Source organism: Salvia hispanica, chromosome 3 (assembly GCF_029641045.1).
Source record: "Salvia hispanica isolate PSC_SH4W2 chromosome 3, Shi_PSC_v1, whole genome shotgun sequence".
Taxonomy (NCBI): Eukaryota; Viridiplantae; Streptophyta; class Magnoliopsida; order Lamiales; family Lamiaceae; genus Salvia; species Salvia hispanica.
In genome coordinates this window covers 4,384,275-4,502,629 of record NC_142694.1, presented here as the reverse complement: position 1 = coordinate 4,502,629, position 118,355 = coordinate 4,384,275, and the positions used below count along the sequence as shown (strand labels likewise).

At 34.7% G+C, this 118,355-nt stretch overlaps 15 protein-coding genes, 3 long non-coding RNA genes and 4 pseudogenes across 23 annotated transcripts; 8 read left to right on the top strand and 14 right to left on the bottom strand.

The window, feature by feature from the left end:
* The first annotated feature begins 1,406 nt into the window (after positions 1-1,406).
* On the top strand, positions 1,407-3,621 carry LOC125211176 (uncharacterized). Its single transcript, XR_007174472.2, has 2 exons — positions 1,407-1,498; positions 1,601-3,621. It is a non-coding gene; the product is annotated as an uncharacterized LOC125211176 (long non-coding RNA).
* Positions 3,622-7,256: 3,635 nt separating this feature from the next.
* Positions 7,257-13,048, top strand: ROPGEF14 (RHO guanyl-nucleotide exchange factor 14). 3 transcript variants are annotated; one of them, XM_048112752.2, is made up of 10 exons: positions 7,257-7,402; positions 7,593-7,746; positions 8,076-8,178; positions 8,872-8,998; positions 10,898-11,278; positions 11,366-11,520; positions 11,603-11,677; positions 11,763-12,032; positions 12,120-12,467; positions 12,542-13,048. In XM_048112752.2, the coding sequence occupies exons 4-10, from the start codon at positions 8,923-8,925 to the stop codon at positions 12,923-12,925; spliced, it is 1,689 nt and encodes a 562-aa protein (XP_047968709.1). In that variant the 5' UTR covers positions 7,257-7,402; positions 7,593-7,746; positions 8,076-8,178; positions 8,872-8,922; the 3' UTR covers positions 12,926-13,048. The 3 variants fall into 3 exon arrangements, with proteins under 3 accessions (XP_047968709.1, XP_047968708.1, XP_088923455.1); XM_048112751.2 differs by having other exon boundaries at positions 7,295-7,467; XM_089067329.1 differs by lacking the exons at positions 7,257-7,402; positions 7,593-7,746; positions 8,076-8,178; positions 8,872-8,998 and adding an exon at positions 9,965-9,983.
* A 72-nt stretch (positions 13,049-13,120) lies between these two features.
* Positions 13,121-15,972, bottom strand: LOC125212550 (initiation factor 4F subunit (DUF1350)). The gene is made up of 9 exons (XM_048112755.2): positions 15,589-15,972; positions 15,314-15,517; positions 15,082-15,139; positions 14,914-14,976; positions 14,415-14,490; positions 13,931-14,043; positions 13,684-13,773; positions 13,470-13,601; positions 13,121-13,366 (listed from the first exon to the last, which is right to left on the bottom strand). Exons 1-9 carry the CDS (start codon positions 15,912-15,914, stop codon positions 13,235-13,237), a joined length of 1,194 nt encoding a protein of 397 aa, XP_047968712.1. The 5' UTR covers positions 15,915-15,972; the 3' UTR covers positions 13,121-13,234.
* A 168-nt stretch (positions 15,973-16,140) lies between these two features.
* TRM9 (RNA-binding (RRM/RBD/RNP motifs) family protein) lies at positions 16,141-19,030 on the top strand. The gene is made up of 8 exons (XM_048112757.2): positions 16,141-16,401; positions 16,786-17,085; positions 17,496-17,597; positions 17,717-17,803; positions 17,899-18,024; positions 18,112-18,393; positions 18,623-18,688; positions 18,867-19,030. Exons 2-8 carry the CDS (start codon positions 16,792-16,794, stop codon positions 18,921-18,923), a joined length of 1,014 nt encoding a protein of 337 aa, XP_047968714.1. The 5' UTR covers positions 16,141-16,401; positions 16,786-16,791; the 3' UTR covers positions 18,924-19,030.
* Positions 19,031-19,364: 334 nt separating this feature from the next.
* LOC125211079 (uncharacterized) lies at positions 19,365-23,259 on the bottom strand. The gene is made up of 6 exons (XM_048110765.2): positions 22,843-23,259; positions 21,351-22,388; positions 20,277-20,471; positions 20,037-20,188; positions 19,771-19,881; positions 19,365-19,671 (listed from the first exon to the last, which is right to left on the bottom strand). The coding sequence occupies exons 1-6, from the start codon at positions 23,008-23,010 to the stop codon at positions 19,608-19,610; spliced, it is 1,728 nt and encodes a 575-aa protein (XP_047966722.1). The 5' UTR covers positions 23,011-23,259; the 3' UTR covers positions 19,365-19,607.
* A 718-nt stretch (positions 23,260-23,977) lies between these two features.
* Positions 23,978-27,618, bottom strand: LOC125216736 (pectin acetylesterase 8-like). The gene is made up of 13 exons (XM_048118502.2): positions 27,505-27,618; positions 27,315-27,431; positions 27,128-27,210; positions 26,915-27,041; positions 26,381-26,460; positions 26,196-26,282; positions 25,938-26,062; positions 25,311-25,371; positions 25,132-25,185; positions 24,971-25,048; positions 24,774-24,879; positions 24,543-24,688; positions 23,978-24,168 (listed from the first exon to the last, which is right to left on the bottom strand). Exons 2-13 carry the CDS (start codon positions 27,421-27,423, stop codon positions 24,052-24,054), a joined length of 1,173 nt encoding a protein of 390 aa, XP_047974459.2. The 5' UTR covers positions 27,424-27,431; positions 27,505-27,618; the 3' UTR covers positions 23,978-24,051.
* A 1,932-nt stretch (positions 27,619-29,550) lies between these two features.
* Positions 29,551-30,999, bottom strand: LOC125215709 (F-box/kelch-repeat protein At3g23880-like). Its single transcript, XM_048117222.2, has one exon. It carries the CDS (start codon positions 30,966-30,968, stop codon positions 29,649-29,651), a length of 1,320 nt encoding a protein of 439 aa, XP_047973179.1. The 5' UTR covers positions 30,969-30,999; the 3' UTR covers positions 29,551-29,648.
* A 3,578-nt stretch (positions 31,000-34,577) lies between these two features.
* On the top strand, positions 34,578-34,876 carry LOC125215914 (dolichyl-diphosphooligosaccharide--protein glycosyltransferase subunit 4A). The gene has a single exon (XM_048117494.2). The coding sequence runs from the start codon at positions 34,578-34,580 to the stop codon at positions 34,689-34,691; it is 114 nt and encodes a 37-aa protein (XP_047973451.2). The 3' UTR covers positions 34,692-34,876.
* A 4,319-nt stretch (positions 34,877-39,195) lies between these two features.
* LOC148929994 (uncharacterized) lies at positions 39,196-39,707 on the top strand. Its single transcript, XM_089066642.1, has one exon. It carries the CDS (start codon positions 39,204-39,206, stop codon positions 39,696-39,698), a length of 495 nt encoding a protein of 164 aa, XP_088922768.1. The 5' UTR covers positions 39,196-39,203; the 3' UTR covers positions 39,699-39,707.
* Positions 39,708-40,834: 1,127 nt separating this feature from the next.
* On the bottom strand, positions 40,835-43,756 carry LOC125215600 (F-box/FBD/LRR-repeat protein At1g13570-like). The gene is made up of 4 exons (XM_048117057.2): positions 43,605-43,756; positions 41,712-42,522; positions 41,467-41,625; positions 40,835-41,371 (listed from the first exon to the last, which is right to left on the bottom strand). The coding sequence occupies exons 2-4, from the start codon at positions 42,510-42,512 to the stop codon at positions 41,042-41,044; spliced, it is 1,290 nt and encodes a 429-aa protein (XP_047973014.1). The 5' UTR covers positions 42,513-42,522; positions 43,605-43,756; the 3' UTR covers positions 40,835-41,041.
* A 3,136-nt stretch (positions 43,757-46,892) lies between these two features.
* On the bottom strand, positions 46,893-49,616 carry LOC125215075 (phytochrome-interacting ankyrin-repeat protein 1-like). The gene is made up of 3 exons (XM_048116383.2): positions 48,678-49,616; positions 47,454-47,625; positions 46,893-47,367 (listed from the first exon to the last, which is right to left on the bottom strand). The coding sequence occupies exons 1-3, from the start codon at positions 48,798-48,800 to the stop codon at positions 47,153-47,155; spliced, it is 510 nt and encodes a 169-aa protein (XP_047972340.1). The 5' UTR covers positions 48,801-49,616; the 3' UTR covers positions 46,893-47,152.
* Positions 49,617-52,228: 2,612 nt separating this feature from the next.
* Positions 52,229-59,499, top strand: LOC125214287 (LRR receptor-like serine/threonine-protein kinase FEI 1). The gene is made up of 14 exons (XM_048115230.2): positions 52,229-52,441; positions 53,429-53,647; positions 54,039-54,174; positions 54,560-54,631; positions 54,708-54,779; positions 55,021-55,092; positions 55,752-55,823; positions 55,906-55,977; positions 56,676-56,770; positions 57,117-57,278; positions 57,370-57,702; positions 57,934-58,179; positions 58,608-58,741; positions 58,852-59,499. Exons 2-14 carry the CDS (start codon positions 53,557-53,559, stop codon positions 59,062-59,064), a joined length of 1,770 nt encoding a protein of 589 aa, XP_047971187.2. The 5' UTR covers positions 52,229-52,441; positions 53,429-53,556; the 3' UTR covers positions 59,065-59,499.
* A 280-nt stretch (positions 59,500-59,779) lies between these two features.
* Positions 59,780-63,097, bottom strand: LOC125211610 (SH3 domain-containing protein 1-like). 2 transcript variants are annotated; one of them, XM_048111481.2, is made up of 10 exons: positions 62,662-63,097; positions 61,801-61,914; positions 61,617-61,686; positions 61,388-61,542; positions 61,213-61,314; positions 60,934-61,128; positions 60,774-60,836; positions 60,473-60,622; positions 60,289-60,363; positions 59,780-60,056 (listed from the first exon to the last, which is right to left on the bottom strand). In XM_048111481.2, the coding sequence occupies exons 1-10, from the start codon at positions 62,719-62,721 to the stop codon at positions 59,937-59,939; spliced, it is 1,104 nt and encodes a 367-aa protein (XP_047967438.2). In that variant the 5' UTR covers positions 62,722-63,097; the 3' UTR covers positions 59,780-59,936. The 2 variants fall into 2 exon arrangements, with proteins under 2 accessions (XP_047967438.2, XP_088923475.1); XM_089067349.1 differs by lacking the exon at positions 62,662-63,097 and adding an exon at positions 62,529-62,609.
* Positions 63,098-64,035: 938 nt separating this feature from the next.
* On the bottom strand, positions 64,036-66,202 carry LOC125216844 (protein MOS2 pseudogene; annotated as a pseudogene). The gene is made up of 2 exons (XR_016136843.1): positions 64,920-66,202; positions 64,036-64,674 (listed from the first exon to the last, which is right to left on the bottom strand). The product of XR_016136843.1 is annotated as a protein MOS2 pseudogene (transcript).
* A 6,276-nt stretch (positions 66,203-72,478) lies between these two features.
* Positions 72,479-78,072, top strand: ACDO1 (Protein kinase superfamily protein). Its single transcript, XM_048116524.2, has 14 exons — positions 72,479-72,972; positions 73,400-73,606; positions 73,918-74,007; positions 74,085-74,231; positions 74,705-74,869; positions 74,959-75,099; positions 75,174-75,353; positions 75,867-76,062; positions 76,476-76,603; positions 77,000-77,071; positions 77,200-77,300; positions 77,411-77,558; positions 77,634-77,703; positions 77,782-78,072. The coding sequence occupies exons 1-14, from the start codon at positions 72,700-72,702 to the stop codon at positions 77,844-77,846; spliced, it is 1,983 nt and encodes a 660-aa protein (XP_047972481.1). The 5' UTR covers positions 72,479-72,699; the 3' UTR covers positions 77,847-78,072.
* A 3,032-nt stretch (positions 78,073-81,104) lies between these two features.
* Positions 81,105-85,985, bottom strand: LOC125213162 (uncharacterized). The gene is made up of 5 exons (XR_016136675.1): positions 85,554-85,985; positions 84,477-84,625; positions 84,301-84,383; positions 84,091-84,214; positions 81,105-81,730 (listed from the first exon to the last, which is right to left on the bottom strand). It is a non-coding gene; the product is annotated as an uncharacterized LOC125213162 (long non-coding RNA).
* LOC148929993 (pectin acetylesterase 11 pseudogene) lies at positions 81,748-82,916 on the top strand (annotated as a pseudogene).
* A 6,264-nt stretch (positions 85,986-92,249) lies between the features above and the next one.
* On the bottom strand, positions 92,250-93,582 carry LOC125216148 (uncharacterized protein At4g15970-like; annotated as a pseudogene). Its single transcript, XR_016137269.1, has 3 exons — positions 93,553-93,582; positions 92,902-93,291; positions 92,250-92,792 (listed from the first exon to the last, which is right to left on the bottom strand). The product of XR_016137269.1 is annotated as an uncharacterized protein At4g15970-like (transcript).
* A 4,740-nt stretch (positions 93,583-98,322) lies between these two features.
* LOC148929992 (uncharacterized) lies at positions 98,323-99,426 on the bottom strand. The gene is made up of 2 exons (XR_016136676.1): positions 99,301-99,426; positions 98,323-98,572 (listed from the first exon to the last, which is right to left on the bottom strand). It is a non-coding gene; the product is annotated as an uncharacterized LOC148929992 (long non-coding RNA).
* Positions 99,427-106,757: 7,331 nt separating this feature from the next.
* LOC125216665 (uncharacterized protein At4g15970-like) lies at positions 106,758-108,442 on the bottom strand. The gene is made up of 3 exons (XM_048118424.2): positions 108,152-108,442; positions 107,535-107,924; positions 106,758-107,371 (listed from the first exon to the last, which is right to left on the bottom strand). The coding sequence occupies exons 1-3, from the start codon at positions 108,431-108,433 to the stop codon at positions 106,886-106,888; spliced, it is 1,158 nt and encodes a 385-aa protein (XP_047974381.2). The 5' UTR covers positions 108,434-108,442; the 3' UTR covers positions 106,758-106,885.
* Positions 108,443-109,722: 1,280 nt separating this feature from the next.
* Positions 109,723-114,908, bottom strand: LOC125215295 (uncharacterized protein At4g15970-like; annotated as a pseudogene).
* A 738-nt stretch (positions 114,909-115,646) lies between these two features.
* LOC125212902 (uncharacterized protein At4g15970-like) lies at positions 115,647-118,075 on the bottom strand. Its single transcript, XM_048113193.2, has 3 exons — positions 117,732-118,075; positions 116,623-116,994; positions 115,647-116,323 (listed from the first exon to the last, which is right to left on the bottom strand). Exons 1-3 carry the CDS (start codon positions 118,035-118,037, stop codon positions 115,838-115,840), a joined length of 1,164 nt encoding a protein of 387 aa, XP_047969150.1. The 5' UTR covers positions 118,038-118,075; the 3' UTR covers positions 115,647-115,837.
* Between the last annotated feature and the right edge of the window lie 280 nt (positions 118,076-118,355).

Here is a 118,355-nt window from a genome sequence, read left to right as displayed (position 1 = left end):
ATTTCTCTTTTTTTCTCATTACTTCGCAGTAACAATATTTATACACAAAATTACTAATTTTATAAAATATAAAAAATTCATAAATAATTAACTCTGAGAATCAGAAAAATAAATTAATTACTGGACAAGTGAATTAGCTAGAAACCCCCAAAACTACAAACGAAATAAACTGCGAAAACAATAATTCGGTAAGTGTTGTATGCATATATAGTACTCCGAGTGCCCCCATTAGGAGTCACACTTCCGTTTCTGCACTTGTTTTATAAAAATGATAATAAATATTTAAAGTGGAGAAATGGTAAAGTAAGAGAGAGAATAATGTAGAGAAAAATAGGAAGAAGTAGTTAAATTTCAAATGGCTATGGTCCAAAGTAGGTCGACTGATTATATGCAGTTTTATATCTAATCATGCTATGATTTATTAGATAGATAGATGATATTAAGTGCTGCATACTATCTAAGAAACTTTGATGTTATATAAAGTTTGATAGAGTATTAAATAATTTCACCTCTATATACATGCATCATGTAACATAATTTCAAAGGGAAGAGAGTGCCATGATCTAGAAGGAATACAGCTTCATATCATCATATGAATGAATGGAGGGGCCAAAACCTAGTAAGTAGTAGTAGTACATAGTTTCCCTTACATGTGGAGCTAAAACTGCAATTAGACAGCGATAGTTAATAATTTAGAGTGGCTGCTAATTAATTATAGCTACTTTAGTAGTAGTAAGTACTATTGGGCATGATGTACTACTACTACTGAGTAACTGATCATCAAAAAAACAGTAGCAAAATCGAATATTTGATTTATTCGTACCACTATCATCTATACTTAATTAGTTTTTACCCTAAAGATGCTCCACACGTCCCACTTTTAAAGAAAAAAAAATCTCATACAGTAGGAGTACTACAATAATCAACCGAAATATCTAGATATTACTTTCCAATTTAATTTAGTAATTGCTCTACTTAAAAGAGATAGATAGGAGAATGTTGCAGAAAATAGTAAGGAATAAAACCTCAGAATAAATAAATAAATCAGATTCCATTCCAAATGAACCAACCAATCCGAGAAAAGCAAAAACCACTAATAAATTAAGTAAAATTAAAAACGAGAATTAATACAATATTATTATTCAAAAATTCACCTAGTGATGATAATAATGAAGTCTCCCACGCGCACGTGCTAATACTGTTGACGCACGCGACTCCGCCAGTGGTCCACTCGTAATTATCTCCAAATCCAGGCGCCATTTCCCATCTCCTAACGAATTTGATCACAACTTCCCTTCCTTTCGCGACGTCACAGTTGCCGTTGGTGCTATGACACGTGGCATCATCTGCTTCGTCCTCTACCTCTATAAACTCACCTCTCCTCTCTTCACTTGCAAATCCTCTCTCTCTCTCTCTCTCAGTTATGGCTACGCATAGCCTTCTCTTTTGAGCTAAATGTTGGATTCTGTTGCGGCGGCCTCTAGTTCGCTTGGTGCAGGTCGGGAACTTTATTCGCCGACTGCGTTGCATTTTCTGTTAAATTTGCTCTCCAATCGTGGCGAGTATAACCTTCGATTGCCGCTGTATATGGCGAAAATAGGTTCCTGCCTTGCATCAACTGAATCAGAGGCCGCGGTGAATCATTATTTCCGGCTGGTTTATATTGGAAGGATTCACGTTCACGTGGATCTGCGATTGGTATGGTAGATATCAATTTTGAATTCGTTTTCTTCGCAATTACTCCTAGTTTTCCCCCGGATCTGATTCGTTTGTTTTTCTGCATTGAGCATGAATGATAGATCTCGTTTTCTGCATTGACAGACACTCTATGCAGATTAATTAGTGTAGTTTTCTAGCTAAGAAAAAAAAGTTTCTCAATAGCAGATTCTCCTTTCAGCTGCTTCTGATGCGAAAATACTGGATAATTTATAGAACTTGAGTATCAATGAGATCTTATTTGTTGTTTTTTATCAGGTAAATTATATCCAGTAGTAGCTCTTCTTCGAAATCCACTTGAAAAATACTGCTTTCTGAGAAAACGTTAATGCATTTCCCATGGTTGATCCTAATTCCTAAGCCTAGTGTGATTTTAGAATGATAATTATGCTAAGAAGCATGAGTTACATTGGATCCATGGTAAAGAATGAGTTTTGTAATTTCGTTCACTACATGTATGTCTGTTTTGTGAATCATGTGAGTTGTTTCCCATTATGCTATTCCTCATGTTGCAGTGGAGTATATGTCTGAAAAGTTGAAATGGATTTGGGAATTATATTGCCCATGTGGCTGTGTTATGGGTCATAGCTTTGTCTTCTACTGACCTGAAAGAATATAATGGCACGCTCTCTTTTAGTGCTTGGGAGACTAATTGGCATATTTCTAAGAAACCTGTGTTCTTAGTTGTCGTTTTAAACTGCATTTTACTGTAGTAGTACATGCATAGTTACTACTTCCACTTGGCATATAAAATAGCCCAATTGAAACAATCAACAGCCTCAAGATTTGTCTTTTAGAATGAAGACAGAGTGCTCTAATATAAATTCGGACTGTTATTTTTGTCTGAAATAAATTCTCAAGCATGTGCATTTTTTGCTTTCACGAGTTCAGTAAGCTTCTCCTGCTTGTGAAGCTATTCATTAGTATATTCTTGCAGTATCATACCTGCCATATTTGATTATATAGACTGATGAAGGGCTCGTGTTGGTTATAAACTCTGATGTTTAGTTTTTGGCTTGGCGTTGATGGCATGAACTAAGGTGTGCAAATTCTTGACTTCCTTAAACTGTTTCAGCCTTTCAAACTCTTGAGCCGAACTTGAGCCATAATCGTGCAAGTTCGTGCGAGTCATTTTTTGGTTATTTTTTCAAGTGAGTTATGACTTGCAAAAATATAGTTCAACTTGTTAGTTTCCATTTATTAATACTAATTCTAGTTGCTGTGAACAAATCTTGTGATGATCTTTGCCATCTCCAATGTCTCATTGATGAGATCCACCGGCCTCCTTCATGAAGGCTGAGCTCTAGTATGTGATTATCTGCACTACGTTCTGGATAGCATCCATGTTCTCAACACAATCAGGTCTGTCAGACGAGCAAAGATACACAGTACCTTTGGGGCAATCCACTAAAATATTCACAAAAGTTCGGTCATTGGCATCTATCCATCCATCGAGCAAGATGCTACAGCCAGTGTCAGCCCACGATCTTTTGATCTCATCCACACGTGAGGTCGTTTCCTTCATCACATCCCTGAATATCCACCCTTTTAACTCCTCGATAGTAGGAGCTTGACACTGCATCCTCATTGAGTGAAAAAGAGATCCTGCTCTGAAAGCTTGGTGAAATCTACAGACGGGCAATTTGGCTTCCTTGATCAGTGAAAGACAATATTAACGTATTAAATTGTGTAAATGATTCGAGTCAATTTAAGTTGGATTGGAATCCTGTGAGTTTGCGTGGTTTTGTTCGGTGTACTATCTCAACTTTTGCTAGTTAGAGCCAATAAGTAATAATGTTATAATGAATGACTTCGGGCAAGTTTTATGATCTGGCTTGCAAAATGCGCACGATTTATAATAAATTTAGACTCATGCACAAAAAAACTTGTGCGGTTTCGCTCCAATTTCGCTCGATTATGCACTATGTTAATGAAGTGTATTGTTCTCTTCTTTTTTTGTGTTGAGCATATATTTTTCTATTTTCTTTCTCTAACACAATGGGATAGCATAATGTGTATGCGAATTTAATTAATGTGATTAAACTTGATTATATATATGCCATTTTTTCGTAAAAGTTTAAACTCCATTTATGTACATACAAAAGCAATTTATGAGATACTTACATCGTAGTTAGGCCGGAATTTGTGTTTTGTTACAGCATAATAAACATAAGTTTTCTAAAGGATACGATATTAGTAATATTATACTATAGATATTAGCAATACTATACTATAGGAGTTAATATAAAAGTTTCAGAAAACAAACAAAAAAAGTAGTGTAAAAGTTGGTAAATTTTTTATATTCGTTGATAAGGTTATCAAGCTGCTTCTTTACTTCAACAGAAATTCCATAAATTAAATAATTAAACATATAGTTGAGTAATAAACTATACCCCATCACAATATTAAAAAAATTAGCAGAGAGATATTTTAGAAGCCCAAGAGTAATCGGCCCATTTTCTGACTCCCATGGCCCATCCCACTGCTATAGAACTATCACAATCACTACTGCAAGTAGATTGCTGATTAATGCATTTATCATTAATAATGCATTATATCTACCACAGTAATAAGTACTACTCCTAAGTACTAAGATTACAATTGTAAATTAGTACTACTACTCTATAAAGTATTTTTTTATGATAACTGTAAACTATACAAAAACCAGTGGTCTAGATTATATTTTACAGCTTATGGGAGTAAATTATCTACTTGTTCCTTTACTTGCATAAATATGGATAATAGTATTTGAATTAAGAAATTATATTAAATCCTGGTTAATTCCAAAAACATTTGAAAAAGAAATATTTAATCACGAAGTTTCAATTCTTCACACTGTCTCGCTATGTATAAAATGACATTTTTTAGTGATACTTAAAACGACATTATTCCATTAAAATAAATACTTTTTGTTTTCATTTTTTTTTCTCATTTTAATGAGACAACATTGTTTTAGTTTTTTAGTATCATCCAGATATGTTACTTTGTACATAAATTGGACAACTGGATAAAATAAAAAAATTCATGATTTAATATCCCATTTCCAAATCTGAGATTGTTCAAAATTTGAATAGATTTTATAATTTAAATTACTATTATCTCATGCAAATAAATTACTTTCAAATCTGCTGTGTATGGAAGGATTCTTCAACCTGAAGGGGATTGATTGAACTAATTTCCCCAGATAGTTTTTATTTTCTGATGATAAAAAACTAATTTTATCTTTTAGCTTGTTGTGTATTGATCCAACGGTTGATTTTTTATTCATGTATTCGGTTTCGACAATTTTGTTCATATGTTGATATTGAATCGCAAGTAGCAAAATGTATCTGGCAATTTGTCTCGTCTCACTTTATGGGAGATCAGACAAAATAAATAATTTGATATATGCACAATATTTTATATTTTTTGTAAAATATTAGTACTACTATATCGTTAATTTGTTATTCAAGCATCAAATGGAAAACTTTTGTTTTTTGCGGATGGTGTCAATTACTAATCATAGTAGGAGTAATAATTTACTAAGTACATATATAAGTGTGAATGTGTGGTAGAGATAATATTAATACTACTAATTTATTAATAACTAGTGGAAAGGATAGTTTGAAATTTGAATGTAAAAAGTTGGGGTGGGTAAGACCGCATAATCTTCATTTTAGCCTGAAATTTAGGATGATAGAATTTGTTAGTGGTATTGTCCTAATTGTAACTTTAATTAATTAAGACATGGTTTTGTATCCAAAACTCTTATAATTCCATTTTGTATAAACTATAATGTGTATTTATAGTCTCGAGGTTGTCGACTCACCACAATATTAATTTTAATGTAAAAGTGGCCCATAAAAACCCCTAATCCCAATACTTAACCAAGTAAATATTTATTTAGGAAGCTCAACTTTGATTCTCTCTCAAAAAGGTTGTGAAAAGGCACACAATTCGCAATAAATGATTTTTATATGAATTAGGCCCATTCTTTACCATCAAAAAGCAATATTTTAGGCACATACACAATTTTGGTTGATGATAGTATTTAATAGATGACCTTTATATGATAATGCCCAACAACATGGACTAAAAAGTTGATTTGGAAGAGCTCTATAAATTAATAGTTGCAATTAATTAGATGATCAACAGTGCAATGATAGATTGCTTTACAACAACAACTTTGTTATTCATAGCGTGAAAATAAACAAATTAGTTTCATAGGAAAAGTGCTTTATCAACACCTTATATTTCAAGAAGTATTTCTATTTGGGACGCTAGCTATGCAATTTTAAAAATCATAAAGTTTGTCCAAAATTTGATATCTTAGAAAATACTAGTAATTGAGAATGAATTTTTAAATTTGATGTTTTTTCTGATTGATTTTCATAAGTTGCGGGCTGAACTAGAATTTAATCAAATTTTATATATTGTTTCAATCTACCCAATAACTTACGGTGGGATAAAAAAAAAGTGATTCATTGAAATAGTATATTTTTGCTATTTGGTTATTACATGATAGGTTAGGAACTTCTTATGATCGATAGTATGGAGTCTCATCTGGGCGGTGTCCGCTTTCATTAAAAAAAAAAAGAAATAGTATGATTTTGAGTTTTTGACTTAGCGTTAAAATTTGAATTTAAATTTTACTTAGACTACTAGTCTACAACGTTAATTTTAAGAGAAATTGTGATAATAAGATTTGAATTATAAACGTCCATAATTGAGTTTAAATTCTTTAACTATAAGCATGTATGATGTACTATCTAATAAATTTGTATGTATCGCATTATTATGTAAATAAAATTTCAAAAATTTTAAAATTCGATTCTAGCACTTAAATGAAATAACGTATACAAAGTAAAGAGTGCACAATAAACAGACAAACAGAAAATAAATACTCATATGATACTACATTTAAAAATGTTATTTATCCCAACTTTAATTCCCATAGGATCCTACTCCCTTCATTTAATTCTCTTCGTTGGGCCCATAATCTTTTTTATATCAACCCATCCACTTTTCTCTTACTTTCTTAAAATTGACATCAAATTCCTTTAAAAATGGTGTCAATTAATAATTTAATCCTAACCCCCCTTGATAATATACAGAGAGCGTTAATGAGTAATAGGCTTGTACAAATTTGTCACTTTATCTCCAACAAAAAAACATAGGTTGAATAATAAATTACTACTATTAAGCTACTATAGTACAATTAGGCTTTTCGATTCAAATTTAATCATTTGAGTTTTATTGATGTAAATACAATCATAATTTGAAACTATAGTAAGGACAGAAAAAAGGGACAACGTAACGCTCCACATTGTAGGTCCCTAATGAAATTCAAATTGTTGCTTAGAAGGGACACCTCAAATCAAAACATCTATCATAAATTAGGGAAAAACATTTAAATTATGTAATCAGGTTTATTTTACCAATTCAATTCATGTCACACGCTTATTAATTATGTAATCGAGTATAATTATTGCAAAAAATCTAACTGGGTATTGAGATAATCAACCAAAAATAATCGTTTATTATATATTTAGTCTTTTCATGACATAATTATTTACCACTGCCATATTTTTATCGGACAAAAAGCTTCTCAATTCAAGAGCTGGGCTTCACTTCCTCCACCACTCTCCTCTGTCTCTTCTTCCCGCTCCACCATCAACAATCAAGATATATAGATAGAGGGAGAGAGGTATGTGATGTAATAAATGGAATTACACCACTCTTAAAACTTATATTATATTCTCTCAATTCTTGGTATTGCCCAATCCCTACACCTGCAATCTTTTCATCTCTCATTTGTCTGTCTCTTCTCACGATGTAACATTACTCCTTTCCCACCATTTCTAACCCTCTTTTGTTTTTTCCTATCTCTGCTTCAGATTTTGATTCCACACTCTGAATTTTGGGGGCTTCTTTTTCCTATCTACTGAGTACATTCAATCAAACGGAGAAGAAGATTTTTTTTGAAACAAGCATTTGTTTTCTGTTGCATTCATCATCAAACAGGAGGGTTTTCTTTGTTGGGATAAAAAGGTACGTTCTTTACCTTACTCTCTCTCTGTTTTTTCTTTTCTCTGTATTTTTTCTGGGATTTTTTTTTCTTCTTCTTCTTCTTCTGGGGTTAGAGTTGAAGGTGGGATTTTAAATAAAGATTCGATCTTTACTTCAAATCTGATTAATGTGGTCAGCCCTGTTTTTCTCATGATTAATTTTCCTTTTTTTTTTCTACATTCTAAATGTGAACGCATTTGGGCTTCACCCATTTTTTCCACACACAGACACACGTTACGTGTGTGTTTCTCACTTCATTTTGTTATTATTTTCTTGAGGTGTTAGTTAATCATATTTAATTTTTCATGCAGTGTCAAAGCTGTGTTGCAGAGGACTGACATCAACGCAAACTGAAACTACTCTCTTTTTTGACCCATTCTTTCTGTCAAAAAAGCTTGCTTCATTAAGTTAAAGGTTCTTTTTTTAACCACACTTTTACTTGCAAGATTCCATTTTTACACCATCATAAGCTTTTTGTTTCTTGTTATCGTGCTCTCCACTCCTCACTCACTGAGTTGAGCTCACGAGTCAACTTAATGGCTTTGGGATTACTTAATTTACTTGTTTTTCTTCGTATGGATTTGAATTTTGAACTATACTTAATTAATTAATTGAAATTTCATGTTTTTGGAGTAGTGATTTAGAAAATTGGACCCCTAGAAAAACGTTAAGGGTTATAAAGGGGACAAATCACCGCAAAATTTGGTAATCCCATAATTCTTCTTTCTCTTAAGTTTTCTCCCATGAAAGAAGTATTTTAAATACTGGTAATTGTTCTACATTTTCCAACAAGTTTTCTGACTCTTCAAGACACTTCATTTACAAATTACCACCAAAAAATGTGGCTCATTATGAGTTCTGAGCTACTACTTACTAAGCATTGATTGTCCAAGATTTTATGATTGAATCTTACATTTTGTGTACTGGTTTTGCCAAGTAAGTACCTTTCATTAAAATTTATTAATCATGATGTTGCTCTCTTCCTATATTTTGGAAGAATTTTCCCATTGTCGGCATGTCACATTTCATTTTAAAAAAATCTCACATTATTTATTGCTATTGAAACTTCAATATCATGCATTTAATTATCTCTTTCTCTCTACGCAGGAAGGTGGTTTATAAAAATCATATTTTTATATATAAAAAACAGACTTCACAATGATCATGAGGAGGAGATTTGCTTGTTGTACGAGAGACATGAGAAATATGAGCATCGATTTCGATGAAGAAGACAGTAATATTCTTTACCAAATTTATTTTTTATTTTATGAAAAATATAAAAAACAATGCTGTGGATAGATTCTGTTGCTCAGATGCCCCAACTGAGCAAGAATCATAAACTGTGTGTTTAACAGAGATGTTTTTCTGGTCTTTCCGGTCTTGTTCCGGCCCCTTCTTATAACGTACATTACACATAGAGAGTAAATGGTGTAGGAAAAAATGAGATTGAAACATGATAAAATAGAAATAGGATGCATATTAGGAAATGCTTGATATGTGTTTATAGACAACTTGGCATGGTGGGTCATAATTGAACTTTATTTTATTTGGAAGTTAAATATAAAGGTTTCATAAAGTCATCGACTGGTTTTCTATGCACCTAATTTCCTACCACATGTGTGTTTATCAATACAAGATGTACATTTGACAAAAAAATTGAATCTTGGGGCTTACTGATCTTCAAATGAGGAAATTTCTTGGGGTGTTTGGAAATGTGCCCCCTACCCAAAATAAATTGGTCAAGCCTATAGAAAGATTTGTTTATGTAATTGGTAACCCAAATTGCCCCTACCCTCCTCCATACCAGAAAATAATAATAATAGTAGCAAAACATAAACCTACCACCCTGCATTTTGTGCATATTCAGCCATGTGGGGTTGAACCTCATTTATTACATTTATTTAACACTGCAAGAAGTAGTTCAATGCCTCGGTACTGAAAGAACAAGAAATCCTAGCATTATTGGCCAATTTTACATGATAAACTACTACTTACTCCATATATTAACTGCAATTCTTTCTTTCTTTTCTTTTTTTGAGGGGGGGGTCCTTTTATCTTTGACTTGCTTAGTCAATTTTATGGCCACCAAGATTTCAAATTTATTTCTTTTTGGTGTTTGAAAAGTGGTTGGAGAGAGTGAAGAAAGTTTTATGTTCTCATTTTTGTGGTGGGATAGAGATTTCTCAGTAGCACTTAGTGATGGAGGCACCATTGAGTTTGTATGGACCCTATATCTTTTATCATCAGAAATCATGAATTTGCATTTGATGGGACAAAAAAGTCATTGTCTTCTGACATTTCCCTTTTTAAATTTAAATGGTTTCTGTTTGGATCTACATCTCCTGTAGAATTATACCTTCATGATCAGTCCATCTCAGCTCATCTTGTTTTTATTCTCTTTAAGATCTTGACTTTTATGCTTGTTGCCAATAAAAAATTATCACTACTCAGATCCTTTCAATATGTTCTACTTCTGATTGATAATTCTAACTATAGGACAAAAACATGGAAAAAAACATCCGCAATTTTCGTTACCAACTAGCTTGATTTTCTCCTGTTATTTCTGATGTATTTGCAGATGTGTCTTATATTTCAAACTGTTATCCTTTGTCAGTTTAGGTTACAATGAGTGCCGTGTGTTGCTTGTTTACACCATGTGCAGATTAGATGGGGCATTATTTATGTCACGTGATGAGTCGACCTTTAGCAATCACACAATTTTTTGTGTGGGGCTATGTTTAACATTAGTAATCTATGAAAAGAATAGTATCCAATGAGACATACTGTTTGCTAAGATCTGTCGTCGTTGCATTCTTGTTCGTTCTGACATGTGTTCTTTGTATATTAATTAATCGCGCTATCAAAGTTCAGTGTTCTTACCTCAAGGGGGAGGATGAATGCTGTAGTTTGGAGTGATTTACATCAGCTGTGTTTTGATTTACATCAGCTGTGTTTTAATGCAAGTTTGGACAGGAAAAGTAGGATTGAAATCAAACAATTTGTTGAAAGAATCTTAAAACTAGTGCAGTCACAAACTGTTGTGTGAGGTCGAGAAATAGTGTTTCTCGTGCTATGTAAACAGTAGCCGGTTATGGTGTGTTTCATCTACTGACTTGGAATCGGTATGCTACAGAGATAATGACGTATAATGGTCTAGAGAGCTGCATTCAGTCTTTTGATAATGATAGTGGCACCAGCAGAGGGGATGGCTGTGTCACTGACTCCCATGATGAGGATGACTCGAGCTGCTCGTCCAGCAATAATGCTTCTGGATCGTTCTCCTCTATCTGGACGATATTGAAGAAAGACGATCAGTGTCAAGATGAGTGGAATTTCACAGCAACCCCTAGACATATCCTTGCAAAAGAAAAGCCACAGCATACCAGCCAATGCTCAGATATTGAAACAATTAAGGAAAAGTTTGCTAAGCTGTTGCTTGGGGAGGATATTACCGGTGGAGCAAAGGGCATCTCCACTGCATTAGCGCTATCAAATGCTATCAATAATCTAGCAGGTAGAGACTGTTGATTAGCCACATACGTAGCACACTTAGTTTCTTATCAAACGTTGCTTATGCCAAATGTTGGTGAAAAACTTGCAGCTTCCGTCTTTGGTGAGCTTTGGAAGTTAGAGCCGTTGACGGATGAGAGTAAGGGAAAATGGCAAAGAGAAATGGATTGGCTGCTTGCCCCAACTAACTATATGGTCGAGTTGGTTCCTGCAAAGCACAATGATGCTAATGGCCGGACAATAGAGGTATGTGTTTTAGCCCTTGCCATGAAAATTATGATGCATTATGGTTACATGGCTGATCTTGTGTTGTCGCTATTCCGGGTAGATCATGACTCCAAAAGCTCGAGCGGACATCAACATGAATCTTCCAGCTCTGCGGAAATTGGATTCCATGCTCATTGTAGGTGGTCTCTCCTCACGAATTAACAAGGTTCACGTTTCACTATTCATACTCACTTCACCTCTTTGTTCTCTGATACCACCAGGAAACCCTCGACTCGATGGTGAATACAGAATTCTGGTATGCTGAGGTTGGCAGCCGAGCTGAAGGAAGGAGCCGGAGCTCTGGACAGAGCAAGCGGTGGTGGCTTCCTTCCCCGCAAGTGCCCACAGTCGGCCTCTCAGAGATAGAAAGAAAGAGATTGCTGCATCAGGGCAAATTGATCTTTCAAGTTTTCAAAGCTGCCAAAGCCATCAACGAGAACATCTTGGCTGATATGCCGATCCCTGCCAACATCAGAGACGCGCTCCCAAAGGTACATTTGCTCTCCCATATATGCCTATACGGGTTTGAATCATTGGAGAGGAAATGCTGAACTTGTTGTTGCCTGTCTTTGCATAAGTCCCCGAAGACGAGCCTTGGAGAGGAACTGTACAAAATACTGTCTGCAGAGTGTCTGCCTGCCGAGGATATGATCAACTGCCTGAATCTGAAATCTGACGTCGGTGCTCTTGATGCCATCAACCGGCTGGAAGGTGCTATATTCGCATGGAAAGAGAGAGAAATGGAGCAAGACAATGTCAAGTCCCCCATGCGAAGGTCGTGGTCTTTCGTTTTAGATCCATTGTCCGAACTCGATAAGACGGAAGCGTTGATTCACCGAGCCGAACTACTGGTGCTGCAGCTCAAGAGCAAGTATCCAAATCTTCCTCAGACGTTCTTAGATGTCACAAAAATCAAATACGGAATGGTATGCAATGCAATAGATAGGCACACACTCTGGTTATAAACTTTAGACTAATATTGATTGTTGAAAATGTGTAGGATGTTGGACACTCGATTCTTGAAGCCTACTCTAGAGTTTTATCCAACACAGCATTCAGCATTCTGTCACGGCTAGGAGACATTCTTCAAGAAGACATTGTGAGCAACCCCAACTCTCCGATTGCGATGTCGCAGCTTGTTGGAGCTAGGATCCCGGGGATCTCGGACAGCCCGATGCTCGACCGTGTCCGCCACTCCCTCATCAATCAGCTGAACTCCACAGATGCGAAATCTTGCAATTCCAGTGTCGTCTCTGACGACGCTTCCGACGTTGAGGCTCGTAACGATGGAGCTAAGATTACCTCGGTTAGCGCGACACCAAGCCGCCGTGCTTGGTGCGTCGGCAGAAATGCTTGCCAATTTATGTCTGGTAGATATGACTGATACGAACTCATATTCTGTCTATGTAAATAACACACCATGTTTGTGTCGTGCAGCAGCTTATTATGTGTTGAGTTACATTTGAAACTCAATATATTCATATATGTTTCACAGTCAATTTTCTTATTAGTAAATTCAAAATTTATGTATGCAAGAAGAATGTGAAGCAGAGCAGATGGTGACTTAAAACAAGTATAGTAAAGAGCAAGCAGTATTAACTACTACTATTAACTAACCGAAGCAGCTCTCTACCATCATAAGAATATGATATCAGTACAGAATAATTGAATCCTATAATCACAGTGATAAAATTTATTGAAGGGTGCAGAAGAAGTTATTGATTGTTCTAGACAGGGCTCTGATCTCGTTAAGGGATATGGCTTTAAGGCCTTGAGCAATCGCGTCAGCTGGTGTGTACACTGTGCCTACTTCCCACCTTGGATCCTGATCACATCAACCAATACAATCACATTTGCAATCTATATTTTCAGATTACCAGTTGCATAATAATAGAAGATCCATCCTTGCCACTGGTTAGCAACGATACCTGTATGCATGGAGTCATATGGTTGCCACGTAGAACGACTTTCTCTACTTTACCACCGAAAGACTCAACGCGGGGTTTTAGGGTCTCTTCTAGGAGATCAGTCTCATCAATCGGGTCTGTCTCAAACTTAACCTGAGGCAAAAAAAAAAAACAAAAAAAGTTCTAGCAGCATGGCATATTGATCCAAGATTTGAGATGCAGGGATTATAGATACCAGTAGCGTGTGTTGAATATTATATAGCTTGTTGAAGCAGTCGAGATTCTCAGCAGGGGATGGCTTGAACTCAGAAGTCCCTTGAGCAACCTGGAATAAGATAGAAGATTGGAAATATATGTGGTAAGTGAGTTCTGAAACTGACAAAGGGAAATTATATGCTTAGAAATATGAGTGCAGTTTTATGTCAAAGGATATGAGTCAAAGGTAATATCTTCGACCAGAGTAATATTTTGCCCGTACGTACCTGATTAAATACTGAGGGCAACTGATCGACAAACTTGGTCAGTGACACGGTAGCTTCAGGATCATAGCCAGGCAGTACTCTTTCAGCAACGTCTATTAGCGTTTTCCATCCATCTATGAAATTGTAGACATCTTAAGATCACTGAAGTTTTAACATCAATGCTGATAGTTAAGAACACCAATGTCAACCACTCAGTTCTAAGCTATTGATATCCTAGATGATAAACCATTTTGCAAAACACGACCACTTCCAAAAAAAGACGGAAGGATCAGCCTCAAGGAAAAAGATAGATGAAGTCCATTTAGATGAATTCAAATGACATCATTTACTTAAAATACGTGAAAGGAGTTGAAGAAGCCATTTGATTCGGTCAAAACTGCTAAAGTCTGTATTAGGACAATGTTTTCTTTTATGTTCAACCTTTTGCTTTTGAAGTTTTAGAACAAATTAATAAAGTGGCATTCCATGATTGAACATAATTCACCTGTGACACTTTGAGCCACTGAATACACAGGGGATGTTTCAATCGCCGGCATAACTTGCTTGACAACAGGACCCAACTGCAATACAGAATATGTGTTTCAGAATATGAGGAAATCTTTTTCTAGTCCACCAAAATATGTTAAAAATCAGAAACACGAAAGAGATGCGCATGGCCTTCTCAATAGCCCTTGTATATGGAGTTGATAAATCTATTTATACCGACATAAAATATACACTGGTTAGAGTCTATGATAACTTTGAGCAGTTAAAAGAGATATTAGATGAGAATAAGATACAGCACATGGTGCAAGCCATGTGTCGAGTGTTCATAAAACAGCATATTGTCACCTTCTTTAGTAAGATTGTCGATAATTTATCATGACATTTTACAAATAAAAAGATGACCAGAAAGCTACAAGGCCGATATTTTAACATGACAACAATGACCACAGTCAGTAGTAACCATATAACCATATGAATAGCGAATAAATGAAGTAAACCTGCTCAAAATAAGGAACTGCTTCTGATGCTGATTTGTTGTTATACGATATGATTGCATTGGCCTTCAACAGAAACAAATTTATTCTTTGTCAAAAACGACATACGCATTTCATCCAATTAGACATATACTGGCCAGCCGGAGCAACAGAGAGATGCACAAGTACAACCTTAGGGATCTTCTCACAGAAATAACTACCCGAGAGCACTTGCAGAAGTGCGCCATTGCTGCACAAAAACCCGAATCAAACAAGAAAACATCAATTTCAGGCACAAACAACACTAGCTGCATTCCATTGCTAAGCAACCCGATACAAATTCATGATCAAACAAATTAACTCAATCTAACTTCATAAAACAAATACTCGAACAACGATAACATGAATATCGAAACAGCATTACCTATGTCCAACTGAATAATAGGGAAGATCAGCTATATCAGCAGCTGAAATTCCATTATCAGGCAATCCAGTGCTCAAAATCGAATTCAAACAAGCATGGAAACGCTCGTAGATTTCTCTTGTAACTTGTTCATGATCAAAGGTGACATTGTACGGAACAGATATAATCAAATAGCCTTCCTCCGCCAATAGCTCCATCAGATAACTGTGAACACAAGCAGACAGTTAAAACGGTTATAACATCCAAAACAAGCGCCAATTTTGCATACAAACTACCTGTACGTAACTTCGGGCACGGCGCCGATGAAAGCGCCGCCCAAAAATTTGATCAAAGCCTTCGGCTTTCTGCCTGCCGGCGGAGGTATCACGAGACAAGAGCCGAGCCGCCGGTAAATCTTACCGCCTCCGTACCTGAAGCTTCCTGATCCTTCCGAAACCCTACCGTATTGGGAACTGGAGATGCCGTTGATCGTCATGCGCGGCAAAGACGAGAATTGGCGTTTCCCGCGCAATCGAGAAGCGCGAGGGATGGAGTGAGAGGGGGATGGGAAATGGAGTTTGATTTGGGGGAAGTTGCTGCAGGAGAGAATGGCGGCCGCCATTGAAGCTCACAGTGTGTGGAGTGAGAGAGTAGAATGAAGAAATTGGAAGGAGGAAGAAGAAGCGTTAAGGTGTGGAGCGTGGCAACTGTAAACGTGGAAACCCCATGAGCGCTTCTTCCAAATTGAGTAAATTTCCTCTTCAAAAAAAAAAAAAAAAAAAAAAAAAAAAAAAAAAAAAATCTTTTTCCTTCCTTTCTCTCTCTTGACCTTTTTTTGGGTGAAAATCATTCTTACTTGATTCTGGTAATAACAATTTATTCGGAGCTCATTCGTTCAAAAATCGATTAAACGTTATGAAGTTGAAATTCATTCGACCTAAATAAATTTCAGTGCTAATTAGGCAAAACCTGGATATTTATTTCCTCTAATTATTTTACGACAGAAGGGTCGATTAAAAGTTCTTCCTTTTGCACAATGGAGGCTTCCGCTTAAAGTATAAATCATTGGAATTTGTTAGCAGTCGAAGTTCTTCGTTGTGCAGCATCAGGTATTTTTCTTTTCCTTCGCTTTAACGCTGATACACTCAAAATAATAAGTATGTTTTGGAGTAATTACTAACCTGGGTGGGTTGGGATCGTATTCTGGATAAATAGATTTCTGTTTGGAAATATCTACATCTTGAGAACTGGGATTCAAGGCATTTTATGAAATTAAAAAGAAAATAGAAGATAAGTAATCCTTTTGGCTGAATGAGTAGAGAATTCTGTAGTTTATTCTTGATGTGTCTATGTGGTACTCACTTTTGTTAGTAGAGAAACAGATTGAGTGTGTGTATGTTGTTGTGATGCTTCATAACTCAATGATTCGAGGGGATGTTTCATTTGTATTTGTGTGTAGCTGCGATACTAAGCAGTACATTGCGCTGTTGCAGACTTTAATGCCGAGATTTACGAGTCCTAAGGGAGGGGATGACGTGTCCAGTCCTCACCTCTATGTGGCTAACTGTGGGCCTGCAGTCGGAGTCTCACATGAAACTATTGCATCTGTTTTTGGTATGTACGGAGAAGTCGAGGGTGTCTACGCTGCTGATGAAAGTGGGACGCGTGTGATTGTCTCCTATCATGATAAGAGCAGTTCACAGGCTGCCATGAAAGAGTTGAATAGACATCCGTGCCCTAGTCTTGGAGGTCGTACCTTGCACATTCAGTATTCTGTGCAATCACTTGGTAAGGTACTGAGTGTTTTTTGCTCCTCTGCTATATGTTTCTATTGACAGCAATTTTAGTTTACACGAGGTACTTGTTTATTCACAATGCTTCTAGTCTTTCTCGGTCGAGCCTGTCGTAACATTGTTTAAGTGCTGCAAATGCATAGAGTGTTTTAAGTGAGCAGAAGAATTGCTTACCATTTTTACTGTCCATGTTCTGTCCATTGTTGCTGATGCATTTGCTTTGAGATTTTTGCACATGGATCACTGAAATGTATCCTTATCAATTACTATTACCTTTTATCTGCTGCTAAATATATGTAGTGCTTGAATGGCCTGTTTCCCTTGCTCTTCCTTATAGTATGAAGTTAAATGAACTTTACATCCATTTAGCTCTATGAGGAGTTTTTTGTCTTCCTATCTTCTCTTTCTAGGTAAACAACATTGCTTCAGTTCCAGTTTCTACATCAGCATCGGATTTGGACATTCCCGGACTTCACTTAATGCACGACTTTGTCACTCCTCAGGAAGAGCAAGTTAAGGATTGAATTTTGGAGTAATATACAGCTCCTGATCAGTTTCCTATTCCAACTGATATCTTGTTGTGATGCACACGAGCTCACTTCTGCACACGTGTTTGCTTTCGTTTTTGCAGGAATTGCTTGCAGCTGTGGATGATAGGCCATGGCATCATCTAGCCAAAAGAAGAGTTCAACACTACGGATATGAGTTTTGCTATGAAGTAAGTTGTTATTGATCACCACAAGCATACTCTCACTATCTGTTTCAGGTTTCTTTGAAGTGTTTTTAGCTAAAGCCCTCCTTTCCAACTCACAGATTAGGAATGTTAATACTAACCAATACCTGGGTCAGCTCCCATCCTTCATGTCTCCTGTACTCCAAAGGATCAGATCATTTCAAGCACTTGGTCGAGCTGCAGATATGTCCCTAGATCAACTAACGGCAAGTGGAGTCTTTCTCATATGTAATAAGTGCTATTGATTTGCGTTTCAGATCTTGACAAGTTGTGCTGTTGTAAAACGGTAACAGGTTAATGAGTACCCTCCCGGAGTTGGTTTGTCCCCACACGTAGACACTCATTCTGCGTTTGAAGAATTGATTTTCAGCCTCTCACTAGCTGGGCCGTGCATCATGGAATTTAGAAAGTATACAACCGGCGTGTGGCAGGGAAATTCGACCGATCTGGAGAATCAGATACCTGGCAAGAACTTAAATTTTGTAAAGAAGGCTATCTATCTTCCACCTCGGTCACTGTTGTTGATGTCTGGAGAGGCTCGATATGCGTGGCATCATTACATTCCACATCACAAGGTACAATTTGTCAAAACTTGCAGAACATTGTATTTACATTAAAAATAATTCGTAAAAGGGTAATGCAGGCTTGAAATTGCAAATGTTCCTCTCATGTGTTTCTTAGAAGCACACGTCTTCGATCACTTTTGCCTAATTGTTCATGTCGTGAAGTCTGCTTTATTTCCTTGAAAGGTGTGAGCATGAACCCTTTGTACAACTTTCACCGAAGTCTGTTGCGTGTGTGCAGGTGGACCAAGTGAATGACAGTTTGATCCGCCGGAGTGCAAGAAGAGTGTCTTTTACATTGCGCAAGGTATGTAGTTTGTTGTTTGGCATTTCCCCCCTAACTAAGCTTAGATTATTGTCCAATCCTCATTGGGAAAAGAAACTAAAGGCCCCTTTATAGAATAAAATTTTAATCAGTATATGCTTCTTTTGTAACTGCCTTTATAATTTTAGGCTTATAATTCAGCAAATATTTCTTATTTCAGGTCAGGCAAGGCCCCTGCCGATGTGAATTCCCTCAGTTCTGTGATTCGCAAAAATAGTCCCATTTGAAGTGGAATCTTGAAAATTTTGTACCCTCAAATTATGATTAAGATCAGTGTTTATTGTCTACATTATTCAACTGCAATCAGTTGTTCCATTGCTTTCAGTTTTGCAATTCACATCTTTATTTCTTGGCTTCAGAATTTTTTTGGAATTCAAGGTAACCTATGTTTTGAATATTCACAGAGAAACATTACATCTTCTTTCATACTACTGTAATAATAGAAGAATACTAATAACCTGTGTTCTGTATTTGCACTTCACTCCCTCGAGAGTGTATTTTTTGCATTATGCGTCAATGAAATTATGGAACGTAAGTATTTTGTTTATCAATGCTTTTTCTACACAATTTTTTATAAAGTAGATTATCGTAATTCACCTTCAATCATAGATTAAATACATTCTTTTATACCAAAAGTGTAAATAATGATGCAATTACATACACGAATTTGATGATATGTTAACATATAGTGGGATTTCATAATTATGTGATACAACAGAGTGCTATTTAAATACAAAGCAGAAGGATTTACAATTTCAACTCTGTAAACCCAAATCTACCAAAACAGAGTAACAACACACAAACAAGAGCAGAGGAAGGGATCCAATTGATCCTCCTCTCTCCACAAGCTAAAAGGAGCACAACTTTCAGTTGGTCTTGCAAACACATGGTGATGTTGCCATCAACAACTCCCTGTAGTTAGCGAGTCGGGTCGGCAGATGTCATGTCTGCAAAGCGGGCATACCCTGAGACAACAAAACGGTTACCTTGGGCCACTGATCAAGGAGACTAATGTCAACAATCATCAACAAATCAGAGATAGCAGCATAGGTTAGAAGAAACACCTGTGGATTTCTTTGAGCCATTTGTCGATGCATGCTCTATGAAATTCATGATGACAAGGTAGTACACGCACGCTGTCTCCATCTTCGTACTCAACAAGACAAATGTAACACCTGGTCGGGTTTATGGGGCGTGTTCATAAATATCAGAATGTTATAAAAAATGCAAAACATGCTAAAGCTTCAGGAAGTTAAGGAAATTCCAAAAAGTGATTTCATATTAGCTGGATAGCTACATACTGCAAGAACGATTCATAACATTCACTTACTGTGCAGTATCTTCACACGACTTCCTTTTGAATTTACTAAATATTTTCAAGGGCAGGGAGTCCACCACTTCAATAGGTGCTGGAACAGATCCAATTGACGAAACAGATGGTCGAGACAAGACAACGGACTGCTGGTGAATTTCATCCAGAACCTAATTAAAATGAATACAACAGATTTCACCCCATTTTAGCAAGGAAAAAGACATGTACATCTCATCATACACAAAGATCTAACATTACCTCAAACAAAGCCTCTGCTAGCATGACAATTCTTGATATGCTAGCCCTAGCATTAGCATCATCATTTGAATTAGCCTCTCGAGAGGCAATGCGGCAAGTACAATGTCCTCCTTGATGCTGACCAGATAAGATGCAAGACCTCTCCTGAGCAGTCAGGTTCTCAAATCGGCTTCCAAGTCTCTGTAGTGCACGAACCTAAGAGAAGATTATTGGATTATTATACACAGCATGAAAGACTGTTCCTCTGAATTGCATAGAGGGGAAACATGGACAGAAAGGTCACTGTCAGAAGAACCTGATAGCTTAAATTGCTTAGGCTAAGTATTCTCAGATATAACATTGGCTGCAGGCACTTATCAGTTATCTCAAATATCCTAACATGGTTTGCACTTTGCAGGTTTCAGTCTTCAAAAATTAAAGAAAAGATGTTTACACATGTTTATAAGCTTTTTGCTTTGCTATCACGTCTCCCCCAGTTCAAACACTTACAAAAAAGGAAAACCGTTTGTGAAAACACTTAAATGCATACGTATAAATCCAGATATCCATTTCCTTGGATTAATTTGTAGGTGTCCCAGAGATAAACTTGTCAAGGTAAACAAAAACATTGAAAAATGGTTATTACTAAAACTGACCCTATAATAGTGAGAAGAAATTTTCTGCAGTTTCTTACTTGGCTTACTAGATTTAGGGAGGAGAAATTCCGAGTATCAGTAGCTGGTGCATGTATGTAAGCAGTCTAACATGGGTGGCTTACATTACATTAACCTCATTCATAATTACTTGACCTAGTTTCATAATACTCTGGCTAAATCCTTTGTGAACATAAATTCCAACAAAATATACTACTCCTACTACAAAGATAATAAGGAATGTGGGATAGGGCGAGCCAGAAGGAATGGTGGTTCTGGACATAAATTACCTTCACATGAAATGTATATGTTAGATGTTGTACTCATGATGTCAAAAAAGTGAAAGTGGAAGCACAATGCATGAAATTCAAGACAAAGCATCAGTTGATTTATTAACAAAATTCAAAATTATATGTTGAATAAGTGAGAAGGACTAAACTACCTGTGATCTTATTCTTCGCCTTCGCTCCATGAAATTTGATCTATGCTCCAGTAGATCTCTATATCTGGTCTCTCTAGCAGCTCGTGGGGTTCCATACACATTATTTTGACTACCATAAAAGGGGTTGGGAAAACTGGATGGGACATTATCAGAACTGTTCTGATGACTGAAGTTATTTTCATCGGATGTTGCATCCAGTTCTGCATGACCTAAACCCTGTGCACCAGTATCCTGATGAGCAAGCCTCACTTCTCCATCTTGCTGAAAATTATATAGCTCCAAATCAGAAGCAGTAGTTCTACGAAGAACTCTGTCACGAAGCCTGCCAACACTTAATGTTCTACTAAACCGAACATTCCGTTCCGCAGGTTCTCGAGCAGACCGTCTTGCAGCATGCCTTGTTCCATCATCATCCGTGTGTACATGATCTAAAGGTGAAAATAAGTCCGGATTGCAATCTACAGTATTATTATTTCTATTTCTCAGACCATTATTTAACCGTTGGCTATCTTGAAAACTTCTGGAAAAATCCGGATTTGAGTTAGGCGCAATATTTTCGTCTGGCCTTCCAGGAGACCTACTGGTGAAGCAAGCAGGAAAAAAATCACAGCCTTGTGGCCTCTCATTCCTATTTACAAAACTACTAGAGGGATCAGCACATTCTTCCTCTTTGTCATTCGAAGTTGTAAGACCCATCGAAGGTGCAGGATAAGGTCTACTGGAGCCCAAACTGTTACCTCTTGTGAGACGGAAGCTCAAGTTTCCAGGATTACTGAGGCGAGAAAGGAAACGGCTAGGAGGATTAAGTGAGCGAGAGGAAAGAACCCTAGAACTGTTGCCTTCTCTAGACGTATTATCGGTCAAACTAGGGTCATCCCACCCGTGGAGCTGAACGCCAGAATTTGTACAATTCAGGTCATTACTATCCTCAGCTTTATCTGTCCTGTAACAATCAGCTGAAACTGGACAAGAATCTAATTTGTTCTCACTTGGACAGAAGGCTGTCTTTCCATTATCTTTAGCCAGGCCACCAGACACCTGACAATGATAATAAGACTCATTAACCTAATGTAGTGCATCTCCACTTAGCGTCTTTGAAACCCATAGACTGAAGCCAATTGGTAAACACAGAGCAATTTAACAATAGGTTAAAGGGTATGGATAAAATCGGCTAACTTATGCCAATGTATGTATTCAAAATCCAATATTCCATCATTTCATGTTCGTACAGTTACCCAAAAGCAAAAAAGACGCAAAAACAGAATGCAGGAACAACTGCCTAACTCAATCAAGTTTACACCATTTTTCCATATTCACAATTTAACACCAAAACGAAGAGCAAAAACTAGGTATTGAACTTTTGCTAGAAACTTCGCACAATTAAAAAATGATCAAATTACATGCACACCAAATCACAAATTCCGTTATCTTCCAACACAAGCAAAAAATGGATCTACACAAAAAAAAAAAAGTAACTTAACCAAAAAAATACCTGCGGTGCATCACGATTATCGCAGTGAGATCCAAGACATGACGATTTCAAAACTCTGCTTCGGCCGGATCGAGTCCTCCGAACGGCAGCACCAGACGAGGACGACGAAGAAGAGGAGGAGGAAGGCAATTGCCCTGCGGCATTGTGCTTGCTACTGCTCAGCCCCATTCTCTTCTCATTCAGTCGTCATTGAAACAAACGGTGAAGGGAAGATCTGCCGCAATTAGTGGCAGAATGTTGGATTGCTTTTACAGCATGTCCAGATCCAGAATTCGATGGCAATAATTACGATTTAAGCTAAGTGTATCAGTAGTCAGCAGCTAATGATTATAGGCATGGCGTAGTGGGGGGCTCGGGAGCGTGAAATGTGGCAGCATTTGAGTATTTGGGGATTCAAAACTGGAAATTGGTCGGGACGCCATTTTTGCTGAGATATGGAGCTCTTCCCAACATGGGCCCACCGCAGTCAGCCCAATTTGAATTTCAAATTTATTTTAAACCATATTGGGCCATCTTCGCCTTGCCTCGTTGGCCCACTTAGCCCCATACATAGGTTAAAGATAAGATTAATTATACTACTAGTATTATTTATTTAAGCTTCTCTTTATTAATTTTTTTATAATAAGTGAATAATCAAATAAATTGTCTTGTTAGCCCATTTAGCTATACATGTATGTGAAGGATGGAATAAATGGTCTTCATTTATCCTTCGGCGTCATAATTTCAGTTCGGAAAAAATGTTTTATTAATTAAATTACAGTGTGTTTTACTATCAAATAAATTATTACTGCTATTTGTTTTGGAAAGTTTGATAGTGCAATAATTATTTTGGGATCCACTTGCACTAAAATCAAGTGATAATAGTCAAAATAATAAAGACTATTATTAGTAGTACTATAACGATTTAATACATTTAGTACTATAACAATTATTAGTAGTACTATAACAATTTAATACATTTAGTACTGGTTATTTTGTTTTTATTTTTTCAGTACTGGTTTCAATACGTAATGTTACGTTTGTATTCAATTGCACAATTATTTTACAAATCCTAAATGATTTAAGTATTTAACTAAATTCCCTGATTTATGAGTGACAGAGACCATAAACGCATTAACCATTTCTCCAAAAACAATTGGCGAATGCTACAATAATTATTGAGTCACTTAACCGAATGTTTATCCATTTAATGGTCGATACTTATAATCATTACGAAAAATTAAATGACTTTTGGGGTAAACAATTCATTGGAAAATCAGTACTAGTATCAATTAATTTGACAATGCTTCGATCAAAGTACCAATCTCCAACTGCACCCGAAATAGTCTGCAAATATTTAAAAAAAATCACATTAGTTTTCAATACTAACATGGAGTATTTCATTTTGATTTGATAAAAAAGGAAACTAAGAGAATATGAAAAGTAGTAGTAGTTCAATTCCTCTCTTTGTGTATTTTCTTTCAAGTTTCATTGCTACACCATATATTAAAATGTTACCTATACTATACGGGCATATGGCTATATCATTCAATAGTTATATCTAATAGGCATGTAAATAAATTATACTAGTAATAGAAGATCTCGAGTGATAAATTAAAACAAAAAGTCGTCAAATATAGAATAAAATTCGAACACAAATAAGAAAATCATAATTGCTAACTAAATTATATTCTAAAACAATATTATTAAAGTGGGCATACCTTATTTTCTAATTTGGGTGACCCAATTGAATTCCAAAATTCACTGGATTCCATATAAGTATGGGCATAACAAGCGTTGATAAATAATCCTCTTGATGGATTATCACCAATATTCATCAATGTTTCACGGAATGCAGTTCCAAAATCTGAATTTCATTTTTCATCACTTATAAAATACAATTATTTTATTGAAAAAGTTGAATGCAATAATATAAATAAATAAATAAATACCTTGTATGAGTTTCCTATGGGGAGATCTACACTTAGATAAATCTCTTGTGCAACTTTTCCATCCCTCAGCGTCACGCAACTTCTCAGGTTTCAGATTACGCCCAATCTGATTTTTAGAGTCATTTTAATTTAGATTAATTAGAATTTATCATTTATAATTAAATACTAATCGTTTATGTAAAATAGAAAGAGCTTACTTGAACTCTATCATAGACGCTATTTATTAAAAACAATGGGGTTTGGATATCTTCAACCAGATTTTCAGGAAATAGACACTGCAAAATTAATTAAACACCATTAATCAAAATAGTGAGGTATGTGAGAGTGTGTAACTATAAAAAAAGACAAAATTACGTACTAAACCGGATTTCATTCTTGATGTGCATGATTTGGGTAAGAAATTGGTCAAATTCTAGGGGAGAAAAAAATATTGGCAGCATTAGCAAGCAAATTTATAAATATGCAAAGCTTGAAATATTAATCATAACATTTGGATATTCAAATTAAACCTCAAGGGAGGCAAGAATATATACTTACATGAAACCTAACAATAGAATTAAAACGTGTTTCTCTTTGACCAGCATAAGAGACCTTCGTTCTAAAATGAAAAAAACGTGTCAATACATATACTTAATTTATATATGTAGTACTATTAGTATATAATAGGGCTTTTGGCTTTTTAAACCAAAACCTTTCCCCGAATTCCGGTTTTTCCCATGAACTATGAGATTTGTTTTTTAAACCACGAACTTTCATTTCGTTAGGGTCCACATTTCCAACCCGAATAGCATAATTCAAAATGTTAAAGTTGTGTTTTGTTTATTCAAAAGTTGTCATTTGTTATGTAATAATTGTGATTGTATGTATTATTGTGCCAAATAGGATCCAAGTAATCAATTTATTGACAAATGAGATTAAAATTGACATGTAAACAACCCGGGTTTCATCGTGTACCCGCCGGGGGAAAACCCTAACGAAATGAAAGTTCGTGGTTTAAAAAACAAATCTTATAGTTCTTGGGAAAAACCAGAATTCGAGGAAAGGTTTTGGTTTAAAAAGCCAAAACCCCTATATAATATTAGTACTTTTTATACACGACCAGAGTAACCCACAAGTACCGTTTATCATACCTTCAAGTGTAAATGTATGCATTGAAAAACTTACGCTCGAATGAAAAAGCCAGCATCAGACACGCATTTTGTCCTAGTGGCATTTGGTAAACTAGCTCGAAAACGATCACAATTTAGAATTGTGGCTAGCCCTCCGGCCGAGCCACCAACAAGTAGAGCCTGTGATTTGTGTTAGCATTTCACTGTGAAATTCGTCTCGGCCAACTAGTATAACATATAGTTAAGCCTCAAAGTGAGAAATGGAGATTAATTTCAATAATGACTGTAATTTTCCAAAAATAATTAACCATACATTTTTTGCACTCTTCATTCCTTTCTCCAGAAGCTCGTTTATTATAGCACTAAAAATTCTTGACCCCCTAAGTTGGAGGTGGGGTCCCTGTGTACAATCAATTATAAAGATTAGGATGTTAAATAGTACTCCTACTAGTATTAAATAAAAAAGAGCAATTTGTATTAGTGAATTAGATTAATTACCAGATTAGTTACGGAAGTATCTCCAATAAAAGACGAGCCATCGCAGTAGTGAACATGTACTCTATTCCAATTGTAAAAATCTGTGATTAACAGGAAAATTAACTAAGTGATTACATTAATAAACCTTAATGTGACAAGTCTAGTAATTACTATATTTTAGTATGCACCTTCCCGCTATGTAAGTTATAACTATATTAAAACAGAAAAACTAATTACTGAGCACGTTAATGTGAGTAAGTTGCCATAATTTTGTTGTTGATTAACGAGATCATTTCCGTGTCTCATTGCAGCAAAAAAAGCGATTTCATTGCCTTGGCGGCCCCCACACTCCAACCCGACATCATGTGAGAGGGTTCAATCAGGATACGCAGTATGTCCGTGTCTCAATAATTTTATGGCTAGAAACTTGTAAGTAACTAATAACATTATCGACCATCCGTGAACATTTTTGTGTATATTTAACGAGCATTTAGGTATTCCAAATTCCAAAATCACAACATAGCACATAGATGAATAATTTATCTGACAAAATACCTGGATTGATGCCACGGTTTGAACTAAGAATGCCACCAAAATTTGTTGGTTTAATATTTTTAGTACTCCCAAGAGCACCTTTCCTTCTTCGCTGGCATGTTAAACCATTGTTACACCATCCACCCCCCTATAATTATTTCACATCCAAAATTATACTCCTAAATATATGAAATAATAATAATATTTTTTTTGGATTAATCTGAAATAGCGAACCATTAGATAAATCATCCAATTATTAACTCCATTTCCGGATCCAAGATCATGGTGGTAGCCAGCTTGGCTTCCGTCAATACAAACTGAAATAGTAAAATCAATAAAATTTACTACTACTAACTAATTAATGAAAAACAGCATATATGTGAAAATTATAAAGCTGTGACACAAATATTAAAATACTTACCTGCCCTTTTTGCTATTGCATCTGCAACAAAAGTGAAGGGGACCTCACACTTTAGTGTAATTAGTTGAGCAATTAGTAGAAAAAATGCCAACAACAAGCCACTCGCCATAAATCGATCTGAAATGTTTTAGCATTTTTAATTTGTAAATTAAAAATAATAATAAAGAAATACACTAACATTAGATCTAACCTTTGAACTCTCTTCAAAGCTTTCAGCACTTCCCTTGCTTCTGATCCTTCAAAACCAAGATCCAAAATGAGACATTTATATAGTGACTATAGTGTCAAGATTTATAACAGTAATTGGTAATTTATGACGTTTCAGTCTTAAATTTTTATAAATAGCAATTTCATAGTGTGAAAATAGGTGTGTAACAAAATATTTTGTCCTTATGCCCGAGGTTTCAAATTCCAACACGTAAAGATGCTTTTACTTAGAGAAATCCAAATTTTATAATGATTCTCAATTTATCATAATTGGTGACTCTCGTGTTTTTTTCTTATAATTATGACTTATGAGGAATATGGCTGGCATCTTTCATAGAATGACTCATTGATTTTACTCGTAATACCAATATTATGAACACATACAAGAAAAAGGTTTGGATTCTCTCTATTTTCAAAGCTTTTATTTTAAATGAAAATATTAATTTCAGAATATGTGGTGGGAATTGATTTTCGATTAAAGTGGGGTTTTTTTTCCTTCCACGATTTCATTTTCTTATAATTTATGTACACTCCAGAGTCCAGACAGAGATAGACGAGGCTATTTTTATGTGGATTTTGAGTTTAGTTTCAAAATACTACTTCTAATATAAATCTAGCAGTCTATAAGAGTCATATATTTCAGTAAATATATAGTATAATAATATTAATGATAAATAAATTGTTTTATTTAATATTTAAAAATTTTGAGTCAGCACGAGTTTACATAGATGTTAATAAAACTAAGTGTAAAAAGTTTAGTGTAATATGGATTACTATATTTATATCTATTTAGTAGTAATGAATGCAAGTAGATACCTCAAATGTGAATTCCATTTATAAAATGAAATGTAACATTTTTTAATGAAAATCTGAGACATAGGGATAAGATGATATTAAACATTTAATATGGAATAGAGAAAATATTAAATGAGTTAATTTAATTAAAATTAAGAATGAGAAATGAGAAGAAGTTAACGGAAATAAATGATAATAAAAATAGAAAATAGAGAAATAATAAATGAAATATAGGAGAGATAAATGAATAATTTGAATGTACATATACTAAACTAGCCTTTAAGGGAAAAACAGTGAAAGTTTGTAAAAATATAGTAATAAAAAATAGTGAAAAATATATAAAAGTAGTAAACTCTTTCATCAAATACATATATTTGATATTAATAATTTCACGAGATACCAACAATATGCATATGTTATTCAATAGAGTATCTGTTTCGTAGTTCGCCGAAGGATAAATACTGAAATCATGAACTATATGACCTAACTTTTTGGGCGACTTCAAAATTAGTTTTACATATAGTCTTATAGAAATATTGAGCAATTCTTTGTTTATTATCTCATTTTTAGGTTGCATGCGCAGAATCAAGTTGAAATGCACATAATTTTGATATCCGAAATTGAGTTTCAAGTAAGTTTTTAAAAGTCAAAATATAGAGTCAAGACATGTGTCTAATATAAAAGAAGCACGTCAATGTACCATATGTGCACCTTTATTTAAAGCTTCGATGACATAATGTATGAAATAAATAGTTAATTACTACTATATGCTACATTAATTATGGGATTAAACATTAATTATATGCATTAATTATGAGATTAAATATTAAATATATGCTTAATTTGTGTTGCACGTGATACTACTTACTAAAAGACTTTATGTGTCCACCATCAATAGTTTTGATAATAAACTAACCCTATGAGCAAAACTTGCATGATTATATGCGTTGTTGTATAAAATAAATGAAAAGGTACTCTATAATAGTATTAGGAGAAAATTGGGATATCAATTTTTTATTCACAAATATTTGAGATGGATGAATATTGTAGCATTTTCTTCTTGAACAATAAGAGTTAGCATCTATGAGGACCAGATATTTTATTTTTGTGTACAATTAATTTTTTTAATCATAACATGTAATGAATACTATACTTTACAAATAAACATTCAAGTTAGTACACACTAGACTATATCAGGAGTACTACTATTCAATATTTCAATAGATAGACCATATAAAGCGAAAACATACTCCTTTGTTAAATGAATTTCAATCCCTACAATTTTGCCACTTTTTGATGATGAAAAAAAATAACAAGGATAGATTAAACCAACTAAACAAAAGGACGTCTAAAGAAAACCGAAAGATACTGATACATACTACCCTGCATCCGAAACTCGCTCTTCTCAACATCTCCGAGGAAATCCTCCTCGTCCTCATCCCCAATTGAAGACTGATATTCCATATCGCTCTCGGTCTCACTCTCCCTCTCGCTCTCGCTATCATTATCACTGGGCAGTCTTTGTCTCGCCACATCCCCCTGAACAAGCAAAACGAGGGACTCGTTGTACGTGCCAGCGTAGAACGAGTCCTTAGTGCCAGATATACCAAGATCCTCGTACTTCCCATCGACCCCATTATACGCCACGAGGGCCCCGGCCCTCGTGGCCAGTAAAACGTCGCCGTTTTGTTTAGCACCAAGAACCCTCCCGATCCCACAGTCGAGACTAATCGCGTAGTCCCTACTCCACGACCCCACGTCACCGTACACCCTCATCGCCCAAATGGAGCACCGCATGCCGCACACCCGCTCGTCGTACTGAACGACGGCGAGGACCCCACCGAGATCAAGCGCTCCTAGATTGAGCGGGACCTCGTTCACGAGAGGCTCCGGAAGCGGCATTTCATCAAACACCTCCCGGGTTACATCGAACGACATGATCAAATTCTCGCGTTTAATGTTTTTCCCGAGAGTCTTGTAAGCAGTCCAGTGCACATTGCCATGGGTGAAAACCTGAGACCAGAAATACTCCACCACGCAGTTGTGCGGGATTTTTTCACCTTCAACTGCGTGCCAGCTCCCGCTGTTCAGGGCGAAAACCTCAACCCGCGGCGGGAGAAGATACTCACAGTCGCCGTAAAGGTAGGAGATTCTGACGACCTTGTAATCGCCTCTCTCCGCATCGAATCCGAAGCCGAGAGCGACCATAGACATGCTCGGATCCTCATTGACGGAAGACGGAGGCGGCGGGAGCGTCAATTTCCGGCGGATCGCGGGATTCCAGAGCTGGAGCGCGACGGCGTCGGGCTGGCCGAACTGGTCGTCGAGGAGGCAAACGACGCCGTTGAAGCAGCCGACGATTCGGTAGTAGAAGCGGACGCGGTCGCGGAATGGGTACTCGATTTGGATCCCGGCGTCGTCGAATTCGGGGGCGTGGACGGAGAAGACGTCGGTGTGGAGGGGCTTGGAGTAGCGGCGGAGGAGCGTCGTTTTGGGGGAGAGGAGTGCGCGGTGTGTGTGGAGATTGATGAAGTAGGGTGAGGAGATCATGAGGTACCATGATTTTGAAACGCAGCGGAATTTGATGAGAGACTTGGGAGGAAGACGGGAGAGGATCTTCATCACGATGTCTCGAGGCAGATATTCAGACATTTTTTTTTCTCTTGCAGGATTTGGTGACAAAGAAAGGTGGTTATATGTAAAAGGTGCTAGCAGAGAGTTGACCCTATATTATTATTAGTAGTGTAGTGTAATAGATAAAATGATGTGTTTGGGTACTAATTTATTATTTTTCAGTACTCCCCCGTTTCAAAGTAGATGTCACACTTGAAAGACGACACGAAATTTTAGGAGATGGTATTTTTTGTGTGTTAAGTGGTGAGAGAAAATATAATTTTATAATTGATGAGAATGAATTTTTTTCAAAAGATGAAATGTGACATCTTTTATGGGACAAACTAAAAAGAAAAGTGTGACATCTAATATGAAACGGGGGTATACTATTTTGCCATTTTGAGACGGGTACGATTTAAAAAACTTTCCTTTTTTTTCATTTATGGCATGTAGATCTCATATTTTATTATTATTTTTATTTATTTTTTACAAAATCAAATAATTTAATTAAAATCTATATTGAATCAAAATACTCCAATTTTTTAAATGATGGACGGTTGGAGTATTATGAAATACTCCATGAAAGGTGATTTTTCACCTCTGGCAAATTTTGTCACTATTTGACTTTTGAAATGTGGAGATTTGGTGGTGTTAAATGAATTTTGAAGATGGAGGAATCTATAATTTTGGATTTAGAGAGGAAAAAGAGTAAATTTAGGAGGAAAAAGCCCTTAAATGGCATTAATGTGAAAGTGATGTAATTGATGACGCAGGGAGGTGCAGTTAATACGATGAAATCTGTTACTTGAGTGCAACTTCTTTATTCATATTTTCCTTTTTATTGAAATTCAAGCCATTTATATAATTTCCATAAAAACTTAGGCATTTGGTCTTTTTATATACAGTGAACTTTAAAAATTAGTTTTAGACTATTTCGAACCTTTAAAAGAAAAATATCACCAATGGTTTAATAACGTAGTATAAAATAATTTTTATTTGTTTTTCAAAATTTTTTAACATTATTATTTTAAATGTATGTGTGTATTTAAATGAACTTGTTAAGGTCAGCGTTTTTACTTTCTAATTTTTTTATCGATATCCGCAATGTTCTTTAGATATAATTTTTTTAAATAATTATTATAAATATAAGCGGTTATATACTAGTAGTAAATAAAGTTGTTAAGGTCAGCGCTTTTACGTTCTAATATTTTGTCGATATCTGTAAGTGGACTTTTGATTAGAACTTTTTAAAATTATTTTTTTAAATATAAGGATGTATGCATAGTAAATAAACTTGTTAAGGTCAACGCTTTTACTTTCTAAATTTTTTTGTCGATATCCGAAAGTCGTCTTTTGGTAGAAATTTTTTGAAATTATTATTATATAAAATAAAAGTGTACATGGAGTAGTAAATAAACTTGTTAATGTCAATGCTTTTACTTTTTTTTTTTTTTTTTTTATATCCATAAGTGGCCTTTAGATAGACTAATTATTTTTGTCTATATATTGTATAATTATTAAATAATTGATTTTAGGAGTACGTTTTGAGAACCAACATATTAGAGTCAAATGAATTATCAAAAATAAAGTGAATTATTTTCATGCGACAAATGAAAATATAAAAAGATTATATTTTTACGAAACGAATGGGGTATAATAGACTTAGAGTGGATTCATTAATTACTAAATTACACTTTTGCAAAAAAATTAAATATTTATATAATATGATTTTAAATATTCTAAACAATTTAAATATAATAAAGAATAAGTATGCTATATTGGTTGATATACTTTGAAAATGAATTTAAAAACAATAAATTCAAATAGTTTACGATAAACTTATACTAGAAATTATCAAATAATCTAATCTAAAATACCTTTAAATATTCCAGCTATAACCTTAAGCTTAAATAATAATATAACCACAAATCAAATTCTTAAGCTGCAGTATTTCATAAAACGTCGAGGGCATTTTAGTCCTCAAAAAGTTTTACAATTTTTGAAAAAGTCACCACACGTTATATCCTAAGTTTATGGACTAGTAATTTTTTTCAAGTACTATTTATAAATATCATTCTTTTTTTTAAAAAAAATGAACTTTTTTTGCAAAAATTAAAAAAAAAAAAGTATGAATATTCTTTAAATTTCATCCAATTTTTACAAAACATTAGGATCACAGCAAGTTATTCTTTTCAAAACAAAATGAAAATTCATTACCATTTTCCTTCGTTCGATCACTCATGTTTGTTTTATTACGAAAAGCCACCCCCCCAACTTTAAAACCTCAAATTTTTGGGCCTAGTTAGGAAAATCAAAATTATAGCTGATCATTAAAATTTTTAAAGTCACTAGTAATTTTTTTTTACCACAGTTAACCTTAATTAAAAAAGAGCCCTCAATAATAACTTGGACCAGACCTTCGGAACGACATCGTTTTGCGATAAGTAAATTAGTAGTAGTAGTAGGAAAACAAAGTTAATTCGGAAGTTCTTCTGCAACTCTCAGATCTGAGCTTCGCCCCGGTTCTGCAATTTCTCTCTCATTACCAAAGTTAGTTTCAAATTTTCACTTTTAATCTCTCAAATTCATTCGGAATTATTGATTTTTTAAATGTTCATAATCATGTTTGCAAGGAAAATTTGTCATTTAATTGCAGTTCCTTGATCTGATAACTGAATTGAGTGTATGCTTTTTTTCTGGTTTGGATATATGGTATTTATGGTGTTTGTGAGCTTGTTGTTTGTTAATTTGCTATGTTTCCTGTCAATTTATCGATTCATTGACTTGAGGAGTTTGATTTGGAGGATCATTTCAGAATTTTGTGTAAGATATTTATTCAGGGAGGAATTTAGGATTTTTTTTTGTGTTGAACTTTCAGAATTTTGACGATGAAAGGGAAAAATGCATAAAATGTACACTCATTTCAGCATAGAAACATAAATAATTACAGGAGCTGATATATTAGAAATATAATTCAAGGAAACAAATATTATTTGACTTCACATTTTAAACTGTGAACCTAAAGAATATTGTAGAATAAGATTTTTGGTTACATACGCCACTTATCTCCTGAATAATTTACTTTGGTATTACTAAAGGGGGTTTTTGCCTTCGGTTATGATCTTTGGACCTTGGCAGTAAATTGAAGGAGTTCAATTTCTCATGAAAAACTGATATTTATGCACCTATATAACTGGATTATGTTCCTACGTTGTACTCTGTCAAATGGTCGACATGAACGAGTATGAATGAGGGAAACTAGTTTGTTCTGGGGAGGATTCTGGATGTGTTTAGGATCATTGTTGCCCTTTTGTTAGTGATACATGTAGACGCTTGACGTAATAATTTGTGTTTCTTGTGATGTAAAGTTGAAAAGACTACTAATGAAATAAGCCATAGATCAATAGTAGTAGTATACAATAACTATAACTAAGCCCGAAGTTAAGTCATTTGGAAAGTGTGAATCAATTGAAGCAAATGGATTAGAAGCAGTTGATAGTAGTAGCACTAGTACATTTGATGTTAGAACCAATATAGTATTTGTCAAGGTTGTGTTTTGCTGCTTGCAAATTAGCAATGGCTGTAAGTGATCTCGAGGAGTTAGTTTCTAATGAAATCTGACCATTTTGTATCAATCTTTTGTACCAGATGATTGATGATCAAGACCTGGGCTTCTTTGCCAACTTTCTTGGTATTTTCATATTTGTCTTGGTGATTGCTTACCACTACGTGACAGCAGACCCAAAATATGAGCGCAACTGATGACCATTCTCACCATACCAATGCATAGGTTTACGAGAGTAAGATTGTCACGTGACGGTTAGGTTTTGGACAAGGAATTCATGAATATGGAGATACATGTGATGCAGTACTTTTTGTAAGAATTTAGCCTTACTGCTAATCCATGGATAATTTTTTAAAATAGACTTCTCAAGAAGAGCTTCATACTTCCCTCTCCATAGTATCGAAATTTAAAATTTCCGTGTTGCTCATACGTTTATTCTTAACTTTATTCTGAGTGGTGATGGCATTTGTGTAGCAGATTTAATCTATATAATGCCCCAGATTCTTATGTTTTAGTTATATGCAGCCAGCAGCCAACAACGATAAAAAAAAATAGACGTGTAATGCTCGAGCACAACTAGGGCCTTGCTCAAATCGAGCACGCCTTGTGTCTGATGAAGTAGACGTGTAATGCTCGAGCACGAGTAGGGCCTTGGTAAAACCCTTCGTTTCCAACCAGTAGGTTAGTAGTTCGACTTATCTAGAAGATAAAAGCTAAAGATGGTAGAGAAACGATAGAACTGATTAACATCACAACATAGGAGAAAACACAGGTTCTACCATTAAAACAACCTAAAAAAGAATGTAGAAATGAAATTAAATAGAAAAAGTGATTATTTCCCTTTGCTCTTTGACTCGAAGTTGAGACCCTTATTATATTTCTTCTCTCTCTTTTCCATGGCTTTCTTCTCCTTGGTCGAGATCAAATCATAACCAAAGATATTTTCATCCAACCCATAATCTGAATCTCCATAATATAAATTATTTGCAGTAATTTCCGAGCTTTTCTCACTCTCTTTATGATCTTCATTTTCACTCTTACTTCTCCAAATGCAGAAACAATCCATGCAAAAAATCTTTTTATATTTTCACTTCTTTTTTTTTGATAAAAAGTTGTGTTTTTAGAGGTGATATTACAATGGTTTTGATAAAAAAAAAAAAGTGTTTTTCTAGATTGTGTTATATTGTATCGATCCAATTTCAACATATTCTTCTTTGGTTCGAATTTGCTCTATACTTTCATAATAGAGATTTTCATCATAACAAATTTAATTTTACTGTTAAATAATAGGAGTATAATACTAATAAGTTTAATTTTACCAAGTATGATTTATATTATTTTCAAATCACATTAAAATTTTTATAATTAGTTATTCATATAGCAATAATAATAATAATAATAATAATCATAATAATAATAATAATAGTAATAGTAATAGTAATAATCAGTGTTAAATTTTAAAAAAAAAATTAAATAAGTAAATTATAATTATCTTAGTTTTTAATTAATAACATAATAATAAAAATAAATAATTATTATTATAGTTATTTACGCGCCTTCGCATAATGATTTAATCAAATGTTATAAGTAAGAAGTTCTAGTTCAATCTTCTTACCCTTTTCAAATCAAAATGTTAAACAAATAAAGGGTGAAAGCAGTGAAAGCAACCTAATCAAATTAGGCCAACACAATAAGCTGTTGGAACTTCACAAATTAAATCAAAGATCAGTGGTTATATAATGCTCCCTCTGTTCCGATTTAGAGAATTTAAAGAATCATTTTGCAGATATCCATAATTTAAAAAATTACTTATATTTTTCCATTTATTGTATATGTATTTCATATTCCAGTACCTTTTAGCATAGTCTATTTATAAAGTATTCTTTTAGAGTATTTATTTTTCTCTTATTTACTTTCTTTCTATTATAACTATTTTATTATTATTATTATTATCATTATTATTATTATTATTATTATTTAAATGAGTGCAAGAAAAGTAACTTAACTAACATGAGATTAAGAAAGTATTAAAAATAAGACTTATATTCCACTATTTTTTTATTTACATTTATTTATAAATCAAAATAACTCGTTGATTTTTGACCTCTGGCAAAATTTGTCTCTATTTGAGTTTTGAAAAATGGAGATTTGAGAGGAAAAAGAGTAAATTCTGAGGAAAAAGAACTTAAATGGCATTAATGTGAAAGTGATGTAATTTGTGACGCAGGCCGGTGCAGTTAATTTGATGAAATCTGCTTGTTGAGTGCAATCTCTTTATTCATATTTTCCTTTTTATTAAAAATCAGGTCATTTACATAATTTCCATAAAACTTAGGCAATTGGTCTAATTGGTCTTTTTCTATACTGAGTGAACTTTAAAAATTATTTTTAGACTATTTCGATCCTTTAAAAGAAAAATATCACCAATGGTGTATGAAATAATGGATAATAACGTATAAAGTCTTGTTTCATTTTTGAAACTATTTTTAAATTATTATTGTAAGTGTTGGTGTGTATACTTATTAAAGTCAACACTTTTACTTTCTAATTTTTTTTCGATATTTGTAAATGATTCTTAGATAAAACCTTTTTAGATTATTATTATAAATATAAGCGTTTATGTACTAGTAAGTAAATAAACTTGTTAAGATCAGCGCTTTTACTTTCTAAATATTTTTGTCGATATCCGTAAGTTGACTTTAAAGGAGTACAACTTTTAAAAGTATTTTAAATATTAGCGTGTATGTACTAGTAAATGAACTTAATAAGGTCAACGCTTTTAATTGTTAATTTTTTTGTCGATATACGAAAATGGTCTTTAGATAGAATTTTTTTAAAAATTACTAATATTTCTAAAATAAGTGTGTACATATATAAGTAAATAAACTTGTTAAGGTCAACGCTTTTACTTTGTAACTTTTTTGTCGATATCCGTAAATGGTCTTTAGATATAACTAATATTTTTGTCTCAATATATATAATATACTCCTAATAGTGTTGCAATACCTTATACTTCCTCCGTCTCCAAAAAGTATGAACATTTGGTTCGTCGCGAGTTTTAATACATAATTGGTAAAGTAAGTAGTGTTAGTAGAGAGTGTGCTCCATATCTTTAGTAGTATAATGTAATGATATAAATTGTAAATAAAATGATATGTAAAGGTATTATATTGTCTACCTATTTTAAAATTAGATAGTTCATACTTTGAATTGATGAAACTAATAAGAAAAATAGAAAATAATTCATACGTATATTTTTCAAGACAAAATAAGTATATAGAAAAGCATGCATGTTTATTATTTAATTATATTTTTTTACTTTTTCGTCTCATAAAAATAGAGACATATAAGAAAATACATATTTTAGTGTATAGTAATTGATAAAGCATGAGAGAGATAAAAGGAAAAATCATTGAAGTATATTTGTTGAGAATGTGACTCATAATATTAGAGTAAAAAAGATTTCTAAAAATAGAAGTGAATTATATTTATGGGAACGGTAAAATTTAGTAGTGCTATTTTTATGGGAAAAAGTTAGAAGTAGTATAATCAACTTAGAGTGGATTCATTGGTTGCTAAATTACACTTTTGTAGAAAATTAAACATTTATATAATGATTTAAAAATTTCTAAACAATTTAGGTTTAATAATTTGTTTGAATTTGAAAATCAATGGTAAAAAATTTTAACCTTAGTTAAATAAGAGCCCTCCATATTCTATAATGAACAATATAGGCCATAGAGCTTCGACGCCGATTCTGCAATTCCTCTCCCATTCCCAAAGTAATATCCCTCACTTTTCATTTTTCACTTTTCATTTCTCAATTCATTCGGAATTATTGATATTTAAATGTTCATACCATGTTTGCAAGGAAATTTTGTCATTTAATTGTAGTTCCTTGATCTGATAACTGAATTGAGTTTATGCCTTCTTTTCTGGTTTGGGTATCTGACATATTAAATTACATTATAATTATCTCAGTTATTAAATTAATACATAGTAATAATAATAATAAGGGGATAATTACACAAATCATACAAATGATGAAATTTGCACATAAAAAATGTTTGATGTTTGCATAAATCATAGCAATACAAATGTTTCGTAGGTGTTTCATTTAAATATATTTCGTCTTTATGTTTTGACACCATTAACTATTTGCCTAATATTTATCTATGCAACAAAATGTTTCATCATTTTTTCATGTTAGTACAAAAAAATTAATTATTGCACTATATTATATTGGTACAAAAGTTTCATCAATATTTTACGTTTTGTTCGTCACATCGGTAAAGAATTAACAGCGTCTAACTCTAAGTAACTAATATACTCTAATTATAGTATTTATTGGAGTATTTTTAATATTAAATACTAGTATAATTCACAAATTAAAAAATATAATACTTCGTATAACAACAATCAATATTCACAATCTTCGTACCTTTTTTCAAATCAAGAACAAATAAATAAGTACTTAATAATCAAAATGTTAATTGAACAAAGACTCAAAGCAAAAATATAGTGAAAGCAACCTAATCAAATTAGGCCAACACAATAAGTTGTTGGAACTTCACAAACTCAGTGAAAGATCAATGGTATTCTAACAAGAAATCATGGAAACAATCGTTGAAAAAATAGGATCACAAACACTATTTATAATCATATGAAATCCAGATATTATCACTCAAAAACATAATTAAGTTAATGCCATGAAAATGGGAAGCAAGAGAGATGATGAGAAGGCAGTGGAGGAGCTTCTTCGTGAAGCAATGGATATGGTGATTCTTGAACAAGCCACAGCCATCAACAACTCATCACCTTCTTCTCAATCTCTCCCGTCTCACCTCGAAACCCGCTTTCAACTCCTTAAAACATCAACTACTCAAACCCATGCTGCTTCTTTTCATGCTAAAACTTGTAAAAATCTTCCTCCACATTCATCCAAAAATGTGGAGCAAAAGCTTCGACGATACGAAAAGTGGGAAATCCTCGAAAACATATCTCCTCCAACTCCAAAGTCGCGGAGAGGCCGGTTTTGGTGTTGGGGGAGGGAGAGTGGAGAGAAGAGAGAAAGAAACTCGGAGCAAGTTTTTCGAAAGATGTTTGAAAAGGCTAAAAAGGATGAACACAAGATTTGTGGAGAGGCTGAGAAAGTTATCAAGTTGGTAAATTATGCTTCTGCACAAATGGAAATAATTAAATAACTAGTTGAATTCATGTGTTATAATGTTGTCATTTGTTTTATCAATAAGAAGCTCATTTTCTTGCCAAAGCCCAGTTGTTATACTTATGTTGGACACAAAATCTTGTAAGTGGCAAATATTTCAGAAGCAATATAAGCATAATGAAAATTTCTTAATAAGAAGATTCAATCTGTTGAACATACATACATACATGTCGTTGGCAAATATGGGCTAATTTTGTAGGCTACACTCACGGGTAATTCCGCTGGTGATCTGGCAACCATCTTTCACTGTGACGAGTTTTCTGGTCCAATTATGCGCGGTAAAAAAAACACGCACTATGTGGAATTCTCGAAACTCTTCACAGTGTAAATGGTCGCCGGTCCACTCTGTGGAACGACCCGTGAGTATAGTTCTACAATGAGTGCCCCTTGCATTTTGATATGAAGAGATTGGGGGTTAAAGATTGAAGGGAAAGGAATGGTAATGCTGTAGAGGCTATTCTGTTATTTTAAAACACTTGTATGTCTAAAGCAATTGATGTGCATTAATAATTTGCAGAGATTGGTTGAAAGCAGAGTATGGGGGTAGGCTTGAAACCATTTAATTTTAGATGCATTTAATTTCTGATGTGCCCATCTACCGGTGAATATGAATAAATAGCCACTTGGGATAGAAGTGTGAATCTGAATATTTGATGATCACTTTTATAAAAATATGTAGTATTTTTTTTTAAGACATTCTAACAATATAGTGCATTTATGAATAAAAACATTCAGATATGCAACTCATATTGTTTTGATGTTGGAAAAGAAGTTCAAAGTCACTAATTATTTTTCTATTCCTTTTACTTTTTTAGTTGGCCAGAAATTAAATTAAGAATGGTTGAATTGGGTAGATTTGGGGGTGATGCAGTTCCAACAAACAAAAGACTAAATGGGAAAGACTTGAATTTTTACTGGCTGCTCAGAAAATGGTCCACAAATTAAAAAATGGTTAGAGTAAAAATCAAGTTGTTAGTTAAATAAGTAAGATACTAGTATCATCTTTGATCATCAAATTATTTTAAATTTGACCTTGTCATGCTACATCTTGACTGTCGATTAAAATAAAGTACAGTACGAGATAAAATGAGTTATTTTTGCTAAAAGATGAAATGATTTCCAAAATAAGAATACAAATCTTGGGACGAAGGGAATATCCTATTACAGGGGGCCAAATAAGAACACAAATCGATTCACTTGGGATTATTACAGTGCGAATTGATGGTTCAAAATTTCAAAGGATGGATTTATAGCATTGTAGCAGAATCTCAAAGGAGCCTAATACATTTACAAACAGCCTAACTAGTGGGAATGAAGCACCTACACATGCTTGCTCCCATTATTGTTCCCCGAACTCAAGATTTCTGATGCTCGAGGACTGAAGATTTCTGCGCTCGGTGATGCTCGCGGATATTGCTTGAGCTCGTTGAGTATCGACTCCCCTCCATCAGCGATGCTGCCAGTTTGGGGTGTTATCGCCATTTCCTCAAGTGCCGTGGCTGATGCCAGTAGATACTTCACGAATTCCATCTCAGCTTCGATCCCAGAGAACAACTGCATCTTCACGGTTTTCAGATGAGCCAGCGACTCTGAGCTTGTTTGTGACCTCAAGAAGTCTGCCACAGCATCCACCACGTCGAAGGTGAAAGCCTGTGTATCATAAAGTACAAACACCGGGTTAGATCCACTTCTTCTCAAACGGACATTTCTGTTTCGAAAGAGTAAATTCGGATATTGCAACTTACAGTGATATTAAGGCGCTGTAGATTAGGGCAGCTTCTGATGAAACAAATGGCACACGAAGACTCCTGAATTTTCTCAAAATACATATCCGAAAGGTGAAGATTCTTCAGCGTATTCAAAGAGATTGGCAGTCTGTTTGGTGCTTCGTGCTCAACAAGATCCTGCATATGCACGAGATAAATGTCAAACAACCAAACTTCGATTGCATAAACAACTAATACTTCAAACTCGAACAACTTTTTCTTACCTCTAATGCATAGGCTTGTAACTGAAGGTCCTCAAGGGCAGGCAGGCAGCTAAGGGATTTCACCAAATCTAAGGAAAAGAAGTTCCCGCGTTTAAACTCCATGGATGAAAATGTCAATTTAATATCCTTCAAAACAGGGCAGTTCTTGAACGATACTGACTTGAACACCCCGTTGAATTCAAAGTATTTCAACTTGGGGCCGGTTAATTCCAGGCAATCGAAGCTGGTGCAATGAATCAGTCTCAGTCTTTCAACTGCAGGGCACGAAGCAATGAAAGTCGTAAATGATTCAGGCACAAGCACAACCCTTTGCAGTTCAAGGTTCACTAGCTTGCTGAATCCCTTGAACCCCGGGAGAGGATCAAATACACAGTTATAGAGCCTCAAATTTCTCAGATGCTGGAAACTAAGCAGGTGTGAACTCAACCTGTGTGCCTCTCCTCTCGATACATGGAGGGTCAACTCTTGAAGAGTGTTATTTGGCAGCAAGCGAACCCATTCATCAATATCTGGATTACTTTTGAGATCAGGCACTTGCAGAACAAACTTTAACAAGGGACCCTTGTGAAGTTTCAATATTTGGTAAACCAGGGGCTCCAGTTGGTGGCCTCCCAGAAACATTTGATCGAACCAGAAATCAAACACAATATCCGGACACGACGCCCACTTGTACCTCCATTCCCTGGACAAAATGCTTGTCCTCACCACATCTCGAAGAGGCAAACATCCAAGAATGTTCTCAATTATGTTATTGGGTAGATCGGTCAACAAATCAGTCTCAGTTCTTGCAACAGTCTTCATCGTTATAAAACTGGAACATGGTTCAAGAAGAGAATAGCTAAGAAACACATAGAAAAGAAGTTCTGAATAATCTCTAAACCACACAGAGAATCACCAACTAATCAAATGTTTGAATATTGCAAGAAAAAGTAATCTTACAACTATATGATTACCAATTAACCAAAGGTTTGAGTTTGATAGAGACTCAATTGTTGCTGCAGTAATAAACACAAAATTGACCTCATGAACAATAAAAAAAAAGGTAGGTTCAGCTAACCATTACTTAAATCTCAAAAGACAAAATATAGGTTTAACCTCTTACTGATTGACAAGACACATAAAATTAAAAAATCTTACACCAAGTAAAACCAATACATCATTCAACTAACCAGGAGAAATCATGTTCAAGAATTTAATTTTTATTGCCCCCGATAAAAAAAATTGACCTTTTTTAGCTTTGAATTATTCAACTTAGCTTAGTGTAACAATACACACAAAGGAGGGGTCACATTATAATTTAATATAGCATCACTGCTGAATTATACATTGTGCCGCTCATTGTGGCATAAAAATAAAATTCAAACTAGAAAAAAAGATAAAGACAAGATTAGAAAATGTTCGTTTACCAGTTACCGCACAAGGATTTCTGCTGCTTTTCGATCAAATATGACTATATGATCCACTTATCTTTAAAAATTTCTAAAAGCAATGAGTAGTTTAAAGAGAATGGTAAACAAGTCAACACGTGCCAAACCGTCATTTCCGACAGCTCCACACGCTTCAACGCACTCCGGTCGCCTGGCCGGCTTCTCATTTTTCGTGCGTTTAATTTAAGGAACGAATAATTTCTAAAAACCTAATTTATTTTGATTCAATTATGCTCAAAGACATTTCCCACCGGTGATCGCCGACGAGAATGTGAAAAAATAAACGGTGAAAGCACAAAATCAAGCAAAACAAACAAGGGCAAAATAAATTATGAGGAAAAAAGGGGGAAATCATCCATCCAAATTCACGAGCAACAGCAATTCAATCACAGAAGACCTAATTTCACCTCTAACCACAGAATTAACGAAACGGAAATCAAAAGGTCTAGAAAGGAATCCAACTCACGTAGAGAATAAGCGATTCGAAGTCGTGGTCGGATCAATTTCTGCGGTGAGAGGGAAATGAAAGAGCGATTTTGAGGTGAGGAAGAAATTGGAGATATGAAAAATGCATCCCCGCACACAGTATTATAATTACAAAGCCAATCTAAGGGGGGGGAGGCAGTGGGACCCACTTCAGAATAATTAATTTGTAAAATTAATTGATTTATGGGTGCTCTTAGTCAGATGTCGATAAGATCAATGTATGATTGTTACTAATATAAATAATAGTAGTAGTACTTATTAATTTATTTATGATTAATTTGAGTCGATGCTCCATTATTATTTTATGGATTAACTTTCACTATACGCATTCATATCTGACGTGGATTACCTGCCATTATTATTGCCTTTATTGGCAACAATAACTCCGTTAGTGCTAATGTTTCTAGAAGGTCGGAGCCAATGGAAAAATCAGTGGAGTACTCACCCAATTATTACTCCCTCTGTCACGTGTTATTCACTTTTTTTTTCAGCTTGTATCAAAATATATAAGTACGCTATTTTCATAATTTTAATAAGTATTTTTCTCAATTATTACATCACCTCAAATTTGGAAAAAAAAGTTTGACATGAGTATGAAAGATACAAAATAAACATAGTCGAAACCACATCTTTAATCATATAAATTAAAATGTTTTTGATGCAATTAGTTAGCCACATTATTTAAATTTTATATATTTACACACGTCAGGTCAATATGTTACACAGTAATTTTCAAAAATTGCAGGATTAGCTTAAAAATTGATTGAATTATTGAATTTTTTGATAATTTGTAGGAGTATATACAAATGAGGATCTAAATTTTACTATATTTTTTTAGTTAAGTAAGATATGAGAGTTTATCAAATGTGACTAGTAGAGAACATCTTAATCATCATTTAAGAAAAATATTTGTTATGTAATGACGGAATATCTAATGCCTTTGTTCGTTCGCGGGAAAAAGGCTAATGAAAACGAACCAATTTCATTTATCTAAGTTATACTCCATTTCATTATTAATTGTGTGATTATGTACACATGTATTTGTCTCACTAATATATACTACCATATGGTTCACTAGTCTTTCGAGGTGGCCTAACTTTATAGATACAATGTGCAAACTCGTGTCCAAAATAATTATGATTGTAATTGTCCAAGTAGTTTTCAAATTTGGCATAATAGCCAAAAAAGTCATGCTAAACGTTATTATAGAGTAAGTACTACATTAATTTAGTACTCTTGTTGCGTACAATGTCAGTATCGTCTCTTTAATTAGAATGTGACAAATTTAAAGAAAAAGCATCTTTTCGTTTCCTAATTTGATCGTAATATCTGAATTTTATATTGTGAAATATTAAAATGAAAATTTTCACAGTAATAATTTATTTTGATGATACACAAAATATTAAATATTCGACTCTGACAAATTAAAAGTTCGTAGGGACTTCTACTTGCGTTGGCATTGCTTGCCGCTTAAATATTAGACTTGTCACATGGTACAATTAAAAATGTTCCGATTGTATCATAAAAATGGTTCAATAAAAAGATTATTGACAATTTGACATAGCCACTATACAACATAAATAATTACATGTATATCAACTTTTATAATATTAATGTACAGGTGTCCTGGAGGCTGCAACACCGCGGCAACATGGAATTGTTTTAATTGAAATTATATGGATAAGATTATCATCAGTCATTTCTTAACATGGTCAAATATTAATCCTAATTGATATATTATGCATTGACTGCCGGAAATATATATTAATAGTGATTAAAAAGGAAAAATTAGTTGAAGGCCCCAAATTTGTAGATGAAGATATGATATTTCCCATTTTATAACAATTTTTGAGATGTTGTAACTACAAAAAATAACAAGAACGGTATTATAATTTGCAACATAGTAAAGCTAATTTCGAAAGTAAAAATTTGAACTAACGTGGCCTTATGTTATATTTTTTAACTATCCTTTAATTAGTTAAACTATTGCAAAAGTAGAAAACTGATTTACCAAGGAAAATTCAAAGACAGTCAAGCAAACAAGTAGTCTAAAAAATTTAAATTTTTTAGGTTTTGTAGCATCAAGACCATAGAAAATTTGAATACAAGTCAGAAAGAAGAATGGACCGCATATTTATTCCATGTATTGATACTTTTTATTCTTACAATTGTAATTATTATATAAACAATGCTTTTTTTAATGTAAAAATACAAGAAATATCTTTAACTCATTTCATAAATTAGAAGTGAAAATATATTAGAGGAATTTTAGATTAGATTGTACTAGTATGGGCACCCATTTCTATTGTTGAACATCAGTTTCATGAGTTTGGTTTTCTTTAAGTATGGGCACCAATTTCTTTTTTTTGACTTTCGACAAATAAACTAGCTAATAGTATTAATGCCTTTTGGATTCAGTTGCTCACAGAAAACGAATTCTGGGTGGACTAATTAATGTGCTTAAAACCAAAAAATAAATTATTGCAGTTACGGCCATTGGATATATATGTTGACTTTTGATTTTAAGAACTTGAATCTTCCAGTTTGTCACCAGTTGAAGAAAAAATATATTATCTTCGAATTTTGGAAAGCAGATGCCCGAAAAGTGTGGGATGTATTGCTCTTCATATTCAACACTCTTTGTTAATATATCCACAAATATTAATTTATCGTGAAATTATGGGATGCATACAGTTGACCAAAACGGGGTAATAATTGATGCAAAGTTGCAAACAGATGAATGTGAAAATGGAAGGATTGACCTTATTATCCAATAAATGTCCTAGGAATAGATGGAAGCCATGCTATAATGAGGTCAAATTTGGGTGGCAAGAATCGTTTCGTATCATTATCATGTTAGATTCGTGTCATTATCGTGTTGTATAGATTCATGTGTCATGCCAACACAAATAAGATCTTATTGCTAATGGAATCATGTCACATTCAAGTCATTTTTAAGTTTAAATGTAGCAAATCAAGTTTATGTTCAGATTGAGAATTTCCTTAAAAAACCATATTTAGATTTGAACTTAATAAGCTTGAGTAGTTATCAATCAATCCGGAAAAATCTCAACCCGATTGATTTTCCAATCTTAGCTTCTGAACTAGGCCCAAACTTTTGAAATGAATATAGCCCGTGGAAAGAAAACAGAACCCATCTTCGCAAAGCAACGAATATGTGAAAACTCAATCATTTACCATCATCAGTTTTATCTGCAATAAAATACTTCTCAAAACCTAACAATGGTCAGCTTTTTTGAACAGAAAATTCAGAAACTTGATATTATAAGCATCTTCGAAATAATGTCCAAGAAGTTTGGTATATAACCACTTCTATTGCACATCAAGGCTAGTCACTCGTCACACAAGCATATATCATACATGAGAAGCAAACACAGAGTAGTCTCAAGAACAACAATAAGCAGAAAGACTAGGGCTTCGGATAAGTGATAAATTCAAGGCAGTCACCAAGAATCCACTTCTAGCTTCAGGTTATGTTTGGTAGAAGCAATGCCCAGCGGGTACATCTCAGCTATCAGAGCTACATGATGTCTCGCCAGATGAAGAGCTGTCCTGTTGTAAGCGCCTTAGTTCTTCATAAGCCCATTCAAGTCCAGGACAATAGTGAGTAGGCGGATTGAACCTTGTATCGTTGATATCATCAGGCAAAAATGCCCCATTTTCAACCAGGAATCTAATTGCTCGCTTCTTTCTCTCTTTGGCTGCATTGTGAAGAGGGGTCCCTGCATCCAATAGAAACAGTAATGAAGTGAGTAATGACATGAAAGCAAACATGCAATGGATATCATAGTTGGGAGAATATACATACAGCCACAGGCACCCTTAGTTCGAGCATCAATATTAGCGCCCCGCTCCAACAACTCATCCATCACCTTAAGATGGCCCCCTTTAGCAGCAAGATGGAGAGGGGTCACACCATGCGATTTTGGGCCCCAAGCAGCAACATTAACATCAACTCCTTCATTAAGGAGCCGTCTCACCTGCAAAATAATATCGAAAGTAACATAAAAATCAGTCAAGGAAGGAGCTCACAAACAGCAACACACACACAAATCATGTCCATTCCACAAATTACAAGAGTTGCTAGTTTTTTTGCTGAAACGGAAGCAAAAAACTTTCTAATCCAAAATGCAGCACCTACCCCTGAAAGTTGCTGCCCACAGGAATACAACTATGTAAATACAGACTTCAACTAATGACTAACAAGCCTAATTTTTTTTTATAAGCACATGACAAGTCTAACACCTCTATACAGTTAGTTGGTCCTCTTTATCCTGACATTGTAAGGCACATCTGTAGTGTCAACTAATAAAGCAACTAAAGTCCCCCTAAGTTATTAGCCAGTTATCACTAACATTTCTTATCCCCCAGCCAACAAAAGCTACAAGAGTTTCTTTACTTTTATTTCTAGTCCTCAACTCCTCATTCCATTCAACAAAATGATACCTTAGTCAGCAAGGACCTCCACTTGGACACTGTTGAAATAGAAGCCACCTTAATGAAACAAACTAAGCGACTAATAGCATGATTCCCACAATAACGTGCATAATAATTCATAAAGGGAATACAGTCCAATTTAGCCGGGACAGTGTGCTCAAAAGAGATCTCATTAATTGGCTCGAGGCTCAAATGCAGAAGGGTACTGGACTACTGGCAGACAGAAAGCTAATTCCATGTTGGCAAGCAAAATAAAGTTAGAGCTGTGGTCCCTAGTACAAGCAAAAAACGGGTACATAGTTATCCCCACAAGAAACCACGGAACATAGGATCTTATGAACTACGAAAGTTAATCTATTCAAGTAATATAGCACATATTAAATTGAATATGAAGTAATAGAGCACAATTCAATCTCAACTATTCAAGTAATATAGCACATATTAAATTGAATATAAAGTAATAGAGCATGATTCAATCTCAACTATTCAAGTAATGAAGGACCAAAAGTAACAAAATCCAACAATTACAACAACAAATACTATACAATCAGTGAACACTACTAAGAAACTTGACATGACGAGGATATCAACATACCTCTCTGAGGTCGCCTTTCTTAGCATAGATGTGTAGCAAGGTCCAGCCTCGATCATCCCTATCCACTCCCAACTTAGGCATCTTCCGTTTCCTCCTAACAGATTCAACCTCAAACTCTGGCATTGTGGGATTTCTAAGTATCTATCTTTTGTGAATAAAAGGTATGCAATAATCCCACAAACTATGATTCAATTCCCAAAAGTTCCGATAGTTCCAAAACACTAACGCAACCAATTTTTTCACAACTCAGCGATCTTAAAACTAAAAAGACAAGAAATTCGACTGTGTGAGTGTGTAAAGCGTTTGACGTAAGACAAAGATCAGATTATATTATCTTTGCAGAAAGATCGAAAGACAGGAAATTTAGCGAGAGGAATGATTGGCCACGCAGTACGGGGCAAAGGGATTCAAACCAGGGCCAAAAACGCGGAGATTATTGACAAGCATCACATTGAACGATGATGTAACCCGAGATTTCACACAGATATTCATAATTGATGCCCTAATCTGGAAATCTATAATCAGATTGAATCAAAGAATGAACAGAGGACAATCGAACTCAATTAGGAGGCTGCATATATCTCGATTGCGTGTCTGTATATGCGGATGTGGAGAATTAGGGATTGAAATCGGACGAAACCCTAGGTCAGGAGCGAATCAGGAGATGAAAGAGGCGAAGATGAAATCAGCAGCCGCACGCAATAGCCAATGGATATTTATAATTTGTATGCATATATATCGAGAAATAGCGTTTCATCTAAAGTCGTTATATATAAACAGCGTTTTTACGGAATGGCCCAAACACAAGGCCGTTTTGCTTTTGAGGATGCAAAGCACAACCTTTTTAATGCAATAAACTCTCTACTCAAAATCACATACTTTAAGTACTCCTATAAAATTAATAAAGTACAATAGAAATAGATAATGAAACACAATTTATTAGAAAAAGAAATTTTTAAAAAATACAAACGGATTAATATATATATGTGTACGATCTAAACGAAAAATAAGACTATTAATTTATAGACATATTAATATATTATTATGAAAGTTATTATGCATGAGAATTACTAATAATTTTTAATTATAGTCCTGACAAAAGAACCTTTTAACGTTATAAACGAAATAGAGAATTGTAACAATGGGCTGTACAAGGAATAGTAATGAGAAATGACTACATATAGCCTATAATCGAATAGATCCAAAAATGTTAATTTCATTCAATCCAAGAAATATCCATTTGCCTCAAGATTGTGGGGTTTATTGGAGATGTATTGGTATTCTAAATAAGAGCTTGGATTTTGGCTCGTGGATATGGATAGGGATGAGATGAGATCAGATGAGATTGTCAGATTGTGGAATAAGAACATTCACTGTAGGAGAGTCGCAGCTCGTGGCTCTCCCGTGGCCCAGCCGCAGCTCTCTATAGTGAGTTTCATTGGGGGGGGGGGGGGTTGCCCATGAGAGCGCCACTCGCATGGCCTGGCCGCGGCGCTGTTAAACATGGGCGTTGGGCATGGGCTTGTCCACTATAGTGTAAAACATGGGCGTTGGTGGTCCGGCCGCGATTTCGTGGCTTGGCCCACAGCCAACTGTAGTGGACACCCTAATATTGATAAAAACTCATTTCTATGGAATATGCTGTGGAATTGACAATATCATCATTCTCCTCTAAAATATTTTTATGTGTTACTGCAAAACATTTAAATCACAAAATGGTGAACAACGCAATAGTGGTAACTAGTAACACATAAACAGTGGTATAGTTGATTAACTTTATGGTCAGTTCGATTATAAACGGGTCGTTTATCTATGGGCGCTTAAACGGTTCTCCGGTTCTCGGTTAATCGGAATTGGAACCGGAACCGGCCGGTTAATTGAGAAACTGCAACCGGATTTTCCGATACCGGTTCCAACTTTTTTAAATAAAACCGATTCCGGTTCAGAACCGGTCGGTTCCTAACCGGGAACCGGATTATATTTTATTTTTTTTTATAATTTAATATGCTAATAATCTAATTTAATTGAATTAATTTTGAATTAAAGTAAAATAGTTTGACATTGAGTGATTTATAGGTTTTAACGGTGTTAGATTTGCAAGCTCTATTTCTAAAGTATTTAAACCGTAATACTTTGAATCTACAATTATTTTCCAAATCTGTTTTTTATGAACTAAATACAACGAGTAGGACATCATAAGTTTGTTTTAATTCCAAATGAACTTATACAAATACAATATCATTTCATATGATAGAAATTTAACTTTATAACAAATTTATGTAATAATTCATTTAACAAATGATTTTAACCTGTTTGTGAATAATTTATTAACTGTTCCGTTATAAACCAAAAAGTCACAACAAGATCAATTAGTATTATAAATTCAATTGAATATTTGTCTAGCCAAAAAAGAGAAAATGGAATTCAATTTTAAAACTTATTTTTTTAAAAAATTGCTAAAGTTTAGAATTCCTATTTTATTATTAAAAATTGCTAACACAAACTAGTCTGACCTACTACACTTGGCATCACTCTTATCCATATATGAATATTATTGTATTGTTGGTTTGTATTTTTTGTGTATTTATTTGAATTTTTAGGTATTATTTGTTATATTTCTAGACGTAAGATTATTATTTTTTAAGTATTGAACCATTTAAAATTATAAATAAATTCGAATTAAAATTACACATCGGTTCCAGTTCGGAATCGGAATCGACAGATTCTTAACCGTCTGATTCCTGTTCTAAGATATATGAAAATTTTAAAACCGATTAACCGGTCAACCAATCCGGTTGGAACCGGAACCAACCGAATAAGCAGGCCTACGTTTATCCATCTCTTTCAAGTTAAATAATTTAACTTGAATAGTTGTAACACTAGACATTTTATTTTATCATTATATACTACTCCTATTGATTTTGTCTATTTCATTTCACACTAAATGCTTAGTTGTGCCAAAAATTGAAAATGTTGTGTGTTCTAATTTTTTATACCACTATCTTAATAGTGTAAATGTGTAGTAGTGATGTTTATCTCATTGCTTAGACATAATCCAAACTCATTTTATTGATGTAATTCCAATTTTTTGAATATATCATTTCACACTCACATTTTTTCAAATAATTGAGCTGACTAGCCACCATAATTATCCAGCTAATTAAGTAGTAATATTTATATCCTATAAATATTATTTATGGATTGGTAATTATTCTAGCTAATTAGTGATACAAATTACACTCATGACTCACGAGTCATGACTGATTTGGATCGATAATAGTATATTTCATCATCTAAATAATTATCTTGCATCAAATCATATCATATAATTATTAAATGGGAAAGAATATGACCTAAATCAAATTACTCCTTAATTTATTAACATAAAATAAGTAATCAAAACAATAAATGGAGTCACGCAAATCCTCAGTCTCACGTCGGTCGCACGTGTGGTCTACCGCGTTCGCTCGTGTCGCCCCACGCTCTGATTGGTTCATCTCTCTCTCTCTAAACCTTTCTCACTCAAATCTTTCACACCTCTCCACTGCTGCTACGCACTCGTATGCATACTTGTACACACACACACACACACACACACTCACGCAATTCTAGAGTGAGAGAGAGGACGAGGCGGCCTTCAATTTTTGTTGCTATTACATTACTTTACAGCTCAACTCTCAATTTTCATGTCTCTCGCTCTTTCTCTCTCCTGCTTCAGCTCAATTTGCACAGATCAAATCTGCTAGTGCTGCTGCCACCTCTGGGTATATTTGTTTGTTTATGAATTGTTTCCTTAGAAATTGTAGTTGCATTCTGTAATTCGACCACGGAGATGTGTTTTTATGCTGGAAAACAGCCCGAATTTGTAAAATTATTTGGGCCACATATTTGTTTGCTTCGCGATAATTGCGATTAGCTGTGGCCAGTTCTCGGAATCTTAGGGATGCTTGTGCAATCCGCTTCTGAATGTGATGGTTCAGTTCGCAGCCTTTATCTGAATTAGGGGTGTGGGGAGTGATGGTGAAATATGGGGTTTTGATCGGAGAATATGTTTGGGTTTTCCTAGATTGAGGTTTTTGAAGTTGAAAGATTTGATCTTGTGAACTCTAAGATGTCCTTAACAGAATGGCATGTCGTGTTTCTCTTTATTTTGTTGGTATGGTTAATGTTTTGCGAATTCATGAAGAAGCAAAGGGTATCGATTTGAAGTAGGAAGATATTGTAGTTATGATTTTATACTGCTGATGAAGTGCCAAATGACGAAATGTTATCGATATTGTTACTCTTTTCCAGAATTAATAATCCACATAAGGCAGAATGAAGAAGTTAATGAGAAGGGATGTCTAATCTAATCTTTTGCAATTGAGTAACCGTTTCAGAATATGTTACATATCAATCTATAATATGATAGTTAGCTATACTAATAGGGGGCTTTGAAGTTTGTCATTCTCATGCTGATCAGATTAGAAGGAATTTTAATCTTAGGTGGGTTGATACTGTAAAGGAACATATATTTAATAAGTTTCTTACTTTACTGAAACAACTTTAGGTTCTATTAATGATTTTCCCTGGTCATTGTTCTATGTTTTGCATTGGGCATATTTTCTTACATGGGTGCAATCACTTGATACACCGCCACTGAAACCTCTTTGAACACTTACAGTGAAAGAGATTGATTTTAAGTTGATTTCTTCAAGATTTCATCTTTTGACTCATTATTTATCTGAAATATGGTCTCTTTATTTTGACAGGACATAACTTTTATTTCATACAGTGACTGCTCGGTGGCATGATTGTCTATGCCGCCGTGAGGAATAATTTTGCAACTTCACACATCTCATGATTCGTTCTAACCTTATTATGCTTGACGGGAACTGCAATGGAATTTTTCACTCTGAATTTTCAGAAGTGCATTCTAATTATATTGCTGTACAGCCTAGCAGAAATAATTGGAGCTCTTAGTCCAGATGGTATGCTGTTAATTTCTTTTGTCTAGCATCCTTTGCTATTTGGTCTGCATATTTGACAGAATAAATATGGTGACCTTTAAAAACAACCATATTGTTCTGATTTTTGGTAAAGGATACTCAGCTTTGACTGACATGAGAGCTACATTAACAATATAGAACAACGAATATCTGAATGGGCTGACTTATAAAGTGGACTAAGTTTTTATGTCATACTAAATGGCCTCACCAAATCTTTTTTGGGAACTTTTTTTTATATCAAGATGCCATAGAAGTCACGAGAACAGTGATCCCTACACCATACAATTCTTATCTGCCAAGTTCTGGTGGATGCCCTGTTTTTCTACTGTTATCTTTTTTTTAGCAAACCTAATACTTTTCTTGTGATTTTCAGGTCAGGCTCTTATCAACTTTAGGACAACAATAGTAAGTTCAGATGGTGTTCTGCAGCAGTGGAGACCAGAGGACGACAATCCATGTAGATGGAAAGGAGTAAATTGTGACCCCAAATCGAAAAGGGTGACAGCATTGTGAGTTCCTTGGTGTTCAGAATGTCTTAATGTCTTAGTGACATCTTGGATGTCAGCATGCTACATTAAATTTTTTCTTTTCTCTATTTGATGTGAATTGGCCTTCATTTTTATTGAATTTTTGCTTTGTGGTGTACGCACTCTAGTTAAGCATCTGAAAATAATTTTTTTAAACAAATACATTCTTGTAATTTCTTCATAGCTCCTTATCTATTGCAGTATCAGCTCTCTTTTGCTTTTCACCCTTAAAGTTGTCATGTTTCTTATGTATCCTTGGGTTTCCCAGATATGTGAGTACATATGGATATGTGATATGACAGAAAAGGCAGTTCCAAATATTTTTATTGCAAAACCCAAAAAGTGATTGCAGTTTTTCATGGTGCAGGAGCCTCCCTAACCACAGATTGAGTGGACCCATATCACCAGATTTAGGGAAGCTAGAAAGCCTTCAGTTTCTGTATGTATCTTTTGATTCTTATACTTCACATTTTTCTGAACCCCTCGTTGATACTTCTTAAACTACTTTTCTATAGAGCTCTTCATGACAACAATTTATACGGGGTAATTCCTCCAGAGCTGGGAAACTGTACACAGTTGCAGTCAGTGTAAGTACAGTGAGAGGGCTTGTATGGAGATCTTATTTTCCATTATTCATGAATTGCTGCCAACTTAACTATAATTTTAAATTGTATCAACATGAACTTGTCATTGTCATTTTTTTTGCTCTCATCTCTACATTTCTTTAAATTTGGTGGTTATGAGTTGATCTGTTTATTTTTTCAATTATTCATCTATATTTTTTGTTGTGTTGTTCAAGTATAGAGTCTTTATTTCCATGTTATACAGATTTTTACAGGGTAACTACCTAAGTGGATCCATTCCTGGTGAACTGGGGACCCTTTCTCAGCTCCAAAATCTGTAAGGAAACACACTGAGCATTTATTGATTTTCAACGTCGTGCACAGTTGCAATTTATATTCATATCTCTATTGTTGGAGTTTCATTATAACTGATTCTTAATTGGATTAAAAAAAATTGTTTTGCTTTTCTGTGAAAACAAAAGCTTTTCAATGAGTGGCTAATTATATTCTGTCAAGTATACCGAGTGTCATCATTGGTCTTCTCATTCTTTCCTATAATCCTAATATCCTATCGCAAATGATGAAAAGTGTTTATGACAAATTATTCTCCGTCGGTGGCTAATCATAGTTTTTCAAGTATTCTAAAAGTGTTATTATCATTAATCTTCCCATTCAATCATTTAGCTGATAATGAAATCTGAGCATTAATGTGATATTATATCAACACAACCTCTGCTCAGTGAGCTTCATTTCTTTGTTGTAGATCTGTGCATTAGATTCTCTATGTTTAAAGCATTCAAACCATGGTGCTTGATGTTATGTTATCAAAAGTATGATTAGGAGTGTTATTAGTTTATAAACTATATCTGGCAAATTGTAAGAGTACAACCACTAAATATATCATGTAAAGAGGGTTCTAAATTTCTCTTCTGAGCTAAAATTTCATCCCTTATATTGTTTTCATGTTTATTTTGTTAAATTAATTATATCTTTCAGAGACCTTTCAAGCAACTCTCTCAGTGGAAGCATTCCTGACTCACTTGGGAAGTTAAGCAAGCTCTCAAGTTTGTGAGTGACATGTTACCTTGCACAGATAAAGTAGTCTTGCATTATCATCTTTTCTCTAACAATATCTTTATGATGTTTGAAGCAATGTATCAACAAATTTTCTGGTGGGACCAGTACCAGATGATGGTGTTCTTGCAAACTTTCGAAATGATTCGTAAGTGATAAATTCATGTGCGCTACGTTATCTTCATGCTTATAATCTTTTATTGCAATTCCCACTGTGATTTATTTAGAATATTTCCTTTTCTGCAGCTTCTGCTTTTCATGCCACAAATTTATTTCCCTATTTGAGTTATTCAGCTGTAAAGGTTACAGCAAACCTATACATAGTTTGTAAGGGGGTTGGGGGAGTGGAGAATGAAGAAATGTTTCTTTTGAAGCCTCTTATATAACTCTACTAAGTCCAATGGAAGGAGAGAGTCCAACCTGATTATTTTCCTGATATTTGTTCATCTTAACTTCCCATCTGTCATCCGGAAAAAATCATCAATTGTTTCACATTGGTAATATAAATTTAACCTACCAATCCACAAAGTATATGGAAATCTACTAATAGATGGCATGTATTTTAGTCCAGAGTGTAAATTTGAAGGTTATTGTTAGGAGTATAAACTCTTTTTGCAATAATTGCTATGGCAATCAAGCACGAAGTGGCTAGGGAAATTACAGGGTTTAGCAACCTTCCAGTTTTCTGTTTTTATCCTAGCTGTAGTTCTTGCAGATGCCGCCCATCCCACCCCACATGTTTGTGTGTGCGCTTATTCACCTACCTACACACACCAACATCATATATCTTAAATCTTTGTTATTTGTTGGTACTTCGTGTGTATGATCTGATGTTCCTCTTGGCAGCTTTCTTGGTAACCGTGAGTTGTGTGGCAAGCAAATCCAGGCATGTAAGAACAGTGGTAGTGGTTCCTCAGGATCCTCTCAGCCTCCTGGGTCAGGTAAAATGTTCTGCATGGTAGACATATTGTAAGCTTACATTTGTTATCGAGTCAAACATCTATCTTCATCTTCATCTTCATACTAGTGCATAAATTTTCCAAGAGCAACTGATTTATTGCTAGCTTCTCCTTTTAAGTTGATATGTAGTGACAGCATTCATGCCTACACTTTCCTGACTATTTATGTCCACATCATCCATTTTATTTTTCCTTTTCCCTCCTCTACTTGCCAACCATAGTTGTTTTTTGAGTTGGGGAGGGGGAATCGGGAATTAAATCTGGTCACTTGCCATATAAAGGTCCACTTTAATAGTGTGTGTCCTTGGTTTCTTTGTGCTGTTTTTAGCTCTATTCCAGGCAAAGAAGAATTCTGGCAGGCTTCTTATAAGTGCACTAGCCACAGTGGGTGCTTTGCTTCTAGTCGCACTTATGTGCTTCTGGGGTTGTTACCTGTATAAGAGGCTTGGTAAAAATGATGGCAAAGGCCTCGCAGTTGATGTCAGTGGAGGTGCAGATCTGATACTTATGCATAAGATTATATTTTTACATGGAGTATCTATTTTAAAGCCAACTAAACCCACTTCTCCTTATCATTTCAGGGGCCTCCATTGTAATGTTTCACGGAGACTTGCCATACTCTTCAAAGGATATTATTAAAAAATTGGAGAACCTAAATGAAGAGCATGTGATTGGGGCGGGAGGCTTTGGGACAGTCTACAAGCTTGCAATGGATGACGGAAACATATTTGCTTTGAAAAGGATCATAAAGGTTAATGAGGGCTTCGATCGTTTTTTCGAAAGGGAGCTTGAAATTCTTGGCAGTATAAAACACAAATACTTGGTCAACCTCCGAGGATATTGCAATTCCCCGACTTCTAAATTGTTGATATATGATTTCCTATCTGGAGGCAGCCTGGATGAAGCTCTTCATGGTTTGAACTCCTACATTTCTTTGCTATTTGAAAATTTATCTTTACCTTTCTTAGTATTGGATTCCTTTTATGGTGCTACAAGTGAACATGCATGTGTTTCATAGATTGCATCAATTACTTGGACTGTTTAAAACTAACATATGTGGGTCCTCCTGTACACATCTTTTTCAATCCTGCTAGTACGAACTCGTGTTTTACCATATGATTATCCTACATTTATCTTTATTGCAGAGAGAGCTGACCAACTGGACTGGGAGGTTCGTTTAAATATTATCATGGGAGCTGCTAAGGGCCTAGCTTATCTGCATCATGATTGTTCCCCAAGAATTATTCACCGTGATATCAAGTCAAGCAACATTTTACTTGATGGAAATTTTGATGCTCGAGTGTCCGACTTTGGACTAGCTAAATTATTGGAGGATGAGGAATCCCACATCACAACAATTGTTGCCGGCACATTTGGGTACCTAGCTCCCGGTAGGGATTGTATATTGCTAGTTTTCATTATTGCCTTCTATTTACCTTTCCGAGTTAAGGCACAAGGCTATCCTAATAGTGAATGATAGGAAAGATCCCGGCTCAATGGAAAGAGTCAAAATTATGTTACAATCATTAGGTGTGGACGGTTGTTGGTGGGTTCGGGTGGAGGTCACGTGAAATATTAAATCTGAAGTGCAAAATATATTGTTTGTTCCTTGTCATTTCCTCACCGATGACAAACAAAATATGCCAACTTACTGAGGCCTTAGAAAATCATGGTATTGTGGATACATAAAATTGACGTCAGGAATGTATAGTTCGCCTGCATCTTTCCTTCATCTTTATGTGGATGCTTTATTTGCTATCTGTTTCCTTATGAGGCTTACATACTGATCTAATGCTTAATTTCCCGATTATATGAGCAGAATATATGCAGAGTGGAAGAGCTACAGAGAAAACTGATGTTTATAGTTTTGGTGTTCTGATGCTTGAAATTGTGAGTGGGAAGCGGCCAACTGACGCATCCTTCATCGAGAAGGGCCTCAACATTGTTGGATGGGTATGTTTTTTCCTTCTCCCAACCGCGTTAAGAGCTTTTTAGCATTAACTAACACATACATTTTGTAATATAAAACATGTTTCACTCATGCATTTATGTCGATGGCGCAGTTAAACTTCCTAGTTTCGGAACAGAGACAACGAGAAATAGTGGATCCTCACTGCGAAGGAGTGCAGATAGAAAGCCTTGATGTCATTCTGTCGATAGCAATCCAGTGCGTTTCTTCTCTTCCTGAGGATCGTCCTACAATTCACAGGGTTGTCCAAGTGCTAGAATCAGAGGTGACAACCCCGTGCCCCAGCGACTTCTACGACTCTGACTGAGGAGGGTGCTGTTCACTGCATTAAGAAAGAGGTATTCCTCCGTTTTCATCTGTTGCATCAAGTGATAGAAACTGAAGCAACAACAAGCACAGACAGACCCAGATTCTTCTCTTAGGTTATTTCCAATTCTTTCTACCGAAAAGTGTGATTGGATGCACTCATCGTTTGCCCGCCTAGACTCAGAGCGAGCAGTATATGCCACCGGAATTTTTTGCCTTGCCAACCCCCTCCTCAGTTAGCTCCTGCTGTTTGAGGTATTTGTTTTGCAGTTTAAATGCCATTTTTCCATTGTGCTCAGAGCAATTTCATTGCTCTTCTCTCTCTCACACACTTGGGAATTCATTTGTATAATATTTCCATCCCACACACTACAGATTGTTCAAACCTTTTGTTTTCATGTTCATATTTCGAACTTCATTGGATTTAATTCTGTTTTATTTTGTGTATATATTGCTATAATCCTTTAAATCATTTGTACAAAGTGACCAAATGAATCAATTAAGGAAAATTTAAGAGTCGACAAACAAAAGATTCCATTGTATAGCTTCAATTCTTAGTAACAATACTTATTAATAGTAGAATTCCTTATGTTCAAATAATTTTTATTTTTTATAAAAACTATACTCTACATTGATAAGATTAATACAAAAAAGATCCCAACAAAATCGTAGGCCAACTGATTCGAGGGATTATTTCTTGATAGCATTCACTTGTAAAAAAGAAATCAACCATTGAAGCCAGAAAAAGAAACACTAAAATCCGATCTTGTTCTTACCATCAAACAAATTCTATTTTCTGTAAAACCAGAAAACTTTAATGTAATATTCTGTCACCCTATTATATTGTAAACCAGAGATATATATTGTGCACCATCAAGCATCCTCTCCTGATAATTTGCTCCTTGGGACTACATCGATCTTTTCTACATAGGCGGACGGAAACCAACCAGCTTTGCCGTTGCATTCTCCTTCCGACCATCCATTCGATGAAACCTGTGACAGATGGTAACGAATCAAGATGACGGAGAAAGAACAGTGCATATCCTAATTATATCCTAATTGCGGTTAATATGATGAATAGACCCTGACTGGGATTAGTGAATCCTAATTTCATGGTTACCACAGCTACTACATGTGATAACTGTTTAGCATTAATCAATTGGTGATTCTTGAAAGCCGAAGCAGTTAGTAAGGCCGTGTGACTTGAAGAGAACAATATTGTTACCTGTCGAACTACGACGAAATCATCAAGTTCAAGACTCAGTTCACCCTCTGATTGAGCATCAAATGAGTGTATAACCTGACAACAAATAAGGGGACAAGGCATGTGAACATTCGAAAATAAGTAGAAATAGCTTTATCCACAAATTTTTAACTATAATAATCTGATGCAGTAAAAGAGAAGCTACCTTTCCGATAAAGTACAGATCACTCTTACTCTCGTCATCCTGACCATCCGATCTATTTGAAGCAACCCCGTCACTAGGAAATGGACCATTATCTCTTGGGGGAAATTCTGACTGTAATGAAGGTTCTGTGGATTCCTCATCCAGAATCATCTAAAGAATAAGCATTAATGACATAACCAAAGATCAAGCAAAACATGTCGATGACAGAATGAAACACAAGCTAAAAGCATAACCGAAGACCAATTTGTGTAAAACATTATCCCCGTGATTAAATGCTAAAGACAGTATGGATATGACAAACCTGTGTGTGTAGCTTTTCCAAAATAGCAATAACATTTTGATGATAACTTCTTTCAGCATTAACCTGTATGAAAAGATTATAAGGATCCCACAGTAGTATATATTTCAAAGCAACTTAAGTTATGAATGAATATGTGCAATGCGACTTTAAGCATTCGCACCATGGTAAGAAGCTTCTGGAAAGTTGTTTCCTGTTGCTGATCCTCCACTGACGACATAGCAGAAGCGGCTTCTCTCCCAAGTGTCAACATAGAAGACTTAAGGTCTGTCAACCTTTTTTCAGCCGTTTTAAGCTTTAAAGCAGCTTCAGAAGAAGTATCTCTCGACTTTGACTGCCGCCTTATTACTTCAGCAGCCTGTATGGGAGTTTAAAACTCATGCGTTGAACAACTAAATCGACTCTGAAATTAGGTTTACAAGGAACATGAGATAATACAAACCTGAATTTCAAACTCTTGACGCATTCTGTCATAACGGTGGGTCAAATGGCGGGCATCCTCCAGAGGAGCACCATTAATCTGCGCACGAAGTGGCTCGGAAACCTACAGGAAAAATTAAGTTATGGTTGGAAAAAGTAACCATTGTTACTCAATTCTCAACAGCCGCATACTTTACCTGATAACCTAGTATTCCGAGCATTCTTTCTCTATGATCTTCTATTGAAGCATGTGAGGTACCAAAATCCGAGGCAACCTTTGCAAGTGGACAAGACGAATCTTGATCTTGATTTTCAATGCCATACTTGCAACAATCTTCAGCCAACTTTTTAACTACACAGTAGAGCTTAATTTACATGTCCATGTCATTACCAGTGAAACTCAAGCAAGAACATAGGACAACATACCTATCTCAGTTTCCTTTTTGCCTGTTGAAATTAGTCCTTCTAATCCGCGTACAATATCCCTCTGGAAATGCTGTGCAACAAAAATCTCCTTAAATGTGACTGCTGAAGTAGTATAAGAGAATTCATTAGAATCGGAAACCACTAGATGGGGCCAAGGTAAAAAGACATTGGTTTATGAGTCTACCTTGGCAGCCCTCGTAGCTTTGTACAAATCCTGCAGTTGCTCATGAAGTTCGACGTCAACTTCATCAATCATAGGCCCTCCATGACCTAATTGCCCCAACTGTCGTAAAATTGCCTGTGGTGAAGAACAGATACATCTTTATCACAAAACAAAGTTATCATGGGAACACATCAATGCTCGAAAACTACAATAGTTTCTACCTACAATGCATGTACATTAACATCAGAACGGTTGCAGTTACTGATAGATATCTAACCAATAATTTGGTAGGCTTCTTACTGCACCAGAAGCATCACTTATTGAATCCATAACTACAAGATTTAGAGGCATACAAGAGCACATTTTGGGCATTTCAATCCAAGGTGTGTATCGAATACGAAAAAAGGTAGGGTCCTTGATTCAAATTATCGGAGCATCCTCAATCATCCAATATGAGGCAAAAGATTTGCTGTACTAGCAAAATAAGGAAACTATGTCTTCAACCAATATACTCATTCCTCCATCAAGATATAACGAAAAAGACAAATTTTAACTCACAACTTAATCTTTGCTCATTTCGGATCACCAGATCACCATCAATTAGGGAAAGAAAAAAAATTTGGTACAAATTGGCATATAAAACAAGATATCCCAATGCTGAGAGGACCACAATAAAATCATTAGAACCTAATCCATCATCTTGAGTCCAAAATAAGGTACAAATATGCAAAAAGAAGAGCTGAGCAAACCTTTACTTAATTTCCCCTAAAACAGACTGTCTTTGCAGAACAATAACCCCTCAAATCAAATTCAAATTCTATTTCTGCCAATTTTATACAAGATCAACATTTTCAATCCAAAAACAAAAACAAAATAATTAACCTGTTGCTGTCTGGCCACTTGCTCCCTCAATTTACTTGCTTGCTTCTTTATTGCTTCCATATTTTGCAATCACAACATCAACCACCTTCCCCCAATTATTCACTACCTATTATCACCTAGACTATCCAAATAGAATTACCCCTCTCTCTTTCTCTCTCACACACACGCACACGCACGCACAGTGACAAAGAGTCTGGTATAGGATAGGTAAAGGAAATACTAAGAAAAAGGGGGAAATAATAGAGAAGAGAGAAAATAGTCGGGTGGAAATGGAATTGATAGCAAGAAAAGTTGAAGTGTGTCGGTGAAAGCGAGTGTTGGAATTCGACTACCCCACTTTGCCAGCCTATTCTCGAACAAATGAAGCCATAAATTTAGCTACTAAAAAGTTGCCTTTACGCCTTCCTTCCACATTCTGGCAACACCCCACTTTCCACTTCATCTTTAGCTTTTCATGTAAAAGAACATGGGCAGCAATATTCCTACTATTAAATTCCTATTTTGTAAATATTATTTCAATCGAACCATTGTTGTAATCTTTCCATTTGGTAACAATATTTGATTTTGAATTTATTACATTTTTTGTATTTCAGTCCATATGATTTATATATATGTATATTTTATTACTTGTAGTTGATTTTGGTACTTCGAGAATTTATTCCACCAAATTAAAGTAGTTTATATAACTATCTTTAAAATCTATTGTCACCTTTACTATGTAAAAAGTGAATACTAGGATTGCTAGGATATTAATTTTTTACATAAATATTTATGATGCAATCCATTTATTTATCTGTTTCCAAAAAATATTGTTTTTTAGTTATTTATCAATTAATGTAGGACTTTTTACATAATTTTTTAAATAATCCAATTAATTGTAATTCAAGTCCAAAGCCCATTTTTTGATATTGGGACGTGATCAAAATGAGGACTTTACCCACTAAAAATGCCTTTCATATTTGCTTCCCAGATTACATCTCATATCCATTTAATTTTTATTAGTATCATACTATCCATGTTTTGTTTGTGATAGGACGGACATTAATCAGTTCTTGTAGAAAGAGAAATTGTGATGTACTACCAGAAACGAAAGGAAATTTGTTGGATTCACATTCCTCATTACATAATGATCCTCCCTTGTTTGCTACTATTACTTGGTACAAAATTGACTCAACACAGCTTGATCTTGATATTGTGATTGTCAATGTCGAAGCTACATCTACAATGAAGTATCCAGTGTCCCAGGATCCCAGAGTAGTCATAACAGATTTCCCCTTTCAACTGGAAGTCTGGAACAAACATCCCAAATCAGTTCTTCTAACACAGTCCTCCCACCTTTTTCACAACACATGCAAGCTCATTATTTTTGGTTCAGTAAATTCAAGTGTAAGAAGTAAAACATCTAGTGTAACAAAGATCTAGATAAACCAAGTTAGCACCTAATTTCCCAAATAATAGGCCCCATTATCTTCAAACCTAAGGTTATTAGCAAGACAGGGACTCTATTAAAGAATCATGTACTTCTGTTTCTTTATGTAGTACGTGAAGACGGAATTAAGCACTGAGTTATTTTAAGCAATCGACGTTTTGCATAGCAATTATGAGATGTACATTCAGAATGATAATAATCAACTGGTGGGTTTTCTGTCATCAGAACCTTTACATGCAAGGAGAAAAAGGTATGGATGAACAAAGTGCTTGTTTGGTGAATCAGGGGTGGTTATATAAGGTTCAGGAGGATAGGATGTTGTAGTGGAAAGAAGCCGTAAACTCAGGAACCTGACGAGGACTCCATATGGTAGATAAGAAATAGCAGAGCATGATCACTAGAGGTGGAGGCCTTCATAGAATAAAACCACATCGAATAGGATGGGAAGGCCTGAAAGCAAGTATACTCACTTCTTATATGGCACCTCAAGTCCATTTGGCGATGGCATGAGTGATGGAACCCGTCCCCTCCATCCTTTAAGGGAATGTCAACCCATTTGTCCTTATTGAACTTCACGTTTTCACCTAAGCATTTTCACAAATAGATTCCAAATGAGCTAACAATGATATGCGGTTTTATCCCAAGAATGTAGTAGTTATATGAGCTAAATTACACCAACTTAACTTAAGCAAGATAACATTTAAATATGAAAAGAGATTCCCCATAGTAAGGATATACATTATTGCATCTACGAAAACAACAGCAAAAGAGTAAAGATTTAAAGTTCTGCATACAGTTAAAGAGTGACATGGGAAGGCTTTAGTTATACCTTACACAAGCGAGGCTAACAATAAAGAAGTCTGTGCTTAATAACCAATGTCGCTTGGATCTCCCGTGTACTCCGCAACCTGCACAAGCTTCACAGTCAGCAGCTCTTGAGTATCACCATCCCAAACCAGACCAGTCTCCTTTTCTGAATCCCGTCCCAACAGAGTACCATACACACCCTCGTGCCTACCGCACAAAACAAGGACATGGCATCCGCGCTTTGGAAGAACGGCCTCTAGTAAATCCTGATCCACCCCTTGCACTAACTCCCCACTCTCATCAACACATACGTCACAAACCCCGGGACACACAACATGCATCACAACCCCTTTCTTGAAGAACATTGCCCCATCCTTCAATTCCTGACTAACAATCCTTACCCTTATATGACTCCTCAACCAATCTACTCTCTCAAGATTCCCAACACTTTTATCTCTACCCATATCACTCTCTTTAGCCCTTAACTCCTTCAATTTTCTCATACACTTCACCTCCCGTACTGAACCAACCTCTGCAACGTCCCTTCTTCGAACTCTCACCTTTTCATTGCTCTTTGACACCCTTACAACTAATACATCTCCACCATTTCTCACTCCCAAGATTTTACATTTCATACCCATCCCTCTCCCTTTTACTATCACAACTTCTTTCATATCCTTCTCTTTCAGTCTCAGTCTCTTCTTTCATCTATTTCTCTTCATTGTGATCTCATAAATTCGCACATCCCCTTTCGAATTGCAGCCAACCCCTCTACCCTCTTTCCAACCGTACCCACTGAGCAATGCTGCACCAAATCCCTCCACCGGAACATCTTCGAAATCATCCAACCCTGGACCATCAGGGAGGTTCACCAAATCCTCTCTCAATATCCTCCACTCCATATCCGAAATCGTTTCATAATTACCAATTGGAGCAACGCTCGTCGCAGCGGCTGAGGGTTTCCTGAAATTGAGGCCGTAACCCGTGGATTCGGGTTTAGAGCGGGGATCCAACTCGGATTGATCAGCCCCATCCTCATCCTCGATAATCGGTGGGAGATTGGGGAGGTTCTTGAGCCTTTTATTGGGGCGACACGCGTCTGGGATTGGGGCAATCGGTTTGATATTGGATTCCTCCGGCGGCGGAGATTCGTCGGAGCAGAATTCGGTGACGTAGTTGATTGGTGGAGGAACGGCGGCGGCGTCGGATGGCGTTTTGAGTCGATTGGGATGGGATTTCGCGGTGATGGAGAAGGAGAAAGTCATCTTCCCAACAAGATTTTGAAGAAAAACCCTTAAATCAGAATTACGAAGACAATAAATCTAGCTAGGATTATAAAATTTACGAGGGAAAATTCTGTTAGCATTAGAACTCGATATCAACTAAATTTTTTAGAATTTATCTTTATTTATTTTCTTTTATTGAGCAATATTTTGAATTAGTTCACTCCATCGCAACTGCCACATTCCCGCGTCTTCCTCCACTACAAAACGGATGACTTTCTATTAAACGGTAATTTATGTTTTTAAATAGTATGCTTTAAAAATCATCATTATTCCTACTTAATTAAAATAAGTGAATCTAAAAAATACTGTATTTTTCTTTGCACATAATTGTTGACCATTTTTAAAGGTTTCTTAACATAAGATTTCAAGTGTTCCACCTAAATTAAGTGACGTAAATGAAAGTGTCTAAAAGATTAATTATGATGTAGTAATTGAAAAAAAAAAGATTATTTAAGATATTATAATTTAGAGTGAACATCTTTTTTGTCCACGAACTTTGCCAAAGTATCATATTAGGTCCGTGAACTTTGAAAATATCATTTGAGATCTGTCAACTATGTGTTAATATCAATTGAAGTATTTTTTTACTATTCCAAGTTTTTCTGGACGAAAATACCCTCAATATCTTTAAGGGTATGTATTTTTAATAAACTTATCATATACTCATATTTTTTTATAAATATCTTTACTATATATTTTTGATGAATTTTCTAAATAGAATTTGACCTTCAATATTATCACTTAATTTTGTGACATGCAAGAAAAGATTCTTATTCAATTTTTTATTATTAAAGAAAAGTTCTTTATTCAATTTTAAAATTCTTTAATATAAAAAATTGAAGAAGCAATTTTACTTGCATATGAAAAAAATTAAGTGATAATATCGAAGGTCAAATTATATTTTGAAAAATTCGTTAAAAATATATTGTAAAGATATTTATAAAAAAATATGAGTATATGATAAGTTTATTAAAAATATATTCTCTTTAAGGTATTGACTATTGAGGGTATTTTCGTCCAAAAAAACTTGAAAATAGTAAAAATGTACTTCAAATGATATTAACCCATAGTTGATGGACAAAAAAAGATGTTCCCTCTATAATTTATTCAACATAAAAATATTTTTCTTTGGACCCTAAATTTTGAAGAATATTTTTCTTTTCCATACTAAATTTTTGACAATTTTTAAAGATTCCTTAACACTATTAATCGTGTCTCTAATTTTATGTTACTATAAAATCTATTGACCTTATCTCCCCCTCGCGGTTGCTGGCTCCTCCATTGCCGCCTCTTTCTCTCCTTCTCTGGTTAAGCTAAACCCATATCCAAGTCTTGTTTGACATGAGCTCCATGTGCGCTCGCATATAATGAGTGTTGCTCAATATCATATCATCAGTGACATATTTAGAATTTTTGATTTGGGATGCCAAAAAATCAAATTCCGGATTTGTTCTCTAATAGCAATTTGGAATTTCAAAATACAATAGATCAATTTTTTTCTCATTCAGAAACCAATTAAGACAAATTTAGAATTTTGAGTTTAAAAGGTTGAGAGCACCATTAGAATGGGAAAATAGGAAATCACCACTAGACCACTAATATGGACGGAGCTAGCTTATAGTTATAGCTATGCCCCACCTAAAATTTCATCACATATGCGAAAATTGTCATTATAAAATTTATTTATTTTAGTTGCCCTGTCTCAATTCATATAAATTCTTGGCTTTGTCCCTAACTAATATGGATTAGTTTTAAAGGAATCTAATTATATTAGTATTATGTTTATGTTGGGAATAGTTTTAAACTCGTTTCTAAGTTCGTCAATGCAAATAAGAATAATTTAATCACAGAGAAAGGGATGAGCTAAAGGGTCCACGTTCTTGGTAGATACTATTACTACTACTACTACTACAGACTATATATATAAGCTCGTAACTACCCAAAAAAACACAAACGATAACAATCTTAGAAATGTGGAAATCTGATTTGAGATTTGTAATTCTTGTAGCAATCAACATAGTAAAATCTCATATGGCCATGCCATGGGAATGGGATCCTTTTAAGGTGACTAATGATCTCACTTGGATCAAATTCTTACTCCTCACCACTTTCTTCTTCTTCTTTGCCTTCATTGCCATTGAAATCATCTCATTAACTTCTCCAAACAACATAGGATTTGTCAAAGTCCAAATCAACAGCTTCTCTCCCACCTTTTCAACATGTTACTTGGCTTGTCTGCTCTTGCCACAGTTTCTTTTCTGGTACGTCTATCCGATGATCTTGGTGTCGTTTTGGTGGTACACGTGCGTCTCTAACACCTTCACGAGCTTCCTGATGTGGGTCGGAGCTCGGCTCTCTGAGATGCCGGATTTGAACATAGTCATTGCTGCGGCTAACACAGATGAGTTGCATGGAGGAGGAGCTCATGTTGAAGTTTAGTTCATTTTCTGAATTAATTTAGTACTTTTATTTGTTGGCAAATGTTTTCTCCTTGTTTATTTTATCAGAATAAACTGTATATATTTTATTCATTCCGTGTACTATATATTTTGATGCAATTGATTCTCAAATATTAATACACAATCACAATAATAAGTTTTTTTTTATTGAACTTTTATCTATATACAAAATTTATTATATTAAAAACTTGGTTTTCTATATTTATGCATTTAACTCATACAAAACTACAAATACTTTATAAAATAAAAATAATAATATTGAACATACAAAATAATACAGTAAATAAATTCTTAAGTAAAATAAATTGTAGGAAATAGTGATCATAAGCGACGTTGAAGACGTATTTGGGTGTGCCAATGTACCAAAACACAAAATAATGAAATATGATCAATAAACATTTATCGTGTAATCAAAAGATAAGATATACTAGGAGTAGTACATAGGATTTTCCCTTTAATATTATTTGCTTTGATATAATATAGTATGAATTATACTTTTGTAGGAGTATCTAAATTACTTCAAAATTGTGATAAAATAACTTTATTTACGTTGCGCGTATCATTTCACTAGTATCTATCTAAGAGTTTGCACGTATTCATTATAAAGAACAATGATATTTTTTGATGCTTGCAAAATTGTTTGGATATTAGTCTCGAGTCTTGACCTTTTTGGAATTGGATTTAGGACATCAGCTTAAATTATTATTATTATTATTATTATTATTATTATTATTATTATTATTATTATTATATCCACGCAACATATACGCAACACATCAATACACATTAGTTTTAAAATTTGAGTGTAGGTATAATGTTGTCAAATGTCATGTATTTTGAACGTTTCAAACATCAGCATTGTTTGATTCCATATTAATAAAAGTGCATATTTATAATTTGGATATGACGAATCTAGTGAAAGTACATGGAAGATTGGAATGAACACATATCTGGGGGCAGATCCAGATACAATCTATTGAGGTCATTAATTGAAGATTAACCACTCTAGGAGACTGACTTCAATCATTATTAATGTGGATTATTCCAAATATAGGAAACACGAAATCTTATAACTACCCAATGAAAGTACATTAATCTCACTTTGCAAACTTTATAATATTTGGATGTCCCAAGAATCTAGAAAGAACATCTCTTACAGATACGCAATATTCCCTCAATCTCAAATTCCCTCTTCTTCTTTGTGTATGTGTGGGGATGCATTGACTTGGGGCATGTAGATTTTTTGAGAGTAAAAAGTGTTATGAGTTCTAACTAATAAGATAGTGAGCGAAATCGAAAGTTGGACCACAAGATCATATCGAGACAACACAATCTAACAAAATAAAAATCGACAGCATAATCCTATCTAAACAAGATCTCTACGACAAAACTAAAAGAAATCAAAGTGAATGATTATATTTGAAGCAAAATTCTTCAAAGAAATGGCAGGGGAAACTTGGACAATAGATACCTCATCCAATTTTCAATTTGTGGATTAATTAATTTCCACTATATTAGGAAAAGTGGATATAGAAGTCAAGAGTTGGGAAATAAAGGGCATGTGGTGTGTCTATGGTATTTCCATGTATAGTCTTTTCATAATTATTTACAAACAAAAGTTTTCTTGTCCATATAATTCTAGAAAGTATTGATAATGGTGTATCTAATTATATTTTGGAGATACAATAAATAATTATAGTTATTTAAAGGTATAAAATCGACTTCAATATACTTTAGTTGATTTTTATTCACTAAAATATATTACTTATAACATCCATATATCTAATGTCTAGTGTATACGCATGTACGAATTTAAACTGATAACGTTTAGATGAAATAAAACAAATGTCATGACATTGGTAGAGAATCGAAATAAAATGCAAGCATTAGTGTTTGTGTAATTTATTTTGGGTACAAATTATATGGTTGTACCCATTGTCTCTATTGGGTTCCAGACCGGGAACCAAACTCAAGATTCTTTAAAGACGAATCTATTAAGATTATACAATAATGACATTCTTAATCTAGGTCGCAATCACATTATATCAGATTTGCAGGTGATTTGTTGGGATTAATTAAATAGGGTTTAGTGGCAATTAATCTCACTTTACCAACTTGAAATTGAAGTTAATTATATTCGTCAAGATACGCAATCTTGGCCTGACTTCGAGGTTATAAAGACTTACCAATAAACATGTATTCAACATATTTTTGAATGAACATATATATGTTTTGGTAATTGATGACAATATATATGTGGGACACTCCATGAATTTTTCCATTATCTTGGGAGATCTTGTCTCTCTGTTTGCTGACTCAATTTTTTCAACATAGTTATTTAGATTTGTAATGAGTGGATTTGAAAAAATAAATTAGTAATGTTGCATAACTATGCATTTTCATAAAATAAATTGAGTGTATATGAAAAAAAATATGATTTTGCATAACGATGCATTAGTTTACTTTTGGATTCACTGGTTACTAGGTGGTGTTCGGTTTCCAAGATAAATTAATACCAAGATACAATCTAGGATTGAGTTGTGAGATTACTTTAATAATAAGGATAGCTATGACTAATTATTCCATGATTATCCATCTAGGATTGAGTTGTGAGATTGAATATCATAAACCAAACACAATACAAATTTAATTCCGGATATAATCTTGCAAACCGAACACCTCTTTATAAAATAGAGATGTTTAATTATGACATAATTAAAGGGAAACTGCAAAATAATGTAACTCTTCTATATACACTCCTAAAATATTCTCTGTCTTCTCTCCAAGATTAAGTAAGTATACTCCTGTTGACTGTTGTGGAGTACTACTAGTTTTTGCGGTGACAAGTAAATCACAAAACCCAATTAATTTTTGGGATGCGTTTCTCTTTGATGAAAAAAATTTAGGGTAGGATATTTAATTTGATTACTTTTTTACTTTTGATCCATGACAACATTATTATTGATATTGATATGTGAAAACTTCCTTCGTCCTGGTCCTAGCCTTAGTGATACATAATTATTTTTTGGACGTCCAAGCCCAAATAAGACATTTCTTTGTTTGGTAATAAGTTCTACTAATAAACTACAATAAACAATTATTTTTTGAACGTCTTAGCCCAAATAAGACATTTCTTTGTTTGTAATAAGTTCTACTTAATAAACTACATTAAATACAGAATGAAGAATTTATTTTTTGGACGTCTAAGCCCTAATAAGACATTTCTTTGATTGGTAATAAGTCTTACTAATAAACTACATTCTCTCTTCGATCTATCTTCTTTTCTCTTATATTCTCTCTTATTTTATTATACTATATCATCTTTTGTCTTTGTTCCTACTTTATTATTTAAATTAATTTATAAAACATCATTATCTAAATTCTAGTTATATTAAACAGAAACACCTCACTTAAGCATAGACAGATGGAGTAGAAGTACTAAAAATTGTTTTATATACTTACATATTTGAAGTCATAAGTCGTAGGTGATTGAGATTTCGATGAAGTCTTACTAAATAAATAGATTGATAATAAAATTGATACTCCTACTTGGTAAAATTTCGAAGAAATTAATCCTTACAGGCATCAATGGAAGTAAAAGACTCCAAAGTGAATTACTACTACATAGCATTTTTAAAATATCATTAAGGTTTTTAGAATAAAATAAAAATATAAAAAAATAAAAACATGCTTGGGTTGTTAAAAGGCGTACAATAGTATACGGTTCAATTGAGTCAGCATCCTTGTCAATTTCAATTTGTGGATATATCACTATTATCTAATGTATTTTGATGCTATAATAATTTTAATTTCTCGTCCTTGTATTTCTAATCACAAACTCGATGTACAACTTGCAAACCGGAATGCACAACTCGCGGAATCACACCCTTGTCATCTCCACCCCATTTCCGTGCACGTCTTCTTCTTCACAACCACACCATTTGCACCTTAAACTTCCAATTCCGCTCGATTTTGAGAAATCCAATCCGAATACACACTCACAGACGCATACCTTTTCAATTCGATCCACTTACACTGCAGCGAAATTGAGCTAACCATGGAGCTGCTCTGCTCCAGTTGCGCGCACATTTCGACATCGCTGCCGTCGCCGGCGATCGGTTACTCAAAGAGCCAGCTGAATTATGTGAAGTTGAACCGGAAGTCTTCGTCTATTGACCGGAGCAGAAGGCGGGCGGCCGTTCGAGCTCAGAAGAGCGATTCGTTGGTACAAGTTGATAAGCTCATCGGTACAAGCAGTAACAGCGCGCAGGAACAGCTGGATATTGAACGCGGTGTTTGTGTTCCCTTCCGGAAGTACACACCTGAATCAGTGCGTAAATTAGCTGTATACCTTGATACTTGGGAATTGTTGGTGTATGATCTTGTGTGTTATGTTTTTTCTTTCTCACTTCGTTCAATCCTGCTTGACTTTATGTATTGTTTGGTTTAAAATACAGGAGGTGATCAGTTTGAGTAATTATTTACGTAAGAGATCATTAAGAAATCTTTTCGAATGTATTGTTATTTGTAGAACTGTTGGTTTCATTGAAGTGTCTTTATATGTTAGAAGTGCTACTAATTCTTTAAGATGATTGTGTTTTGGAAGAGCAAAACCTGAAGCTAGGCAGTTCAGGCAAATTTGCATTGGCTTTTCCTTTATTCAATATAGTATGTGGTATTGTGGTTTCCGTCACTGCTGTTGTAATACTTCTTTATCTATAGCTTTCTGTTGTAAACCAAACTGGTTACTTATGTAGGTGAGAAGTAAAGTACTGGAGTCAAGAGGTGCAATATTATCATTAGTTGGCCGTGGAGTCCAAATAGTGTGGAATTTGGGGTTCTATTGGTCTACCTTGATGTATGATTTTCTTGTTGGTCGAGATGAAGAAGTTGTTCCTTTCCGCGCTCGCCAACTGAGGAACCTCCTCTGTGACTTGGGCCCTTCTTTCATCAAAGCTGGACAGGTGTTTCCTTTTCCCTAGGTTCGATAGGCTAATAGACGAATAGATGATTTTCTTTTTATGCAGAATATGATCACACCTTCGAGTATAAAAAAACTGTAAAATGTTCAATCTGTGAGCTATGAGCCCCAATTTACTTATTGGTTATGTGATTCTGAACAACACATTCATTTCCTTTTTGCGATTTAATGACCTTACAACCGTTCTTTATAAATAAATTCTCTGACTTAAATCTAAGCTAACTTGCATGTTAAAGTAGTTTTTGATCTTTTCATTTGACATTCATTTTCTTTTTTCTTTTTCATTGTAAAAAGGTGCTTGCTAATAGGCCGGATATTATTAGAGAGGATTACATGAATGAATTGTGCATCCTTCAAGATGATGTTCCCCCTTTTCCTAATCAGGTACCTTAATGTCCTTTTCATGATGAATATCTTTCATATTTTTTTCGTTGAGCAACCCATCATCAGGACATTGGTAGGTAGCTTTTGGCATTATAGAGGAGGAGCTAGGTCAACCTCTTGAGGCGGTTTTCAGCAAAATTTCCTCACAGACAATTGCAGCGGCTAGCTTGGGACAAGTTTATCGAGCCACTCTCCGATCCTCTGGCGAGGATGTTGCTATTAAGGTTTCAAGTGCTAAGTAACTGATTTTCATCTCTCTGCTTCTATGAATTATATTACATGTAGTTGGCCTATGTCTTCTGCTGGTGTTGTGGAGTAATATATCCTGATATGCTTTCTTATCAGTGCAATACTAAATATATAAGATCTGGTTAATGATGTAATTCAGGAAATTTACAGGTACCTAACTGTTATTCTGGTACTTTAAGTTACTTTTGAGAATAAGGGGAGATATAGTCAAGTTTATCAGCCTGTCACAGAAGATTCCTCTTGATTTTATTTTTACGGGCTTAGATACGTGATGAATAGTCAAGTGGCCGAAGTTATGTGACTTATGTCTTGGTTACTAAAGGACATATTAACACATGGGGGGAAATTAGTTTTTATCTAAGTATGTGTGATCTGCTGTCCATTTCAAAATTTAATCACTTTGCTCAGACAACCATGTTTAAAATCAGTTTGTTCTCGGTTCGTGTAGGTACAAAGGCCTGAGATAGAGCCCATCATTTACAGAGATCTTTTCCTTTTTCGTACTCTAGCATCGTTCTTGAATGGCATCAGCCTGCAAAAACTGGGTTGTAATGCAGAGCTTATAGTGGATGAATTTGGTGAGAAGCTGTTGGAGGAGCTTGATTATACCTTGGTAGGATTATCTACTCTTAGCTTCATATGAAATTGAACATTTTCTATGGATAATTAGTTATCATGAAACATCCTTTGCAATTCTGTTAGGAAGCCCGTAACATTGAGGATTTCCTAGAGAATTTCAAGAATGACCCTACAGTTAAAATTCCTGGTGTTTATAAGCAACTTAGTGGTCCACGCGTGTTGGTCATGGAGTGGATTGATGGAATTCGATGCACGGACCCCCAGGTACTAAACTCAATCTAGATATCAGAAGTAAGCTTTTGGCATGTGCCTTTAACCATGAAACTTTTTTGAGACAGGCTATTAAGGATGAAGGAATTGATGTGAATGGGTTTCTGACTGTTGGAGTGAGTGCTGCACTCCGGCAATTGTTAGAATTCGGTCTATTTCACGGGGATCCACACCCTGGAAATATCTTTGCCATGCGCGATGGACGTATCGCTTATGTCGACTTTGGAAATGTGGCTGTTCTCAGTCAGGTGATAATAGTTTAGCAATATTGAATAAATAACATGACGTAAATTTAGCTTTCCATCTGATGTGCTAAGCTTTGGCAGATTGCCTGCCAATGATAGTTATATTTGTTTGTCTTGATAGTAGTCTTGTATGGTTTATTGGTTTATGTTATATCCTTTTCAAAGTAGAAACCACAAGGATACCCTAAAATATGAATGCATATATGTTCAGAAACCTAAATAAAGCCCTCCACAAATTAATTAGATGCTGAATGTTCCACTCATTCTAAAAACTAACCCTTTCGCAGTGTCCCCCCCCCCTCTCCCATGTTGACCCCCCGTTTTCACAATTAGTTATCATTTTTCATTGCCAAGTCTTCAATCTCTATATGAGTGTCCCTCCCTCCTCTTTTTTTCATATTTTTTTACCTTATTTGGCAATTGCCAACTTCTACAACCTAGCTTTTGTAACTCACTTGCATTTTATTACTGTTGAAAATCAAATATTAACTGTCTTCTTTTGTTGTTCATCTGCAGCAAAATAAACAGATTCTTATAGATGCTGTCGTCCATGCAGTAAATGAAGATTATGCTGAGATGGCCAATGATTTTACCAGGCTTGGTTTTCTAGCTAGTGGAACTGATGTCTCCCCCATAGTTCCAGCTTTGGAAGCAATCTGGCAAAATTCTGTTGGGAAAGGGCTATCTGACTTTAATTTCAGAAGTGTTACAGGTAGTTAGTTATTTCTGTTTTGTGTTTGATAATTATTCAACTTTCGCTTCTCATATTTCTGTGAAAGGATTTGTGCAAGTGTGTAGTCAAGATGTATATATTGAATTCATCTTCTTCACATTTTTGTAATTGCTTCTGTGTCACATTTTGGATTAATGTTGGTCTTTAATCAGTTAGTGCTGAATTTTATGCATAAAGGAGCTTGTATATATGAGGGCAAAATGGTCACATGAAAATAAGCACTATTTCACATATTTATGGCAACCATCTAATATCTGTCATCATAATTGACTGTATTAGATTTACACATGTTTAATGCCGATATTTTTATTTTTCTTTTCCTTTTTAGCTGTTAGCTCAAATTTCTTTTATGTGCTCCCTATCTCTCACTGACTTTGTTGTATTTCTTTCAGGCAAGTTCAATCAGCTAGTTTACAATTATCCTATTCGCATTCCAGAGAGGTTCTCTCTTGTTATTCGCTCTTTATTGACCCAAGAAGGAATTTGCTTCACCCTACAGCGTGATTTCAAATTTTTAGAGGTGAATGGTGATATATACTTAACTATAGTTTACTCTTTATTTCTATAATGTACCTTATTTGGAGGGTGGACTTTCCATTTCACCTTATATCATGTTGGAGTCTGCTGTGACATGTTAGAGATAGTGGAATTGAAATTTTCTTTCAGCTTCTGTTGCTGTATTAAACAGTTGGATGGAGAGAAAATCACTTATTAATATTACTCATACAGTATCTCTGTTTGAGTCAAAACCGTTGATAGAGAATTATTCAGTTGTTAGTATTCCTGAGAATTGTTTGTTGTGTTTAACTTTAGCTTTCAGAATTCAGATGAGTGAAAGATTTAGCTTTCAAGCAATTTTATGTCTCTGTCAATCTTTAGTTGTGTTTAATCATACATCATCTGATCTTTGCACCAGGTTGCCTATCCTTACGTGGCAAAACGGCTCCTCACGGATCCCAATCCTGCATTACGCGAACGTCTTATTCAGGTACCTCGCAACTTTATACTATGGTTTCCTGTCCATTTGGGTTTATATAATTGCAAATATTTTGTTTGGATTGAGTTCTCTTCACCTCAGATATACTTTGTATTAGACACTTGCGTTTATTTTGTCAGGTTTTGTTTAAAGACGGTGTTTTCCAGTGGAAACGACTTGAGAACCTAATTATTCTAGCAAAGGAGAATGTGGCAAAGATGAGCAGCAACCCTGCTTTCTCGTGAGTATATTTTTGCTATAGCATCCCACACCCACACCTCCCTTTTAAACCCCCAAAATGTGTCGTCATTTGCCTGTTTGTGTATAAAGTCTAACAATTGGCTATAACAGTCAAAGGTCTAGACAGCAACAAGTTGAAAAGAAATTGGACCTCACAGACACAATCAAGGATGGAACTCGTCTCTTCCTTCTTGATGAAGGAATTCGTAGACAGCTTCTTCTTGCTCTAACCGAAGACTCAAAACTTCATATACAAGAGGTTTGTAAAAGTGTAACAAGTCACTTATCTTTACTAGATCCCATCAATCTTACAGCAGCACTGTGTTTTTTTCAGCTTGTAGACGTGTACAGACTGCTCGAGGACCAGATTGATGTACCTTCAGTAGCTCTGCAAGTTGCACAAGGTAAGGCTTTGTTGTGTATGGAATGGAAACTCCGGTGACTTGATACATTTTTGATATATGGAACCATCAATTCTGCAGATCTTCCTTCTGTTGCTCGGGATGTAATGCTTTCGTGGAGCGCGTCAGTGTTATCCCAGAGATGAGCTCGTCTTTTGGTATTGTATTGATCCTCCCTGCCTAGAATCTCATGTTTTCTTTTAGTTGCAGGGTGTATATCAGTTTAATTAACATTTGTACATAAACATCAATTTTCTTTATATAGAAATACCATAATGTAAGTAAATGAGGTGGTCAATCTATGGAGAGACATACTCCGTTTTGTAGAAAGTCTTTAAGTTTTATTTATTTATTTATTTTAAAGAGGATCAATAGTGGATTCTCCTCTACTCCGTGGTGGCTTCAATCCCCGATTTATTGATTGGAGGAAAAACTTTTTACCAACTAAGCATTATTTTATTGGCGACAACTAAGCATCAATTTATTGGCTAGAAGTCTAAGTTCCTTTTGCATTGCTGCTACAATTACAAATGGGCCATTTATTTTCTATTTTTTTTAAAATTTGAATAATTGACAGAAAAATGATTACTTTTGGTCAAATTCCATATCGTCTTGCAACATAAATCGTCAGTAAAAATTACTATGAATTTTACTCCCTCCGTCCTCGATTAATTGTCACTATTTGACCGAACATGGGTTTTAAGAAAATGTAAAGAAAAGTTGGTTGAAAAAGTTAGTGGAATATGAAATCCATTTTTTATATTGATTTTATAATAAAGTGTGAGTGAAGTGATTTAATGGAATGTGAGATCTACTTACCATTTATGGTAAAAATAAAATGTGATAATTATTGTGTCTAAGGCATATGAAAAATAATATGAGGTCGAGATTGCCAATAAAGTTTATCAAAAATATCAACTCACTTAGCAAATAATTTGACCTAAATTTGCCCTTTTTGATAATAATTAAAATTTACATGTTTTTTGAAAAGATATGAAGGGCTAAGAGCACTCCCAATGGTCTCCCTTATTTCTCCCTTATTTCTCCTAACTCCTGCCACATCAGCGCCACATCAGCACCAAAATTTATCCCCAGTTTTTAGCCAACTTTTAGCCAACCTCTGCAATGGTTTCTCCCTTATTTCTCCCTTATTTCTCCCTAACTCAACATTTCATTTTTACATCATCACTAATTTAATTGTTTTATTTTAATATATAATAAAGCTAGCTTATTTAATTTATAAGTACAAAACAAATAATAGTAATAAAGTTCGTTGTATTAAACACGGGTACACATTACAACGAAGAAAAAAAAAAAAAAAAAAAAGTACACGAATGGAAAAAAAAATCAAAAAAAAAATTCAAAGAAAAAAAAAATCAAGGGCGGTGGGCGCGGTTTCTATTTGCCCACAATTCTTCGATGATATCGTGTTGTAGTGCTTGATGGGCCTCCTTCTGGTGTATGTCCATGAACGCCTGGAACCGTTCATGTTCGTTGTGCGGTACACCCTGGCGGGCGGACTCGGTTGAGACACCGTGACTCGATGATGCAACACTTGGGTCGTTGGTGACGTCGAGGACGCCTTCGTGTTCATCTTCGATGATCATGTTATGCATGATGATGCACGCATACATGATATCGGCAATATCCCCCTGGTAGAAAAAGCGCGTCGGGCCCTTTACCAGTGCAAATCGCGATTGGAGCACCCCAAATGCCCTCTCCACATCCTTGCGCGCAGACTCTTGCGCTCGGGCAAAATACCTTCTTCTATCTCCGAGTGGGCATCTGATCGTCTTCAGAAACACGGGCCATTGCGGATAGATGCCGTCAGCCAGGTAGTACCCCATGTTATGCACATTGCCATTGGCCGTGAATTCGATGGAGGGGCCTAACCCGTTGATCCGCTTGTTGAAAAGGGGCGAGGAATTGAGAACATTTAGGTCGTTGTTCGACCCGGCTATACCAAAATAAGCATGCCAAATCCAAAGCCGTTGGTCGGCAACGGCTTCAAGAATGATGGTGGGATGCGTACCTTTGTAGCCGGTAGTGAACTGGCCTCGCCACGCGGTTGGGCAGTTCTTCCACTGCCAGTGCATACAGTCGATGCTGCCGAGCATCCCCGGAAAGCCGTGGGTCCTCCAGTGCCAATCCAGTAGGAACTGGCAGTCAGCTGCGTCCGGCGAGCGAAGGTAGTGCTCCCCAAATATCTCTCGCACGCCCTGACAGAAATTCTTCAGGCACTCGTTGCCAGTCGTCTCGCCGCAGTGCAGATACTCATCGAACATGTCGGCGGACCCTCCGTATGCCAACTGCCGGATGGCAACAGTGCATTTCTGTAGGGGCGATAGTCCGGGCTTCCCTGCTGCGTCTCGCTGGAGCCGGAACTCGGGCTAACGCGCGGACAACGCATTAACAATGCGCAGGAAGAGGGAGCGGCGCATTCTGAACCGGCGACGAAATACATCTGCCGGATAACGTGGTTCCTCCGCGAAATAATCGGCGAACAGCCGATCGTGCGCACCAGTGTGGTCGCGAGGGATGTATCGGCGCCGCCGGCGGATTGGCCGTTGGGGGGGTGGCTGCTGCATTCGAGCGATCTCGCTTTGTATGCGGCGGGAGATATAGTTGTTGATTGGGTTGTTGGCGAAACCCGCTACATCCCATCCGGTGGGAGCGGGAGGTACCTCTTCTTCGGAAGAAGAATGTGATATTTCCTCGTCGGACTGAGCACGAGACGATGAATCAGAACTCATTTAATAAAGATGGAGAGAAAAAAGATTGAAAATTTGTGTGAATGAAGTTTGTGGGTGATGAATGGAGGAAGAGGATGAAATATTTATAGGGGTGGAATTTAGAATATGACCGTTGAAGGAAAAAAAAAAAAAAAAAATTTTGATCATCGCCGGATTATCGCCGAACAGCTCCCCACAGTGGCCGGCGATGATCCGGCGATTTTTCGGCGTTAAAACGCCGCTTGGCGTAAATTCGGTAGGAAATTCGCCGAAAAATCGCCGACCTCCTCCCAATGGCCGGCGATAAGTCGGCGATATCCGGCGAAAAATCGCCGGATTATCGCCGTCGCCATTGGGAGTGTTCTAAGATACTTGATATACTTAGTGAACATATGACAAAATATTTATTTTTCATACAAGTTTTTTCAAGTAACAGTTGAGTAAACGTAGGGTTTTATTTTAAGAAGGATCAAGACGACTAAAATAGTTCATACGTAAAATTAGACTGGTCAGTCTAAATTCTTTAACATATAGATATTTGAACATATGTAAATTGGGAACGTTACCACGACGGTCATTGGCCGATCAAGTCGAAGGATAGTGCTCGATCTCATTTATTAGTAGGGAATAGGGATTTCCATTTTCTTAGAGAAATTCTGAAATACCTCAGCATTAGATAAATCCGAAATCTGATAAGTCAAACCGGAACTAATTAATTGTCCCAACAAATTTATACTCCTACAAATTACTTTCTATTTGTATTTTATTCTGCCAAGGAGAATTCATTCACAACCTAAACATTCTCCCTTTTTCTTTCATTTAATTGATCAGCTCAATAATTGACCAGCCGAACCGGGCGGTTTATCCGGTTCAAAACGGTCCAACTGCAGACTGGTTTAAGATGCCAAACCAGACCGGACACGGTGCTGGTTCGCGGCTGAACCGGTTTTTAAAACACTGGTATAATCCATGATGTTCATATCCTGGGTGTTGATTTTTTGTACACAGAAAATGACTGTGAGAAATGAGAGACACGGACTAACTACGTCTCGCGTGATAATATATCTGCTCTCGCGCTACTTGCTTCAATAATAGCCAAAGTCAATGGCCAGATGGTGCCTCTGACGATAATTGATAAAGCATAAGAAAAGCTAGCACGTATATATTTAAAATAAACCAATCTAAACTTTATTTATTTAAAAATAAGTTGCAAATTAATTAAATTACATTTCCCATCGTAGTTTGTATAGATGGGACTCCAGGAGGTTACCATTTTGATCCAGGATTTGGCAATAGACCTAATAATTGGATGATCATGTTAAATGGTTTGACTTATATTACTTTGATGAATTATTTTTTTAAATAAAAGTTTCCTATTTTTGAATTAACTAACTGATGTTTTATTATTTTGTTAGGGTGGAGGATGGTGTGGTCTTAATACTTGCCATTATAGAACATGGCAATATCTTGGTAGTATAACTAATATTCCACCTCAAAATTTTGAAGGAATTTTATCTTCTGATCAATCAATTAATCCAAGTAACATACTGTTTCAAATTTGTGATTTATCATTGTTTAAGGTTGAAACTATAGAGTTAATTGTCGAAAAATCATGATGTTTGATCAAATTTTGTTATAACCCGCAATTTTGTTATCATATATCTCGTGATAGTTTTTTTTTTTTTTGAAAAATGTATATGATATTATTGATATGATAGTCAAAAATATCATATTGGACACCACCGTTGATATTCATAATGAAACCACGTCGTTTGATTGAAAATATGAATAATATAATTGAGAACAAATCCAAACTTCTTGATTTTTATAGCTGTTCAAAATTGCACAACAAATCAGAATATTACAAAATTTTATGATTATTTTAACAATTTAACAACAAATATAAATCTCAGAATTTTATAATTGGAATAGAGTTTTCATCCGATATTGTGATGGTGGGTCATTCATGGGAGATGCTCAAAGAGATGATAATGTTAGTCATCCATAAAATCATTACATTATTATTTAATTAATTATTGAAATCCTGACTCTATAATACACATGTTTCCTAAAAAATCTAATTTATATTGACAAGGACACATCATGGAACTTAGGAGATTAAGAGTTTTTATTACAGTAATGGATGAGCTGTTGAACGTAAAAGAAATGAAAAATGCAGAAAATGTATGATTATTTACTCTTGAGTCTTTAATCAATATAAATTTATAATCCCTATTTATAATTTTGACAAAATCATAAAAGTAATATGCTAATAAAGATTTGTTTTACCTAAATGTTGATTAAATTTACACGCTATTCTTGCGGGTGGTTCGGGCGGTGCACTAGCTGCTATATTACATTGTGATCGGTACCGAGTACTTGTACCTGATGCTGAGAGAGTGAAATGCTTGTCGGATTCTGGTTTCTTCATTCGAGCGTGAGATCTTTCAATATAAATTTATCTGCGCAAATTGTTGAAAAATCATTAAATATGGATTTGTTCACAAGACAAATTTTTTTAGTGCAATTAAATAAGATATGGAAACTAATAAATCACACTCACTGCTGGTGAACTAAAAGACATCTTCACGTTTTTTGTATTGATTGAAGATGTCATTTAGTTTACCAATAGTGTGTATGATTTATTAGTTGTCATATCATATTCAATCGCACTAAAAATTTGTCCTGCGTACAAATCCAAATTTTATTAATTTTTCAACAATTTACTCAAATAAATTTAGATTGAGAATCTCACGCTCGAATGAAGAAACCAGAATCCCACAAACATTTTACTCTCTTAACATCAGGTAAAAGTGTTTAATACCGATCACAATGTAATATTGTAGCTAGTGCACCAGCCGAACCACTGACAAGAATAGCATGTGAATTTAATCAACATTTAGATAAGATAAAATATTTATTAGTATATTACTTCTACGATTTTGTCAAAATTATAAATATGGATTATAAATTTATAGTGATTAAAAACTCATAAGTAAATAATCATACATTTTCTGCATTTTTCATTCCTTTTACGTTCAACAGCTCATCCATTACCGCAGTAAAAACTCTTAATCCCCTAAATTCAACGATGTGTCCCAGTCAATATAAATTAGATCTATTAGGAAACATATGTTATTATAGAGTCGGGATTTCAAATAGGCAATTAAATAATAATGCAATGATATTATAGTATGACTTACATTATCATCTCTTTGAGCATCTCCCATGAATGACCCACCATCATAATATCGGATGAAAACTCTATTCCAATTATAAGAGTCTGAGATTTAAATTTGCTTATAAATTGCTAAAATAATAATAAAATTTTATCATATTCTGATTTGTTACTCAATTTTGAAAATCGGCTATAAAAATCAAGAAATTTAGATTTGTTCTCAATTATATTGTCCATATTTTCAATCAAACGACGTACTTTAATTATGAATAATCAGCGGTGATGACCAATACGATTTTTTACTATCATTTCAATACCAGATACATTTTCACAAAAAAAAATTATCACAAGATATATGAGAACAAAATTGCGGGTTAAAACAAAATTTGATCAAACATCATGATTTCCTACAATTAACTATTTTCAACCTAAAATAATGATAAATCTCAATAAAGTCGCATATTTGAAATAGTATGTTACCTGGATTAATTGATTGATCCGAAGATAAAATTCCTTCAAAATATTGAAGTAGGATATTAGTTGCACTATCAAGAAATTTCCCAATTCTATAACACCACAAATTACGACTACATCATCCTCCACCCTAACAAAATAATAAAACATCAGTTAGTTCAAAAATAGGAAACTTTTGTTTTAAAAAATAATTAGTCAAAGTAATACAAGTCAAACCATTAACATGATCATCCAATTATTAGCTCCATCGCCAAATCCTAGATCAAAATGTTAACCTCCTGAAGTCCCATCTATACAAACTTCGATTGAAAATGTAAAATTTAATTAACTAGCAACCTATTTTTAATTTAATAAATAAATAAAATTTATATTGATTTATTTTATATACGTACGTGCAAGCTTTTCTTGTGCTTGATCAATTATCGTGAGAGACACCATCTGGCCATTGACTTGGGCTATTATTGAAGCAAGTAGCGCTAGACCAAGATATAGTCACACAAGACGTGGTTTGCACATGTATCTCATTTCTCACTGTCATTTTCTGTGTAAAAAAAATCAACATCCAAAATATGAACATCATCGTGGATTACACCCAAAATAACATATAATACTGAAATATATTCAAATATTTATGTATAAATGACATTTTTAAATACAAGTTAAGTATTTATGTATAAAAACAATGAATTGTTGTTAAAGCCATATATACAAAAACACAATAAAAAAAATCCGAATTAAAAAAAAAACTACAAAAACAATAAGTAGCTATAGAAGAAATCTTAAAAAACACAATTGAAAAATAATCTGAATAATAAAAACATCAACAAAAAAATTGCACAGTGACTATCACATCACACCATAGAAGAGAAAAGAGTTGGTGGCCATGGAGGACCTCCACTACCGCCATTCTTGATTGACCGATGAAAGGCGAGCAGAGAAAAAAGGACTAAATTTGGTCGGGCAGATTATAAAACACAGGCCACAAATTAATTTTCCTAACAAAGGATTGGTACCAAATTGATGTTAAGACCTAATTTTGCTATTTCGGACTTATTAGGTATACCAAACATGCACTAACAATTTATGATTTTTTTCCGAATAAAGTAATTTTTTTTCTAAATGAAGATTATCTTAATTTCAGATCTGAAACGAACTACTACTAAAGTCAATGATGCAGTGACTACCACAAATACACTAGCTAAAGTAAGAAAAAATAGACAAAATTTATAATATTGGGATGGGATGTACTATCATTACGCATGTGATGTAGTAGTACAATTCTGATCTATCATTGTTTCAATTTATTATTCAGAACTTGAGATAAGAAAAACAAATTCTAGTGAAGGATGAAGTTTATAATAAAGTGAAGTTAAATTTTAGAAATCAAAATTTGTAACCCATTTTTGCAACGAAACATGAATAGAAGAAAAATAAGCAGACGAAGATAGAAAATTATGAGAATTGCTTACCTTCAAAACACCCAGCTGCAGCTGCAAGCAGGTAAAATAACTTGTTAGTCACATTCACATATTACATCTGCTTGCAAAGAAACAATAAATAAAGAGAAATAGATGAATATTTAATTCGTTTGATTTTTAAGTTAGCAAATTTTAAATTAGAAAATAGTAGTAGGAGTACTACTTATTTTAGGCATTCAGTATGTAAAAGTGAAGATTCTGTTTATAGGAAGCAGAAATCCAAATAAAAAACAGAGAAAACATGCAAATTAACTAGAGATCTGAAACAGCTAGAATAAACGCTGGAGCTGAAGAAAGGAGGCGGCAAAGAGATGTTGTGTATATTTTGCAGAGGGGAAGGAGACAATTTGAGACAACGTGTTAGCGAATGATGGCAGAGAGTGTGAGGAAGAAGAAGAAGAAGAAGCTGAAAGTGCAATTCCAGAACTACCTAATTTCAGAGAAAATAACACTATTTGGGGGCGAGAGCTGCGATTAGGCCCCAATTTGAAAATGAGAGATAAAGACTTGGGATTTTATTCTTTTACTACTTGAATTAAATTAAAAAGGGAGGAGAATGTTAGGCAGAATAAAATATACTACCTCCATCCACCAAAATTTGTCCCACTTTGACTCAGCACGGATTTTAAGAAATGTAATGGAAAGTGAGTTGAAAAAGTTAGTGGATTATGGATCCTACTTTTATTTATTAGTTTTATAATAAAATGTGAGTAAGAATGAGTTAGTGGAATATGAGGTCCACTACCAAAAATAGTAAAAGTGAAATGAGACAAATTTTGGTGGACGGAGGCAGTACATTTGTTGGGACAATTAATTAGTTCCGGCTTTGACTTATTTCGGATTTATCCAATGCCAGTAATTTCAGAATTTCTCTAGGACAAGTGTAACAATGAGATCGAGCGTTATGAACTATTTTAGTTTTCTTGGGCCTTTTTAAAATAAAACCCACGTTCGCTCAATTGTGGCTTGACAAAACTTCTTTTATAAAAAATAAATGTTTCTTCATATGTTTATCGAGTAGATCAAGCATTTAGGTCTGCTTATCTTTTAAATAACTAGTATTACACATGTGCGATGCACAGACTAAAATATTTTTAATCGAAATCAATTAAAAAAATTAGGAATCATATCATTATATAAAAATTATATATAATCAATATGTATAATACAATGAATTATTGGTGAAAAAATTTATGAACTGATAATTTTGTATGAATGAATTACACCAGATCATCAAACCAAAATGTATATTCACCTACTTTCTTTACTTATTCAGTTTTAAATATATATTTTATATAAATTACTATATATCAATTGGGCAACTTATACTTTGTGTTATGCAATCTTCTAATCCACATGAGTGTTCCTATTACTTTAACTATTATTTTAATTAAAAGAATATCAAATTTCTTTCTTTTTTATTTCTCATTTTATTTGTTTATTCTATTATACATCAAAATATATTTATTTAAATTCATAAATTTTCGAAAAACACATATCTTCTTATTTAAGACATTAATTAGTTTATTAAGATTAAATTAATACAGTGTATAACTTAAATATAAAAAATTTAAGAAATCCCATAATAACGTAACTAATTAATAAAGTATATAAATCAAGAGCAATAATATACTTATGTAAATAATATATTCCATTAACAACTTTGGTAATCAGTTGATGAAACTCATGTATTGAAATACTCCTATATAACTGAATGAAGCCCTAACAAATTAAACCTAATGTATAAAATTGTGCCTCCATATCACAACGTCTTCTTCCCTGCGACGTCTCCTTTCTAGAATTTTGCCACTGCGCTTGGTCATTTATTTTATTTATACATGATGCGAAAATATATTAAATAAATTGGCTACATTCAAACCCCAAAAATATATGACTCCCTGAAAAAAAAAATGAAACTAACCACCATAAAAATAACATTACATGTACAAAGTAAATCATGAATAACAAAAGACCATCAATTAGCGAAACAAATATGTATGAATATGTGTTTGTAACCTCTATTTATAATAAAAATAACATTACATGTACAAATTACCAAAACAGTTATCTAAGTTTGTCCAGCATTCAAAACATTAGCCTCAAATTTAGAAGGCATATAACACATTATTCTGCACAAGAAACTCACAGTAGCACACTCACCAAACCGGTCTCTCACCAGGCAAGTACGAAGGCGACCCGCCTTCGAATGGCATGAATGTGTGGAAGAAGAAAGTGCTATGGGAATTCAATTTTCTCAATAAAACTGACAAAAAAATTACTATCAAAGTTTAATATTTCAATAGCATTAGTATAATGGTATTATAATCATAAATTTCTCAATTGAATGCACAGAGTGAAAAGCCATGAAGTCGATTGGAGTTTTTTTAGCTATCTGATTTTAAAGACTCACTTACCGTTATATTTCTATGGAAGAAGAAAGGCTTTGGGAGTGGGAGTATTAAACTAAATATCTAGATAACCTCCCACTCACTCCACTTAATCACACTTTTAAAGCCTTTAATTATATATTTTTAATTTAATATAATTTTTTAAATTAAATGGCAATCTTGTAAATTTTTCCAAAACTCCCATTTTATATATTGTATAGATATGCCAGATTTTAAATAATAATAATTATTATGGAAAAGGAAAAATTTAGGTCAAATTCTTTGCTAAGTGAGTTGATATTGGGCGATCTCGTCCAAAAGTATTACTCCCTCTGCCCGCCATTAGGAGTCTCATTCATAGGCGGCACGGGTTTTAAGAAATGTTAAGAAAAGTGGATGGAAAAAAGTTAGTGGAATAGAGGTCCCACTTGTTTATGTTAGTTTTAAATGAAATGTGAGTGTAATGAGTTAGTGGAAGATGAGACCCTATTACCATTTATGACATAAGTGAACCGGGACTTCTATTCGCGGACGGACTAAAATGGAAAAACGGGATTCCTATTCGCGAAGAGATTATTTTTCATATGCCTTAGACACAATAAATTAGACCCGTGAGAAATATATAAAAATTCATAGTAATTTTTATGGACGATTTACATTTTAAAGTTGAATTATTGGTACAAGTAGTGTTCCATCCCATAAAGCTCAGGAGATTTGATCTCAAATATTGTAGTAGCTGATAATTTTGTGACAAAAAGTAAAATTGTTTAACCCAAATAGTATTTCTTTAATTCTTCACATATTTGTTCTATCAAAAATGGGGTTCAATAAGAATAGTGGTGTATGAGCATCTCTAACCACATACTCTGGAATTCGGCACTACAAAACATAATCTAACATAAATAAATGAATAAAAGTGGGTCCGAGTCCACATTCATGCTTTTTGGCAAGAGCATGGACTTAGGGCTGATAATTTTTGTTACGACACGATAACACGACATGAACCCGCACGAAATTAACACGACACGAACACACACGTATATGATTTGGGTCCTTATAGGGTCGACCCAATAAAAACCCGAAGATAACGGGTTGGGCCGGGTTTGGGTTACACGTTAAGAAAAAAATAATTATTTTTATTAATTAAAAATTATTAAATTTTAATTTTATTTATTTTTGTTGATTAAAAAATATTATGCTTTAATTTTAATTAATTAAAAAAATACTATTATACTTTAATTTTCATTAATTAAAAAATACTATACTTTAATTTTTTATGAATTTTAAGAAAATATTATGCTTAGATTTTATTAAAAATTATTTTTTTTAATTATTTAATTTTATTATATAGATATAATATTACTATACTGATGGGGTTAGGAGCCCCTTGCACAGCGGAAGACTTGTACAAAACAAATAAATCAGACATGGATCTATTTGACCGATTATGCGATTAATCAATTCACATGTTAAATAGATAATTGCATGCTAGAACGCAAATAATTCATGCTCTAAGAAAGTAAATCCTAAAACATGAATTCTACGATTTAGGGTTATCGATTTGATTCTCCAAAGAATCGTCGATTGCTCGCGCCTTCTCCACGTGATGATCTTCGATACTAGACCACGGATCTTCTCTCTGGTTCCCGAACTGTATCTCGATATCAGGGTGGGATGATCTTATCAAAATACCAGGACTCGAATAAAGAAGACAGAAGAAATCCTTCTCCAATTAGGAGAGAAATTCGAACTCCTCTAGGTAGAGGGAGACGAAAAATATGAGTAATAAAAATTATGATTTCTGTCTCTTTATTCTCCTATTTATATTAAGTTCCTTTTAGGCCCAGACAGGGATCTATGGAAGGTTTTGGATACGGGCTCCCCCAATTAGCTTTTTACTAATTAAATTGAATCCATAATTTAATATTGGAATATTACGAGCAGCCACTATAGAAGTAATGTTGAACTCTCCCCATCCAAATCCGAAATTACAAGTAATCCGGGTTTCCACTTTGTCTATTATTTATTTCCCGCGCTTAAGATATAAATGTCCATTAATTAATTAATGTCTGCTATGGACTTAATTAATTAATATCTTATTAATTCCAAGAGTGGACTTAGCAAGAAACACTTATTTATTATTCATAGAGTAATAAAACTCCAACTGGCCAGTTTTCCGAATAATAAAACCTTGTTTGAGCTCCTCTTGAGGACATTATCAAACGAGACTCACCTCGTGCACGATTCAACATAATAGCAATCCTAGCACCGCTAGATATTAATCACCACTACCCAATATATCAGGATTATTGGGTTGCGAAAAACCCTCACCATTTGATAAGTCAAAGTAGTGCATAATCAATACCGTATGCTCAATGCTAACATATGTAGATTAAGAAATAGTATTTTATCAAGACCCAGTCTTTCAGTAGATAGCATAAAGACACGTCTTGCTGTTAGATCCGTTCAGTGCTATACCACACCAATGTCATCTTATTTCAGTAAGGCTTAGAAATATGCGGACTGACATTGCAACATTTCACGATAGGTAGCCAAAGCCTATCTAGGTTGTGAAATTCCTCTTTCTCTTTTGCAAAGCATTGCATAGATCTGACCGTATTACCTTAAAGTGGACGACGCCCACAACCGGTCTACTAAGCAAAAGATTTAGACTTTGTTTGCTTTTTATACATTTAAATGTTTATAAAACATCTTATAAATGCACAAGCAAACACAATGTAATAATAATAGTGATTCTATTCGTACGGAACTGCTCGAATAATACTGAATCGGGTTAAAAATGGATTGTAGAGTTTTACGTATACAAACAAGATTCTATTCGCGCGACACTGCTCGAAACATGTTTTTTAGTATACCAAACCTAACATATACTTCAATTTTATTATTTTGATTAAGAAAATGAATATTTTAATTTGATAATTTTTTATTTTATCATGTAATATCATGTTTAAATCGTATAAGAACATCATGTTTTAGTCGTTATCGTGTCGTGTTAAGCTAACTTACTAACATTAACAGAGGGTTGGCTTTTTCCTTGGGTACACGATAACACGGATGAATACGACACGAATCCGTTGGATTGGGACACGATAAGAATCCGATGATTTTAGGTTGGGTTTGACCTTATTGGGTTGGTTCGATAATAGGTTGACACGATAACGACCCAACCCGCACGATCTGACAACCCTAATGTGGATGCTCTTATTGATAACCCTAATTCCATAACACCAAATCATATTGCCAACTTAGTATTGATAAGACCATGGGTACAAAGGAAAAACTTCTGTTGCCGAATTGAGGAATTCGTCGCAATCCCTTTCTCTATCCCAAGGTAGATTAATTTCTTTAATCAAATCGATCTCTTTCTTTTGTTGGCAAGGTTATGCTTTTTGATTTATTGTTTATTTCGCTAGAGCTAAGCGATATGAATATGATATTATTAATGGGGAGTGAGATTGGGGGATATGAACATCACTCAATTAGGGATTTGAAGTTCTCATTAGTCAATTATGGAATTCTTTTTTTTTATTGTTGCTTGCTTCACAGATTCACAGTAGCTAGCTCCTGTTTAGATCTGACAATTGATTATTTAATTGATTGAAAGAGGCATACTGCTGATTGGAGTTAAGGTTTCAAGCACAAACTGAAGAGGCTATTACTGAACTCAATTACTCCAATTTTTTCATATAATACTGTGAACTTGCAAGTGATTACATATATGTGGATTTAAAAGCATATTGCTCACTTAATATTCTTCCCTGCACATGATCAGCTTAAGCAGCAAGTGTTCATCACCTAAATAATGAAATGCACTCGTGGATTGTCTGTTCATATCTTCATTTACATATTCTCTCAATCTTGCTATACAAGACTACATGTCCCCTGAATGTTATGCATTTATATCGACTTGAATCTTAGCCCTGAATCAGTATGACTTGTATATGTGTGTATGCGTTTGTTTGAGATTCATCACTCGCTCGCAAACAAATACAAGAGTTCTGTTGGCAGAAATTTTGCATCAGTGAGCCGGTCAAGTGAAGACGACTTAAGATAGAAACTATATTGCATTGTATGTTTCCAGGAGTTAACCAGTGTCGTTTTGTTAAATCCTTGAAACAGAGTGGGATGTTGCACTGTTCAAATCCAGAACATAATAAAAAAAGTATGCAAAGTTCGTTTGTAAACGAAAATTTATTGCTCAAGTATTATGTATGAAGTTGTGATAAATGACTTTCATAGTCAAATAGCCTTATTGGTAACTTCATGTAAACTTGTCAATATTGATTACAAAATTTTGGTCGAATACAGAGAGTATAAAGCAATTAAACAATTTTGTTTAGTGACAAATTCTGGGAACGATCCAAGATTTAGTAGTGGAATTCCTATCTGAAGGTGGCAAATCCATATACCTTTTCCAATCATGGATGATCATGGTAAGATCATGCATCTTGTTTTGAATGCCTATGCAGCAATTGGCATGCATGGTGATAACCTCATCCAGATCCTTGCTGGGTTCACAGAATCCCTCGAAGTAGGCTGTATCCAAGAAACGGAACTCTAACCCGATTTGGTGGATGAACGAGTTTTCCTTTATCATGTTCAACACGTCTTGGTCGTGTTTGCCTGGGAAATATTCCCGCGCATTGTACCAATACTTGTATAACTCGATGGTCATGTTGTTGGATTTCACATACGTGAACCCTGTATTCCCGGTGTTGCTCACGTCTTTGTAGTTGGCGCTGTAGTGGTCGCAATCCATCTCGAAATCCCCATCCTCGTAGAATTATTTGAATGGATGCCTAAACCACATCACATCTGCATCCTAAATGTGAAGTGAAAAAAGATCAATATAAATTCAACTCCAAAATTGCGTTGTAATTGCAATTTTTCAGAATTTGGTAAAATTACATAATTGATGTAACTATTTGTACCGTATAAATGAAGTCGAATCCCAATTCAAGAACAGTGCGCATAAGCTCAATCTTTCGCCACGTTATCTTCAGATAATCCCCGCTCATGAAATATGTCTTGCCGGGGAAGTTCACGCCCTTCGTCGTAACAGCGTAGCAGTGGAGGTGCGCCGTCGCCTTGCAACGCTCGTATGTCGTCTTGTCGAACTCGTAGACCACTAAGTGATCCAAGAGGTGCGCCGTTCCATTTCAGATCTTGAAGCTCTCTAAAAATAGATCGAAGACGGAATTTGGTTCCGTCCATGCCGCGTTTAGATTTGTGATTATCACCGTCTTGTTGTCCTTCATCGTCGCACTTCTCAACGGCTTCTCCAATTCGATATTCTCGTCTTTTTCCTGTGGGTACTTGACCTGAAAATTTTTGGGTATCCAATCCCGATTTTATAATTTTATAATGAAATATAAGTAGATTGAAGTAGCAGTAGAACATAAAATGTACTCACCATGATACTATAGTAAATGAAAGTATAATGATGAATCGACCAAAATGAAAAAATGAGGCGCACACTACCTGACGAAATAACTCATTGGCATAAAACTAAATGTCACCAATTTTTTAAATAATATATTACATGCAATCAAATAGTTATAAGAAAGTTATGACACACATACCAAAGAAGTAGGTGGTGGAATAGGTGACATGTATTGATGTAACGAAAACAAATTAGCATTCGAATTAAGGCTTCGAAAAAACATCATAGGATAGTTAGCCCACTTGGACTGAATGAACAATACTCTTTCAAAGAAGGCCACGGATTTGCTCCCGTAAAAGCCAAATTTCACATTGTGATAGATCACGGGCAACCTTGTAATGTGTATCAGTATATAAGTCTCCATCCCTAAGAAATATTCTCACGTTATCAATTTTGGAGTCTTTTAAACTATAGTATCATTACACTACTGAGGATATATATAGGTCTCACTATTCACTTTTTGTCTATCTCTAGTCCTATATGTATTTTCCTGATTTCATATTAAAATTCGTGTCATTCTAAAATCTCTATTTTAGGGAACATTGGTGGAGTATTGTTTATATTGAGAGTTAAAGACGATTTATTTATTTGTTGGATAACGTTTTGCCGTGCCTATTTCCTGAATATGTGGTTGGAGATGTTTAGACACCACTCTTCTTATTGAACCCCATTTTTGATACATTTCAGGTAAATCTTAGTATAATAGAACAAATTTGAGAAGAATTAAAGAAATATTTGGGTTTAACAATTTTATTTTTTATCACATAAATTACATCAGCCGCAACATTTGAGACCAAATGTCACACCCCAACTCCTATGACTTATGCACTTACTATAAATAAATTAAAATTTTAAAATAAATAATCCACGTGTCAACTATATAAAATCCACATATTATATCAGGTACATATTTCAAATCATTCTAAACCGTAGTGGGACCCTCTCACCGACCCTGATAACATGTGCAATTCCTACGACTCATCTCAACCAAATACTTCACTCATATCTTATTCCTGAAAAATATTAGTGGTTTATATGAGCCACAACTCAGTGCATATAAACCTTACCTTTAATTCCACATACAAATATCAAATACATTCATTTACCAACATATATCAGCGGAAGTAATAAATATCATAAACAATTTAACATTCATATGCATATGTCTCTCCATTCTTTTTATTATTCTGTGACACATCAAGCCTGGTATCTGCCCGGGATTTCCACTGTATACGACCCGTAGGTCCCTTATATTTATTTGACCTTTCCACGAAGGTCCCTCTTTGATTTGACCTTTCCACGAAGACCCCTCTTTGCATATTTTGACCTTTCCACGAAGGCCCCTCTTTGATTTGACCTTTCCACGAAGGTCCCTCTTTGCTCTTTGTATTGACCCGTAGGTCTATTATCATTGTATATGACCCGTAGGTCTTTTGCCATTGTATATCAGATCCAGAGCAAGAGTGTCACATATCCTCTGATTCAAATGATTCCAATATGATACATCAAACATATCCATTGCACCAATTACATAACCATATATTCCACCAATTAATTCCAATACTACAGATAAACATATCCATTGCACAAATCACATATCCATATCATATTTCACCATCAATATCAAATGACACATAACCTTTTCAAGCTTACATCATATAATTCAAATATTCACTCCAATTTAACACATAGCAATCAATCACATAAAATATGTAAAATTAAAAGTGTGATTTATACACACCTGATTATGACATATAATCAAATCAACTCCCAATTTTGTCTCTTAAATTACCCTCGATCCTGATTGCAGTTATTTGAATCCCTAATTTCCATCCTTCGTTCTATAAATTTCTCCTGTATGAATAATGTTTCTCTCCTTTCTTTTTATTTTTCTTTCCCTCAGTAGTTTCTTATTTCTCTAACTCTGGAAGATTAGCCACGTATCTTAAATAATACAAGTGGCACTCCTATATGTATATTTATGCATGCAAGGCCACGTATATACATGATTTTTTTTTAACTTATAACTACAACATATTCCTTATTTTATTGTTAATATAAGTTAAACCCTTGTTACTAGTATATGGGTGCCATATTTAGTGATACTATTTCATTTAGGATACATATATATATATATATATATATATATATATATATATATATATATATATATATATATATATACTACTCCCGTAGTCACACATTCACTAATTACTATATATTCTCATAATTATAAAGTCTAATGAAGTACATACCTATATTTATATACTTAATAAATACTAATCTTACGTACATGTATGTTGTACATTTCAATTATATAAGAAGATATCTCGTAATTTATTAAGTAACTCTTCTATAATTCTCAGTTGCTATCTAATAATAATAAAGATTATACAACTAACAATATAAATATGCCAATATAAATAAAAATATATTAATATGCAAAATAATGCAATGCCAATATAAATAAAAATATATTAATATGCAAAATAATGCAGGTTTCGGGTTAGGGATGTCACAATTCTTCCCCTCTTTAAGAATTTTGTCCGCAAAATTCATTCCTCTCTATGTTAACGTACTCAAAGAAATTGTTAACCCGTAAATAGATGTGGATAGTTCTTTCTCATCTTTTCTTCTGTTTCCCATGTCACCTCTTCGACTACATGATTTTGCCAAATAACTTTTACCATTGGAATATCTTTTCTTCGCAATTGTTTCAGGACATGTGAAGGATCAGATCGATAAAACCGAATCCTACTGACTTAGAAAATATTATGAATCTGTGCCAACTCTGGAGATAATGTTAACCTATACGCCAATGGTCCAACTCTTTCAACAATATCTCACGGTTCAATATAATGAGGATTCAACTTACCTTTCTGAGGTGAAACTCACAAAAGACTTTCTCAAGACTGAGATAGTAAATCCCGGATCTCTGTCAATATATAAGATACTAGAATACCATATAAGCGTTCCTGCAGATAATGATGCCAAATCTTCAAAACAAAATAATGTCGCTAATAACAGGTTTTGAACAGAATAAGAAACTTCCTGTACTTGCGATTGTTACGACACATAAGCAATAAACTTTTCGTTAAGTCAAAAGATAACCAAATCCATGTTTCAGCGCATCACTATAAATAACATAATATCTTGTACCTGCAGAGATCAAAATAGTTGACATATTCAAACGATACTTCCACTCATTAAAACTCTTTTGATATGCTTCACTTCATATAAAAGAAGAATTCTGTCATACTAACTTCATTATCAATTGAATAATAATAAAGAAATATTTCCAGTTGAAAACCAGTTCAATCTTTTGTCGATCCACTTCTATTCCAAGACCTGACACCACTTGTCCCAACAATACCATATGATCTAGCTAGACTCACTCTTACTTAACCTTGCAATAATCTGTTTATCTCGCAAAACTTGTAATACTGACCGCAAGTGATTAACATGCTCATCTGTACTTCATGAATATAATAGTAAGTCAATAGAAATAATCACTAACGGATCCAGGAATAGTTGGGAGAATTTGTTCATCAATACCATAAATAATTGTAGGTGCAATAGTTTATTTGAAAGGCATAATCAAAACTCATAATGGTCATACTGAGTTCAAAACAGTGTCTCTACAATATTCTCTTTAGCTATCTTCAACTGATGATATCTTGATCGAAAATCAGTACTCAAAAACAGTTGCATACCTTGAAATTGATCAAATAAGTCTTCTATTCTCAGTAATAGATAATTATTCTTCACTGTCACTCGATTCAACTTCCAATTGTGTATATAATGCCGCAGTGTATCATCTTTCTTCTTCAAAAATAATATTGGTGCTCTCCAAAGTAAATCATTGAGTCATACATATCTCTTGTTTGACAACTCTTGTAACTGTTTCTTAAATTCTTGAAACTCTAATGAAGATGGTTGATAAGTAGAAATAAAAATAAATGCAGTGCTCAATAGAGAAATATGTCTCCTGATAAGGTGAAAATCCAGATAAATCTGCACTTCCAATAAATCAAAAAGCCGATCTAGATAATATAAGAAAACCTGGAACAATGTATTGATTACTGTAAAATATCACTCGATCCCGTCTCGATGACTGTATTACCATTTCTTTTACTTGACAAGCTACCTTGATTCGATGAAGTGAAAATCAAACTATATCCATAATAATATCAAAACTTGTGTATGAACAAAAGAATCAATATCCGTCGGAAGCTCAATTGAATTAACTCGCAACACGTTCTCTAGAAATCCGTGCATATTGAAATAATTCCAGCTCATAACCAACAAACATAGTTCCTTGATTAAAGACAAAACCTTCTCTGCTTCTTATCACAATATACTTCTTTGCATATATTTAGCATTGAGTTCTCTAGAAAAATCGTCTGAACTGAATACCAGAATACCAGAGGTTGTATCATAGCTTGTGGGACTGTTTCCCAACAAGAGTAAGTATTGCTTCAAAGAAGAGAAACCGTGTAATCAAATTGCTCATCTGACATACAACTCATCTGATTGAACACATGTTCTAACCTTTTCAACCATGTCTCAACCTCGGCCGGATCAGTAGTCTCATAAAGTCCACAATTCCATTTTTTCGGTGCTGTTTAATGTTTCTACCTCTTTGACTCATCATTGGTCCATATACCAAAAATCCCAATATGATGTAGCGTGTATATGAGATGTTTCTACAATTAATAGATAATGCAGGGCGGCTGACCCTTCTCTCTTCAGTGACATATGTTCATGACAATACAAATGCAAATAAAACTTATAACCAAAATGTATCATATGATATACATGAATACTATGTCCCAGCGGGATTCTATCCCCGCTCTGATACCACCTAAACTGTCACACCCCAACTCCTATGACTTATGCACTTACTATAAAGAAATTAAAATTTTAAAATAAATAATCCACGTGTCAACTATATAAAATCCACATATTATATCTGGTACATATTTCAAATCATTCTAAACCGTAGTGGGACCCTCTCACCACTCTATATACTACACATTTATCTACATGCAACAATGATAAGGAGGAGAAGGTTGCCAAAATGCGTCAGCCGCCGACCCTGATAACATGTGCAATTCCTACGGCTCATCTCAACCAAATACTTCACTCATATCTTATTCCTGAAAAATATTAGTGGTTTATATGAGCCACAACTCAGTGCATATAAACCTTACCTTTAATTCCACATACAAATATCAAATACATTCATTTACCAACATATATCAGCGGAAGTAATAAATATCATAAACAATTTAACATTCATATGCATATGTCTCTCCATTCTTTTTATTATTCTGTGACACATCAAGCCTGGTATCTGCCCGGGATTTCCACTGTATACGACCCGTAGGTCCCTTATATTTATTTGACCTTTCCACGAAGGTCCCTCTTTGATTTGACCTTTCCACGAAGGCCCCTCTTTGCATATTTTGACCTTTCCACGAAGGCCCCTCTTTGATTTGACCTTTCCACGAAGGTCCCTCTTTGCTCTTTGTATTGACCCGTAGGTCTATTATCATTGTATATGACCCGTAGGTCTTTTGCCATTGTATATCAGATCCAGAGCAAGAGTGTCACATATCCTCTGATTCAAATGATTCCAATATGATACATCAAACATATCCATTGCACCAATTGCATAACCATATATTCCACCAATTAATTCCAATACTACAGATAAACATATCCATTGCACAAATCACATATCCATATCATATTTCACCATCAATATCAAATGACACATAACCTTTTCAAGCTTACATCATATAATTCAAATATTCACTCCAATTTAACACATAGCAATCAATCACATAAAATATGTAAAATTAAAAGTGTGATTTATACACACCTGATTATGACATATAATCAAATCAACTCCCAATTTTGTCTCTTAAATTACCCTCGATCCTGATTGCAGTTATTTGAATCCCTAATTTCCATCCTTCGTTCTATAAATTTCTCCTGTATGAATAATGTTTCTCTCCTTCCTTTTTATTTTTCTTTCCCTCAGTAGTTTCTTATTTCTCTAACTCTATGCATGGAAGATTAGCCACGTATCTTAAATAATACAAGTGGCACTCCTATATGTATATTTATCATTTATGCATGCAAGGCCACGTATATACATGATTTTTTTTTAACTTATAACTACAACATATTCCTTATTTTATTGTTAATATAAGTTAAACCCTTGTTACTAGTATATGGGTGCCATATTTAGTTATACTATTTCATTTAGGATATATATATATATAGGGGCACACTATGGTCCATAAGGCAAATTCTGTCAAAAATCAAAGCAAATCTCAGCTCTTGGATCCTCAGATTAGATGGTTGTGATCATAATACCCGAGATACATTATTACACTAAAAGCGTTACATTATTAACTAGGCTACATTATTAGATTGCACAATCTACATTATTAGACTACAGCGTGTTACATTATTAGCCGAGCTACATTATTAGACTACACGATCTACATTATTAGGTGACACGTGGCATTAATCTAACGGTTACATTACATGATCCAATGGTTGAGATTTGCTTTGATTTTTGACAGAATTTCACTTATGGACCTGATCACATCCCTATATATATATATATATATATATATACACATACTACTCCCGTAGTCACACATTCACTAATTACTATATATTCTCATAATTATAAAGTCTAATGGAGTACATACCTATATTTATATACTTAATAAATACTAATCTTACGTATATGTATGTTGTACATTTCAATTATATAAGAAGATATCTCGTAATTTATTAAGTAACTCTTCTATAATTCTCAGTTGCTATCTAATAATAATAAAGATTATACAACTAACAATATAAATATGCCAATATAAATAAAAATATATTAATATGCAAAATAATGCAGGTTTCGGGTTAGGGATGTCACACCAAATCCTCATGAGCTTGATGGATGGAACACTAGATGCACCAATAATTCACTTGATCCATCTCATCCTCCTTGTAGTAATATTACATAATGATACAAAATTTAAATGAAATATGATTATGACTGATAATGAGGGTGCACTTTTAGATGCAATAAATGAAATTCCAGATATTCCATCAAGAGGGCTCTTTTTAAGCTCTTGCTATGCTCATTGTTTTGTTCCTGCTACTTGGAGTGCAACATCCTACAGATTGCAAGATAAGGTAACTCCTCTGATTATTATCTCTGTTCACGAAAATAGGTCTAATTTCAATGGTCTGTTTTATCTAGTTTTCATTAAAATCTATCACCAAGACTCTTTTTTTTTGTGGACGGGGGTAGTATATGTTTTTAAAAGGGCAAATTGCCTAAAAGTCACAAACTTTGAGGAAAATTTGGTTTTTTCTACAAACTAAAAAAGTTGCGTCAAAAGTTATGAACTTTATCGGACCGTGCAAATTTCCCAAAATTTCTGACTGGGCACAAAACGGCGTCGTTTTATGCTTTTTTTATATAGAATCTTCTTTACACGTCGTCGATTTCATCCCTAACCGTTTGTTGACGATTTCACTCTTGTCGATTACGTTTTCCATCGATTGAATCAGGGTTGCAATTTCGAAATCAACCAAAAAGAGGTTTTATTACATGAGTTCAGAAATTTTGCCAAGTCACGCCTCCGGCATGCCACGTGAGATAAGTTTTTAATGGAAATTTGGGAAATTTGCACGATCCGATAAAGTTCGTGACTTTAGGTGCAACTTTTATAGTTTATGGAAAAAACAAACTTTCCCCAAAGTTTGTTCCTTTTTAGGCAATTTACCCTATTTTTTATAATAAAGTTAAAGAGATATTTATCCATAAGATGTTTGTAATAAACATTATATGCATATATAACACCTACATAAGTACTATACATCATTAAAGTAAACCAAACAGATTTCAGCCTACATTGGGCCTGAATATGCACTAAATAAGAAACCAAACACAAGTAAATACTGGTTAGTAGTCATTAAATAGGAGCATCAATCCGATCGTTTCTATCGAAATACCAATATCAACATTTAAGAGGAGCGTCGATCGAAATACCAATCAAAAAAGGCTTGTGAAATAGTCTGCAAATATACAAGAAATTTAAGTAATTGATATCGTTCTACCTTGAAATGAAATAAATATACTAAAAGAGGGACTCCGATATACTCCATATTTAATCATTGGATAAATTGCCTAAAAAGTCACAAACTTTGGGAAAAGTTTGATTTTTCCCATAAACTATAAAAGTTGCGCCTAAAGTCACGAATTTTATCGGATCGTGCAAATTTCCCAAACTACTCGACCTGATGACATATTTCTGTTAAAAACTTATCCCACGTGGAATGTCGGTGGCATGACTTGACAAAATTTCTGAACTCAGATAAGATAACCTCTTTTTGGCTGATTTCGTAGGCACAACCCCACTTCAATCGACGGAAAACGTAATCGACAAGAGTGAAATCGTCGACAAACGGTTTAGGGATGAAATCGGCGACGTGAAAAGAAGATTTAATAAAAAAAGCATAAAACGACGTCGTTTTGTGCCCAGTCAGAAATTTTGCCAAGTCACGTCTCCGGCATGCCACGTGGGATAAGTTTTTAACGAAAATATGTTGTCAGGTCAGGTAGTTTGGGAAATTTGCACGATCCGATACAGTTCGTGACTTTAGGTGCAACTTTTATAGTTTATGGAAAAAACCAAACTTTCCCCAAAGTTTGTGCCTTTTTAGACAATTTACCGTATTTTTTATAATAAAGTTAAGGAGATATTTTTCCATGTTAGTAATAAACATTATATGCATATATAGCACCTACATAAGTACTATACATCATTTAACTAAACCAAACAGATTTCAGCCTACATTGGGCCATGAAGATGCACTAAATAAGAAACCAAACATTAGTATATACTGGTTAGTAGTCGTTAAATAGGAGCATCAATCTGATTGTTTCCATCGAAATACCAATATCAGCATTTCATAGGAGCATCGATCGAAATACCAATCAGAAAAAGCATGTGAAATAGTCTGCAAATATACAAGAAATTTAAGTACTCCCTCCGTTTCGCCATAGTTGAGGCGAATCTTTTTGGCACGAAGTTTTAGAAATGAATATTGAGTGTGTTAAATAAATAGATAAATAAGTAAGAGAGAGGAAAATGTAGAGAGAATAAAGTATAAAGTGAATAAAGTAGAGAGAATAAAGTAAGAGAGAGTAAAGTAAGAAAGAGAAAAAAGTTATCATATATAGAAATGACTCAACTATGAAGAAACTTCCCGAAATGGAAAAATGACTCAACTATGGCGAAACGGAGGGAGTAATTGATATCATTCTACCTTGAAATGAAATAAATATACTAAAAGAGGGACTCCGATATACTCCATATTTAATCATTGGGTAAATTGCCTAAAAAGTCACAAATTTTGGGAAAAGTTTGGTTTTTTCCATACACTATAAAAGTTGCGCCTAAAGTCACGAACTTTATCGGATTGTGTAAATTTCCCAAACTACCCGACCTGTCGACATATTTCTGTTAAAAACTTATCCCACGTGGCATGCCGGTGGTGTGACTAGACAAAATTTCTGAACTCGGGTAATATAACCTCTTTTTGGTTAATTTCGTAAGCGCAACCCCAATTCAATCGACGGAAAACGTAATCGACAAGAGTGAAATCGTCGACAAACGGTTTAGGGATGAAATCGGCGACGTGTAAAGAAGATTTAATAAAAAAAGCATAAAACGACGTCGTTTTGTGCCCAGTCAGAAAATTTGCCAAGTCACGTCTCCGGCATGCCACGCGGGATAAGTTTTTAACGGAAATATGTCTTCAGGTCAGGTAGTTTGGGAAATTTGCACGATCCGATAAAGTTTGTGACTTTAGGCGCACCGTTTATAGTTTGTGGGAAAAACTAAACTTTCCCCAAAGTTTGTGACTTTTATCCAATTTGCCCTTTTTTATATATAATTTTTTGATGGTATGATTACACTATTGAACTCTTAAATGTTGTCAATTATGGAGTACTATATCAGTATATTGTTGATGTGTGTTTGTAGTTTTTGCATTAGATATCTAAAAGATTTTAATTAATATTTATAGGGAGGTAATCAATTGCTAACTAATTACCAATCCCAAATTGAGACCAATTTTCAACCATTAGATTAGAAGATTTTGTGGTTAATATAATGTCAAGTGTAATATATTTTAAATTTAAATGATTATTAATTAAATTAAAAGGGTATTAATGTCAAATCTTATATGCAGTAATTATAACTAACTACTTTCTCTCTCCTCAAAATCATCTCAAATCTTTAAATTTACGTAACTCTCTCAATTTAAATTATTTTTTCGCAAAAAATATATCAAATTAAAGATAATTTAATAAGGATTCCAACGAGATCTCAATTGCATATGTTCCGACGACGTTCGGATGATGAAATTTGATATTTTTTATTTTAGTTTTCGTAAATGTTGATACCCAGATTTTTATCAACAAATACATCAAAAAATCTCAATAAAACCATGTAAAAATCTCAATAAATATGTGTTGATATTTTCTTGTACTAATGTTGATATTCTTATATCATATTGTTGATATTTGTAATACACAATGTTGATATAAAAAAATACCCACGAAAATTATCATATGATAACATAATGACGATATTACCCTTTTGTTGATATTTTGTCTACTATTTATTGAGATTTGTGAGCTTTAATCTCATCCACTCATTTTAAAATCCAAGGGTGGAGATTTAGTCTTGATTTTGGATTAGAGTGCTATAAGCATTAGAATAAGACCCAATATTTATAAACTAATTTTAATAAATAATTTTATAATAGTATTATAAATTTTGAGTGAAATATAATGTATCGTGAATCGCACGGTTGATATACTAGAATAAAATAGAAGTAGTTTCTTCATTATTTGTTTACAAGTGTCATTATAAGGATGTGATGCATGTAACTGAATGTTTAATCAAGCAAAGTATAATACTCCCAATATAGTCTATAAGCTATTCAACGTTATTCGATTTTAGTACTATTTATTATTAGTGTTTCAAATCGATTTTCTAACACTAACAAAATACATTTACATATATCAAAATGCAACTAGTGCATTGAAAAAATAAATTATGCATTAATAATTTGCAACAATAAAAAATTTACTGTACTCTATTTGTCCAATAGATATAGATGTTCTTTTTATATTGGTCCATCTCATAAAAATAGTCCACTTCTATTTTTGATAACTTTTTTCTATCAAATGGGTGGATCACATCCTTCATTAACAATACTCCAATAACTTTTCCTATCTATTTCTCTCGTACTTGTATTAATACTAATATAAAAGTGACACAATATATTAAGGTTTTATTAAACTGTTTAAAAGTATTACAATAGATAATGTATAGAGTAGTTATTAAGATGTCATAAATATGTATCACCTATTATGACATGCTAATTGTTATAATAGACCATGCGTCTTTAAATCAGTTGTTGTGCGGCTTTGACAGGCGTGATTGTGAGCGGGCGGGGAGTTCCGATAGGGTTCACAATAGTTAGCACTCCCTCCGTTCCTTCATAGTTGAGTCATTTTTCCATTTCGGGAAGTTCTCTCATAGTTGAGTCATTCCCATTTATAGTAATTTATTCCTCTCTCTTACTTTACTCTCTCTTACTTTATTCTCTCTACTTTATTAACTTTTTACTTTATTCTCTCTACCTTTTTCTCTTTCTTACTTTTTTATCTATTTATTTAACACATTCAACATTCATTTCTTAAAATCCGTGCCGAAAAGTTTCGCCTCAACTATGAGGGAACGGAGGGAGTACAATTGTCACTACAGTTACCCTGATCAAAACAAGCCTCAATGCAATTGTGTAAGCATAAAGGGTAATAGTCACCGTCGATTATTTGCGCCGTTGCATAATTAGCAACAAATATAAGGACTATTAAAATTATAACCACATTTCCCATTCTTGACGATTTCATATTTGCTAACTATTTTATCTATGGAGAAGATAAATTTATGAGGGTGAATTTCTCTATACAAGTTTGCATTTATTATACTTTTCATCCACCTCTCATTTATTTATGGTAACGTAAATAATTTGTCAAATTTAAGGTATTTAATGAAAATTAATGTTACAACTCAACCAGCGAACCATATTCTAGTGGAGACAATGAGAAAATATTCCATGATCTTGGCACACCAAGTTGGCAATATGACTTGGTGTGACCAATTAATAGTTTTTTGACCATTGCTATCAATAAAACAATGTGTATTATGGAAACTAAATACACCTAATATATGGAAGGTTTCACAAATTTATTGGCCTATATTTCTTGTATTTGAATTTTTTTATGCATATAAATTTTATTACTTATTTTTACTTTTTTATACTTCCTCCGCTCCACAGTAATAGAGGCGTTTCGTTTTAAGCACTCATTTTGAAAAAATAATAATAAATAGTTAAAGTGGAGAAATAGTAAAGTAAGAAAGAGAATATTGTAGATAAGACTCTTCACTACATTATTCTCTCTCTTACTTTACTCTCTCCTCACTTAAACTATTTATTATCATTTTTCCAAAACGAGAGTTCAAAACAAAATGCCTCTATTACTATGGAACGGAGGGAGTAGTATACTATTGAAATATTAAATATTGGAATTAATTTATAAATATGCTAACAAGAGTAATTATATATAATATTGAAACTAAATGCATCTAAAGTACTTCCATGTATTAGGTGTATTTAGTTTCCATAATACACCTGGTTATGGTTATTGATAACACTTGTAAAAAAACTATTAGTTGGTATATTGCCAATTTGGTATAACAAGACCATAGTATGATAATATACGTGGTTATTGTCATTGATAACCCCAATTTCATACAACAAAATCATATTGCCAACTTTTCTCATTGTCGTGGGACCCAGTATAAAGGCAAAACTGTTGTTGCCAAATTGAGGAATTCGTCACAGTCCCTTTCTCTATCCCAAAGTAGATTAATTTCTTTAATCAAATGGACCTCTTTCTTTGGTTGGCTTTGATTTATTGTTTATTTTGCTAGAGCTGAGGGATATGAATATGATATGATTAATGGGGAGTGAAATTGGGGGATATGAACATCACTCAATTAGGGATTTGAAGTTCTCATTAGTCAATTAGGGAATTCTTTTTCTTTATTGCTGCTTGCTTCACAGATTCATAGCAGCTAGCTCCTGTTTAGATCTAACAATTGAGTATTTGATTGATTAAAATTGAAAGAGGCATACTGCTAGTTAGAGTTACTGTTTCAAAGCAGAGGCTATTACTGAACTCAATTACTCCTATTTATTCTCGTGTGAAAGAGTATAATGCTATGAACTTGCAAGTGATTACATATACTTCTCACTTATTTTCTCTCAAATACATCAAGTATAAAGCAATTAAACAATTTTGTTTAGTGACAAATTCTGGGAACGGTCCAAGATCTAGTAGTGGAATTTCTATTTGAAGGTAACAATTCCATATACCCTTTCCAATCATGGATGATCATGGTAAGATCATGCATCTTGTTTTGAATGCCTATGCAGCAATTGGCATGCATGGTGATCACCTCATCCAAATCCTTGTTGGGTTCACAGAATCCCCCGAAGTAGGCCGTATCCAAGAAACGAAACTCTAACCCGATTTGGTGGACAAACGGGTTTCCCTTTATCATATTCAACACGTCTTGGTCGTGTTTTCCTGGGAAATACTCCCGTGCATTGTACCAATACTTGTATAACTCGATGGTCCTGTCGTTGGATTTCACATACGTGAACCCTGTGTTCGCGGTGTTGCTCACGTCGCGGTAGTTGGCGCTGTAGTGGTCGCACGCCGTCTCGAAATCCCCATCCCCGTAGAATTTTTTGAATGGATTTCTAAACCACATTACATCTGCATCCTAAATGTGAAGTGAAAAAAGATAAATATAAATACTACTCCAAAATTGCGTTGCCATTGCAATTTTTTGGAATTTGGTTAATTAGATTTGAAGTTATAATATTCTTATTCGACTCCAAATCATTTGTTTGGTAAAACTACATAATCGATGTAACTATTTGTACCGTATAAATGAAGTCGTATCCTAATTCAAGAACAGTGCGCATAAGCTCAATCTTTCGCCACGTCATCTTCAGATAATCCTCGCTCATGAAATATGCCTCGCCGGAGAAGTTCACGCCCTTCGTCGTAACAGCGTAGCAGTGGAGGTGCGCCGTCGCCTTGCAACGCTCGTATGCCGTCTTGTCGAACGCGTAGACCACTAAGTGATCCAAGAAGTCCGCCGTTCCATTTCCGATCTTGAAGCTCTCCAAAAATAGATCGAAGACGGAATTTGGTTCCGTCCATGCCGCGTTTAGGTTCGTGATTATCACCGTCCTGTTGTCCTTCATCACTGCACTTCTCAACGTCTTCTCCAATTCGATATTCTCATCTTTTGCCTGTGGATACTTGACCTGAAAATTTTGGGTATCCAATCTCGATTTTATAATTTTATAATAAAATATAAGTAGATTGAACTAGTAGTAGAACATAATACAATAATGAACCGTCCAAAATGAAAAAAATGAGAAGCACACTACCAGACGAAATAACTAATTGGCATAAAACTAATTGTCACCAATTTACAAAAAATATATGTACATGCAATCAAATAGTTGTAAGAAAGTGATGGCACACGTACCAAAGAAGTAGGTGGCGGAATAGGTGACATGTATTGATGTAACGAAAACAAATTAGCATTCGAATTAAGGTTTCGAAAAAACATCATAGGATAGCTAGATTGGTTGAGAAGAAGAAGGGTTGTGCCTAACACCACAAGCATCAATGTTATTTTGATAGCCACGCCGGAGAACATATGCTTGTGGTTGTTGTCTCGGTGGTAGCTGCCGGACTCGAGGGTGTCGCCGGCGCCTTTGGCAGCGGAGCCATCCACACCTCCACCACTTGTTGCTGCTGGATGCATTTTCTATTCAGATTGCATGACTACCTTAATTAGGACTAGGATTATATAGTGTTTACGATATTATAAAGCTCAAATTTCAACCTTGTAGCAGTAGTTTTATGAATTATGCCAAAATTAAATATGCACTAACTAACTATGTGGAATTTTTTTTTCAACTATGGCAAAAGTCCGCGGTATATCATAATTTATGCGAAATTAAATGGAAAATGAAAAAGTCCGAGGTATATTATGAATTATGCTAAATTAAGTATTCGTTTCTATGTTGATTTTCAACTATGGCAATACATAATTTTATTCATCCCGAAAAGTTTCCATTAATTGGCTAATAAAAGATTAAATAGAGAAAAAAAATGAAAAAAAACAGAAAATTTTGATTTATGATTACAAATTCCACTACTGCTGATTGGAAATATTAGAAGAGCATATACATTTTAATTTCTATAATTACCTTGTTTTGACAACCCCCCCCCCCCCCCCCCACCCCCACCCCCACCCCCAAAAAAAAACTAAAATGTATGTATAATAACAAAACTGGCAATTTTTGTGCCGTCCAATTTGCAATTATTCACAAAAGTTGGGATTTTTTGCAATTATTCACTTTAAAAGTTGAACAAACGGTCGAATTTTGAAATTATTCACTTAAAAAAAAAAAAAACAACAAATTTGGCCATTTATTCAATTCCCAAAAGAAGAATATGGAACAAACATGCCCATGCATAGTACGCAATTTCGTAATCACGAACTGATTACATTTCTTGACCTTAATGGATGTAGATAGCCCCTATTGTAATACCAATAAACTAGGATTAGGCAATATTTATTTTTTCGATTGAAAAAGAACGATTTGAATTTTATTTTTTTGTATTTGAACTCAGAGTCAAGTAAGATAAATGCTAAAAGATAAACAAGGGACAAGCAAATCAAATCCCAAAAAAATTCTTCCTAAAATTTAATTTGTTGTAGTTAGCACAAGCAATTCTTTCTTTCGATTTCCATCTCCCTCTTCCTTTGCGTCGCCAATAGTCTTCACCACTGCCGACCTTACCGCCGCCCTTCTTCCCTCTCCTCCCAACAATGGTACTGGTAATACAAGGTGAAGGTGTTTCTAGTGATTTAAATGACAATTATCTCTTGATATTATTGACCCCATTGATATTTTGTTGTTATATATATGTGATGAATTGTGAATACTTATGTGAATGTTTTATGGTATACGTATGATGCCTATGCTTGATGTGAAATAGAATGAATTTTATTGAGCATATTGTAACACAAACAAAACGAAAAAAACATTGTAGTTATATATTGAGTTCTAATTAAAAACCATCTCGAGTTTATAAAACAATTCACTTTTAAAAAATACAACTAATTTTCCTTTTATTCATTTCCTTAACAAAAGAATTAGCTAACATGCATTCCCACAATTTTGTAACTGCAACATGTAGAGAGAGAGATATATAAATTGTTTAGTGACAAATTCTAGGAACGGTCCAAGATCTAGTAGTGGAATTCCTATTTGAAGGTAGCACATCCATATACCTTTTTCCAATCATTGATGATCATTGTAAGATCATGCATCTTATTTTGAATGCCTATGCAACAATTGACATGCATGGTGATCACCTCATCCAGATCCTTGCTGGGCTCACAGAATCCCCCGAAGTGTGCCGTGTCCAGGAACCGGAACTCCAACCCGATTCTGTGGATAAACGGTTTGTCCTTTACATGTTCAGCACGTCCTGGTCGTGTTTTCCCGGGAAATATTCCCGGCCATTGTACCAAAATTTGTAGAACTCGATGGTCCGATTGCTTGATTTCACGTAGTTGAACCCTCCGTTGGGGGAGTTGGCCACGTCATTGTAGTTGGCCCAGTAGTGGTCGCACGCGATCTGGAAATCTCCGTCTTTGTAGAATTTTTGGAATGCATCCCTAAGCCACATTACGTCGCCATCCTGCTTAATTTTTCCATTTCAAATCATTATCAAATTCTACTTATGTGTTGCTTCGATATTAATAACACATAATTTGGCCCGTGATGGAAAAATTAACTTTTGACTATTGGATCACAGTTTTTTTTATTGTTTGACTCAATGTTAACTTTCATTAATTAAAAAGAAGATAGGTACCGAATTGTTAGGCATAAGGTAGAAATAGGCTTTTTCACGCCAATAGAGGGCCAACACATCAGCTTTTGAATTTCTACTATAATTAATATATCAGGGATTTTTAATCGATATATTTCAATATTTAGGTAAATTATTGCTTAATTATAAAGTTCAACCTAAGTGAATAAATTTAAGAATAATAATACTATATTTTTGCAAATAAAGTCTCAATTTTCCAGTTTATAAATTAATTTTTTACTCATAAATCACGTATTTACAATTCAAATAATAGTTGTATATAATTAATATTTAATCAAGGGGGTAAAGTGCAATTACCGTGAAGGCGAAGTCGTTCGAGAACATTGCGAAGAAGATCAATCCTTCGCCACATCATCTTCAGATAATCCTCGCTCATGAAATGCGCCTCGCCGGAGAAATCCACGCCCTCCGTCGTCACGGCGTAGCAGTGGAGTCCCGCTAATACGATCCCATATCATATCTCTAGAAATCACAATTATTTAGTTATATTTTAATTTACTGTATCTTTTCCATATATGTTTAGATATTTTATTTTCTTATTCAATAAGTTAGGGTATAGTATTCTAGTATTATAAATATGACTAGATTGTTATTATTTGCATCATCCAATCAATGAATAAGAATTATTATTTCTCCACTATCGTGTGACTCAAGGTTTTGAAACCTTAACTACTTGCTGCCCGACGGAAGTACTTCCGCGCACAGCCCCAATCAATCTCCGCCGACCCTACGCAGGGCGCCGGAATCCTCAACGCCCGCCGAGCAACGCCGCCGGCCTCAGTTAAGGGAAGAAGGCCCTTAACAACTGGTGCTTTCATTGAGAACTCATGAGACGATACAACAACAGCGGTAGGTAAGGTTGGGGCACAAACCGACCCGACTATTTTCCGAATGGCTCGTCGCGCAGTGATAATGCGATTGGCCGCTGTGACAACGTCGGTTACAACCGACAGCAGACCGACGAAGGGGACCGTGAGGGTCGCCCAACAGAGGATGCGAACCACGATAATTCTATGGGTTATAAATTGGATTGCTTGATAGATAGACTGGACAAATTGGATTCTTGGAGGGAAGATACAGACCGTAGGTTCGAAAATTTGGAACCAGCGTGGCCTTGCGGCAATGATCAACCGTATGACAACGAAGATATAGATGATTTGGGGTTTGATGATCAGCGTCAACGGAGAATAGGGGATAGGGGTTTTCATGGTAGAAACCCTAATTTTGGGGCGTGAGATAGCCCGCAGAGAGATCGATATCGTCGCGATGGGAGAAATTCCAGGGGTTCAGGTTGGGACCCACCAGGATATCAACAACATTGTCACCAAATAGGCGGGTATGATCGACAGTTTAATCGGTCAGCCACGTGTTACGACCCACCACAGTCGCGCCAGCCCCCTTGTTGGGAACCACCGCCTCGACGTGCATCGCGAGAATATTCGGGTTATGATTAGCCACCACTGGGTACGCCGGGTCGTTGGGATCCACTCGACTATCGCTGCCCGCAGAACTTGCAGCCTACGCAGTTTAACCAACCCCTGAGTCACCGCACAGCTCCTTGCCCAGCCCAACTAGCTGCAGTAAGTGATTACAACGAGAAATTACGTGTTTATAGATTGGAGCAAGCTGCCCTTCTCGCCGAGTTGAATGCGAGGTTTGAGGAGAATAATGATGACAAAAATCTAGTTGAGGATGTTCCCAACAAAAATGCTCATAATGGGGTCGCTAATCTTGATGTTGATGTTCCAATCAACGAGTCCCTGGAAGAGATCGTCACGACCGACAATATGCCGCTGCAAGTGCTCGTTGGGGTATATGATGAGAAGATTGGTGATCTTATTGTGCCAACACATCGGGAAGTGGCACTGTTAGATGTTGTAGAGGAGGACAATTCCACTGATGAAATGAAGATGATCGTCGCCGCACTCAATAACGTTCAAGTGTTATCCAAAAATTTTGTTGAAAATTGTTGGCGCAAGAAAGAAGATGATGCTTACACCGGTTTGCCCATAATTGCTTGTGTTTATGTGGGTTTGAATGTCGGTGATGTTCCAAGTATGAATCATCGATCAACATCGCTCGACACCGATACAAGGTTGATCCCTCCGCGCAATGACACGCTATGTTAGAGCATTCTTGGAGGTGTGAACATGTTTTCCATTTTGGCACGGAATTCTGCCGGCCACATTAGGTCTCCTTGGTTGATTTTTTATGGAGGTGATCAAGGGATACATTCAGCTATTCGGTATGTGTTTGATCCAGGAAGAGACGTCTTGACAAAGCTTTTGCTTTCAATTATCGTCGTTGCTTCATGGTTTCCACCTTGAGGACAAGGCAGATTTTAACCATGGGGAAGTTGATACAATCCCATATCATATCTCTAGAAATCACAATTATTTAGTTATATTTTGATTTACCGTATCTTTTCCATATATGTTTAGATATTTTGTTTTCTTATTCAATAAATTAGAGTACAGTATTCTAGTATTATAAATAGGACTAGATTGTTATTATTTGCATCTTCCAATCAATGAATAAGAATTATTATAACTCCACTATCGTGTGACTCCAGGTTTTGAAACCTTAACTACTTGCTTGCCCGACGGAAGTACTTCCGCGCACAGCCCCAATCGATCTCCGCCGACCCTAAGCAGGGCGCCGGAATCCTCAACGGCCGCCGAGCAACGCCGCCGGCCTCAGTTAAGGGAAGAAGACCCTTAACACCCGCCGCCTTGCACTGCTCGTACGCAATCCTGTCGAAAGCGCCGACCACCACGTGATCCAATAGGTGTGCCGTTCCGATTCCGATTCTGAAGCTCTCCAGAAATAGATCGAAGAGCGAATTTGGCTCCGTCCAAGCCGCATTCAGAGTCGTGATTATCACCGTCTTGTTGTCCTTCATCGTCGCACTTCTCAACACCTTCTCCAATTCAATATTCTCATCTTTTGCCTATTTTCAATTTAATCGATCCCCAAAATAAATTGGTGTTTATTGGGAAAAAACTTCATTGTTAAAATTTAAATGATTGATAATTCGAATTTTTAATTCTCTGAATAAAATACAAATGGGAGAAACATAAATAAACACATCACTGTCCACATCAATTGATTTTCTTTTATTCATCGGACAATAAGTGTAAAAAATTAATTAACATGAGTCTCACTTTTTTATATAATGCGAAAGATAGATTGATAGAAAATGAAATTACTTAAATATAGTAAACTACTAGTAGTATATATGAGACATGCAATGACGAACAACCAACAATGAAAAATAGATAGATTGTCGAGTGAAGGGAGTACGTGATTGACATATAACTAATTGTCACCAATTTACAAAAATTAACATACATGCAATCAAATTTTTGTGAAAGGGTGATTAAAAATGTACCAGCAATGAAGCCGGCGGAATAAGTGACATGTATTGATGAAATGAAAGCGAATTAGCATTCAAGTTATGATTACGGAAAAACACCATAGGGTTACTAGATTGATTAAGAAGAAGAAGGGTGGTGCCGACCACCACAAGCATCAACGTTATTTCGATAGCCACCGCGGAGCACGTATGCTTGTGGTTGTTGTCTCGGTGGTAGCCACCGGACTCGAGGGTGTCTCCGCACTATACAGTGATGTATGTCAAAATTCAATATGCACTAGTTAGCACTAGCTACTTATGTGGATTTTTTCCAACTATGCTAAAATGAAATGAAAAATCCGCGGTATATGAATTAAGCTAAATTAAATGGATAATGTATATTAATTACTGAATTATGCTAAATTAAATATGCACTAGCTAGCTACCTCGTGGCTGTTATTTATCAGTGGATTTTCAACTATGAAACAAGATAATTTAATTATTCACTGTCGCAAAGTTTCCACTAATTGGCTAAGAAGAGATTAAATAGAGAAAAATGAAAAAGTCCGCGGTGTATTTAGAATTATGAATACAAACTTCCAACTTATTACAGTTCATGCCTTCATGGCCTAAATGGATGAAGATAGCCCCTATTGTAAATTTGTAGTAATAACCAAAAGGCCAAAAAATAGGACTAGGCAAAAAAAAAAAAAAATTCGATTGAAAATGATCGATTTGAAATTCTTTTGTTGTAGTTGAACTCACTGTCAAGTAAGATAAATGCCAAAAAGATAAACCAGGGACAAGCAAATCAAATCCCAAAAATTTTCTTCCTAAAAATCGTTGTATAGATAGCACACACATTCCTCTCTATCTCGATTTCCCTCTCCGTCTCCTTTTGCGCCACCCCTAGCACGCCATCGTTGCCAACAGTCTTCACCACTGGCAACCTTACCCCGACCTTCTTCCCTCTCATCCCAACAATAATAGTACTTAAAAATATATAGTGAAGGTGGTTCGAGTGAATTTAAAAAGGAGAAAAGATGAGAAAAATATGAGATGTCGAATGGATAGTTGAAAATGAAAATCATCCAGGTAACATGTTGAATACTTAAAAGACATAATTCTTTTACGTGCCTTATGTGATTATATGTGATTTGTTAACTTGTTGAATTATGGTTAATATATCGAAATACTCCATCTGTCCCTAATAATTCGTCACCATTTGACCCAGCATGGATTTTAAGAATTTAGGTTGAAAAAGTTAATGGCATGTGAATCCTACTTTTATATATTAGTTTTATAGTAATAAAATGCGAGTGATAATGAATTAGTAGAATGTGGGATCTACTACCAAAAATTGTAAAAGTGAAAGGTGACAAAATTTTAGAAACGGACAAAAATGGACGTAAGTGACAAATTTTCATTGACGGCGGGAGTATGTGGAATGAAATATAGATATATAGTAATGAATTGCTATGCTTGGCCGTTTTAGATAAATTGGTATCATTTTTATCTACACTCAAAATAAGATTGTGTGGACGAGTCGGTTGGTCAGGGTAGTGGTGTCACATGTAGTTGTCGCCTGTCGGCATTTTTCCATGTCTAATGTTTCAAGATATTATTTTGCTTAATTTGGCGTGAAACTCCGCCAGTTAAAAATATTTATTCTAGACTCATCAAATGAATTGTTTTCATCATATTGTGAAACAAATAAAAAAAATAGTTATTGAGTTCTATTAAAATCCATCTCAAAGTTTATAAAGCAATATAATTCACCTCTAAAGAAATACAACTAATTTTTCCTTTTGTTCAATTCCTTAGCAAAAGAATTAGTAGCTCACATCCATGCCCATGCAATTCACAATTTTGTAATTATCACAAGTAGAGAGATATTTATTTTGTCTAGAAACAAATTCTAGGAACGGTCCAAGATTTAGTAGTGGAATTCCTATCTGAAGGTGGCAATGCCATATACCTCTTCCAATCATTAATGAGCATGGTAAGATCATGCATCTTGTTTTCAATGCCTATGCAGCAATTGGCATGCATGGTGATCACCTCATCCAGATCCTCGCTGGGTTCACAGAACCCCCCGAAGTGGGCCGTATCCAAGAACCGAAACTCCAGCCCGATTCGAGGGATAATTGGGTTGTCCTTTATCATATTCAACACGTCTTGGTCGTGTCGCCCCGGAAAATATTCCCGGCCATTGTGCCAGAATTTGTAGAACTCGATGGTCCGGTTGTTTGATTTCACGTAGTTGAACCCTCCATTTGGGGAGTTGCTCACGTCAGTGTAGTTGGCCACATAGTGGTCACACGCGATTTGAAAATCTCCATCTTTGTAGAATTTTTTAAATGGATCCCTCAACCACATTACATCTGCATCCTGTTAATTTTCCCATTTCAAATCATTATCGGATTGATTAATATAGTTTTATTTGAATGGATTAAATATTCATTAATGAATGGATTAAAGAATAAGTCAAGTCCCGATGGTTAGGCGTAGAATATGGGCTTCTTCAAGCCAATAGCGGCCCAACACATCAGCATTTGGACCAGGCTTAATTTTTTTTCAATCTATTTTTATTTTGATATAATCAACTTTCTTTACTCACAAATCGCATTTTTAGAACTTAAGTAATTTATAAAAATTAATATTAAATCAAGGGGGTGAAGTGCAATTACCGTGAAGACGAAGTCGAATCCCAATTCGAGGACATTGCGAAGAAAATCAATCCTTCGCCACATCATCTTCAGATAATCCTCGCTCATGAAATGCGCCTCGCCGGAGAAATCCACGCCCTCCGTTCTCACTATGTAGCAGTGGAGTCCCTCCGCCTTGCACCGCTCGTAAGCCGTCTTGTCGAACGCGCCGACCACCACGTGATCCAACAGGTGCGCCGTTCCGTCTCCGATTCTGAAGCTCTCCAGAAATAGATCGAAGAGAGAATTTGGCTCCGCCCACGCCGCGTTCAGAGTCGTGATTATCACCGTCTTGTTGTCCTTCATCGCCGCACTTCTCAGCGTCTTCTCCAATTCGACATTCTCATCTTCCGCCTATTTTCAATTTTGTAACCAAAAATTGCTCAAAAATCAATAGCATTTGTGTTTAGGTGATGAGAAAAATTATAAATTAAGAATCATACAGTACTTTTATTTTAATATATTATCGATTATCGATTCTTTTACGATTGACTTGTTATTAAAAGTTTGTTATTAAATATTTAATTCGTTTTTATAAACAAAATATTAGTACTATAGAAATTAAAAAAAATGAATGTGAGAAAAGAAAGCTTCTTTTTTCAATGGGGAAGATACATAGGGCATTTAATAACTAATTGCATATTAAAATTGTCTAGGGTGTCTTATGTTATGTTGCTATAAATAATTATCAAATGATTATATATCTACGAGATGTAAGCATCATCCAAATATAATACTTATTCAGTTAAGATTTAATATTTTAAATGTACGAGTCTGGAAAGTCACATTAATCAACTACGCAAATTTGTGAATAAATTGACTAGTATGCATTTGGAATTTAAATCATTTCGACGTTGATAGCCAATTGGTAGGGTCTGTTATAGAAAATATGCAATTAGACGTCGTAAATAATTTAGAATACATGAGCTTTCTAGAAATCTTTTCCCCAAGTCAGAAAAATGGACCCCTACCTTGATTCATTCTTCATTCAAATCGAAATATAGATTATTAATCAGTAATTTGTCACATTTAATAATGAAAAAGAAGAAGACCAAAAGTTAGTAAATATTTATGCACACAAATTAGCTTACCGGAGAAGAAGGCGGGATTTGCAACGTGTATTGATGAACTGAAGACGAACCAGCATTCGAATTCTCACAAGATGGCCTCGAGAACGAACTATGGTTTCGAAAAAACTCCAAAGGATAGCTAGATTGATTGAGAATAAGGAAGGTTGTGCCGACCACCACAAGCATCAATGTTACTTTGATAGCCATGCCGGAGAGCATCGGCTTGTGGTTGGTGTCGCGGTGGTAGCTGCCGGACTCGAGGGAGTCGCTGCCGCCTTTGGCGGTGGAGCCATCCACACCTCCGCCTCTGGTTGCCGATGGTTGCATTTCTTTTCGCCTTCTCTATTATGATTGCATGACTAATTTTGTTAGGATTGATATTATATAGTCTTAACTAACCACTTAAGTCAAAGTTAACTTTGTATTCTACCGGAAATTAGAGTTGTATATTTGGTATAATAAATCATGCTAAATTAAATAAGCACTCATATGTGGATTTTCAACTATGGTTAAAAATATTTTAGGCATTGTCGTCTCTTTATCATCCAATTAAAACATTCTATGGGTTGAACTTGATATTCGACACTCAACCTATGAAGTTTAATTCATAGGCTAATTGAGAATAAATGTAAAAAAAAATGAAAC

Coding starts and splice junctions, on each gene's coding strand:
- LOC125215709 (XM_048117222.2), bottom strand. CDS start 30,968: ATGTCTGAATATCTGCCTCGAGACATCGTGATGAAGATCCTCTCCCGT.
- LOC125214287 (XM_048115230.2), top strand. CDS start 53,557: ATGGAATTTTTCACTCTGAATTTTCAGAAGTGCATTCTAATTATATTG. Junction 54,175..54,559: donor TCGAAAAGGGTGACAGCATT/GTGAGTTCCTTG, acceptor TTCATGGTGCAG/GAGCCTCCCTAACCACAGAT. Junction 55,093..55,751: donor CTTTCTCAGCTCCAAAATCT/GTAAGGAAACAC, acceptor TATATCTTTCAG/AGACCTTTCAAGCAACTCTC.
- ACDO1 (XM_048116524.2), top strand. CDS start 72,700: ATGGAGCTGCTCTGCTCCAGTTGCGCGCACATTTCGACATCGCTGCCG. Junction 74,232..74,704: donor GCGAGGATGTTGCTATTAAG/GTTTCAAGTGCT, acceptor CGGTTCGTGTAG/GTACAAAGGCCTGAGATAGA. Junction 77,704..77,781: donor AGCTCTGCAAGTTGCACAAG/GTAAGGCTTTGT, acceptor TCAATTCTGCAG/ATCTTCCTTCTGTTGCTCGG.
- LOC125215600 (XM_048117057.2), bottom strand. CDS start 42,512: ATGAAGACTGTTGCAAGAACTGAGACTGATTTGTTGACCGATCTACCC. Junction 41,626..41,711: donor TACAAGCCTATGCATTAGAG/GTAAGAAAAAGT, acceptor GTGCATATGCAG/GATCTTGTTGAGCACGAAGC. Junction 41,372..41,466: donor TACAGCGCCTTAATATCACT/GTAAGTTGCAAT, acceptor TATGATACACAG/GCTTTCACCTTCGACGTGGT.
- LOC125212902 (XM_048113193.2), bottom strand. CDS start 118,037: ATGCAACCATCGGCAACCAGAGGCGGAGGTGTGGATGGCTCCACCGCC. Junction 116,995..117,731: donor AAATCCCGCCTTCTTCTCCG/GTAAGCTAATTT, acceptor AATTGAAAATAG/GCGGAAGATGAGAATGTCGA. Junction 116,324..116,622: donor GATTCGACTTCGTCTTCACG/GTAATTGCACTT, acceptor GAAAATTAACAG/GATGCAGATGTAATGTGGTT.
- TRM9 (XM_048112757.2), top strand. CDS start 16,792: ATGCCGAGATTTACGAGTCCTAAGGGAGGGGATGACGTGTCCAGTCCT. Junction 17,598..17,716: donor TCACTCCTCAGGAAGAGCAA/GTTAAGGATTGA, acceptor TCGTTTTTGCAG/GAATTGCTTGCAGCTGTGGA. Junction 18,025..18,111: donor TGTCCCTAGATCAACTAACG/GCAAGTGGAGTC, acceptor AAACGGTAACAG/GTTAATGAGTACCCTCCCGG.
- LOC148929994 (XM_089066642.1), top strand. CDS start 39,204: ATGAAAATGGGAAGCAAGAGAGATGATGAGAAGGCAGTGGAGGAGCTT.
- LOC125211610 (XM_048111481.2), bottom strand. CDS start 62,721: ATGGAAGCAATAAAGAAGCAAGCAAGTAAATTGAGGGAGCAAGTGGCC. Junction 61,915..62,661: donor AAGTGGCCAGACAGCAACAG/GTTAATTATTTT, acceptor TCTTCACCACAG/GCAATTTTACGACAGTTGGG. Junction 60,623..60,773: donor TGGAAAAGCTACACACACAG/GTTTGTCATATC, acceptor CTTATTCTTTAG/ATGATTCTGGATGAGGAATC.
- LOC125212550 (XM_048112755.2), bottom strand. CDS start 15,914: ATGGCGGCCGCCATTCTCTCCTGCAGCAACTTCCCCCAAATCAAACTC. Junction 13,774..13,930: donor TGCCCTCAGTATTTAATCAG/GTACGTACGGGC, acceptor ATCTTATTCCAG/GTTGCTCAAGGGACTTCTGA. Junction 13,367..13,469: donor ATATGACTCCATGCATACAG/GTATCGTTGCTA, acceptor TGATGTGATCAG/GATCCAAGGTGGGAAGTAGG.
- LOC125215914 (XM_048117494.2), top strand. CDS start 34,578: ATGATTGATGATCAAGACCTGGGCTTCTTTGCCAACTTTCTTGGTATT.
- LOC125216736 (XM_048118502.2), bottom strand. CDS start 27,423: ATGGCGAGTGGCTTGTTGTTGGCATTTTTTCTACTAATTGCTCAACTA. Junction 26,283..26,380: donor ATACTTCCGTAACTAATCTG/GTAATTAATCTA, acceptor GATTGTACACAG/GGACCCCACCTCCAACTTAG. Junction 25,186..25,310: donor ATTCTATTGTTAGGTTTCAT/GTAAGTATATAT, acceptor TTTCTCCCCTAG/AATTTGACCAATTTCTTACC.
- LOC125216665 (XM_048118424.2), bottom strand. CDS start 108,433: ATGCATCCAGCAGCAACAAGTGGTGGAGGTGTGGATGGCTCCGCTGCC. Junction 107,925..108,151: donor TTCCGCCACCTACTTCTTTG/GTACGTGTGCCA, acceptor CAAAATTTTCAG/GTCAAGTATCCACAGGCAAA. Junction 107,372..107,534: donor GATACGACTTCATTTATACG/GTACAAATAGTT, acceptor CTTCACATTTAG/GATGCAGATGTAATGTGGTT.
- ROPGEF14 (XM_048112752.2), top strand. CDS start 8,923: ATGATCATGAGGAGGAGATTTGCTTGTTGTACGAGAGACATGAGAAAT. Junction 11,678..11,762: donor AATTGGATTCCATGCTCATT/GTAGGTGGTCTC, acceptor TGATACCACCAG/GAAACCCTCGACTCGATGGT. Junction 12,033..12,119: donor TCAGAGACGCGCTCCCAAAG/GTACATTTGCTC, acceptor TCTTTGCATAAG/TCCCCGAAGACGAGCCTTGG.
- LOC125215075 (XM_048116383.2), bottom strand. CDS start 48,800: ATGCCAGAGTTTGAGGTTGAATCTGTTAGGAGGAAACGGAAGATGCCT. Junction 47,626..48,677: donor AGAAAGGCGACCTCAGAGAG/GTATGTTGATAT, acceptor ATTATTTTGCAG/GTGAGACGGCTCCTTAATGA. Junction 47,368..47,453: donor AACTAAGGGTGCCTGTGGCT/GTATGTATATTC, acceptor TATTGGATGCAG/GGACCCCTCTTCACAATGCA.
- LOC125211079 (XM_048110765.2), bottom strand. CDS start 23,010: ATGGGGCTGAGCAGTAGCAAGCACAATGCCGCAGGGCAATTGCCTTCC. Junction 22,389..22,842: donor ATAATCGTGATGCACCGCAG/GTATTTTTTTGG, acceptor TATCATTGTCAG/GTGTCTGGTGGCCTGGCTAA. Junction 19,882..20,036: donor TCGTGTGAAGATACTGCACA/GTAAGTGAATGT, acceptor AAACCCGACCAG/GTGTTACATTTGTCTTGTTG.